Source organism: Macrotis lagotis, chromosome 1 (genome assembly GCF_037893015.1).
Source record: "Macrotis lagotis isolate mMagLag1 chromosome 1, bilby.v1.9.chrom.fasta, whole genome shotgun sequence".
Taxonomy (NCBI): domain Eukaryota; kingdom Metazoa; phylum Chordata; class Mammalia; order Peramelemorphia; family Peramelidae; genus Macrotis; species Macrotis lagotis.
Window position 1 is genome coordinate 905,904,684 of NC_133658.1, and position 138,426 is coordinate 906,043,109.

General features: G+C 48.1%; 7 protein-coding genes across 13 annotated transcripts in view; 4 read left to right on the forward strand and 3 right to left on the reverse strand.

The window, feature by feature from the left end:
• Positions 1-19,969: 19,969 nt before the first annotated feature.
• On the forward strand, positions 19,970-28,316 carry ERCC1 (ERCC excision repair 1, endonuclease non-catalytic subunit). Of its 2 annotated transcripts, none has more exons than XM_074219283.1 (10): positions 19,970-20,471; positions 23,148-23,251; positions 23,966-24,250; positions 24,329-24,432; positions 25,847-25,946; positions 27,175-27,251; positions 27,335-27,434; positions 27,537-27,608; positions 27,883-27,951; positions 28,176-28,316. In XM_074219283.1, exons 1-10 carry the CDS (start codon positions 20,021-20,023, stop codon positions 28,224-28,226), a joined length of 1,413 nt encoding a protein of 470 aa, XP_074075384.1. In that variant the 5' UTR covers positions 19,970-20,020; the 3' UTR covers positions 28,227-28,316. The 2 variants fall into 2 exon arrangements, with proteins under 2 accessions (XP_074075384.1, XP_074075385.1); XM_074219284.1 differs by lacking the exon at positions 19,970-20,471 and adding an exon at positions 22,705-22,775 and having other exon boundaries at positions 28,176-28,314.
• Positions 23,444-31,681, reverse strand: POLR1G (RNA polymerase I subunit G). Its single transcript, XM_074219285.1, has 5 exons — positions 31,493-31,681; positions 31,225-31,381; positions 29,725-30,285; positions 29,593-29,629; positions 23,444-29,559 (listed from the first exon to the last, which is right to left on the reverse strand). The coding sequence occupies exons 1-5, from the start codon at positions 31,503-31,505 to the stop codon at positions 28,399-28,401; spliced, it is 1,929 nt and encodes a 642-aa protein (XP_074075386.1). The 5' UTR covers positions 31,506-31,681; the 3' UTR covers positions 23,444-28,398.
• A 1,081-nt stretch (positions 31,682-32,762) lies between these two features.
• On the forward strand, positions 32,763-47,314 carry PPP1R13L (protein phosphatase 1 regulatory subunit 13 like). Of its 2 annotated transcripts, XM_074219287.1 has the most exons (13): positions 32,763-33,210; positions 38,065-38,157; positions 38,249-38,397; positions 39,903-40,413; positions 40,598-40,699; positions 40,797-40,894; positions 41,105-41,537; positions 42,181-42,650; positions 44,713-44,844; positions 44,942-45,075; positions 45,344-45,510; positions 45,821-46,020; positions 46,297-47,314. In XM_074219287.1, the coding sequence occupies exons 2-13, from the start codon at positions 38,088-38,090 to the stop codon at positions 46,333-46,335; spliced, it is 2,505 nt and encodes an 834-aa protein (XP_074075388.1). In that variant the 5' UTR covers positions 32,763-33,210; positions 38,065-38,087; the 3' UTR covers positions 46,336-47,314. The 2 variants fall into 2 exon arrangements, with proteins under 2 accessions (XP_074075388.1, XP_074075387.1); XM_074219286.1 differs by lacking the exon at positions 32,763-33,210 and having other exon boundaries at positions 37,252-38,157.
• A 448-nt stretch (positions 47,315-47,762) lies between these two features.
• ERCC2 (ERCC excision repair 2, TFIIH core complex helicase subunit) lies at positions 47,763-62,454 on the forward strand. Its single transcript, XM_074219289.1, has 23 exons — positions 47,763-47,853; positions 49,976-50,075; positions 50,850-50,927; positions 51,017-51,079; positions 51,285-51,398; positions 51,889-52,005; positions 52,090-52,206; positions 53,914-54,037; positions 54,125-54,221; positions 54,857-54,990; positions 55,306-55,474; positions 55,824-55,942; positions 56,432-56,501; positions 56,588-56,657; positions 57,789-57,890; positions 58,050-58,113; positions 58,558-58,679; positions 58,816-58,908; positions 59,148-59,220; positions 59,471-59,541; positions 59,871-60,014; positions 60,116-60,259; positions 60,669-62,454. The coding sequence occupies exons 1-23, from the start codon at positions 47,849-47,851 to the stop codon at positions 60,759-60,761; spliced, it is 2,283 nt and encodes a 760-aa protein (XP_074075390.1). The 5' UTR covers positions 47,763-47,848; the 3' UTR covers positions 60,762-62,454.
• Positions 61,563-82,452, reverse strand: KLC3 (kinesin light chain 3). Of its 4 annotated transcripts, none has more exons than XM_074219295.1 (13): positions 72,889-73,389; positions 71,805-72,053; positions 70,992-71,052; positions 70,343-70,562; positions 69,803-69,890; positions 69,288-69,389; positions 68,584-68,757; positions 68,090-68,180; positions 67,954-67,994; positions 67,589-67,686; positions 63,140-63,203; positions 62,559-62,688; positions 61,563-61,875 (listed from the first exon to the last, which is right to left on the reverse strand). In XM_074219295.1, the coding sequence occupies exons 1-12, from the start codon at positions 73,231-73,233 to the stop codon at positions 62,608-62,610; spliced, it is 1,614 nt and encodes a 537-aa protein (XP_074075396.1). In that variant the 5' UTR covers positions 73,234-73,389; the 3' UTR covers positions 61,563-61,875; positions 62,559-62,607. The 4 variants fall into 4 exon arrangements, with proteins under 4 accessions (XP_074075396.1, XP_074075395.1, XP_074075397.1 ...); XM_074219294.1 differs by having other exon boundaries at positions 61,563-61,879; XM_074219296.1 differs by adding an exon at positions 82,385-82,452 and having other exon boundaries at positions 61,564-62,688; positions 72,889-73,157.
• Positions 82,453-103,915: 21,463 nt separating this feature from the next.
• On the forward strand, positions 103,916-115,066 carry CKM (creatine kinase, M-type). Its single transcript, XM_074219288.1, has 8 exons — positions 103,916-104,020; positions 105,870-106,081; positions 107,962-108,116; positions 108,455-108,587; positions 108,857-109,028; positions 110,784-110,907; positions 113,690-113,879; positions 114,600-115,066. The coding sequence occupies exons 2-8, from the start codon at positions 105,889-105,891 to the stop codon at positions 114,776-114,778; spliced, it is 1,146 nt and encodes a 381-aa protein (XP_074075389.1). The 5' UTR covers positions 103,916-104,020; positions 105,870-105,888; the 3' UTR covers positions 114,779-115,066.
• A 7,155-nt stretch (positions 115,067-122,221) lies between these two features.
• The window catches only part of MARK4 (microtubule affinity regulating kinase 4), a 26,455-nt gene continuing 10,250 nt past the window's right edge, over positions 122,222-138,426 (reverse strand). Inside the window, exons 9-18 of one of the 2 annotated variants that reach the window (XM_074219292.1) lie at positions 137,669-137,788; positions 137,091-137,190; positions 136,564-136,673; positions 135,945-136,104; positions 130,702-130,919; positions 129,852-129,955; positions 128,726-128,998; positions 128,466-128,545; positions 126,509-126,553; positions 125,782-125,942 (exon numbers count right to left, since the gene is read on the reverse strand). In XM_074219292.1, the coding sequence (XP_074075393.1) occupies positions 125,878-125,942; positions 126,509-126,553; positions 128,466-128,545; positions 128,726-128,998; positions 129,852-129,955; positions 130,702-130,919; positions 135,945-136,104; positions 136,564-136,673; positions 137,091-137,190; positions 137,669-137,788 (1,275 nt within the window). In that variant the 3' untranslated portion in view covers positions 125,782-125,877. Of the gene's footprint in view, positions 125,943-126,508; positions 126,554-128,465; positions 128,546-128,725; positions 128,999-129,851; positions 129,956-130,701; positions 130,920-135,944; positions 136,105-136,563; positions 136,674-137,090; positions 137,191-137,668; positions 137,789-138,426 lie in introns of both variants that reach the window. The other variant, XM_074219291.1, reaches the window with a different exon arrangement.

Sequence of the window (138,426 nt, forward strand, 5' to 3'; positions counted from 1 at the left end):
CCTTCACAACAAGAATATGAAACAAATACTGTTTTTTCATTAAAAACAATTCCTGGTTTTATTTATTAATTCATTTTTTACTCTTAAATTTATTAATCTCACCTTTAATTTTTAGGATTCCCAATTTCATTTTTAGTTGGGGATTTTTAATTTGTTCTTTTTTCTGGGTTTTTTAAAAAAATTTCACACCCAATTCATTAGTCTGCTCTTTATTTTATTGAAATAAACTTTTAGAGATAGAAATTTTCCTCTAATCTCTGCTTTTGCTGTACAAATATTATTAAGCAAAACAAATCAACTCATTGGTCATATCTGACTTTGTATGCCCCATTCTGTACACCACTTCTCCACTTCTCCAGTGGGGGTGTGGTAGTGGAAAGCAAGGTGTCCAAAGTCATATAGCAATCCAGGGACAGAGCTAAGGATCAGATTCCAAGTTTCAGCCTCTCTCAATCTTATTTTTGATTCAGAATCTAAGGATATCCCCTTGCATTAAGTATATTCACGAGCAGATAGCTGCATTCTGTGGAGTGAGTAGGGAAGTAGAGAGAGCAATGAACCTGAAGGCAAGAATGCATTGCAAGGAGCTTCCTGGCTATGTAAAGCCCTGGACCAATTTTTTAACTTCTCTGTACCTCAGTTTTATCCTCTATAAAATAGGGATGATAATAGATCTGTCCTTACAAATAGTGTGATCCTGGACAATTCACTTATTCTTTCTGAGTCTCAATTTTCTCATCCATAAAATGGGAATAGTAACGGCCTTTACCTCCCAGGATTGTTTTGAGGATTGAGCAAGACAACATATATAAAGTGCTTTGTAAACCTTAAATTGGTGTTGTTATTTTTATTCTGATGAGTTGTGGAGGAGGCAATTTTGATCTTGGAAGTGTATAACTGCTAAGTGGTAAGACACATCACAGGTCATTTAATTCACCCCTACCTACCCAAATCTGGGCCCTTAATGAGTCAGGGAAGATTTCCCCAGGGCTGAGTCTTCAAACTCCTTCCTATTTTTCCTGGTGTTCCCAGCAGGAGACTCAGGAGCCAGGACTCAGACTTATTATTGGAGCTGAGGTGAGTGACGTCCTTTTTCTTTGGAGGTGGTGGTGATGACATCAGACAGTTCAGAATGACACATAAGCTGTGGCTATGGCATCTGCCTATTCTCACTAGAGTTTTTGTTTCAGGTGACTCATAATTGAAGAAGTCCCTTCTGTCCTCCCTCCCCTCCCCCTCTTTCTGTGCCTTAGTGAATCTTAGTGAATCTAGCCCTTCCCTGGACCCTGTCTGTCCCAGGACAGCATCAGAAAATGGAGCATGGACAGTGAAGTGTTATCCAGTTCAGAGAAAGGAACAGAAGAGTTCCAGAGAAGGAAGGGAAGTGGAAAGGAGAGAACTAAAACATATCTCATTTTCCTCAAATGTTCTTTCCCCTGATATACCACCTTCAGCCCCATCACTGAACCAGATATAAAGTAAAGTCTCAGTGAGGACAAGCTAGAATTGTGAAGGAGCAGCTAGGAGGATAGAGCAGGCCCTAAAGTCAACAGAATTGAGTTCAAATCCAGCCTGAGATGCCAGCTTCATGATCCTGGGCAAGTTGCTTGTAATTTTTTTCCTTAGAGTCATGTGACCTAGGGCCTCATCTTGGCTCTGCCAGTGGCTGGTTCTGTGTCCTTTCTACTTTCTCAGCCTCATTTTCCCTATCTGTATGATGAAGAGTTGAATAAGATTCATTCTTTCAGTCATCAAACACAACTGGACATTACTCAATTCTGGAGAAGATACAAAGATTAGATAAAAATAAGGTAGGGATTACAGCCTCACTGTACAAAGTTTAGATAAAAATGGGGAGGGGTCATCATGGAGCTTACAATGTCGTAGAGAGATGTGGACAACTATAATACTCTAATTTATGCATGATCAGTTTGATGGAGTGGTACAAAATGTTAGGTGATGTCTAAGGAGATGAGATCCTTGGGATACAGGAAGATTATCTAAAGGAGGAAACATTTGAGTTGAGCCTTGAAGGAACCTGGGGTTTCTTAGAAGTGGAAATGAAGGGGAAGGATATTGTGGCCTAAGTAAAGGCACAGAAGCTGGAGATGGAGTGCAGCAAGGCTAGTTTGGAATGAAATAGAGAATTTCTGGGCAAAGGAGATTGGAGGCAGATTGCATATTAAACTGAGGAGTCAGCATCACCCCGGGAGCCAATCATTCATTCAAGCATTTATTAAGCTCCTAGCCTATGCCACTAAAGTTCTTGGTGGAAAGAAAGGAAGTGGCCATACTTCAGAGCCTTCTCCCAACAAGGTTGTGACTACAAGAATTTTTAAATTAATGTTTCCGGACTACTTTCCATCTATTATCTTATTTGAACCTCAGACCGACCTTATAAGGTAGGTATTACTACTTCACCGTACAAGCATTGGTACTTCACTTTACAGATGGGGAAAGTGAGGCTCGAAGAGTATGATCGTCCACAATCATCCACAATCGTACAGTTCGAAGGCAGAACTTGTTCTGATTTTGGTGCTACCACTTTGTGGTTCCATCTATTATCTTATTTGAACCTCATACCGACCCCACTGTACAAGCATTGGGTCTTCATTTTACAGGTGGGGAAACTGAGGCTCAGAGAGCATGATCGCCCACCATCACACAGTTCGAAGGCAGAGCTTGCTCCCGGCCCCCACCTCGACAGGAGCTGACTATGGTGCTCGCGCTTCGCGGTTCTCGGGGTTCTCGGGGTGCGGAGAGGCTGTGACTTGCTGGGGCAGTCCTCCTGCAGGGCTCCATCCCCTAAGCCTCCCTGCCTCCTCTGCCGGATCTCTTGGAACTGTCCAGAGCCCGGGAGAGATGGATTGGTGATGACTCAGTGGGGATCATGACGGTGGCTATTTTTAATTAGGCCGGTTTTTTCCCTCCCGAATTTAGCCGGGAAAAAGCCAAAGCTTTTGTCTGCTCCTTTAGCCGGGTGCCCCCGGTGGTGGACCGCCTCTGCAGAGGACCTCACAACGGATGGCGGCTTATCCGTTGGCTTTGGATTATCGGTGGAACTACTGCTCCGTCTCCTGGCAGGAACCTGCCATGACAGACCCAGAGCTGCAAAGGGTTTCGGAGGTCCCTGGAGTCCTCGCAGCTCATTTCTACAGATGGGGACACTGAGGCCCGGGGCTGGCAGCCCTCTTCTGTCTCAATCAGTAGTAACGGATTAAGCCACCCTATAGACCCGGCTGCGAGGGGCCATAAGCAACAATGAGAGCTCAAGGAGCCTCCACTCTAGAAGGGGAGATGGGGCGGAGGGGCGGTGGTTAGGGAGATGGCTGAAGGAATGGTTTGCCATGGGGAGGAGAGTCAGATGTCGGGGTCACAGTGTCAGTCCCCTGCTTCCAAACACGGGGCCGAGCCCGTCTCGGGAGGCAGGACTGATGGAACTATATCTCGGGGTCAAAGTCGGGGTCCCCCGGGCTCCCCAGGAAGGCTTCCTAAGGGTCTCGGGGCCACAGGTAGAAGTGACAGCAAGACTCGGGGGGAGCCAGGGGTCAGGGGATGGGGGCCTGGCTCCCCGACAACGGGGGGACGGGGGTCGGTCGGGGCAGATCCCCCACCCCTCCCGGAGCCCAGCGGCCGGTCCGGATAAGCGGGGGGCGCGCCGCGTCCATTGGCCCCTAGTGGCTGGGCTGCGGGGCGCGGTGAGTCAGCCCCCGGCTGCTCCCGCGTCATCCCGGCCGCTCGGCTCCGCCGCTATTTCGGGCTCCGGGCGCTATAAATAGGCGCTTGCCTGCCGGAGCCTCCCCCCTCCCCTTCCCCCCCACCGGCCCCGGCCCCCCAGTCTCCCCTCCCCAGCAGCCCGAGCCCCAGAAGCAGCAGCAGCTGCGCGTCACCGCGGCTAAGTTTAGAGGCGGAGCGGGCGGGGTTGAGGGAGGGGGCCCGGCCGGGCCCTCGCCCCCTTCCCCTCTCCCCCCCCCAAGGCTGCCCGCTTGCGGCCCTTCCAGAGCTTTCCACGCTGACCAGCCAGCTAGCCTGCTCTGGAGGTGGGGGGGGGGGAGGAAGCCGGTCTTGGATTTGAACTTGACCCCCAGAGATGCGAATTCAGGACAGGAATTCCAACCTCGGCAGCTCCCGTCTTGGCGGGGATCCTCCTGGAAGAAATGGGGAGTAGAGAAGACAAACCGGGGACCAAGAGATGGGGGTGAGGGGGCAGGGAGCATGAAAAAATAATTTCTCATAACCATATTGGGATAGAAGATTAATTTTATTTCGAGAAGGCTCCGCTTCATATAGGTCACCTTGCTCCCTAGCTAAAAAGGAAGACTCCAAAAGTATCTCCCCCTATGTTAATCACAAACCTGGGAGGACGATGAGCAGGATGCAAGGGGAGCATCCTCTCCAGGAAGACACCGCCAGGGTTCCCATAATACTTGTTCAGGGACGATAATCTTTGCAGATTAGTTTCAGGTCAAGATATGTGCAATTTCTATGTTTAAGCCACTAAGGGGGGTTAATTATTTTCTCCCATCTTTGTTTTTGCTTAAAATACCAATTGCTTTGTGACGGTCTTGGATGGTCTCCAATACCTATAGGTTTGGATGGGAAATCCCAGAGAATAAATCTTCATATCTAATTCATATTTTTTCTTATTTTATTTTCTTTTAACCCTATATTCTTTTTTGTAGGTTCACAGTAGAGAAAAAGAGACCCAAATCAGAGGGAGAAGCAGGGGTCAGGAGCCCCCTTTCTCAGGCTTGAATCCTCTCCATCCTAAATGACTCTTCCACTCCCCCAAGATTTCCCCTTCTTTCAAACTAAGGTCACTATCATCTCCTCCAGGAAGACCTCCAGAAGTAGTCCCAATCTTCTGATTCTGTCCCCAGGATGTTGCTTTCCCATGGAGATGGGGGTAGGGGACAGTCCCTAGGCCTTGAACTTACAAATGGGGGGGGGGGGGAATCCAAATCTGCATCCTCCAGATTGCTCACACAACAGCCTGTCCCCTTTCCTACCCCAAACTGAAAAGGATGCAGAGAATATTCAGTGGGGGGAAAGAAAATCCAAGCTGGAGGGCAGAAGAACTGAGGGCTAGTCCTGGATGTACTGGGACTGGTTCTGTGTCCTTGGCTAAGACCATGGCTCTCTGAGCGTGGTCTTCTTATTTGTAAATGAGGAATTTGAACTGGGTAGCCTATAAAATCCAGCCTTCTGTGTTATGTGTATTCTAAGGGCTCTCATAGCTCTGACTTTCTCTGTTCTATTTTTTCCCCTCAGGACCACCTCAGCTCTGGCACTTCTTGTTCTAAGCGCCCTCCCAACTCTGACTTTAGCTGTTCTAAGGGTTCTCCCAGGCCTGATATTTTCTGTTCCAAGGGTCCTCTCAGCTCTGACTTTCTCTGTTCTAAGGGCCCTCCCAGCTCTGACTTTCTTCTAGGGATTCTCCCAGCTCTGATTTTTCTCTGTTCTAAGGGTTCTTCCAGCCTTGATATTCTCTGTTCTCTCTCTGTACTAAGTGTCCTTCCAGCCATGATAGTCTCTGTTTTAAGGACCCTCTCAGATCTGACATTCTTTATTCTAAGGACCCTCCCAGGTCAGACTTTCTCTCTTCTAGAGCTCCTCCCAGCTCTAATATTATCTGTTCTAAAGTATCTCCCAGTTTCAAGATTCTATCTTCTCTGTTTTGTGTTCCAATGACCCTTCAGCTCTGATGTGCAAAGTCTGATGTTCTGAGGTTCCTCCCCCTAGCTCTGACATTCTGTATGCTAAGGACTTTCTCAGAGAGGCACTTTTCTCTGCAGCTGTGGGAAGAAAATACCGGATGTTGCGAGGGGAACATTTCCTGCAACTATTTGGGCCTGGGGGAGGGGAAGTTGAAGGGTGTTGGGGGATAGGATTCCACAAATAGCAAAGGAGTATCCAGGGGCTCCTATCCTCCTGCCATACTGGGTCTCTGAGCCAGAGAATCATCTTCTTCTATTCTCCCTCTGCCCCCCCCCCCCAGTTGAGCTTCAGTAAAGGACCTGATTCTGTGATTTCAAACCTAGAGATGCTTGTCTCTCCCAAGCATTGCAAGATTCAATCCCAGGGAATTCAAACTCCCAGATTTGTATTATTCCTTTTTAAAAAATTAATTTTGTTTTGATACAATCTAAAACCCCCAACATATTGTCAATCAGCTCCCTAATGCGTGAACTTTGGTGAAAATTAAATTTATTATTGTTGAGTTGGGTTTCCATGACCCCATTGGGATTCTCTTGGCAAAAGTACTGGAGTGTTTTGCCATTTCCTTCTCTAATTCATTTTACACATGAAGGTAAAATGACTTGCTCAGGGTCACACAGCTAATGGGTATCTGAGGTCAGATTTGATCACAGGAAGGAGTATTCCTGACTGGGATACTATGGCGCCATCTAGCTGCCACCAATTGACTAGAACAGCAGGAAAAGGGACTTTGGACTGATGATGCTTATAACTTTGTTAGTTGATTGTTTCCCTATTTTTTAAATTATGATAAAAATAGCCAGGATTTATGGTGCTCTTTGATGATCACAAAGCTTTATATGGTATTAGATGGTGGAGTATTTTTTCAGGGTAAGTAGTAATATTGATCAGTGATTTTGATCTCACTTTTATAACCATCTAAAGGGTTTGTGACTATAGAGTGCAAATAATTGTATATATTTTTAGCCCAGTTTCTCTTCCTTCCTGAAAGTCTTCCTGAATTTCTTTGAATTCTTTCTACTGGTGATCCTTGAACTGGTCTGTGTTCCCCCGTGGGAAAACAATTTGGAATAATGCAAAAACAGTGACAACATTTGAGTCAGAGATTCCATTTTTGAGTTTATACCCAAAGAAGTCACAAACAACTTTTGTCTTTTTCTACCCAAAGATTTTTTTTAACTCAGTGAGTAAGACAAAGGCATTTACTAAATGCTGATTAAGCTGTTAAAAAAGGGTGAACTCCAAGACTATTCACAATTTGTTGGCTAAATTACCATATAGAAAGGCCAGGAATGTGACCAGGCTGGCAGAAAACACCCTCTGGGCTTAGCTTTGCCTTTACCCCCAGTCCCTCTACCACCTTAACTCATCTAGATAGAGAGTGAAAGGGAACTGGACTTGAAATATGGTAGTATCCTGGAACTCCAGAACATTTTGGCAATAGCTAGATGAGTAGCTATTATAAAGTAACATTATAATATATATTAATTATATATATAATATATAATACATATATATGAGTATCTATCTATCTATCTATCTATCTATCTATCTATCTATCTATCTATCTATCTATAGTATCTCTTATATAGTGAGCAGGTGAAAACCTGTCCTTTAAAGATTAAAATGTTAAGTTAAAAAAATGACTTGGGCAGTAGGTGGCATCATAGTGGATAGAGCACTAGCCCTGGAGTCAGAAGGACCTGAAAACAAATGTGAACTTGAGTAAATTTTAACCCAAATTGCTTTAAAAATGCAAAAACCCAAACCAAAATTGAACCTGGCCAAGTAGTCCATAATACCTTCTTAAGTCAAAAGCACTTCAGTTCTTAAAAGAGGTTGGCAAAGTTTCAACCAATTGATAACATACTGAAGAAGGTTCAATAACTGCCTCTTTGGAAATATTTTTTATTTTAACCTGCATGATTGACATGACATTTTTATTAATCTGTACAAGTAATCTGCTTCCTTTAAAAATAATATTAAATATTATTATTAACTTAATATTATTTAGTAAATTACATTATTTTTATTCTGGTTTCTTTTCCTTTCCTAAAAGAGTCAGTCATGTTTGAATTGATCTTTGGCCCAGAGATCCCATTATTGGGTTTAGTTTTTTTTAGGTTTTTCTTTTTTCTTTTTTGGCAAGGCAGTGGGGTTAAGTGGTTTGCTCAAGGTCACACAGCTAGGTAAGTATTACGTGTCTGAAGCCGGACTTGAACTCAGGTACTCTTGACTCCAGGGCCCGTGCTCTACCCGCTGCGCCACCTAGCCACTCCTCATTATTGGGTTTATACCAAGTGATGCTAATTGCTACTCTGAAAAAGCCAATGTTCATGTTTAGTATTTTATCAGGCACTTTGTTATCTTTCAGGAGCAGCTAGGTAGCACAGGGTACAGAAGACTGGGTCTGAAGTTAGGAAAAATCATTTTCCTGAGTTAAAATTTGGTCTCAGACACCTACTAGCCGTGTGACCCCAGTTAAGCACTTAACCGTGCTTTCCTCAGTTTCCTCATCTGAAAAAAGAGCTGAAGAAAGAAATGGCTAACCACTCTGGTATCTTTACCAAGAAAACCCCAAATGAGGTTATGAAAATGACCAAACAACAATAAGGTTGCAATTATTTTTTCATCAGCATTATTACCCAACACTTTATAACCTGCCACTTTTATTTCCTCCAATGGTCTTAGATCTAGACAGTAAACAAAGCAAGAACGTAAGCCTTGATTTGTAGCATTGTTAATGAATTAGTTGTACAAAATACATACATATATATATATATATATATATACATACAGAATATATTTGTGCCCCCTTCATATATAAAGAGGAGTAGTAAACCAATGAGAGTCCAGGCCTTAGAATGAATACTATTTACTCTCTACCTGCTGGTGCTCCATGTGGAGGCTTAGGGATCCCACACCTGGAAATAGGAGATGGTCGGAACTTTTCTCTCCTTGCCCAAGAGCATGTGTAGGTATCCTCATTGGTTCTTATCAGATCATCCAGGAAGATTTCAATTGGCTGCTAAGCTGAAATTGAGTTGAAACAGGAAAAATTGCATTCTGCAATTTTTTGGAGACTTTTGAGGGAGAAGGAAGAAAAATTGCTGCAAGCCTCCAGATAAGGAGCAACAGAACAACTAACTTATCTCTCCACTAATCTGCCACGTGGCCATTTATTCTAGGTAAATGAATTTCAGATACAGATCAACACAAGGTTACAGCTGTAATCTTTATGTCTCGAGAACAGTGTAATAGGAGTACTGGCCAATGGGAGCCTGATGGTTAGAACATGCTGCATATGATCTAAGGAGCAGGCTCTCACTGAAAAAACATATTTTGTTGTTCAGTTGTTTCCAGTCATATCTTTGTGATTGTTTGTTTTTTAGCAGAAATGCTGAAATGGTTTGTCATTTCCTTCTCCAGTTCATTTTACATATGAAGAAACTGAGGCAAATAGTGTAAAGTGGTTTGTCCAGAGTCACATGGGTAGCAATGTCTGAGTCCAGATTTGAACTCAGGTTTTTCTGACTTCAGATTTGGTGTTCTATCCACTTCACCATTTAGATGTCCTGGAGATGTTTCTAGGAAAGCTGGTTTGAAATGTCTAATAGGCATTTGGTGATGCAGGATCACAACTCAGTGGAGAGTCTGGGGCTGGAGATATAGATCTGAAAGCAATCAGCATAGAGATTATAATTAAATCCATGGGAGTGAATGAGAGGAAGAGAGAAGAGAAGGGCAGAGGGCAAAGCCTTGGGGAGCACCCCAGTCAGAGAATGTGATATGGATGAGGAACCAGCAAAGGAGATAGTTAAGGATCAGTAAGATGGGGGAAAGAGATTGTCACCAAACCCAAGAGGAGATTGTGTCCTGGAGGAGAGTGTGATTAACAGTATAGAATGCAACAGTAGTCCAGAAGGATGAATGATGGAGAAGGGACTATTATCTTTGGTGATTAAGACATCTTGAAGACTTTGGAAACAATAGATCCAGCTAGATGTTGAGGTTGGAAGTCAGATTTTTGAGGAACTGAAGACTAGAGATGTCGTGGAGGCAATGAGTACAGGGAATGTCTTCATGCAGTTTGGTTGAGAAAGGGAGAATATAGTGTTTCAGGAGATGGGTTTATTTTTATTTTTTTTAAAGGATGATGGAGACTTGGTGTGTTTGAGGGCAATAAGGAAGGAGTCATGAGATAGGAGAGGTTGAGTATTTAAGAGAGAAAGAGGGGATGATGAAAGTTACAATACATTAGAAAAGTCCCAAGGTGAAGGACTTGAATGAATAGGTAAGGAGGACCACTTCATTGTCAGGGGGTGGGGAGGAGAAAGGAAGAGTGGGAGGCTAATGAATGTCCTCTTGGAAATGAGAGGACTATTTGATTTTATTTTGAAAGGAACAAGAGATAGTGTCATTTTCCTTTTATGAAAGGCTTTTGCTGAACTGCAGCTGCTTTTCTAAAAAGAGCTATTTAAAAAAAAAACCCAAATCTCCCAGCTTTGAACTAAAAGATCATCAAAGAATATGCTCTTGATGAGAAAAAGATAGCACTTTAGCTGGGGTCTTGAGCTGAATTTAGAAGTGGTTAATCAGGGAAACAGTGGGTCCATGAAGTCATGGCATCTAGGGGAGATCAGGGCAGAAAAGGTTTGGGGGAGCAGTTCAAAGATCACTGTAGGACTGCCTCTGTGGGGGGGTGGGGGGAGGGAAGCAAGAATAGGGGGAAAATTGTAAAACTCAAAATAAATAAAATCTTTCTTAAAAAAAAAACAAATGCCACTGTAAAACATCAGAGGTCCTTGATGTGAGCTACTTCTCATACATACCTGTCCACAATGTCCCCTATGAGCCTCCACGCTTCTTCCTCATAGTGTGTGCTTATGGAACAGTGTATCTTAGCTTTACAGGTAGAATATTTTATTAAGACTTTTCTTGATTTGTCATTCTTTGCTCTGAACTAATCGTTTATTTTTATTCATTATTAAAAGTAAATTCACTTATGAGAACTCACAGTTCGTTGCATCAGTAGTTGAAGAACCACCAGAAACTTGGGTTTACCTTCTCTGGGGCATCCATCCTGTGACTTGGAGGATTCTGTCTGTTGCTATAAGAAAGGGATCATCCAGTATCTCCATCTGGATACCTTAAAGTTCCAAGATGAATTGAATTGAAGAAAATGACACATTTTTCTTTTGTTTTTCATATTGTCATTAGGTAGTTTTCTTAGGTGTCCCTTTATAAGTCAGCCAGACAGTTGTAAGATAAATTGGAATGGTTGTGGGCTGCTCTCTGTTGTGGTACCATTTCCATTCAGAGTGTGGAAGCTTGACGTGAGCAGAATGGTGGGCAACAGAGAAATCTATAATCACTCAGTGGGCTATGGGTATTGCAATGCGAAAGGTTTACTCTACCTTAAGCAATAAGGATATTGAGAACATCCAAAGAGAGAATTTCTAAAGATGAACCGTCAAGAGAAAAAGACGTCCATTAGGACAGGAATGGCTAAAAATGGACATAAGTCTGACTATATTTCAGTAAACAGATTTCCCAAACTAAGATACTCCCCATGTCTCCTTTAGGAAGAAATATTTAATATTTGGTTCAACTAAATTGCAGTATTCACAAGCAACTAATCCAGAAAAAAAATGGGTTTCTGTGAGGAGGGGAGATGAAAGGAGTAGGGAGCCTCAGGGCCAACCTCTTACATACAGATGGAATTCTGAGGCTGAGAATCCTGAAGTTAAAGAAATTCTTGCAAACCTCAGAGAAATAAATTTTTGGAGATAAGCCTTTGCACCAAATTTATTTTGTTTTTCTAACCTATTTGATGGAAAGGTGAGAAGCTGCACATTTCACACATATATGCAGTCTGCTATGGAGACTAATGGTGAGAGGAGTGATAAAACCAGAGGAAGCAAGATGAGGTTAAATGTATGAAGTTATATGTCATCAGGAACCAAGGTGATTTCCCCAATAGATAAGTGGTCAAATGAGGATATGAACAAATAGTTCTCAAAAAAAAAATGTCGCCTATTAACAGCCATAGAAAGGAATAATCCAAATCATTAATAACAAGAAAAAATTAATTCAAAATTACCTGGAAATTTCAACTCATTCCCAGGAAATTGACAAAAAAGGCAACAGTGAAGTTGGAGGATATCTGGTAAGATAGGAATTTGTTTTTGCTTTTATTCAGTCTTGTCTGACTCTTCATGACTCCATTTGGGGTTTTCTTGGCAAAGATACTGGAATGGGTTGCCATTTCCATCTCCAGCTGAGTCAAATAGTTAATAAGATTAAGTGACTTGTTCAGGTCCTACAGTTTGTAAGGGTCTGAGGTCACATTTGAACGAAGGACTTCCTGACTCCAGACCAAGGGCTCTATTCATTGTACCTCTTAATTGTTTTACCTGGTGGAGCTGTGAATCAATAAAACCATTTTGGAGAGCAATTTGGAATTATGCAAATAAATTGATTAAAACATCTATACTCTTTGAATCGGGGATTCCACTAGTAGGTTTATTTCAAGAAGGTAAGTGATAAGAAAAGCTCCGTATGCATCAAAATATTTATAGCAACACTCTTTGTGATAGCAAAGATCTGGAAACCAAGTCAATGCTTTTATCGATCCAGGAATTGCTAAAAAAAAAGAGTGGTACATGAATGTCATGGAATATAACTGTGTTGTGAGAATATATGTGATGAGCACAGAGAGGCATGGAAAGAGTTACATGAAATAATGCAGAGAGAGGAAAACTCTACCCAGTGACTACAGAGATGGAAACGGAAAGAACAAATACCACAGAACAACTGAAAGTGAATGTTGCAAAATGACCAAGAACAAGCTTGTCCTCCAACAAGAGAGATAGAAGACACCTTTCACTCTTGTGCAGAGGTGGGAGGTATAAAACATTGAATTTATTTTCAGACTTTTTCCATGAATGAATTGGTTTTGTGGATTCTCTCCCTCTATCCCATCACCAATTCATCTATTTTTTTTTTTTATGTTTTTGCAAGGCAATGGGGTTCAGTGGCTTGCCCAAGGCTACACAGCTAGGTCATTATTAAGTATCTGAGTGTGGATCTGAATTCAGGTAGCTTCTGACTCCAGGGCCAGTGCTCTATCCACTGCACCACCTAGCTGCCCCTCATCTATCTCTTTAAGAAAATATCCTTTGTTTTCTTAGATAGCTCTTTGGGATGAGAGAGAGGAAGGTCTACAGGAGGAAACTGAGTCAATACAAAAATAAAATATTAATACAATTTATTAAACTTCTTAAAATTTAATTTTAATTTTTAAAAAGTACTGAGGCTATTTGCTTTTGAATAATCAGTATTAAGAACAGAAATAGCTAAATCATGAACAATTGCCATAGAGACTAAGTTAATTCAAAAACAATGTCAGAATTATCCAACTATAGCTAACTTCAAAACATCTTCTCATACCATAAGAGCAAAAGAAAATAGAGAAATTTGGTTCAATGGAAGCTGATGCTTCCAGAACTTAACAATCAGAATCAGAATAGGGTTAAAGATGGGAGGTTACCTCAGATTCTAAAAAAGCCCAGCTTGTCTGTGGGTCTTTTCCAAATGACCTCACAGGACATTATGCAGAAGGCAATGGCCACAAGTGGCCCACAGAACTTCCCAGTGAGTTTGAAGCAGATTAAAATATAACTGGAAAATATTTAACAAAATAAAATAAAAATGAAATACAACATGGATAATGTTAGTTTGTGGTTTTCTAAGTCAATACACAGCATCAGGATCTCATTTCTGTTTGTAGAAATTTTACAAAAATTCTAATTGTGTTCCTATGGGTAGAATGCAACTATTGTGCTTGTTAGGGGATGTCAATGGGAGAGAGGTATTTGAGAAAAAAACCATCAAGAACTATATAGCCTATGAAAGGGCTAAGGATCTGGACTGAGTGTAAAGCACTCTCCCTACTTGGGCTAAATCATAGTGATCTAAGTTCACTAATGAAGTTATTGGTGTCAGCAGGAAATGAATTAATTAAAAAAGCATCTGTTTGCTGTGGGACAGGTTCTAGACATATAAATCCAAAAGTGAAAAAGGTCTTTGCTCCCAAGGAGCTTATATACTAATGGGCAGAAATAACATAGACCACACCAGCAGGGAATGATGGGCAGACAGGACAGTTTCAGGCTGGAAAATTAGATAGATGATGGATGGAATCAGAGGACAATAGGTTGGAACATTCTTTCCAGAAACAAAGGCTACAGTTTGACTAAACTGGAAATCTCTGGCAAGACAGGGAGAGACAGATGGTTCATTTGGGGTAGCAAGGCAGATGGTGAGAAGACAGCTGGGGAGGAAAATGAAGCATGGCTAGAGGAGGCTTAGATGCAGTGGACCATGTGAGACATTCACTGCTCAGAGCAATAGGGCTTTGGTGTGAGAGTTCTGGAGTTGAAAGGATTAAGTCTTCCAGAGTATGGGCTCTGGACACTTCAATAAGATACCAAAATGGTGGATACTTTAGATTTGATATTCCAAATGTCACTAGAGTTTTTGCATGAATTGTGCAGAATACTGGAGGCAATGAGTTTGGTTTTTTAATTTTGTGAGGTAATAGAATTTAAGTGACTTGCCCAAGGTCACACAGCTAGTGAATATCAAGTGTCTGAGGCTGAATTTGAACTCAGGTCTTCCTGGCTCCAGGGACAATCCTCTATCCACTGCACCACCTAGGTGATCCCTATGAGCTTGGTTTTAATACCTCAAATCTACTAAACATCCATGCAGCCTGTAGAGAAACTTGAAGCAGTGGTCAGCAAAGACCATCACTAGAGCCCTAGTTCCTTCAGAACTCATAAAGAGAACCAGAGAGTTTTGACTTTGGTGACAGCCTAATGCCTGGAGAATGGATGGATTAGATGAGAGAGGGAGGAGGGAGGAGAGGCTTATTCTCCTTGTGAGTATAGAAGATACCCAAGCAGTAATCCTCTTCCCAAATCTACCTCATCGACTCAAGATCTTTCTAAGAGAAGTCTGACAAGATTCCCCTGTGCACATCTAAGAAACTCGTCCACAAGGTTTATCCAATGGCACTACCTAGTCCAGAAGTCCATTTGCAACACCTAGAGTGGTGGCGTAGAAGAAGATTTGCATGATCAGGTTATGTGTAGATGAGATTTTGAATGAGAAACAATACAGACAATAAAGATACTAGCAACTGCTTTCCAGGCAACCCATGGTTTCAATGGCAGCAGAGCAAGGCAAAGAAATGCTGGATCTCATCTGCTCAGATAGATTTTTTTTTGTTTTTTTGTAAGGCAAATGGGGTTTGGTGGCTTGCCCAAAGCCACATAGCTAGGTCATTATTAAGTATCTGAGGCCGGATTTGAACTCAGGTCCTCCTGACTCCAGGGCCGGTGCTCTACCCACTGTACCACCTAGCTGCCCCTGCTCAGATAGATTTTGCCATCATGATCTATCTACCCTAAAAGATATTTCAGGGATGCCTCTGATTTTTATTACCTGTGTGACCTTGGATTTACTCTGCCTGGGCCTCAGTTTTCCCAGTTTGTCAAATGAGAGCATTGAACAAGATGATATCTGATCATCTGAACTAGATGTTCCCTTCCAGGTCTGGGCCTATGACTCTTTGACTTTGCATTAGCTTTTGGGGAAAATAAGTGGCCACCTTGGGACATAGTTTCATAGTTTACAGGAAATACTAGGAAGTTTTGGTGAAGGGGAATGATCTCAATATCTTTGAAAATATGCTGGAAGAGCACAAGAAAAGATGATGAGCTTGAGCCATCAACCTCAGGGCTGGAGGCCTTTGCTCCAAAGAGTTAAAAAAAAGAGGAAAAAGAGCCACATGCACAAATATACAGGACTTTTTGCAAAAACCTGGAAATTAGGGGAAACTTGGAGAAGGGCTGAACAAATTATGTATGGTGTTATGGTGACTTCTTGGGCTCCTAATGTATGAAGGATGATGTGCTAAATTTCATCTCTCTCCCAGGATTCTAGGGAGATCTAGTCTTTAGAATTCTCTCGTACCCTCATCAACTTGTGTTCCATCAATTTTAAGGGGTCTCTAGGACCCCAGTTCTATTTTATCATCAGATTACAAAGACATTTATTCAAAGAGATAACAAAAATATAAGAACCCCCCAAATATAGGTGGTGGTGGCTGAGCTAGAAGACGCTTAGTTGAAAAGAACTCAGTTTCAGAGGAGATGACACAATATATAGAATATATAGAATACCAATATATAGAATACCAACCCTGGAGTAAGGAGGACCTAAGTTCAAATCCAGTCTCAGATATTTGATACATCTAAGCTTTGGTACCCTGGACAAGTCACTTAACCCCAATGCCTTGACAAAAGCAAAAAAAGAAAAGAAAAATAAAAGAACTTATTTTCTAGAAAATCTGTCATGTACATGGGTTACATGGTATCTCAGCAAGTGGTAAACACTGACCTGGAGAACAATCCTGCCCATCAGCTGGCCAGACCCAGCCAGAGAACCTTAGAAAAATTAGACTTTCCAAAGATTAGGGGAATGGTCAAATAAGCTGTGTACTTGAATGTAGTAGAACATTACTGGGCTTTAGGAAATGGCAAAGCTTGGGAAGACCTGTGTGAAATTAACAGATCCAGAAAATTAAAATGTCCAATGACTTGTTCGGTCATGATTTTTTTATTTTATGAGGCAATTGGGGTTAAGTGATTTGCCCAAGGTCACACATCTAGTAAGTATTAATTGTCTGAGATGCATTTGAACTCAGGTCCTCCTGACCCTAGGGTTGGTGCTCTATCCACTGTGCCACCTAGCTGCCCTGATTCTTTGTGACCCACTAAGGACCAAGCCAGCCAATACTGGCCATGAAGTTTTCTTGGCAAAGATATTGAAATGGTTTGCCACTTCTTTCTCCAGTTCATCTGTCAGATGAGTAAAACTGAGGCAAATAGGATGAAGTATCTTATCCAGGGTCTCAAAGCTAATAAGTGTCTTAAAGAGTTTCCAGACTCCAGGCACAGGACTCTATCCACTGAGTCACCTAGCTACTTCTATCCAATAACTACATTCAAATAAGTGGGAAGACCAAACAGGCCACCACAAAGCACTCAAAACTGAATGTTGCATTTTCTTACATCCTCCTTCCTCCTCCCCATTGCATATATTTTTGGATTCTAATTTATGTGTTGGTTAGATTTGCTTGTTGTTTTTACTAAATTTTTTTCTAATTTTCTATTTTAAAAAATTCTTTGTACTTGGACAATGGGCAGCATATGCCAGTAGTCCTTGCTCCTGGACAAAGGGATCTCTGAGCAGCAGTGGGCTAGGCCCAGTTGATGTTTAAGTCTGGCATCAATATGGAAAGCCACCAGGAGGGGGCGAAGGCAGGCAGGGGATAACCAGAGCAGATTAGAGAAGGGGTTGATCAGACCTCCTGTCCAGATCAGAGGGGGCTGGGCTCTGAGATGGGCCCAGCTCTTTCAGCCTTGGCAAGAGGGAGACCCACTGAAAAGAAAAGAAAACAAGGAATAGAAAAGAATAAATTCTTAGTTATACTGAAATTTTCTGGAGATAGGGAAGCCAAAGGAATACAGGGGCCCCACAAAATAGCAGCCATATTCAATTAATGTATAGAGGACTGGTTCTGGGAGCAAGTAGGTGGCACAGTGGATAGAGCATTATATTATCCCTGGGGTTAGGATTATCTGAGTTCCAATCCAGCCTCAGACACTTTCCAATTGCGTAAGCCCTGGCAAGTTGAGAGAGAGAGAGAGAGAGAGAGAGAGAGAGAGAGAGAGAGAGAGAGAGAGAATGAGTGCCTTCACTCAGATTTTGAGGAGTTGTTCATACTGATACTTAAGGTTTATGGTTTTTTTGAATGTGGTTTTGTGTTCAGCATTTCCTTTGTGTACAGGAAATAAACACCTGTTGTTGTTGTTCAGTCATGCGTGACTCTTCATGATCCCATTTGTGGTTTTCTTGGCAGAGATTCTAGAGTGGTTTTCCTTCTCCAGCTCATTTTACAATTGAGGAAACTGAGATAAACAGGGTTAAAGTGACTAGCTCCTAAAATATTTGATAATACATTAAATACCTAACCCATGCCTAATTCCTATCATATGTGGTATTTGTTTCTACTCCCCCTTTGGAAACCAAAACTTAAACTTTAGTCACCCCAGGATGCCCATGGAAATGGTTCACAGATCCAAGTGCGTGAAAAAAGGAGTCTGACCTTGACTAGGAGAGCAGCTGTTGTTCATCCTTTGTTTTCAAAGAGGACCAATGATATCATGATATTGGGGTTGTATGACTTGCACCTGAATTGGATTTAAGTGCTATTCAAAGTCATCAGCCTCACTCTTGCTTCTCTTCATTGAAACCCAGTCTCACCGAGCTCTAATCAACCCATTGCACTTCCTTTGGCTGCCTTCCTTGCCATTGGAAGAAATTGTTCTCATCTGCCTATTCCATCTGGGAAAGTCTTCTCATGCTTGGGGTAGACATTTCTGACTCACCAATGGGTTTGAGGTTTATTGGTTACCCTCAATCTGGTTTAACCTGTCTGCCAAGACAGATTTTACTGAATGTGACTGATGAACATGCTGTAGCTTTTTGGAATCACAGGTGAAAATTGATTGAATCAGTGGACACTGACGGTGGATGAGCAGCCCTGAGGAAAAAACTTTAAAAATCCCAAGACAAACACTGTCCTAGTTGCATGCATGGGTCAGAGTAGATGGGTTTCTTACTAGAAAGAACAGGGATGTAATGCTTCAGCTCTTTGACTCCAGTCTTCAGTGTTAGATATATATATATATATATATATATATAATATATATATATAGTTTTCCTGGTTCTGCCTTACTTCACTTGCATCAGTTCATGTGAGTCACTCCATGCTTCTTTAGATTCCCCATAGTCTTCATTTCCTAGGGCACAACAAAACCCCATGATACTCACTTATCACAGTGCTTGGCCATTCTCTGATTGATGGACATCACCTTTGGCTCCAGAAAGCCATCTGAGTTATATGTCATTCCAAAGAATTAAGAACTATAGTCTAGTGGCTGGGGAAAGCCTGAACAAGTTGTGATATATGAGACTATATGAGAGACAGGATAGAGAGCAAACTGCCAGGTCAGGAAGCCCTGAGTTCAAATCATACCCAGGACAGACTGGTACTGGCTCTGTGACTCTGGGTTAGTCACTTCACTTTAGCGTTTTCAGCAAACTCTCTAAATCTACAGGTTGCAAAAATAATTGCAAGCTGTATTAATAGTTTCTAACACTGGTGAAACTTTTGGTCCATGCACCCTCGCCATATATATGATATATATAATATGAATATATATATATATATATATATATGAATACACACATACACATATACCTACAGGATGATGTTTGTCCTTCATTCTTTTTTATTTTATTTAGGGTCCTTTTTTTTTTTGCAAGGCAGTGGGGTTAAGTGGCGTGCCCAAGGCCACACAGCTAGGTCATGATTAAGTGTCTGAGGTCGGATTTGAACTCAGATCCTCCTGACTCCATAGACATACATAGATCCGTGTGTCTCTTTTGCTCTCTCTACACACAGCCTAAGGAAGGATGGACATGAAGAATTAAGAGAAGAGGGACCCTAGGGTTTAATGGGTGAAAAGCCCTTGAGGACCATCTGGTCTGATTCCCTTGTTTTACAGTGAGCAAGCTGAGGCCCCGGGAGGGGATGTGACTGACAGCTGGCATTCCGGGCGTCTCCTCTTGCCCCTTCCCCTCCAGCCTGGGCATCCACGCTGCTAAGAGCCACGGTGACGCAGGGCTGCCCACGGGCCACTAGCCCCGAGCTGAACAAACGCGGCTGCCACTGACTAGCAAAGTTACCGTCTAATCTGCTTCTGGGGGGCATTTCTCCCCAGGCCCCTGTCCCTGACATCAGGGTCCCCCGCGAGGAGGGAACACGGTGGGAGATGGGGGTGGGGAGCCTTCTGGCTTTCTGTCTCCCGGGTCCGGGCGTGCGCGTGGGGGCTCCCTGGGCTCATTCACTCCCTCCCCGTCCACTAGGGGGCGCAGTGGATAAAGCACCGGCCCTGGAGTCAGGAGGACCTGGGTTCAAATCCGCCCTCAGACACTTCATAGTGACCCAGCTGTGTGGCCTTGGGCAAGTCTAGCAACCCCGTTGCTTTGTAAAAAAAACAAAAACAAAAAAAAAAGAGGAAGGGGAGAAAAGGAGGCAAAGGAGGCTGGAGACTGAGGTGATGGGAGCAAGGAGACTCGGGGCCGGGCCGGTTCTTTTACAGAGATGGGGAGAAGATGCTCGGGGCGAACCCGGCCGGGAATAAAGCGGAGTCAGGGGCAGAGGCCCGGTTCTGGAAGGGGAGACCAAGGCCGGAGACCGCCGGGCCGCAGAGCCCCCCGCGGCTCCAGCGCGCAGTCCTCCCGGGCCATAGAGCGCCGGCCCAGAGTGTCGCGTCTCGATGGTCCTTTTCGGAGAGGCAGAGAGGCCGGAAGTGCCCCTGCCAGAGGCCTCGGAGAGCCTCTCCAGCCGAAGCCCGACTCTCCTCTGCTCGCCCAGCGCGGGCACTCCGGAGGGGCCCGGCCGTCCCCGGGCCCGAGCGAAGCCAGGAAGCCAAGTCCGGGCGGTGGCAGTGGGAGCCCCGCGGTGCCAGGGAAGGGGGCGGGCGCCAGCGATTGGCTGGCCCGCTCGTCCATCACAGAAGCGTGCTGGGACGGCCCACGGAATTGGGCGGGAGGTGAGCGAGGGCGGGTGGACAGGGACACGCGTGGGGGCGGGGCTTGTGGAACACTGGGATTGGGGAGGGGCCGGGCCGGAGGTCTGGAGAGGCGGGGCGGGGACAAGCGAGGAGGCGGGGCTTATAGAACACGAGGGCGGGGACAAGCGAGGAGGCGGGGCTTATAGAACACGAGGGCGGGGACAAGCGAGGAGGCGGGGCTTATAGAACACGAGGGCGGGGACAAGCGAGGAGGCGGGGCTTATAGAACACGAGGGCGGGGACAAGCGAGGAGGCGGGGCTTATAAAACACGAGGGCGGGGACAAGCGACGAGGCGGGGCTCATAGAACACGAGGGCGGGGACAAGCGAGGAGGAGGGGCTTATAGAACACGAGGGCGGGGACAAGCAGGAGGCGGGGCTTACAGAACACGAGGGCGGGGACAAGCGAGGAGGCGGGGCTTATAGAACACGAGGGCGGGGACAAGCGAGGAGGCGGGGCTTATAGAACACGAGGGCGGGGACAAGCGAGGAGGAGGGGCTCATAGAACACGAGGGCGGGGACAAGCGAGGAGGCGGGGCTTACAGAACACGAGGGCGGGGACAAGCGAGGAGGCGGGGCTTACAGAACACGAGGGCGGGGACAAGCGAGGAGGCGGGGCTTACAGAACACGAGGGCGGGGACAAGCGAGGAGGCGGGGCTTATAGAACACGAGGGCGGGGACAAGCGAGGAGGAGGGGCTTATAGAACACGAGGGCGGGGACAAGCGAGGAGGCGGGACTCATAGAACACGGGGACGGGAGAAGGGAGGGGACAAGAGAGAGGGCGGGGCTTGGGGACCCTGGGGGGGGTTTGCATTGCTGTAGTCTGGAAGGTATTATGGGGACTGCAAGGCTGCCTCCCCACACACACCTGGGCCACAGGCAGGGGCTGCTGATGGCGTCATCTCCCCGGACCTCCCTGCCGCTGCCCAGCTCCTCACTCCCCCACTGTCCACAGGCTGCTCCAGCGTCTAGACCTTTCCATCCCTCCCCACTCCTCAGCTGAAATAGAGATTTTTCTTTAGGTTTTGCAAGGCAGTGGGGAGAAGTGGTTTGCCCGAGGCCACACAGCTAGGTCATTATTACGTGTCTGAGGCCGGATTTGAACTCAGGTGCTCCTGCCTCCAGCACCGGTGCTCTCCCCACTGCGCCACCTAGCCGCGCCTGCCCACTCTTTCATCGGCAATCACTCCGTGTATTGACTCCTTCCCTACGGCCCAGAGCGCTGCCTATCCTCAGGAAACCCTCGCTGACTTCATCATCCCCACTAGCTCTCAAGCTCTTGCCCTTCTGCCCTTCACAATGGTCTTGAAGGCGGTCTGTCATTGGGCTTCCACTTCTCTCCTCTCTCCCTCCTTAACACTCTGCAGTCTGGCTTCCAATTTCATCATTTAACCTGAGACTAGAGGTTGCCCTCTCCAGTTGCCAATGACGCCCCAACAGCCAAATCACTGATCCCTCTGCTGCCGCTGACACTGTCCATCACCCTCCTCTGCTTGATAGTCTCTCCTGGTTCTCCCAACCCTTGGATGGTTCTTCAGTCTCGTTTCCCCCCAAATCCTCCCCCCCACCTGCATCTAACCTCCCTATTATTGTAGAGGACACTGCCATCCTCCCTGTCCTGCCATCTCACAGCCCAGGCATCAGCCCAGACTCCTCACTGTCCCCACCCACCTCATATCCAATCTGCTGCTGAGTTTATAGCATCTCTCTCCTATGCCCCCACTCTGGTCCAGGCCCTCATTGCCTCACCCCAGATAACTGCAACGGCTTGGGGTGGGGGTGATTTGTCTGCCTTCAGACCCTCCCATTCTCAGCCACCCTCCATTCAGCCAGCAAAAGAATGATTTTCCTAAAATGCATGTTGGTGTCACCATGCCCACCCCCTCACTCAAAGTTCGGTGGCTCCTTATCAGCTGCAGGATCAAATATGAAATGGTGTTTAAAAGTCCTTCCACCTGCACTTTTCTGATCTTCTTCCACCATCCACGCCCCTCACATACTCTGGGATCCAGTGGCACCAGGCTCTTTACATTCCTCAGACAAGACCCTCTACCTCCTGGCCTTCTCCCAGCCTGGACTTCTCTGCCTCTGCTTCCTTCTAGTGCCAATTCACCCCCCCCCCCCAGGCCTCTGAGGATTATTTCCCATTCATCCCTCTGGAACTTGTTGGTAGAGTTATTTCCATGCTCTCTCCTCCATTAGACCAGGAGCCCCAGAAGGCAGGGGATGCTTTTGGACTCCCTTTGTATTCCCAGGTCTCTAGCACAGTGACAAGCACATAGTAGGAGCTTAATAAATACTTATTGACTGAATGGGGAGGTGGTAGGGATTTGGAGGTGCTGGGGTGTAGAAAAGTTGTAGGGCACCAGGGACATCGGGGTACTGGGGTGTGGAACATTGTGGGGCACCAGGGACATAGGGGTGCTGGGGTGTGGAACATTGTGGGGCACCAGGGACATCAAGGTGCTGGGGGTGAGGGTGATGGGGGAATAGAGAGAAAGAGCCTTAGGAGTTGTGGGGATCATGAAACTCTGGGAATGGGGAATGCTGGGAGGTACTGGTGTTATCATAGTTTTGGGTGGCCTGGCCAGCCCCAGGAATATTATCAGGGAAGGAGAATGCTTGGAATACCACCAATTTCTGTCTGCTGCAGGCCAGGAACCAGAGATGGCCAGTAAGAAGGATGTGGCAGAGATCACCAGGCCCCCTAAGAGAAAGAAGTTCACCATTCCCCTGGAGGAGGCTCCGCCTCTGGAGGTAAAGGGAGAGGGGGAGAACAGGTCTGGACCCTTGAGCTCTTCTTGGAGGAGGCCCCTGAGATCCAGGAATCTGGCACATGGAAGCTGCCACAGAGGCCCCAGCTGTGTCCCTATTCCTTGGGGGCCTTGGACCAGGGCTCCCTCTCTGTACCTTAGTTAGTGACATAGAAGAGATGCAGGAGAGCCTGGGATCCCTGTTCCTTAGGGCTGTCATGTGAAGAAAGATCACTCATTCTGCACAGAGCTGGGCATGGTTGGACTGTGTAAGGGAAACCCTTTCCAAAGGGCTGCTCTGGTAGAGTGAGCTCCCCATCACTGATGGTATTTGAGCAAAGGCTGACCACTTGTCAGGGAGGCTGTGGAGGGGGTGTGCGGGGTGCAGGAGGTGGACTCTAGGGGGAGTGCCTTTCTTCCTCCGACGCTGTGAACTCTTAGCACCTGGGCTTTGATATCAGTCAACCAGTCAACAAACATTTATTAAGGCCTCACTATGGTAAGTGCCAGGATACAAAGTCAGACTGGCCTCAGCGGGTTTACATTCTAATGGGAGCAACAACATAGGGCTCTTTAGACATCGTAGGCACATAACTGGGGCTAAGTTGGCTGGTTGGGCCTCAGTTTCCCCCTCTGCCAAACGAGGCTGACCTGTCGGCTCCATCAGTCAGGGCTCTCAGACGGATTTCAGAGACACCTTCCTCTTCCCCATCCTCAGGTACAGTCCTTATTTAGATCCAGCCGGAGCTTTCCTTCACCCATCACCTCTGTCCGCGAGGCAGGGCCAACCTATGCTGACTATACCACAGCTGAGCTCTGTCCTGGAGGAGGCCAGGCCAAAGTCGCTCAGCCAGGGGCCCGGCCTGACACCACTCCCCAAGGGGCCGGGCCTGACACCACTGCTTCCAGCCTGGGACCCCCTGGAGGAGACATTGCCAACCAGGACCCCCAGGGGCCTAAAGCTGCAACCAAGAGCAGTAGCATTACTGTGAGCCCCCGGCAGGTGAGGTGGGGTGATCTTGGGATGTGGGGGGAATCAGAGGAAATCAAAACTCTCTTCTCATCTGCTGCTTCTTCCTAGAGGGGGAATCCTGTCCTGAAATTCATAAGGAACGTCCCTTGGGAATTTGGAGAAATTGTTCCTGACTATGTGATGGGTCAGAGCACCTGTGCCCTCTTCCTCAGGTGAGCCCCCAGGCCAAGGTTCCTCTCAGAGGTCTCCCCCATGGATTCTGGGGATTTGGGATGGGAAAGGGCAATGGAGTCTGAACCCTGCTAGCTGGGGTGTGGGGCTCCCAGGAACCAGGATGAAGGGTGGGGTGGAGAACTTTGGGGAGTAGTCCTCATCTCTCCTAGACAACAGGGCTTGTTTCCCATTTGTGTTCCTGTCCCCTAGCTTAGAATTTGACAGTAGTAGTAAAATCCTCTTAAGATTGATGAATCTCCCCATTTGTTGATCCTTTTCCCTTAAGGGTCAACTCAGGTGCCAACTCCCCGAAGACTTCCTTGCCCCCCCCTCCATGCACACCTGAAAGGGTGGAGGCTCTTCTGGCTCCCAGCCTGCCCTGCTAACTTTTGTAGGTTTGCCTCTTCCTTGCCTCATTTGAAGGCTATGACCTGGGGATCCCCAAACCTGGGGCAGAGCCCAAGCCAGCAGCTCCAACTCTTGCCCAGCTGGAAAGGCCTGTAGGACAGGCCCAGGGATGGACCATGTGTCCATCATCCCAGGATCAAGACTGGGTCATGATGGGGTTGACCAGCTTTTGGCCTCAGGAATCTGACCCACTACTAGGTCACTGAGAGGTTGCAATCCATGCTAGGGATGGTCACACCTTTGATGGCATCCATTGTATCATGTGGGTTGGAATGGTGTGGAGTGATGGGCTGGGAAACTTGGGATCTAGGTTAAAGGGAGGCTAAGTGGTACCAGAGTGGTTAGAGCGTTGGGCCTGGAGTGAGGAGGACCGGAGTTCAAATCCAGCCCCGGACACTTCCTAACTATGACCTTGGGCAAGTTACTTCAGCCTCATTGCCTCAGTTTCCTCATCTATAAAATGAGCTGGAGAAGGCAATGGCCAACCATTCCAGCATCTCTGCCAAGAAAACCCCAAATGCAGTCACAGATAGTTGGGACACGGATAAAATGATCTCAGCTAAAGCGTGGTTTTGCCCTTCTCTAAGCACGTGGGACCTCAGGCAAGCCTTTTTTCTCCTCTGTCACGTGAGAGAGCTGGGCTAGATGCCGGGTTCATCATCTCTTGTGTGTCCAGGACCCCTCGGCAGTTGGGCTGGTGAAGCCTGGGGTTCAAACTGGAAATGCCACAGTCCACAGCATGTCCCCTGGAACCAGCCCAGTGGAGATCCCTGAAATAAATCAACTTGGGGTCCTCCTGGGAAGGATCTAGTCCAACCCCTGTTCTCCAGGAGAGGAAACTGAGACCCAGCTGAGATTTGAACCGAAGCTTCCGACTCCAAACCCCACAGCATTTTATCTTCAAGAGATGATGTCCCATGTGAGACATGAGGGGAGGACTGAGTCCTAAGATAACCTACGGTTTCATGAACTTGCTGAACTGAATTTTTCTGTTATCCCTCACAGCCTGCGCTACCACAACCTGCACCCCAATTACATCCACGAACGCCTACAAGGGCTGGGGAAGAACTATGCACTTCGGGTACTCCTGCTCCAAGTGGATGTGGTAAGAAGCATCCACACCCTCCCCAGGGCCCTGGCATTCTCTGAGCCTCAGCTTCCCTTTGTGCCAAATAGACTGGGTAGCCCCTCTGAGCTCTGATGAACTCCACCATAGGTATATTTTAAATTAACAAGTCTATTTTCTCCCTCTTGCCACCCCCAACCCCCAATAAAAAAAAGGAAGATAAGTGGTTAAGGAAAAAAAAAAACATTCCCCACTGGCCAGGTCCCAAAATTGTTTTTTCATTCTGCACTTGAATCCATCTCCTCTCTGATTAGGAGGCAGGTAGCACTAGACCTCTGTAACTGGCCATTAAATTAATCGGAGCAGAATAGTCTTCAAGATATTTTGTTATTGGTTCTGTTATTATTCATGATTTTCCTGTTCAAGCCCTTCTGCATCAGTTCAAAAATTCTTCCTGAGTTTCTCGGAAACCATCTTTCTTCATTTTGTACAATGCAGATTCCATTAATTCAAATGCCAGTTTATTTAATCATTCACCAATTGATGGGGACTCCTTCAGGCTACTGCAGGTCTTTTCCCCACAGAAAGAGCTGCTACACTTTTATATCTATAAATCCTTTCCTTCTTACTTCAATGTCTTTAGGGCAAGGGCAGGGGAACCCCTAGCTTGCCTACATATAGATTTGGTGTTGCCAAGACAACTGTGGACGGGGAGCGGGGTGAACTCTAAATTCAATAAATCGAGCTTTTTAGAAATGTTTGACTAAATAGAACTCGCCAATGATGATATAAATATCCCAATGACACTTGAGAGGAAAAAGGTTCCCCACTTCTGCTTTAGGACCTAGACCCCATAGTGGTATCACTGGGCAGAGGTATGTATGCAGTTTAAATCACTTCTGGGTGAAGGTTCTGATGAGAATGATCTTATCAGTTCACAGTCCCACAGTTTACCTGGCCATCAGCATTTCTCCTTTTTGATTTTTCAATACCTTTGGTCATCTGAAAGACTGGAGATGAACCATTGAATTGCTCTTTTTATTAGTGATTTGGATCATTTTCCCCCATAGCTTTGATTTCTTCCCCAAGAACTTGATCTGTTGACCTCTTCTGACCATTTGCCAACTGGGAAATTTTCCTGTTCTAAGGCCCTTCTGGCCCTGCCATTCATTCCCTGTTCTCCTTTGATACTCTCCCTCCAAAGTCTCCCATGGCTGGTGGTTTCCAGTTCTAATTCTCTCTCTCTCTCTGACCCTGGTTCCAACAGAAAGACCCTCAGCGAGCTCTAAAGGACCTGGCTAAGATGTGCATCCTGGCTGACTGCACACTGATTCTAGCCTGGAGGTGAGCAGCAGTACAGGAGCATTGGGGGTGGGAAGGTGGGGAGGTTAAGCTGGGCTCACTCCTTTCCCTCCACCCTCCCCTAGCCCAGAAGAAGCTGGGCGGTACCTGGAGACTTACAAGTCATATGAGCAGAAGCCCGCCGACCTGCTGAAGGAAAAGCTGGAACAGGACTTTGTATCGAGGGTGAGGGGCTTCTTTTTCAGTTCTCCTTCCTCCCTCTGCCTGCCCTGGCCTGAGGCCCCCATAGCTACCAGGTCACCCATCTCTGATCTTTTTCCCTCCCAGGTCACTGAGTGTCTGACCACAGTGAAGTCAGTGAATAAGACCGACAGCCAGACACTGCTGGCTACTTTTGGGGTGAGGCTCCTGTAGGACCCCCCATTCAGGCTACCATCAAAACTGGGGGCCCTAGGCCTGAGCTCTGTTCCTCCCTCCAGTCTTAGCCAGCACTCTGCCTTCCCCATCTCTTGGAATCCCCAAGTCACACACCTGGGGGGAAGAGGTCACCCCATCTCTCAGAATCTCCTAGCCACACATTTGGGGGAAGGGGGTCCAGACACAGCTGTCACAGTCTCATCTTTTGGTCTGCCTCACCCATCCCTTTCCATGTGTCCCCCACCTTCTGTTGCAGACCCTGGAGCAGCTAGCCACTGCTTCTCAAGATGATCTTTCCCTCTGCCCTGGTTTTGGGCCTCAAAAGGTGAGAGGGGAGAACCCCAGAGGGCCCCTTCTAGTCCAGTCCGCTCATTTTCCAGAGGGAGGGTTGGTGGCAGAACCAAGTCTGGATCCAGGACTCCCCCATGCTGCCCCACCTCCAACCCAGGAAGACTGGGAGGGGATGGGAATGAAAACAACCAGCTGTGCCCCAGATGGGCTAAAATCTCCTTTTAATAGTGGAGGCCCAACTGTCTGCTTCTTCTTCAGGCCCGAAGACTCTTTGAAGTCCTACACCAGCCCTTCCTGAAGGTGCCCTGAAAATCCAGGGGTCTGCTGGGTGGGGAGGGTCTCAGGATGGATGCCAATAAAGCATGGACCCCAGCTGACCTGTCTCCATTACTGCCTCAATGTTCCTTTCAGGCTGGGGCAAAAAACAAGGTCCTGAGCCTCACCAAAGTCAAGGTCTCCATGATGACTTTTGGGGGGGGGATCAGGCCTCCACTGGCCCCAGCTCCTCCTGATGAAGCCGCTTCTTCTTTTTCTTCTTCTCCACACCCTGGCTGGGGCTTGAGGCAACTAAGTCAAGGACCCCTGCCAGGGACTCCACCCCCTCCCCGTCCTCTGACTTCCTTTTCTTCTTTTTCTTCTTCTTAGTGTGTGAAGGCTCGACTGCCCCGAGGGACTCAGTCATCGCTGTCTCCTCTGGCATCTCTCCTGCTTCTTCTTTCTTTCTCTTAGTGGGAGGTGGGTCTGTCCTCTCCTCCCCCTCCAGCCTCCCAACCTGCTCAGGCATCAGCGTCTCTACTCCTGCCTCTGCCTTCTTCCTGCTCTTCTTTCTGGCTGAGGACAGGGCTTTCTCCTCTTGAAGGTCAATGTGGCTCTCGGGCTCCAGGTGCCTCTTTTCTGGCTCCATCATCTCTCCTTCTGACTCCCTCCTCTTCTTGCTCTTCTTTGTCTTTGCTGAAAGAACCACCTCCGGTTGAAGCTCCAGCACCTTTACTGCCGGCTCTGGCACCTCTCCTGATGGCTCCAGCATTCCTCCTGTGGGCTCCAGCAGCTCCCCTGTTGGTTCTCTTCTCTTCTTGCTCTTCTTTGTCTTTGCTGAAAGAACCACCTCCGGTTGAAGCTCCGGCACCTCTCCTGTTGGCTCTGGCACCTCTCCTGATGGCTCCAGCAGCTCCCCTGTTGGTTTTCTTCTCTTCTTGCTCTTCTTTGTCTTGGTGGGTGAAGGAACTGCTGGTTGAAGCTCCATTGCCTTCTCCAGCACCTCTCCTGCCGGCTCAGGCACCTCTCCTGATGGCTCCGGCAGCTCCCCTGTTGGTTCTCTTCTCTTCTTGCTCTTCTTTGTCTTGGTGGGTGAAAGAACTGCTGGTTGAAGCTCCATTGCCTTCTCCAGCACCTCTCCTGCCGGCTCAGGCACCTCTCCTGATGGCTCCGGCAGCTCCCCTGTTGGTTCTCTTCTCTTCTTGCTCTTCTTTGTCTTGGTGGGTGAAAGAACTGCTGGTTGAAGCTCCATTGCCTTCTCCAGCACCTCTCCTGCCGGCTCAGGCACCTCTCCTGATGGCTCCGGCAGCTCCCCTGTTGGTTCTCTTCTCTTCTTGCTCTTCTTTGTCTTGGTGGGTGAAAGAACTGCTGGTTGAAGCTCCATTGCCTTCTCCAGCACCTCTCCTGCCGGCTCAGGCACCTCTCCTGATGGCTCCGGCAGCTCCCCTGTTGGTTCTCTTCTCTTCTTGCTCTTCTTTGTCTTGGTGGGTGAAAGAACTGCTGATTGAAGCTCCATTGCCTTCTCCAGCACCTCTCCTACTGACTCGGGCACCTCTCCTGCCAGCTCCTTCTTTTTTTCTTCTTCTTCTTCTTGGCTGGTGATGGGGCTGCCAGCTCTTCCTCTCTCTTGCCTGGTCTTTGCTCCAGAGGCTCAGGTGTCTCCCTCCCCGGAGCAGGGCTCAGCCCGGCCGCTCCATTTAGAACCTCCAGAGGACTGGAATCCTGAGCCAACGATTTAGACCGCTTCTTTTTCCGGGCAGACTTCGCCTCCCCCACCAGTGCCTGAGTGGGGGGTCCTAGTATGGGCTGCTGGCCCCCAAAAGCCTGGAAGCGGGGCCGCAGGCCAGGCGGGATCTGGGGGGGCGGGCTTGTGGGGATGGCGTGGAGGGCCTGGCCCAAAGACTTAGTCTGGGGCACATCAAGGATGCTCAGGGTGCCCCGCGGGGCTGGGGCTGGGACCAGCCGGCCGCCGGCTGCCTCCAAAGGTGCCAGCAGAGTCTCAGGGCCAGTGCTGGCGGCGCTCAGGATGTGGTAGCGCCGTCGGACACCGGCCTCGTCCCGATGGCTCTTCAGGGTCTGGAAGCCGACCAGAGGCACCTTGCACCCATTGAGGCTGTGGAGTGAGAAGGGGGGGACACTTGTTTGGGGTGCCACTAATGTGAGTCTAGGGCACCCAGAGAATTCTAGGACTTGGCTCTGGAGGAATGGGGGGCACTTGTGTGGGGGTGTCACTAACATAAGTCAGGAGAACCTGGGGAATTTTAGAACCCCTTAGGGCTCATACTGCGGGCTCCTGGGGGCAGATCTGCGTCTGCCCTCTTGTACCCCAGTCCTGGGCCTGCCAGGTCATCCCATGATCAGATCTATCGGTCCCTCCCACTCTGGATAAAACCTTTGGGGTCTTCTCGGCAGGTCCTGGAGGGCTCTGCCCGTTCCTCCTGAGCTCATTTTACAGATAAGGAAACTGAGGCAGGCAGTGCGGTAACTTGCCCAGGATCACCCAGCAGCAAAGTGTCGGGCTGGATTTGAACTCGGGTCCCCCGCCCTGCCCACCCCAGCAGGAGCTTCACCTAGGATCTGTGAAGGAAGGCAGGAAAGCCCCCCACCACCACTGGGGGGATGGGTTACACGTGGGGCCTGGGGATCCACGCGGGGGGGGGCCTGCCCTGGGGCTGGGGGTCCACATGGGGGACCTGGGGGATCCATGTGGGGGGGCTGCCCGGGGGCTGGGGGTCCACATGGGGGGGCCTGGGGGATCCACGCGGGGGGTCTGCTGGGGGGGTCCACACGCCAGGGGGCTGCGGGTCCACCTGGGGGTCCACGCGGGGGGCCTGCCCGGGGGGGGGCTGGGGGATCCACGTGGGGGGGCTGCCCGGAGGCTGGGGGTCCACACGGGGGCCTGGGGGATCCACGCGGGGGGCCTGCCCGGGGGCTGGGGGTCCACACGCGGGGGGGCTGCCCGGGGGCTGGAGGATCCACGCGGGGAGGCTGCGGGTCCACACGCGGGGGGGCTGGGGCTCCACGCGGGCGGCGGCACGTGGCGGGCCCTCACCTGGCCGGGCTGAAGTCCGCGGGCGTCCGGATGAGCCAGAGCTCGGCCTCGGGGGCCCGCAGGGCGTCCAGGGCCAGGCCGGGGGGCGGCGGGGCGGGCGGGGCCGGCAGGAAGTCCTCCGGGCAGAGCCGGCTCTGGTCGAGCCGGGTCCGGGCGGCTGGAGGCGAGAGACGCGGGTGAGCGGGCGCCCCGGCCCCGCCCCCTCCCCCCGTGGCGCCCCCCACAGCCCCCCAGGCGCCCCCCGCCCCGCCCCCGCCCCGCCACTCACCCGCCACGGTCATGGTCCCGGCGGCTCAGACAAACCCGCGGAGTTCGGCCCCGGACCCGGAACGCGCGGCGAGCCCACGTGGGCCGGGGGCGTGGCTACATCTGGGCGAGCCCATCTGTGCCGGGAGCGAGGGGGGAGCGGGAGCCGGGAGGACGCGTCCCTGGGCTCCGCTCCGTCGGCGTCCTCCCCTCCGCTCCGGCCGCTCTTGGGCCGCCCTGGCTCGGCGGGAGCCCGGGGGGAGGAGCCGGGCCCGGGGGGAGGAGCCGGGCCCGGGGGGAGGAGCCTTAAAGGGGCCGCCGCGGGGCCGGGCCGGGGCGGGGCCGGAGCCGGGGGCCCGGGTTCGGGGGGCTGCGCCGGGCGGGGCCGGGCGTGGGGCCGCGGCGGGGGCCGAACTCCTCGGACTTCCTTCAGGCCAGTATCCCTAGCGCTTCCGAATCTGCCGGGTGTCGGGGGTCCCCGCCGGGACAGCTGGGGATCCTGGGGTGCCGGGCGGGGGGCCACTCTGGGGTCCTGGGATTCCAAGCCTCAGAGGGCCGCGCTTCCTGTAGCCGGCGGGGAAACTGAGACCCACAGACAGGGCCGGGGACCCGTCGGTGTCTGGAGGCGGGACTCGAATCCGGAGCCGGGGCTGCGCGGGCCGGGGCAGGGGGGCCCCCGTCTTCTGTAAAGTGGGGGTGGGCGTGGGCGTGGCCCGGGCTCTGAGCTCTCCTGGGGTCCGCGGGGGCGCAGTTCGGAGGCGGGGCGGGGGGGGCCCACCAGAAGCCCCCTATGAGCGGGGCTCTTGGGAGTCCGGACCCCGGGTTTCGGGGGGCGGGGAGTTGCCGGGGCAGGGAAGAGGGGTTGCCCCGTGCCCGCGCCCGCGCCCCTAGGGTTTCCTCCTCGGGGCCTCGCGAGGTGCGCGGCCGGACGGGCCGGGCACGAGGTCGCATTCCTGGGCGCTGCGTCAGCCCCCGGGCTCCCGACTCCCCCAGGGCCCAGGGGACCGCCGCCTCCCGTCTGCAACCCCAGATCCCGACCTCCTCCCCGCCCCCCAGGACTCCCAAACTCCAGGGCTCCCGGGCCGACTACAATCCCCAGGGTGCCCCGAGGCAGCACCTCCTGCGCGGGGCACCCCGGCCTTTGTAGTCACGGAGGTGCCAAGCTCTTCCCCGCCCCTTTCCCGGGCCACTCCCCAAAACTCCGTCCAAAGCCCCCCTATTTATAGGGCCCGCGATCTTGTGGCCGGGGGGGGGGGGGACAGGGACGGGGTGGGGCGGTCTTCCGTCCTAAGTCCCTTTCCAAATCAGGAGCAGACTGAACTCTGCCCCCTCCAATTTCGGGCTTTCGGGGACCCTCCCCCAGGGGCTGCCTAGCTGGGAAGGGGCTCAGGGATCCCATCCTCAGTCTCGCGTCTGGGTCCTTGGGGTTCCTAACTCCGCTCACTCCGGAGGGCAGAGGGAAAAGTGGAGAAAGTGCTCTGGGCTCTGGGATGGAAGCTTAGAAATGGCCCCCCACCCCGCGTTGGGACCCCCGAGGAACTACAAGGCCCAAGATGCATCGCGGAGCCCCCCATCTCCGCCCCCTCCAACTTCTCCCCTCCTCCGCCCGCCTCCTCTCCCTCCCTCGCCTTCCAACCTGTGTCACACTCCACAGTAAAACCTGTTTCCCGGCGCCAGGAAGCCCCGGGACCTGCCCGGATCCGCCCGGGAGTCTCAGAGGCAGCCCCGGTTGAAGGCGCAGTGAGTCGGCCGGCCGGGACGCTTGGGACCCCCTCGGCGGGCTCTCCCGTGAGGGGTGGGCGGGGAGGGGGGCGGTGAGAGCCGCTCGGGTCACCTGGTTCAATAGGTTGGGTGGGTGGCTGGGGGAAAGAGAAGGGGATCCTTCCCCGGCTTGCAGGGGGGCCTGGGGAGGAAGGGGGCGGGGGGCGGTCAGCGAGGGGAGGGGAGACCCTCTGGAGAAAGCCAGCCCTCCCATTCTCCGCTGCCTTAGCCAGAGGCCAGGAAACGATCGTCTTAGCCAGAACGAGGATTTGAGGGAAGAGCCCCGGTGGGGGAAGGGAGGGGAGGGAACTCCGGGTGTCCCCGACTACTAAGCTTTCCCCACCCCAACCTCGGAGAATGCTTTCAGACCCCCCCCATCCCACCTCTCCTAAACGTCGCTACGTGATTTCTTGCCTTTCTCCCCTTCTCCGGCCCAACTCTGGTTGGAGGGAGGGCAAGGGAGGGGAAATGGGAGAAACCAGAGCTTGGCAGAGCTAAGGATAATAAGATTTAGAGCTGAAGGAAGTTTGGAGATTGCCTAGCCCACGGCCTCATTTTACATATTAGGAATCTGAGACCCAGAGGAGGATAAAGAGCAAAAAACAAAGTTTCTGATCCAGTAAGTTAGAAATTGGGTTTTGGGACTCAGACACAGACTGACACAACAAGAGTGATGGAGCGGAAGGGGTCTTACAGATGATCTAATGTAACTTTGTTATTTTACATAGGGGGGAAACTGAGGCTCAGAGACGAGGGTGGGATTTACCCAAGGTCACTCCTATACCCGTGACTCTATTTTCAGTTCATATGGCCTTTCCTCCAGGCAGGAACATGGGTCTTGGGGGGGGGGGGGCGAAGCAGCCAGTTTGTTCTAGGTCTTAGGGGTCTCCTAGGCTTGGCTGATCCTGAACACACCTCACAAGTGCCCAGACTCAGGACATGCCATTCTTGCTTTCAACACCCCCCCCCAACTCCCCACCACCCAGCCTCTAGGTTAGTACTAGAGAAAGATAAGAGGTCAGCATCTAATTCTGGAAGCACTCTGGAAGGCTCTGTCCTTGCTAAGCTATGTAAGATTGCCTCCCCCCCTGCTGTTTGTGGTAGTCCAGTGGGGTCCAGCAGTGGACCCCATAGCTTCTCTAGCAAGGGATTAATCAGGGTTACTGAAGGCTTTCAAATGGATTGTCTGAATTGAAGGGGTTGGAGATTACTTAAGCCAAGAGGGGGACTTTGGACTGGTATGGGAGAAAAGCATGACCCCTGAGGAGAAAATTGTGACCCCAGAGTTATCTTTCCCTTGTTGGGATCTCTCTCTTCCCCATCCCCCCCCTCCAGCTTGGATAGTTGTGAATTCAGATCTGGAGAGGGGCTGGGCTGGGGAGGCAAGACTGGTCTGTTTCTCATCCTGGGAGTTCTTCAAGAGAAGGACCATTTCTCCTAGAGTCTGTCCTTTTTCTAGTCCTTTCTCAACCCCATGAGACAAAGCAGTTTGATTTGAATTTAGTGCATCTGTCTTCCCCATTGGGTTGTGTGGCTCTGTTCTTCACCCTGTGACCCACTGAGCAGCTTTGATTCTAGACCCCCACTCTGTTCTCAACTCTTTCCTCTGGAGGTAGGAGTAAAAGAACTGAGGTCTAGGGAAAGGACTAGTCCAAAGATCATTAAAAATAATAGCCAAAATATCAGAATTGAAAGGAACCACTAAAAATGGGAATGGACCATTAGAATAAGAACAAGCTGGCAAGCATCTTGGAACATAGGATGCTAGAACCTGTCCCGTTTGGAGCTTTAGCACATCCTGTGTTAGAACATCATAAATTAGATCATGGTCCATCTGAAAGGGAGCTTGTTCACTGTGGTAGAACATGGCCCAGCTGGAAAGGAGTTAGAACACATCTCTTGAACATTTAAGTCACAGAATGTTAGAATGTGTCTGAGCTGCAAGGTACCTTTGAACTTACTTAGATCCCAGCTGGAAGAAAGCATGTAACATAGGATTTTAGCACATGTCTCAGCTGGAAGGAGAACTTAGAAAATGTCCTAACTGGAAGGAAGCTTAGAACATTGGATGTTAGAGCAGCTATGTCAAGGAGGTAGAACATACCCCAAATGGGAGTCTAGTATACTGGTTATTAGACTGTGCCCTGACTGGAAGAATATCTACCGGGTGGAAGGATATTAGAACATTTTCTAGTTGGAAGGGAGTTAGAACATGCCCCAGCTGGAAGGAAACTTAGAACACAGTGATGTTAGAATATATCCTATTTGTAAGGAAGTTACAACATTTCCCCAATGGGAGCTCAGTACACTGGATATTAGAATATGCCCCAGTTGGAAAGAAGCTTAGAACACAAGATATCAGAACACGTCCTAATTGTAAGGAAGTTAGAATATGCCCCAATGGGAGTTCAGTGCACTGGATATTAGAACATGCCCCAGCTGGAAGGAAGTTTAGAACACAAAATGTTAGAACATGCCCCAGCTGGAAGGAAGCTTAGAACACACCCCAGTGGGAGTTCAGTTAGAACACACCCCAATGGGAACACACTGGATGTTGGAACATGCCCCATCTGGAAGGAAGATTAGAATACCAGATATTAGAACATGCCCCAGTTGTAAGGAAGTGAAATTGACTCAATGGGACTTCAGTACACTGAATGTTAGAACATGTCCTAGTTGTAAGGAAGTTAGAACATGCCCCCATGGGAGTTCAGTACACTGGATGTTAGAACATGCCCCAGCAAGAAGGAAGCTTAGAACACAAGATATTAAAACATGTCCTGACTGGAAAGGAGTTAGAACATGTCCCAGCTGGGAATTTGAACACAAGGAGATAGCATGTGTCCCAACTGAAAAGGAGATGAGAACACAGGGTGTTAGAACATGTTCCAACTGGAAGGAACTGTGAATCACAGCATGGTAGCATAAAATCTTAGAGGTAAGAGGGAACTTAGAACATAGTCTGTTCCAGAAGGACCTTCCAGACCACCAGATCAGATAACCTTTCCAGAGGAAAAAATTCTGACATAAAGCGCAAGGTCATACAGTGAGTTTGGGGGAGAGCCAGGGCCTTAACAGAGGTTTCCTGCCCCTTGGCCCAAAGCTTTGTAAGTAAGGGAGGGGAAGGGAGGATGTGTGTCTGGCTGCCAGAGGACAGTCCAAAATGGAGCCCTTTCCTCCCATTGGAAAGGGAGTTAGCCTGGGTGCAGTCTCCCCTGTCCCCCAGTCATCATCTAGAGGGTAATGATTGGGGCTCTGCGGGAAGTTTAGGGAGGGAGCTGTCTGATCTGGCAGCGAAGGTGTCAGGGTGCTATCCTTGGAGGACAGGACCTGGCTGGGTGCCTCCCCCCGCCTCACCTGCTCTTCCCTGGGGGAGGAAGAGGACTTGCTGGGACTGGTTTGATACATACCAGAGGCCTGAGCTCACCGGCTGGGCGGGTGGGAGGCTGACTGGATCCCATTCCCCTCCAAGCCCACAGTGCCTCCTTCCTCCATTGGCCGGGACACTGTTTGTGGAGGAGACCAGGCTATTCTTTCCTCCCCAAGCCTCCCCCTGCCCCAGACGCCCTCAAAAAGAGGTGCCCTTCTGGAGCTGGCAACCTCTGAGTCTCCTCTGCCAGACAGCAGGGTCCTGGGGCTCTCCTCTCCCCTCTCCCTTTACTGGCGGCCCTTCTGACAGCATCCTGGAATCTTGGAAATGGAAACTCTAAGACTTCTCAAATCTGGAAGAGCCCCGACTTTCAGAAACTAGATGGCCAAAGCTAGAAGGGATCATAGACGCCCCCCCCCCCATGTCCCGTTCAACTAAAGAGGAAAAGCTGGATTGGGAAGGTCCTGGGTCCCCCGCAGCTAGTGGGGAAGGGCTCCCCTCCTCACACGTCAGTCCTTTCTCACGCTCCCTCCTGTCTCCGGGGAGGGTCAGGACAGGTTGACCGCACGCCCGGAGCCCCACCCCTCCCTCCGCTTTTGGGGTGGGTCGGCCTCCGCCCCTGCCGGGGTGCTGTGTACTGGGGTGGCGGCTCCGCCCCGGGGCGGCTGCGTGGGCTGAAGGAAGACACCTCGGAACCCAGCCCTTCCCCCACCTGCAGGGCGGGCGGGGCCGGCTGGCGGTGAGCTCCGCGTTGGCAGGACCGGTTTCCTACCCCGAGCCCTCTAATTTCCAGCCGCGGCACCTTTGCCTCTGCCCAGCCTCCTCTGGGACCCCGCCTCTACACTTCCAACCTCTGTACCCCGAAATCCTAGTCTCGCTGATGACTCTCCAGAACCTTGCTCTAGAGACCCCTAGCTCTTGGGAGTCACGCCAATCCCCCCTTATTGCTCAGAAGATCTGGTGGGGTCCCCCGAGCCGGCTTCCTTGAGGTCCAATCTCTTAGCCTCCTCACCCCCTCTCCACCTCCAACCCAAACACCTAGACATTTGGGGTGTTGTGGAAAGAGCCTTAGACCTACAGTCAAGACAGTCCTGAATTCAAATCCCGACCCTGACACAAGTCTTGTAATCTTGGGCTTCGGGTCCCTCTACAAAATGAGAGGTTGGGATTAGGTGGCCTCCGAGACCCCTTCCCACTCTGGATCGGTGACCCTAAGAAACCTAGCTTTGGGACAGTTAATAAGTCAGGTTAATGTTTCCTAGACTCGACTTCCTCCTCTGTAAAATGAGGCGATAATAAGGCGAACCTCCAGGGGGTGGTGCACTTGGATGGCCCCATCATTATCTTGTCTCCTCAAATGGCGGGAGACCCTGCCTCTGGGCTTGGGGATCCTGCTTTCTCGCACTCAGAGACCCTTCCCCTAGTGGGGCAGCCGGGGCTTAGCGGCCTTTCTCCTTCCACAGGCGCGCCCCCCAGCCTGGGCACCATGGACAGCGAGGCCTTTGAGAGCGCCTTTGAGAATGCCACGAGGGACCTTCTGGACTTGAACTTCCAATGTGAGGGAGGGTCCTGAGGGGATGGGACTGTTCCGGCCCGGGGCAGGGCTCCCCGAAGCCTCACTCCTGCCCTCTCCTCCCCTCCCCACAGCCTTGGCCATGAAGCATATCGATCTGAAGCAGATGGAGCTGGACACAGCCGCGGCCAAGGTGGATGAGCTGACCAAACAGCTAGAGTCACTTTGGTCAGACTCCCCGGCCCCCTCCACCCCTCCACCCCAGGCCAACCTTCCCACCAGGGTAAGCCCCTCATTGAGCCTCATTTCATTCCCTTCCCTACAAACGAAGGGAGGGACTTGGGGAGCTGGTTAAGTTAACCCAGCCTGGCTCTGCACATCCTCCAGCCTCTGGCCAAAGACTCCAAGGACTAGGAGCCCACTTATTCCCTCGGCAGCCCCCGTTCTCATGGCCAGCTTTCAATATGAGCAGGTTTTCCCTGACCTCAAGCCTAAATTGGCCTCATTACTCTTAGTTGAGGCTTCTCAAATACTTGAATACATCCCTTCATTCTCCACAATCCACCCCTTGTCTTTTCTTTTCCAGATTAAAACATCTCTTGTTGCCTAGGCTATGATTTTGTCACCCTTCAGTATTCTGGTTGCTCTCCATGGGACCCTCCAGTTTATCACTGTTCTTCATAAAATATCACACCCCAGATTGGACATAGTGCTCCAGCTGGGAGCCAGGCAGGACTTCCTTGTTGAGTCATTTCAATTGTTTGGGCTTTTCTTGGCAAAGAGATTAGAGGAGTTTGTGATTTCTTCTCAAGAAACTGAGTCAAACATGTTAAATGACTTGCCCAGGGCCACATAGCTAGGAAGTGTCTAAGACTGGATTTGAACTCAGGTCTTCCTGACTCCACTGTGCCACCAGTCAGAGGGCAGCATCATCAGCTCTTCAGCCTTGGAGCTTATATACCTTCTTTAATTTCATATTAGCTTTGGGGGATGCTACAGTACATAGAGTTGATCCATCTTGAGCTTGACATCCATTAAAAGAGCAAATCTGGCACTAGTAGCCTATAATAAATGCTCACTCCCTTTCTCTCGCTGCTTGTTTAATCCATCTCTCCACTGTTCACTTTCAAACCACACTTCCCCTGTCTCGGACTTGTCTTGCTTTTCTTTATCCATGTCTCAAGAGTTTACCTTTATCTGGATCTTTATTGGATTTGACCCATTGCCGGAGCCAGACAGCTGTCATCTAACATGTCAACGAGGGCTCCCAAGTTTTTAACCATCTGTAAATTTGACAAAGATATCCTCTTTGCCTTTCTTCAAGTCAATGATATGGGAACCAAGATGGGGCAATCGACTGGAGAACTCCTTCCTTCTGAGTTGTTGGGAAGGACAACTTTCAGATGATGGCTAGTAAACTGGCCCCTGTCTCTTCCCAGTTTGGCATGTTCTATCCCTCATCTCTTTATCTGTTCCACAAGACTGTCAGATGCCAAGTCCATTTATATTTCTAATACCCCACCCCCACCCCAACCACACTCTAGTAGTAATCTGGGATTTAAAAAAAATCCCTTCATCTGGCATGACCTATTCTGGGACTTTTTGATCACTACTTACTTTTCTGGATCTTTTCTAAATAATCATTTACTAATAGTTGAATATATCCTTCTCAAAACCTCTCAGTTGTCTTTCCTTGGGTCTCCCTTAGCCTAAGCCTCTGGATCCCTTCCCCCTGAGCCCCTCATACTTCCTCTCTCTGACTGGGTATGTCTCCTTCCTTCCCTCCAGTTGCCCAGATACAGCTCCAGTCCCACTCCTGACCATTTTAGCCGTACCTCTTCACCCCGGAAGGTGACCGACAGTGGGGATGCCACCTATACCCGCTCAGAGAACTCTCCTGCCTTGCTCTCATACAGTCCCCTGTCACCCAAAGGGCGCCCAGCCTCTCCTCGCACCCCTCTCTACCTGTCTCCAGAGTCATACTCATCGCTGGACCGGGCCCCCTCCCCACGGCCCAAAACTGTGTCCTTTGAGTCTGTGGTTGGCTCCCTGGGCCGAGCCCCATCCCCCAGGCCTGGTCCTGGGCCTCTCCGCCCCACAGGGCCTCCCCCACAATATGACTTCCTAATGGGTGGACGGGCTGGATCTCCTCGGAGTGACAGCCCTCAGGCTTTCTTCCCTGACCACCGAGGACCTTCACCTCGCTTGGGTCTTCCTGCCACCTATGAGGGCTCCAGTCTCTTTGGGAGTCCACCCCCAGGTGCTGGGGGCAGTGCCTTTGCTCCGCTTCGGGCCCAAGGTGAGAGACTAGAGGAGCCAGCTGGAGATAGATAATTGGGAGGGGGATGGTGTAGGTGCCTTGGAGTGGTCATGGCAGAAGGAAGGAGTTAGGGCCCAGAGAAGTGGGAGTGGAGGAGGATTTTTTCAGAAGAATGGGTAGAATTTTGTGGACCACAGATAGAACTCTCTCTGCTCCCCTGCAGATGACCTAACACTTCGCCGGCGTCCTCCAAAGAGCTGGAACGAGTCAGACCTGGATGTGGCCTATGAGAAGAAGTCATCATCCCAGACCTCCAACTATGATCGTGAGCTGGCCTGGGGAGGGGGATAAAAGAAAGGGGTCAGTGGACAGAGGCCCCCTCTTCTGCTCAAACCCTAACCCTCATTCCTCCCTCCCCACAGGTCTGGATGTTTTCGGGGGCCTTCGTCCATCCTCCCCATCCTTGCAGCTGTTACCCTGGCGGGAGAGCAGTTTAGATGGCTTGGGTGGTCCAGGCAAGGTGAGGGGGCTGAGTCTGAGTGGCAGAGTTTCTAGGCCAAGGTTTCCTATACAAAGATCACAGGACCTAAGCACATTGGAACTAGCATACTCCGTAGGGATCTTGAGGCTCAACCTTCATCGTTGTACAAATGAAGAAACTGAATCCCAGAGAATGAAACGTGAGTGGTGTCATCATAACCTGGTCTCTGTCCCCCTCTCCCCTTTTCAGGATGGCCTCACCAGCTCTACTCTGCCCCGGAATTACAAAGTCTCTCCATTGGCCAGTGACCGGCGGACAGAGGTCGGGGGATACCGTCGCTCCATGGGCCCAGGGGTCCCCGGCACCCTTCCTCGAAGCTGGCAGCCAGCCAGTCGCATTGCCATGCCACCAACCAGTCCCCAGACCCGGGGAGCCCCCCGCCAGCGCCCTATCCCCCTCTCCATGATATTCAAGTTACAAAATGCCTTTTGGGAGTATGGGGCAGCCAGGGCAGGGCCGCCGGGCTCCCCCATTATTACACGGGCTCCTTTACCCAAGTTGACACCCCAGGTCCCAGCTCCTCAGAGCCCAGCCCCTCAAAGCCCAGTCCCAGCTCCACAGAGCTCACCCCAGTCTCCAGCCACTCAGCTTATACCACTGGCTCGACCTTCAGGAGGGGAAGGTGAGGACAAAACTGGGGTCCCCAGAGGGGAGGGAGGGAAAGACATTGAACCTACCTACTACTACTACAGGTTAAAGTTCTTGGCAGAGGTCATATTCTCTGTCAAGTATCTTGGCCAAAGAGTAACCTCTTGCCACCTCTTTTAAAGGAAATGAAGTGCCTCATTTTCTTCCCCCTTTGACCCATTCTCATCATTGTCAGGAGCTTTTCCTATTCTCCATTGTCTCCATTTCTCAAGCTTCAAATCCAAGAGGGCCTTCCAGATGGACAGGAGTGGGAGAGAGGATTGAAGGGTCTCTGGGTTGGGCAAAAAATTCCCAGTTTTCAGAGTAGGTTGGTCTCAGCATGAGGACAGGGGATGGGGAAGGACAAGACTATGGAATGTTAACTTTATAAAGTCAGGATTGTGGAATGGTAGAAGTAGGAATGAACCAGACGGTGGGGTATTTGAGGAGGGAGTCCTGGGTCACGATTTTTGGGGGTTTTTATGGCTAGGCAATGGGGTAAAGTGACCTGCCCAAGGTCATACAACTAAGTAATTATTAAGTGTCTGAGGCTGGATTTGAACTCAGGTCCTCCTGACTCCACTTGGCACCTAGCTGGCCTTCTGGGTCATGATTGGTGGTTTCTGCTCTCTTCCCAGGGCCTCCAAAGCCCCTTGAGGAGCCTGAACCCGAACCTGAGCTGGAGGGGCTGCTGGCCCCAGCTCTGGAGGTCGTAGAGACTGAAGAAGGGGCCGTGCCTCGGCCCCTGAGTCCCACGCGGCTACAACCAGCACTGCCCCCAGAAGCCCAGACTGTGCCCGAACTGGAGGAGGTGGCGCGGGTGCTGGCAGAGATCCCCCGGCCCCTGAAGCGCCGAGGCTCCATGGAGCAGAGCCCCGGCCCAGTCCTGCCCCCCACACACAAGAAACAGTACCAGCAAATCATCAACCGCCTCTTTCACCGGCATGGGGGCAGTGGTGCTGGTGGAGGCGGTGGACCTGGTGGTCCTGAACCTGAGCTACCTCCCATTACTGAGGGTTCTGACACAAGAGTGGGGCCCCCTGCCCCAGCCCCCCCAGCTCCTACCCTACCCCCCTGCCTGCCTGACCCACCTACACCCCAGAGCACAGTGAGTAATGGGGATAGCCTCCCCCCCTTCTTTCCTCCTTCCCCCAGGTCAATCCTCTGCTCTCGATGCTCTCCTAATTGAACTGTAGAGTTTTCAAACCATCATAGACTCTAAAGCCACAGAATCTTAGAGCCACCATAGGAACCACAGAACCACAGGACTTCCATATCTACTAGAACCAAAGACATCTCAGAGCCACAAAACATTCTTATAATTGTAGTAGAATTTTAGAACTTATGTGGAATCTAGAACCATAGAATTCTAAACCCAATAGATTTTTAGAACCATAATGGATTTTGTTTTTTTGGAAAAGCAATTGATGTTAGGTAACTTATTCAAGGTCATATAGCTAGTAAGTGTCATGTGTCTATCAAATTTGAACTCGGATCCTCCTGATTCCAGTGCCCACACCCACTATGCCACCTGGCTGGTGTAGAACTTTAATAGAATTTTAATAGAACTTTAAAAGAATGCTGGAATCTGGAACCATAGAACCTTCAGGATACATTACCAAATTTTAGTGCTACCATAATCTCTAGGACAATAGAATATAGAAGCAATGAATTGTAGAGCCCTCATCAACTCTTATAATACTACCATAGAACCTTAGAGCTATTGTATTGGCTAGAATCACAGAATCTTGAACTATAGATTCTATGACCTAGCATGTTCTTAGAATAATTATAGAATCTTAGAAATAGCACACAAAATAAAACTATAGAGTTATAGAGCTATCAAAGCCATTATCTAGTGCCATGGATTCCCAGATCCAATAGAGTCTTAGCACCATAATAGCATTAGAAGGACAGTGGAATCTCCTAGAAGGATAATAGAATCTTGACCCAGAGGGTCTTATAGTTAGCATAGAATTTGAGAACCTAAAACCATAAGACTCCCACTTTCTGAAACTGAAGCATTTCAGAGCCATGAGATACTCCCAGAATCTTCATAGAATATTAGAACTATCATAGAATCTAGAACCATAAATATCACAAATCCAGTAGGTTATTGCTGTGAGAACAGAAGTTTAGAAAGCTGGTAGAATCTAGAACTGTAAAATCTTAAGAGTCCTTGAATCACCATAGAATCCTAGCATTATCATAGTATCTAGGCCAATGAATATTGGAGCTGTCATGGATTCAGAACTATCATGGTGTCTAGAACATATACCATAACATTTTAGAACTACCCTAGTGTCTAGAACCACAGAATCTTGAACCATAGATTTTTGAAGCCAACATCGATTCTTAGAACTACCATAAAATCTCAGAATTAACCTCAAATGTTGAAATCAGGATAGTCTTTGGGAACCACTGTAGGGGGCAGCTAGGTGGTGCAGTGGATAGAACACCAGCCCTAGAGTCAGGAGGACCTGAGTTCAAATGACACTTAATAATTGCCTAGCTCTGTGACCTTGGGCAAGTCACTTAACCCCATTGCCTTAAATAAAATTTAAAAATATATGAAAAGTAAAGGGAACCACTGTAGAACCTTAGACACACCTGAAACTTTTGGAATCATAGGATCTTGATATTATATAATCTTAGAACCATAGGAGTCATGGAATCTCGAAATTATCATAGAATTTTGGTACCCTAACTCTTTAAAACCAAGAATTCTTGATATCATCTAAGGTTCTTAGAACCATCTTGCAATTGGAGGTTATTGCAACCATTATTGAACCATAGAACTATAGACTCCTGGAACTATAGGTTCTCAGGCTTAAAAGAGCCTTGAGAAACTGCCCAGTTGTCTTCTCCTTCTCATTTTGCAGATAGGGAAACTGTGGCCCAGAGAGGGGAAAGTTACACAATGAGGCAAGGGCCAGAGCTAGCATTAAAATCCAGGCCACTCAACTCCCTTATGCTCTTGCCCCCAATCCCTCGGTAGGCCTTCTTGCTGATCTTCTCTATTTCTGTCCTCTTGAGACTGCTTTATTACCTGCCTCTGTCCATTGCCCTCTCTGGCACCTGAAGAGGGTGAGGGAAAGTATTTGTCCCAGAAGATAGAGAAGGAGGGGGAACCAGTTCCTTTTTGATGCAGCCTTCTTCCCCCACCCCAGGAAATGCGTTCAGTGCTTCGGAAGGGGGGCTCCCCCCGCAAGGCCCGCCGGGCCCGCCTTAACCCCCTGGTGTTACTGTTGGATGCCGCGCTCACTGGGGAGCTGGATGTGGTGCAGCAGGCAGTGAAGGAGGTGAGAGGCAGCCACTTGGAAGGGGGGAGAGAGTGCTCCCACCCTTTGTCTTCTCCTCAAGGCTGACTGGACTCTTGTTTCCCACCTTACTCTCCAGATAAATGACCCCAGCCAGCCCAATGAAGAAGGCATCACGGCCCTCCATAATGCTATCTGTGGTGCCAACTACGCCATTGTGGACTTTCTCATTGGTACTGGTGCCAATGTTAATTCCCCGGACAGCCATGGCTGGTGAGACACAGTGGGATGGTGGTCAAGGGATCTCTGAGCCCCAACTCCATTCATTTCTCCTTCTCTCTACTCCTGGGGACACAGAGCACTGAGGGGTATCTGCCCCAGCCCTCAGTCCATTCAGATGGGTTTTCTATGAGACCCAGTGCAGGACAACATGGTGGCCAGCCCTCAACTGATAGACTCAGGGGTGGGGGAGGAGTGCTTTGTGTTATCTCTGGCCTTTTGGTGGCCTTTGTTTCCATGGTCATCTCTCTGTCTCATCCAGGACACCCTTACATTGTGCGGCCTCTTGCAATGACACAGCCATCTGTACGGCCCTGGTGCAGCATGGGGCTGCCATCTTTGCCACAACCTTGAGTGATGGGGCCATGGCCATTGAGAAGTGCGACCCTTACAGGGAGGGTTATGCAGACTGTGCCACCTACCTGGCAGGTGAGGCGTGGGAGACAACAGGGTGGGGTCAGGGTCACACCCTTCATCTGATGACCTAACCATGTGTATTAGCCCATGTCCTTGGTGTACACTGACATCATTAGTCATTGAGGTCATGTTACAGATCAGACCCTGGTGCTAGATTTGAAGCCAGAAGATCTGGCTTCAAATCCTGGCCCCCAATGTGACTCTGGGCAAGTTGCTTGGCTTCCTAGACTTCAGTTTCCTCCTCTGTAAAACAATGGGAAGGACTAGGAAATCTCTGAGGCTCCTGGCAGTCCTGACCATCTGTGGTCCTGTGTCTCCTCAGAGGCTGAGCAGAGTATGGGTCACTTACATGGCGGGGCAGTCTACGCACTCTGGGATTACAGCGCTGAGTTTGGGGATGAGCTGTCCTTCCGCGAGGGTGAACCTGTGACTGTCCTGCGACGGGATGGGCCTGAGGAGACCGACTGGTGGTGGGCAGCCCTGCGGGGCCAGGAAGGATATGTGCCCAGAAACTACTTTGGGGTGAGAACCGAATGACAGGAGGGCCTATTGGGTGAACTTTGGAGGAGGGGACAGCCCATTGTTGGGTGGAGGAATAGGGGGTTCCATCTCCCTGGGGGATAGGTGGAGGAGAAAAGGACAGATCATCCTTGAAGTTTCCATTTTGTAGGTAGAAGTGGAGAGGGGGCAGTTCCAGGATAATGTGGTGGGTGGGATCAGGAGGCAGAGAAGGGGCTCCAGGCTTATCAGGACTGGGCTCCCCCCATCCCAGACTCACAGCAACCTTTGTCTTCTCAGCTGTTCCCCAGAGTGAAACCTCAACGTGGCAAGGTGTAGGACTCCAGATGGAGGGCCAAGATGAAGAACAAGGGGGAATCTCTCCCCCTGCTCCTGCTCATGGCCCTGGGGAAGGGGAATGAACTTGGGTCCTGTCTTTGAGAGGGGAAGGGGTACCCTCAATCTAGTCCCCAACATACTACCCCTCTCAGCTTCCAGCCACATGTTCTGAGCACTCACACCAGAAAGGAGTTGACTGGGTTGAGCCTTATCAGTCGGCTCCATCCCAAACCCCTCCCCAGCCAGCTCCCGAGATCCCAGAAGAAATAAGGTTCCCAATGAACTCTGACCCCAGCTGTCCTCTCCTACCAGTAGCCTTGGGGGTTGGGGGTGTAGTAGCCTCCTCTCTTCTCCCCCCAAGTCAAGTGCCTCAAGTCTTGTCTGGTCTGTTTGTAATTAAATAGGAAAAATAAAAATACTTTCTAAATAAATGTACTTTGTGCAGCTATCCTTCAGCTCTGGTTCCTATTGACCTGTTCCCCCAGCCCCTTTAGAAATCCCACCCATGGGTCCATCTAATACTCTCCTCGCTGGTCCCACCAGTTCTCCCACTATCAGTCTCAGCAATGAGTCAATGAATGCCTTTGAGGAAATGGAGCTGGAAATGGGTATTGAAGGATTTCTCAGGAACTGGGGAGACTTGTGGCAAAGAGAGAGCCAAAAGGAGCCAGGGCTGGCAGGCTCCCCCAGGGTCCAGGGAAGGGGAACCCAGAGATGGGAAAGAATTTTCTAGAATCCAACTACCCCAAATTTCCCAAGGTTTTCCTCTGGGCCTGCCCACACTGATCCTGCACTGAGGAGCTCATGGTTCGGTGGGAGATGAGATTCAGCCTCTAAGGATGAAGCAAGAGTGGGGCAGAGAGGGGGCGCAGACCTGGCTGCTGCTTCTGGGAAGGGGGATTCACCAGGCTACTGGGAGTCATGGCTGAGGTTCCCTCCTTGCTCTGGCCTTTTAGGTTGCTCTGAGCTTGAAAAGTTCCTTAGCAGAGCTAGAAGAGACCCCAGAGGTGACCTAGTCCAACTCCTCCCAGCTCTGGCACCCCCTGTTCTCAGGCCCCTCCCAGCTCTGGCACCCCCTGTTCTCAGGCCCCTCTCTCTGACCCCCCTTCAAGGCCTCTCTCAGCTCTCCACACGCAGGTTCTGACACTTCCTCTCTTCCAAGGCCCCCACCCCACCCCATTTCTGACATTCCAGAATCCTTTGAGGTCTGCCATTCTCTCTATTGCAAGGAATGGCGATCGATTCACTCGGTCTTCTCTATTCCCTTTGCGCTTGCGCCACAAGTCGGAGAACGATTAAGAATGCCTGGGACTGCTCTAAACTAACTCCTCCCCAGCCTTCCTCCGCTGCGCAGGCGCGCTCAGGCTCCTCCCTCGTCGGAGCCCCGCCTCCGCCGCCTCCGCCGAGTCTGTCGCGCGCTTAGCCAATGAGAGGAGAGGGCCCTCGGCCCCTTCCTTTTCTGCATATTCATGAGGGGGCGGAGCCGCAGCCTCCGAGCGTTGTGGACTCCGCCATGAAGTAGGAGGGGGCGGCGCGCGTGGGGTTCAGTGGAGGGTGGGGATGGGGGCCTGGGGGGGCTCAGAAGTGGGGGGCACCTGGAGGGGGGCGGGGGGCAGGGCGCCGCTCCTGCGTCCGGAAGCCCCGGTTCAGACGCGACCTCAGACCCAGGGCCGGTGGTTCCGGCCGCGGCCTCAGTGGCCTCCGCGGAGTGGGGCGGCCCTGCGAGGGGGCGGGGCCGCGGAGCAGGGGGCAGCACGTGGGAGGCGCCCGCTGTGGGGGGGCGGTCAGGCAGCGTGGCTGGGGCGCCTACTGTGTGCGGGCCCAGCCAGGCAGTGTATGAAGTGCCTACTGTGTGCGGGCCCAGCCAGGCAGTGTATGAAGTGCCTACTGTGTGCGGGCCCAGCCAGGCAGTGTATGAAGTGCCTACTGTGTGCGGGCCCAGCCAGGCAGTGTATGAAGTGCCTCCTGTGTGCGGGCCCAGCCAGGCAGTGTATGAAGTGCCTACTGTGTGCGGGCCCAGCCAGCATGTACGAAGTGCCTACTGTGTGCTGGCCCAGCCAGGCAGTGTATGAAGTGCCTACTGTGTGCGGGCCCAGTCAGCATGTATGAAGTGCCTACTGTGTGCGGGCCCAGCCAGCATGTACGAAGTGCCTACTGTGTGCGGGCCCAGCCAGGCAGTGTATGAAGTGCCTCCTGTGTGCGGGCCCAGCCAGGCAGTGTATGAAGTGCCTCCTGTGTGCGGGCCCAGCCAGGCAGTGTATGAAGTGCCTACTGTGTGCGGGCCCAGCCAGCATGTACGAAGTGCCTACTGTGTGCTGGCCCAGCCAGGCAGTGTATGAAGTGCCTCCTGTGTGCTGGCCCAGCCAGGCAGTGTATGAAGTGCCTCCTGTGTGCTGGCCCAGCCAGGCAGTGTATGAAGTGCCTCCTGTGTGCTGGCTGGCCCAGCCAGGCAGTGTATGAAGTGCCTCCTGTGTGCGGGCCCAGCCAGGCAGTGTATGAAGTGCCTCCTGTGTGCGGGCCCAGCCAGGCAGTGTATGAAGTGCCTACTGTGTGCGGGCCCAGCCAGGCAGTGTATGAAGTGCCTCCTGTGTGCGGGCCCAGCCAGGCAGTGTATGAAGTGCCTACTCTGTGCGGGCCCAGCCAGGCAGTGTATGAAGTGCCTCCTGTGTGCGGGCCCAGCCAGGCAGTGTATGAAGTGCCTCCTGTGTGCCAGCCCAGTCAGCATGTATGAAGTGCCTACTGTGTGCAGGCCCAGCCAGGCAGTGTGCGGGCCCAGCCAGGCAGTGTATGAAGTGCCTCCTGTGTGCCAGCCCAGTCAGCATGTATGAAGTGTGTGTGCCGGCCCAGTCAGCATGTATGAAGTGAGTCAGCATGTATGAAGTGGCCCAGTCAGCATGTATGAAGTGCCTACTGTGTGCGGGCCCAGCCAGGCAGTGTATGAAGTGCCTCCTGTGTGCCAGCCCAGTCAGCATGTATGAAGTGCCTCCTGTGTGCCAGCCCAGCCAGGCAGTGTATGAAGTGCCTCCTGTGTGCGGGCCCAGCCAGGCAGTGTATGAAGTGCCTACTGTGTGCCGGCCCAGTCAGGCAGTGTATGAAGTGCCTGCTGTGTGCTGGCCCAGTCAGTCAGTGTACGAAGTGCCTACTGTGTGCGGGCCCAGCCAGCATGTACGAAGTGCCTACTGTGTGCTGGCCCAGCCAGGCAGTGTATGAAGTGCCTCCTGTGCGCTGGACCCAGCCAGGCAGCATGTGTGTGGTGCCCATTGTGCTCTGGGCCCAGTCAGGCAGCAGGATGGAGCGCCTACTGTGTGCTGGGCCTAGTCAGCACGTATGAAGTGCTTACTGTGTGCTGGGCACAGGCTGAGCGCTGCACATGTGAAATGAGAGGTCCTGACCCACGAGCACCCCCAGCCCCCCTCAGGCAGCATCAGTGGAGATCGTTGGTGGGGGGCATAAGCTGGGTTTGGAGGAAGCCCAGCTGGGGGGACACATGTGTCCGGTCTCCAGGCCACAGAAAGGGCCGGCGGGGGGCTGCCCATGGGTCCAGCTGCCTGGCTGAACCAGTCACTGGGGAATGAGGAAGTGCTGGGGGGAGACCGAGGGGGAGCACCCGTCATGGAAGCCCTCCTTTTCCTCACCCCAGGCTCAATGTCGATGGGCTCCTCGTGCACTTTCCCTATGACTACATCTACCCGGAGCAGTTCTCCTACATGTTGGAGCTCAAGCGGACCCTGGACTCCAAGGTATCAGCCTTCTCCCCCTGCCCCCACCTTGCACACCCCCCTGGTCCCCACCCTTCCAAAGTCAGTCTCCTTTGTCACACATTGCTCTAAGAACCAAGGCCTCGCTAGACCTCCTCAGCCTGCCGGGGTGGTCCAGGCTCCGACCACCCCAGGGCTAGATGCTTTCCAGGAGCACCCATGATCCTGACCTTGGGGCTCTCCCTAATTTGTGAGCTGGTTCATCCCCTGCAAGGTAGTGAGGAAAGACTTGGATTTAAATCCAGCTCCAGACACAACAGTGGGACTCTGGGCAACTTACTTAACCTACCTCAGTTTCCTCACCTGTAAAATGAGAAGGGAAGGGGATATAAGCAATTTATATAGGGCCTCCTGTATCACAGCAGTTCTTCAAGGAAAGTGATGTTAGGAATCCTATTTTACAAATGAGGAACCTGAGGCAAATAGAGGCTAAGTGACGACCCGAGTCATACTGCTAGTAAGTGTCTGAGGCTGGTTTTGAACCCAGGTCTCTACCATCTCTGGGCCTGGTGCTATGCCCTTCTGTGCCCTTTAGCATCTTGGGGAGCATGTGCCTCTCAAGGTGTAAAGAGCCAAAGAAACCATGTTTGTAGCGTTTAGCAGAGTGCTCACAAATAATTGGTGTTTAAGAAATGTATTCTTCCTGCTTAGCCATTATTTTTTGTGGTTCTAAGGTTTTGTTTCTTAAACTTGTAACATTTCATTGTGCTCAGATTCAAACACTTGTTTTTGTAAGATGATGATGTTTCTTACCAGGGTCATGGGGTCCTCGAGATGCCCTCAGGAACTGGCAAGACCATCTCCCTCCTGGCCTTGATCGTGGCATACCAGCGGGTATGTACTTGAGTCAGGGGTAGGGGGGGAAACTCTGAGGGCGTGGAGGGTCGATCCTGACCCTGGGGCTCTCCCTAATTTGTGAGCAGGTTCACCCCCTGGAAGTCACCAAGCTCATCTACTGCTCACGGACCGTCCCTGAGATTGAGAAGGTGCGTCTCATGGCTGAAGTTGGGGCCGTTCCTTGTCTTTCTGCAGTTTCCCGGGCCCAGGAATGATTTAGTGCAGCCCATCTCTGCTGCTGGGAGGCAGGCTGGGACCCCTGGGCTGGACAGTGGAGACAGAGAGAACCCAGTCTTGGCTGGGAAGAGGATGGGAAGGGAGGATGTTAGCCCCCCTTTTCCTTCCCTGAGCCAGGTGATTGAAGAGCTCAGGAAACTTCTGGACTCCTATCAGAAACAGGAGGGTGAGAAAGTGCCATTTCTGGGCCTGGCCTTGAGTTCTCGGAAGAATCTGTGTATTCACCCAGAGGTGAGGGACCCCTGAGCCCCTGGGCTGGTTGGGGGAAGGGGGCCAAGAGGGCAGAATTCTTCCTCCGGATCACTTTGTTGGCTTCCCACATTGGGCTTCAGTTGTTCCAATTTCTAAGGACTCGTCTAAGTCTCATCTGTCTTCTAAGGTTCTGTCCAAATGGCATCTCCCCACTCTGCCATCCCCTGTTCTAAGGTCCCTCTCATTCTGAGATCCAAGAACCCTTTCTTCTCCCCCCCCACCCCGTCTCTGTCTGTTTGTGTGTGTGTGTGTGTGTGTGTGTGTGTGTGTGTGTGTGTGTGTGTGTGTCTCTCCCTTTTTGGGTCTCTCCCTAACTGCTGGTCACTGAACATCCAGAGAGGTCCCTGAGCAGGGGAGGGAGGAACAGGACTCTGGAGGGCTCAGAGAGGGAAGAACCAACAGAGATTGAGAAGGCCAGAGGCCAGTGTCTGCGGCCCTAGCATCAGGCTATCTTCATGTCCCTTTGCAGGTGTCCCCCTTGCGGTTTGGGAAGGATGTGGATGGGAAGTGTCACAGTCTGACAGCCTCTTACATTCGGGCGCAGCACCAGCAGGATGCCAGTGTCCCTCACTGCCGGTTCTATGAGGTGCTCTGGGCTGGAGGGCGGGGGCTGCCCTGTCCAGAGGGAAGACCAGTCCTGTGCTCATGGAAGCCTCTCCCCTGTCCCTAGGAGTTTGATGCCCAAGGCCGCCAAACGCCCATCCCCTGGGGCATCTACAACCTGGACGACCTGAAGGCCTTTGGACACCAGAAGGGCTGGTGTCCGTACTTCCTTGCGCGATACTCAGTAAGGACCTGTCTGTGTGTCTGTGTCTTTTGGAGGCAGGTGAGGAAGGCGTGAGGGATGAAATGCTTCAGTGTCAGGTGGGAGGGAACCTAGTACGGGAAGTGTCCGATGGAAAGGGGCTCCTAGAATCTGGAATGTTAGAATGGGAAGGAGGCCTGGAATATAGAACATCAGCCCTGGGAAGGACCTTGGAACAGGAGGGGCCAGAGATGGAAGGAAGCTTAGAACATATCTTAGAACAGGTGGAGCCAGAGATGGAAGGAAGCTTAGAACGTTTCTTAGAACAGATGGGGCCAGAGATGGAAGGGAGCCTAGAACATATCTTAGAAGAGGTGGAGCCAGAGATGGAGGGGAGCTTAGAACATTCCTTAGAACAGGTGGGGCTAGAAATGGAAGGGAGCCTAGAACATATCTTAGAACAGGTGGAGCCAGAGATGGAAGGAAGCTTAGAACGTTTCTTAGAACAGATGGGGCCAGAGATGGAAGGGAGCCTAGAACATATCTTAGAAGAGGTGGAGCCAGAGATGGAAGGGAGCTTAGAACATTTCTTAGAACAGATGGGGCCAGAGATGGAAGGGAGCCTAGAACATATCTTAGAACAGGTGGAGCCAGAGATGGAGGGGAGCTTAGAACATTCCTTAGAACAGGTGGAGCCAGAGATGGAAGGGAGCCTAGAACATATCTTAGAACAGGTGGAGCCAGAGATGGAAGGGAGTTTAGAATGTTTCTTAGAACAGATGGGGCCAGAGATGGAAGGGAGCCTAGAACATATCTTAGAAGAGGTGGAGCCAGAGATGGAGGGGAGCTTAGAACATTCCTTAGAACAGGTGGAGCCAGAGATGGAAGGGAGCCTAGAACATATCTTAGAACAGGTGGAGCCAGAGATGGAAGGGAGCTTAGAACGTTTCTTAGAACAGATGGGGCCAGAGATGGAAGGGAGCCTAGAACATATCTTAGAAGAGGTGGAGCCAGAGATGGAGGGGAGCTTAGAACATTCCTTAGAACAGGTGGAGCCAGAGATGGAAGGGAGCCTAGAACATATCTTAGAACAGGTGGAGCCAGAGATGGAAGGGAGCTTAGAACATTTCTTAGAACAGATGGGGCCAGAGATGGAAGGGAGCCTAGAACATATCTTAGAACAGGTGGAGCCAGAGATGGAAGGAAGCTTAGAACGTTTCTTAGAACAGATGGGGCCAGAGATGGAAGGGAGCCTAGAACATATCTTAGAACAGGTGGAGCCAGAGATGGAGGGGAGCTTAGAACATTCCTTAGAACAGGCAGAGCCATAGATGGAAGGGAGCCTAGAACATATCTTAGAACAGGTGGAGCCAGAGATGGAAGGAAGCTTAGAACGTTTCTTAGAACAGATGGGGCCAGAGATGGAAGGGAGCCTAGAACATATCTTAGAACAGGTGGAGCCAGAGATGGAGGGGAGCTTAGAACATTCCTTAGAACAGATGGAGCCATAGATGGAAGGGAGCCTAGAACATATCTTAGAACAGGTGGAGCCAGAGATGGAAGGGAATTTAGAACATTCCTTAGAACAGGTGGGGCTAGAAATGGAAGGAAGCTTAGAATATTCCTTAGAACAGGCAGGGCCAGAGATGGAAGGAAACTTGGAACATAGAACATCAGTGCTGGGAATGCCAGAGGTGGGAGGGACCCTGCAACTGTTGTCCCCCCACATTCCTCCTTCCCATCCCCCAGATCCTTCATGCCAACGTGATTGTCTACAGCTACCACTACCTTCTGGACCCCAAGATCGCTGACCTCGTTTCCAAAGAGCTAGCTCGAAAGGCTGTTGTCGTCTTTGATGAGGCCCACAACATTGGTGAGTGGGATGGTCCGGGTTACTCCCTCCCACCCTGAGCCCCCTGCAGGCTGGTGACGCCTCCACTTTGGCCCCTTTGTCCTTCAGACAATGTATGCATCGACTCTATGAGTGTGAACCTAACCCGTCGGACCCTGGACCGATGTCAGAACAACCTGGAGACGCTACAACGCACAGTTCACAAGTGTGTGGGAGCTCTCGGTGACCCTGCCTTGATACCCCATAACTGAGCCAGAGCACCAGGCCGGGGGCCATCCTAGATGCCGAGGCCCACCCTCTTCACCTTTGGCTCTGTCCAGGCCACATGTCCCTGACCTATGGGCCGAGATCCATTGTCCTCTTGATGGTAGAATGCAGGCTGTCAGAGCCACGGGGTGCCCGGTTACCCCCTTAGCTCTTCATTGACTCTGTGGCTTTAGGAAACCACCTTCACCTCTGGGGGCCTTAGTTTCCTCATTTGTAAGAAGGGATCAGATTAGAGCTGGAGGGGATCCCAGAACCCAGAATATTTATCAGAGGTGGAGGAACCTTAGAGGCCATTGACCTTCACCCTTTCATTTTCCTGAGGGGGTAGGTGCAGAGATAACAAGATGAGGATATTGGGGCATCAAGAGAAAGGGGAGGAATACAAGAGAAAAATCGAGTTCCAAGATGGGGATATTGGGGTACCCAGAGGAGGACTTCTCTGAGGTCTGGCTAGAACCTCCTGGCTGGAGACTCATCCCAAACTCCAGGATCCAAGGGCAGAGACCAGGCATCATCTATCCCCAGATCTTTGCCCCTATGCCCCTGATTCTTGTGGGTACCTCCTCCCCCCAGGATCAAGGAGACTGATGAGAAACGCCTACGGGAGGAGTACCGCCGCCTGGTGGAGGGGCTCCGAGAGGCGAATATGGCTCGAGAGACTGATGCCCACCTGGCCAACCCCATCCTTCCCGATGAAGTGCTGCAAGGTGAGGAGGGGGCCTGGGGCTCCCTGCTGGGCCCATCCTGAAGATGTAGAGGGGTTGGGGGGGATTTCAGGAGGCAGACCTGGCTTCTGTACAGGGTGTTCCCTGGGCCTCAGTTTCCCCCGTGTCTCTCCCCTGGATCTTTCCTAGTCCAATCGATATTCAGGAATGAATTCACCCTCTGTCCAAAACAGAAGGCCTCACCTGGACCTTAGTTTCTATGTAAAAGAGGGTGGGCTCTCCAGCCATGTGCAGGGTCTGGGGTCCTCAGTAGCAGGGACAGGCCACCTCACGCCTCCCTCTCACCTCCACCCACAGAGGCGGTGCCCGGCTCCATCCGCACAGCAGAGCATTTCCTGGGCTTCCTCCGGCGCCTGCTCGAATACGTCAAGTGGCGCCTCCGAACTCAGCACGTGGTCCAGGAGAGCCCACCAGCCTTCCTGGGGGGCCTGGCCCACCGCGTCTGCATCCAGCGCAAGCCCTTGCGGTGAGCCCCATGGGTCCAGACTCCAGGCGTCCCCCCACCCCATGCCCCTGGTCCCTTGGCTGCTCCCCACCCCACATCCTGGCCATTCTCCAGGCCTCATCCTCATTGACCTCTGCTCAGTGGCCCTGGGATCCAGGTCTCCCTCCTTCTGACCCTCGGCCTACCCATCGCCACCTCCACACTCTCCTGACCCTGATGGATGCCCCACCACCTCTCTGAGGCCAGCCCCTCCTCTCCTCTCTGCCCCACCTCTGACCTCAATGTGCTTCCCAAGTCTGATATGTTTGTGTGGCCCCCAATGGCCCCCTCACCCAGGCCTGATCCATTTGCCCCATCTTTTGCCCTTTAGGTTCTGTGCAGAGCGGCTGAGGTCCCTGCTCCACACGCTTGAGATCGCGGATCTGGCCGATTTCTCCCCCCTCACCCTCCTCTCCAACTTTGCCACGCTGGTCAGCACCTACTCCCGAGGTGAGCCCCCTGCAGCAGCTCCTGCCTTCCCTGCCCCTGGCTGTGTGACCCTGGATAAATCATTTCCTTTCTACTGAAGGAGGCTAGACTTGATTGTCCCAGAGCTGATATTTTGGGGTTCCAGTGTGTCTCTGCCACATGGGATGCTCACCCCAGTTGTTCTGAACCAGCAGGAGGGTGGCAGAGATTAGGGGGGGTAGATGACATTTCCCTTGCCCTGCTCCTGCTTGTCTGTCCCCTCCCCCTGCCCCTCTGGGACAGGGCTGCACATCGCCCATCTGTTCCCACTAATCCCTGGAGATTAACCCCAGGGAATCAGGGCAGGCCAGTGACTGCACCGAGGGAGGGATGGAGCTAGGGCTTTATGCCCAGCAGAGGTGAGGGTGACTTCCCAGCCCCCCTCCCTACCCCCTCAGCTGGGCCCATCTCCCTTTGGGATGGGAGGGGGTCCTGGGCAGCTCAGGCTTCACCCTTCCCTCCCCGGCCCAGGTTTCACCATTATCATTGAGCCCTTTGATGAGAGGACCCCGACCATCTCCAACCCAGTCCTGCATTTCAGGTGAGGCCCCTTCCGCCCCTTCCCCCCAACCCCCACACTTCTGGCCAGTTCAGGCCTCCCTGACCTCTCTCCTAATCCCTCACCAGCTGCATGGACGCCTCCCTGGCCATCAAGCCGGTGTTTGAGCGTTTCCAGTCTGTGATCATCACCTCAGGGGTGAGCCCCTACCCACCCAGCAGAGCACCCGCCTATCCATTTCCCGTTCTCCCCCTCTGCCATCAGTGCCCCTGGGGAACTCTCTTGGCTGTGGAACCCTTCTGGTCTTGGACTCTTCATCTGCAAAATGGAGTTAAAAAGAGCCCCCAACAGGCTTTGCAGACCCCTGGAGATTTGTCTCAGTTTACCCCATCTGAGCTCGTCACATCTGTTCCTGACCACATTGCCCCCTGTTCCCCCTGGTGGGGAGCACCTCCTCACAGCTCCCAGCAGTCCTTGGCCCGAAGTTCTCTTGTTGGGCCCCAGACTCCCAAATCCTTCCTTTGGTCCTTATTTTTCTGTTCTTCCAGGGGTCTCCAAGGCTCCTCTCTGGTCCTATGGGGCCCACAACCCCAGCTGTGCCCTGTTTCTTCCTGCCCTTCCTCAGCTGACCTCTTTACACAAGTCCCCCGAACCCCCATCAGCCTCTAGGTCACTGTTCTGTCCCCCCCCAGACCTCTCCTGACATCCCCTTAAACCCCTCAGACTTGTGAGGGACTGAGGAGTCTAGGTGACCCTCCTCATGGACATTTATTAAGGGGGCCGCCCTGTCCCAGGTCTTGTGCCAAGACCTGTGGGTACGAGAAAGGAGCCTGTCTTGTGGTTGTCTCCTGATATCCCCACTCCCTGTCCCTCCAGGAGATCCTTGCAGTCTTAGTGCCCTCGCCCCACCCCACCCTGTACCCATGGCCTCCTGGCTTCCCTCCTTCTCCTCACCTCTGCCAGACTCCAGCCCCCTCAATCTCTCTGCCTGAACCAGTCATTCCCTGGGCCCCCCATCTTGTCTCTGTGCCTTTACACCATCTGTACTAGACAGGAGAAGCCCCTTGAGGTCAGGACCTGTTTCCTGTTTGTCTGCCCTTGGGTCTCAGGATGGTGCCTGGAAAACCCACCCCTTGTTCTAGTCCTCTGCTCACAGCCCCTAAGGCGTGCCCCCCCAAATTCCTTTACTATCTTCCTTAGTTGTCCCTGGGTGGTCTTAAATTCCATAGTCTGTTGTTTTCCCCAAAGTCCCCTGGCCTCCCTCTGCCCGTGAACCTTGGCCCCCCGTCCCCTTCAAGCCACTCTATCATCTGTCTCCTCTCCCCATAGACCCTGTCCCCTCTGGATATCTACCCCAAAATATTGGACTTCCACCCGGTCACCATGGCGACCTTCACCATGACTCTGGCCCGGGTCTGCCTCTGCCCCATGGTGAGTGTGGGGTCGGGAAGGGCCCCCCTGGTCATAGGGGCAAATGATTAACCTCTCTGAACCTGTTTCTGCTTCCATTAATTGGGAAATAGGGGAGGTTGGATGGACCAGCTGGCCTCCACCTGTGGTCCCATAATGCTTCCCTCTCGGCCTTTCCAGATCATTGGCCGAGGCAATGACCAAGTGGCCATCAGCTCCAAATTTGAGACACGAGAAGATATTGGTGAGTGCCCATCGAGAGAGGCCTGGGTGGTGGGGGAAAACGATGGGGGTGGATGTGTTGGGTAGGGGCTGGACTGTGACTGGGTGGAGGCCTGGTTCTGACCCCTCACTGGGGCTCAGTCTTTGGACGGGGTGGGGGGTGGGGGGCAGGTAGGGCAAGAAGAACAAACATCAGACTAGGAGAGTCTGATCCCCAGTGTAAAAAGAGAGTTGGGGGGCAGCTAGGTGGGTAGTGGATAAAGCACCGGCCTTGGAGTCAGGAGTACCTGGGTTCAAATCTGGTCTCAGACAATAATTACCTAGCTGTGTGGCCTTGGGCAAGCCACTTAACCCAATTTGCCTTGCAAATACCTAAAAAGGGGGGGGGGCATGCATGTCCAGGCCTGCATGTGAGAGGAGGGAAGAAGCCATTTCTGATCCCTCGGGGTGGGCCGGCTCTCCACAGCCGTGATTCGCAATTACGGGAACTTGCTCCTGGAGATGTCTGCTGTGGTCCCCGATGGGATCGTTGCCTTCTTTACCAGCTACCAGTACATGGAAAGCACCGTGGCTGCCTGGTACGAGCAGGTGAGCCCCCTCCCCACCCCAGGCCCAAGACCTCAGCCCCAAGGTCTTCCTTCTAAATCCCTGCCTCCCGGCTCTTGGGCCTTGAGACCCCAGCGGGGTCCCAAGCTCTTCCACTACTGTTCCTCCCACGGCTCAGGGCATCCTGGAGAACATTCAGCGTAACAAGCTCCTGTTCATTGAGACACAGGATGGAGCAGAGACAAGCGTGGCCTTGGAGAAGTACCAGGAGGTGAGAGACGACAGGCAGCCACTGCCCGGGCTCAGGGGCAGCAGGGTGGAGGGACCCTGGAGATGTCCCTTCTCCTGAAACCCCCATCTCTTCTGTCTGTAAGAGGGGGAGGGGGTGGCCACTCTGACTTCTAAGGTTGCTCTGGCATGAAAGCCTCTGATCAGTGACCCCTGGGGTGCATCAGCACCCCACCTCCCAGGCACTGGGGTGGGGGACACTGATGCCTCTATCCCCCGTAGGCATGTGAGAACGGCCGAGGGGCCATCCTGCTCTCCGTGGCCAGGGGCAAGGTGTCTGAGGGCATAGACTTCGGTGAGTCCCTCAGCCCCTGGGGTCAGGGCGGGGGCTTAGGGATGCCAGCTCTGGGCCTGGGAACAGGGAATGCCATTCCCGAGCCTGCCGGGCCCCACCCACCCCACCCTCCTTGGGCACAGCAGGGAAAGAACTGGGAGAGCCGCAGACACCAGCTCCTTCTCTGGGCCCAGGGCCCAGTTTCTCTCCCTCACCCCACCCTCCAAACACAAATCCTCTTCTCTTCTTGGGTGCGTCACACCCCCCACAGTCCACCACTACGGCCGGGCCGTCATCATGTTTGGTGTCCCCTATGTCTACACCCAGAGCCGAATTCTCAAGGTGAGGAGGTGGCTGAAGGGAGGCGAGGAACCACAATCCTAAACCACAGAGCGTCGGCCTCATGATAGATACTGAGGGCTAGGAAGATCCTTAGGACAGGGGATGTCGGGGCTGGGGGGGTTTGAGACCTCAACATAAAATCTCAGCTTGGGGCGTGTCCTCAGAGACCCTCATTTCACAGTTGGGGGGTGAGGGCGTCAGCAGTCCCAGGCTGAGCCCGCCCTTGTGTCCCATCGTCCCAGTGTTCAGTCCAGGCCTGGGAGGTGGTCACTGGTAGACTGTGGCGGGGGGAGCCCTGACCAGACACCCTGCCCTCCCACCCCGCGCAGGCCCGCCTGGAGTTCCTTCGTGATCAGTTTCAAATCCGAGAGAACGACTTCCTGACCTTCGATGCCATGCGACACGCGGCCCAGTGTGTGGGCCGTGCCATCCGGGGCAAGACTGACTATGGGCTCATGATCTTTGCTGATAAGGTGGGTGGGCAGCCGGCTTGAGCCAGGGGCGAGGGGGGGGAAGGTCACAGGGTGCTCCCCACCACTCGGGCCGCAAGCCTGAGCCCCCTCCTCACCCTTAGCGCTTTGCCCGGGCTGACAAGCGTGGGAAGCTCCCACGCTGGATTCAAGAGCACCTGACAGATGCCAACCTCAACCTGACGGTGGATGAGGGTGTCCAGGTGGCCAAGTACTTCCTGAGGCAGATGGCCCAGCCCTTCCAAAGGGTGAGCTGCCCCTCCCTCCCCTCCTCCGGGGGGACCCTCTGGTTGCTCCTTCTCAAGATCACAAGGAGCTCTCTAGTCCCCAGATCGGGAAACTGAGGCTCAGGGAAGGGGGAGGAAGGACAGGAAAAACCTCAGGAAAGCTCAGGCCTCCTGACTCTCAGGTGCCCCCAGTTCGGCCCTGGGCTCTTGCCCTTCCACGAAGCTCTTCTGGCCTCCCTGTCCGGGGCCAGCACAGGCTCTGGAGCCAGCCCATCTCACCTCCCTCTCGCGGTGGTCAGCCTGTGGCCAGACTCTGGCCCGGGGGTGACAAGGGAAAGTCCCCACAAATGTTCTAGAAGGAGTTTGAGGACCCCTGCTGGCCCTCTGAGGGCAGTCCTCCATCTGACCTTGCCCTCCCCCCACTCCCCAGGAGGACCAGCTGGGACTGTCTTTGCTGAGCCTGGAGCAGCTCCAGTCTGAAGAGACACTCCACCGGATAGAACAGATCGCCCAGCAGTTGTGAAGGGGCAGCTGTGGCCACCTTGGGGCCGGGGGAATAAAGTTTGGGTTTTTTAAGGCTTGCCTCTCTTCTCTGGGAGAGACTCTCCACCATCACGGCCCAGGAAGAGATCAGGAAGAGAGTTTGAATACTCCTTAGCTAGCCAGGTGACCCTGGGCAAGTCACTTTTTTCAGCCTCCTTTTCTTCATATGTAAGAGGGGGCTAATAATGAACTTCCCTGAGAATCAAAATGAGATACTTTTGGCCCATGCTTTGCATCCTAAAGTTGTTGGTATTACAACCACTGAGAAAGGAATGTGACCTTTTTATGGATCAGAAAGTTTTAGCAGGCCAAGGACGCCCTCATCTTGCTGCAGAAGTATCCAAGGTCATTTATGCTCAGAAATTATGGTACTTTGAATGGATTGCCACATGTACTTCATTCAGACAAGCCAAAAGAAAAAAACGGGTTTCCCCAAAAGGGATACTCTCCAGAGGTCCCTTCATTTTACACTTGAGAAATCGGAGGCCCAGAGAGGAGGTGATTTGTTCCCAAGCATGCAAGGATCTTAGTTCAGAGATCTGGAGGTAGATGGGACATAAAGACCATCCTATGGTCCAAGGGGAAACCACAGGAGGAATCATCTGTGACCATTAAGAAGGTTCGAGGGGGGGGGGGGGGCGGCTAGGTGATGTAGTGGATAGAGCACCGGCCCTGGAGTCAGGAGTACCAGGGTTAAAATCCGGTCTCAGACACTTAATAATTACCTAGCTGTGTGGCCTTGGGCAAGCCACTTAACCCCATTGCCTTGAAAAAACTTTAAAAAAAAAGTTTGAGAGGCAGAGTTTTTAGGTAATTTAATCATTTTATTAATAAAGCCAGCAGGTTATTAACAAAAGGATAGTCATTTGGCCGTCTCTCTTAGACCAAAGATCCATTGCGGCGGTTGGCTTGCCCTTAGGAGGGGTTCCCGAGGGATGGCAATCACCCTGGACTAGTGAACACAATGGCAGGTGGGTTATATTAAAATGAAGGTCTTGGGGCACGTGATCCATGTTGCCCAACTCTCTGGTCAAAGAGACATCCTTTTCCATTATCACCAGTCTACAAAAGGGAGGCTCCATGTTTTCCCAAACCTGTCTGAGCAAACACAATGAGCAGCAACACACCCATAGCCTAAAATTAGAATTTCTGTACTGTTTGATTAGATCTTGACCTGTGTAACTGGTTGGTTTATGGATGAGGAATTTGAAAAACCTTGGTCTCAACTCAAGAATTAATGAGTCAATAGAGAAATAATTTCTCATATTCAAAACAGGATTTGAACCCAGGTCTTCCAAATCCTAGCCAGCAGACTCTCTCCACCATAGAGCCTGACACAGTAGGGATGCATCACAGTGCTCTAGATCCCTCTTTGACCCTTGCCTCTTGGATGAGTTCCAGAGCCCCTTCTGGGTCTAGATTTTGAGGTGATAGAACTCTTCTCCCACTGACATGCAAGAGGGCCATTCCTGAGGACTCCAGATGTAGGAGCTGGGAAAGGCAACCCTTCAGACCCTTCCACTGTACAGATAAGGAAACTGAGGCCCTGAGGAGGGGTGGTGGTTCCTCCAAAAATGTGTTTGGGAGAGGGTTGGGGCCTCCCAAGAATATAAACAGCCAAGAAGGGGTAGGTTGGTTTTATCTCCAATGCATTAACCCTGGGGTGAGGACAGATAGGTATAAATACAATAAATATAAGCAGAGGAGAGGCCAAAGAAGACAGATTGGGGGGCAGAGAGGGAGGGAGAAAGGATAAGGGTCCACGATGACCCCCCACCTCCGGAGCTCTCTCTCTGAGAAGCTTCTGAGGCCAGGTGTGGCTGCTGCTAGCATTGCTTCTGCAGGTGGCCCAGGTCTTGGATGCTGGTGCTTAGTGTTCGCTTCTGGCGCAGGGGGCTGCCCAACACCTGGGGGGGGGGGAACGATGGCTCTTAGAGGATACCATTCCCCAGCTCTTCTGCTTCCACCCCCAACTTCACACCAGCCCTAGAACCCTAACCTCAGGTTAGAGCCCAAAAGAGCAGAACAGGTTAGGTCTGGAAGAGACTTTTGGGGTCACCAAGTCAAGATCCTCACATGTGACATAAGGAAACTGAGGTCCAGAGAGGCGAACCCCTGTTGGGGCCTACTCACCCATCCTCCTGTCTCCCCTTCCAGTTTGACCATCCCAGCCAGCCCTCTGACCCCCCCACCTGTCATCTCCAAAGCTTCCCCCTCCCACCCCTCTATCTTCAGTGCCCACCCCCTCCTCTTTCATGGCCAACTTGGAGCAGCCTCTCCAGTGTCTTATAATGAGCTAGGCCTTCTGTCTTAGCCATCCCATTTCTCCCCAGAGACCCCCCTACTCATTCCCCTTACCTCCATCCTGTTGGCCCTGAGGTCCTCAGTATTGAGCACGTTGAGGGACATAGCCCGCTTCATCCTGTAGGGAGAGGTCAGACATTCAGGGAGAATGGGGGGTCCATCTGTCTCCCTTCTGCCTCTCATCTCTCTTCTTTCTCTTCCTTTTTTCCTTTCTTTTTTGCCTTTCTCAGACTTTTTCCAGTCTCTTTCACTTTCTCCTTTCTTCCTTTTGTCTGTTTTTCTCCATCTCTCCAACTTGGCCTCTGTTTTTCTTCCTCTCTCCTCTTGTTCCTCTTCTCTCCTTTTTCTGCTTTTTCTTCATCTCTAACTCTGCCCATCTCTCTCTCCCTGTGCCCTTCTCTTTCTCTCTGTCTTCTTTCTCTTTTTTTCTTTCTCCATCTCTACCTGTTTCTGTCTCTCCCTCTCTTTTTCTGATTTTCTCCATCTCTCCAACTAGGCCTGTTCCTCTCTCCCTCCCTTTCTCCCTGTATTCCTCTTTCTCCCTCCCTCTCTCCTTTCTAAACCTTGTCTGTCTGTTTTTCTCCCTCTCTCCTCCAATATATGTCTATCTCGGGGCAGCTAGTTGGTACAGTGGATAGAGCACTGGCCCTGGAGTCAGGAGGACCTGAGTTCAAATCCGGCCTCAGACACTTCATAATTACCTAGTTGTGTGGCCTTGGGCAAGTCACTTAACCCCATTGCCTTGAAAAAAAACTTTAAAATGTCTCTCTCTCTCCTTCTCCCACCCCACCCCGTGTCTCTTTTCCTCCCTCCCTCTCCCCCTCTCTGCTCTATCTCTCTTTTCCTTCCTCCGTCCAGCTTTCTCTTGTCTCCTGGGATAGCTTCATCTTCATTCGTCACTCCTATACCACACCATGGCTCCTAAGGGCAGAGGTCTGCCCTCTGTAATCTCTTTACTCCGGAGACCTCATTTACCTTAAAGGACAAGTTCAAAGCTGCAGGGAGACTCAGGGGGCTGCCCGGGGTCATGGAGGGGCCCTTGGTGCTTGGAGCCTGGCCCAAACCTCTCTCACCAATAAATACCAGCTACAAATGAATGGCTCTTGGTAGTTTGTATGATGTGTCCATCAGACTGGGAGCCTCCTGAGGGCAGGGGCTGTCTTTTTCATTTTTCTTTGTATCTCCAACATTTAGCTTGTATATAATAGACACTTAATAAATGCCCACCGATTGATGAATGAGGTCAGTCAAGTGTTTGGGGGCTGTAATTTTTAAATTTTCATTTCAACTCTGCTTAAAAATTGCAGGAGAGCTCATTACCTGCCCCAGTGGCTCCTGTTTGTTTCCAAGGTCTTAGCTCCCTGTGACTTTCCTTCTCACTGAGCCTAAATTAAATCCTTCAATCCTCGAAAGAGCTTCAGGTACCTTTAGTGCCCCCCCACCTCAGGACCCCCTGTTGTCTCTTACCCATCACCCAGAGGAGCTAGGACAAGGCAAGGGGAGCATCCCCACCCCAGGGATCATCTATCCTGTCCTCCCTTTGCTCATGGGGTGGTGTTGGTGGTGGTAGTAGTGGTGATGGTATTTTCTGTGACTCAGTACTCCAAAAATTTGATTGTTCTAAAGGTTCAGAGGGTCCTGAGGTGGTGACTTGGGTTCACATCCCACCTTGGAGTCTGCCATGAAGACTTAACTCCGGGCAAATTCCTCCACCTCTAGAATCACCAATATCTTCTACAAGCCTAAGGACTTGGACCAAGTCACTTAGCTTTCTTTGACCTCAGTTTCCCCCTCTGTAAAATGAGGGCAGAATTCTCCAAGGTTCCTAAGGAGATCAAATGTTCCCTTTCCTGTTATCCTCATCATAACCCTCCATTCTCTGTTTCCATTGGAGGCCCATAGGACCAATTACTAGGAATTCTAGTCCAATGCTGTCCTGGCTATGCATCTCCAATTCCACCAACCTTTTGCATCTTAACTCCCTTCTTTCAAGAGGCAGTCCCAGCTCATCTCCATGTCCCATACCCGCCCCCCCCCCCCAGAAGCAATATTCATGGCTTATTTCCCCCTTTCCAGGCTTGACAGGTCCTGAGACTTCCCCATTCTTGCTTCTCAGCCAGATCTGGGGGTGGGGGGTGGGGGCTGAAATCTTATCTCAAGGCTGAGAGCCAGATCTGGACTCGGTATGTGGATGAAGCCCTGAGAGCCACAAGACTCAGCTCTCTTGGTTTCACAGGACCAAGGAGAGCTCCAAGCCCTCAGCCCCCTGGGGCCTCCAAGTGGACTCAGATGCCATCTTAGATGATGGGGAGCTCATCCTTCCTCAGAAAAACCCATTGCACAGATGGCCTGCCACCCTTTGCCACCCGTTCTGTCCTCTGGGTTGGGCCAATCCCTCCATCTTGATGAAGTCTTTTGCCCCCCAAACCATCCCTTTCCCCAGGTCTTCACCTAGCCTTGCTTGACACTGCCTTCACTCCTTTCCCTTCCCTGGGTGGCCTTCCAGTCTATCCAAGCTCCCCATCCTTCAAACTATCCCTATCCCAACTGCTCTGGCTCCAACCTTGGGGGTCATCCTTGACTTTTCCCTCACACACCCCCCACCCCACTCTTCAATCTGGGGTCGTCTTATCTAGACTCTTCCCACGATGCCTGTTCATAGTGGGCACCCCATAAATGTTCAGTGACTTTCACTCCCACACCCACTGCCATGGTCCTTGGCCTCATTCCTGGACCACTGCAGTAGCCTTCAAACTGGTCTCCCTGCCTTAAGTCTCTCCCAGCATCCCCTGTCCAGATGTCAAAATGATTTTCCTAAAGTACACCCCTGATCCCACCCTCTCCCCCTTTGAGCAAGATGACATGAGATCTAGGATCAAATATAAACTCCTAAAGCTCTTTCCTTCCCAGTGTATTAGTAGGCATTACCCCCTCCCCCTTCTTGCTCTCCATAGTCCTGTCTAACCACCCTCTGTTCCTTGCACTCAATACATCATCTCCAGCCTCCACACTTTTGCCACAACATTTCCTCCCTCCTTACCTTCAGTCCTTAGAATTCTAGTTTTCTTCAAGCCTGCCTCGATTGTGGCTCCCCCCGCCTTCCTTCCTCACAAGAACTGACACCTCTCCTCTCTCTTCACCCACATTAATTTTGTCCATATCTACATATGTAATGCTGTCAAACAGACACTCCTTGAGGACAGGCACTATTGCATCCTAACATATAGTAGTGGTGGTGGGGGGGGAACTAAAGGTACCTGAAGCTCTTTGGAGGATTGAAGGATTCAATTTAGACTCAGCAAGAAGGAAAGTCACAGGGAGCTAAGACCTTGGAAACAAACAGGAGCCACCAGGGCAGGTAATGAGCTCTCCTGCAATTTTTAAGTAGCGTTGAAATGGAAATTTAAAAATTACAGCCCCCAAACACTTGACTGACTTCATCCATCAATTGGTGGGCATTTATTAAGTGCCTATTATATACAAGCTAAATGTTGGAGATACAAAGAAAAATGAAAGACAGCCCCTGCCCTCAGGAGGCTCCCACCTGTGGTTGTTTGATGATTGGTCGACTTTCCACTTTCTCTTTATCTTTCCCAAAGCATGGAGCCTAAAGACACCTGCAAGTGGGGGGGGGGGGCGGGGATAAGCCATGAATACCCTAGTCCTGGGACTGGGAACCGTCTGGCCAGAGCAGAAGATCGTGTGACGGCTCACTCACTACCTTTGCTGCCTGAGATCTCACTGTTGTTTTTCATAACAATAGGCCACCCTGACAGTGCTGTTGGAAGCATCACACAATCGCAGGCCGCAAGGGTCCCAAACCTTCATTTTACATTTTAGGAAACTGAGGCCCACAAAATTACAAAGGAGGAAGCAAGTGGCAGAGGATGGACTTGAACTCGGCTTTTCTGACTTCAGAGTCAGATAATAATGTGCATAATAGATTTTTAAAACCTTATGATATCTGCTGCCATTTGGATTCTCAGAGACTGGCCAGTTAGAACAACCATAACTGGACAAGCCGACATCCAGTCGACGTTTGAATACCTCCAGAGCCGGGGAGCTCCCTCCCTCCTGAGGCCTGACTTCCACTTGACCACACCCAGGCTCAGGGAAATCCATTCTGGCCAAAGAGGCAAGATGTGCCTTCCCTTTTCTCTCCAACCCCCAACTCTCTGACAGTGAACACAGTCAGGGTCCAGGGAAGGGGCCCAAAGGGTCAGGGAGGGAAGAGATAGTAAATAAAGCACTTGGAGGGTCCCTGAACTGAGCCATGAAGGAGGAGGAAGGACTCAAAGGGGAGAGAACCCCAAGGGAAAATAGGTGGGGGTGGGGGGAGGAAGAGTCCAGGAGGGTCCAGAGAACAGTCACCCAACCTGGGCCTACCTCCAAAGTCTCAGAGACAGGTGTAGGATAGGAAGGTCTGAGGGGCCAGGCTGGGGCAGAAGACAGAGGCCTTGAATGCCAGGGCATGGAGGGTCCAGGTCTGGTGTGGGGACTTACCCAGAGGACCCGTCTCCCCTCAGGCGGGATACCAGCTTCTCACCCCCACGTCGGATTGATTCCCGGAGCTTGGAAAAGGAGGTACTCCGTTGCAGGACCTAAATACAGTGCTGGGGTGAACATCAGAACCCAGCCCCATACTCCTGCATTTCATGGACCTCTGAGGTCATAGCCAGCCCATCCTTGTCCCCTTGCAGAAGGGGAAACTGAGGCTGAAGTAAATGACTTGCCCAGGGTCACACGGATTGTGAAGATCAGAGTCAGCATTTGAATCCAGGTCCCCTGACTCCTGAGGTTGGGGGTGTTACTAGTGTACCTCATAGCCTCTTGTCTGACTCCCCCCTCCCCCTATATGCTCCACTTACCTGGTGTTCCTTGTCACCTGAGGCTCCAATATTAGGGTCCCCTGGGGGAGAAGAGAGAAGAGGGGGAAAGAAAGAAAAAGCTCAGAAGGGGCCCAGAGTCAGGGTCCGGGGGGGGCACGGGGGGGGGGGGGCTCACCCAGGGGGGCCGGGAGATCCTGCTGGCTGAGAATCTCCTTGTACAGTTCTTCAGCCTGTTGGTACTTGTTCTGTTTCAGGTAAGCTGAGGCCTGAGGGGTGGGAAGGAAGAGGGAGGGGTGGGTCAGGGCCCAGCCCCTAAGAGCTCCGGGGGCCAGGGTTGTCTGGGACCCCAGGAGTCAGGGAACAAGGAGACAGCCCAGAGGAGACAGAATTCTAGAATGTATGTTCTAAGGAAAGATCATTAGAACAGGGGATGTCAGAGCCAGGAGGGGGTCTTAGAACAAGGGATGTCAGAGCTGGGAGGGGGTCTTAGAACAGGGGATGTCAGAGCCAGGAGGGGTCTTAGAACAGGGAATATCAGAGCTGGGAGGGGTTTTGAAATAGGGGATGTCAGAACTGGAGGGTCCTTAGAGCAGATATCATGGGGGCCCTCGGACCAGAGGACTTGCGTGGATGGGGCTTGAGCCCCTGAGCCACTGATCACACCCTCACCAGATTGTTCTTGGTCTTGGCCACATTAGGATCATCGGGGCCACCCAGCGCCTCGTAGATGGCCAGAGCCCGCCCGTAGTGCTTCTCCACCTCATCAAACTTGCCCTGGTTCTGGCACAACAAGGCCAGGTTGTTCAGCTGTTTGGCTACATCTGGGTGGTCAGCACCCAAGACCTGTGAAGGCATCAGGGGTCTCAGAATCGGTGTTTTTGGGGGATTCGGGAGCACAGTGTTGGAGCAAGAGACTGACCAGAGCATGGGGACTGTAGCGGCAGAACAGGAAGGTCCTGAGGAGTCGGGAGCTGGGGAGGGGGTGTTAGATATGCCACAGGTCCTAAAGGGGAAACCTTAGGAGTTAGAGGTCATGGGTCAGAGGTCACGATAATGGCAAGCAGTCCTGAGGAGCTGGCAGTCACGGGGTCAGAACAAAACTGCAGATGCGGGGGGTGGGGGGGTGGGGGGAGTCAGAACAAGGAGTCCCTGGGAGTTCAGTTGGGGGGAGGTAAAGTGAGGAGTTCAGGGGTCACAGGGGTCTAGCCTGTGGGTGAGGAGATTCCCCCCCACAAGTCTGAGCAGGCAACCCCAGGGGTCCCATCATAGGAGGGAGAGATCCCTGGATAGCAAGGATCAAAGGAAAGGGTCCCAAGAGGATGGAGTCGGGAGGCAATGACCAAGAGAGTGACCGCGGGATCCCCTAGACCCACCTTCTCACGGATCTCAAGGGCCCTCTGGCAAAGGGGCTCGGCCTCCCGATAGCGACCCCGCTTCCCATACAAGACAGCTAGGTTGTTCAGGGTGGCTGCCACCTGGGGGGGCAGGAAAGGGAAGGCTTCAGCAAAGTTGGGAGCCAGAAGGACCCCAACCTTCTTATTTTACATCTGGGGAAACTGAGGCCCAGAAAGAGGAAGGGAGCTGACCAGGCCCAGAGAGGGTGAGTGGTGGACCTGGAATTCACATGTAAGTCTCTGAGGGGGCATGATAACAGTGGAGTTGCATGGGAGGCAGAGGGTGTGGGTTCAAATTCTGACTCTACACTCACTATCCATATGAGTAAGAACAAGCTACCTGACCTCTCTGAACCTTAGTTTCCTCATCTGTAAATGGGATGGGATGGTGTCTTGAGGTCTCTTCCACCTCACATTCTAGGCTCCAATTCTCCACATCCAGAAGGGGAGGGGGCTGGGGTTGGGGGTCCTAGCCCAGTCCAGCCCCTACTCACTGCTGGGTGCTCGAGCCCCAGGGTCTGTTCGCGGATCTGCAGGGCATCCTGGAGAAGTTCTGTGGCCTCTTTGTACTTGTTCTGGTCCCTGGGAGGTCATGCGGGAAGGACAGGGGGGCAGGGAAGAACCTCAGTGGGGCTAACTTTATGTGAGAGGGGCAGAGGGACCTGAGACAGACGGGGTTGGGCCCAGGGGGTGAATGATTCCAGAGTGAAGGAATGAGGATGCCCGGGTGTGGGATGAAGGCTCCTGGGGGTGGGGGTGGGGCCAGAGATGAGATGAGAGAAGGGTGAGGAGACATGGGGGGTGCCATGAGGTTGGAGGGTGAGGACATGAGGGACTGGGGGGGTTGGAGAGTGATGATGCGTGGGGCTGCCATTAGGATGGAAGGTAAGGACACATGGGGTGCCATGATTGGAGAATGAGGACATGGGAGGCTGGGGGGTTGGGGGGTGAGGACATGGGCTGGGTTGAGTGGCCATGAAGTCATTTGGGGAACACAGGATGAAGCACGATGGTAAATGGGGAGGGATCCTCACCGGTACACCAGGGCCAGGATGTTCAGCATGGTGGCCACGTCAGGATGGCAATGGCCAGAAGTGTGCTCCAGGTCTTCCAAGGCCTGGCGGCACAAGGGCACAGCTACCTCATAACGTCCCTGCCCTGCGTACTGGATGACGAGGTTGTGTAATGTCCTCAGACGGGCGGGGATCTCATACCCACCCTGCTGGGCAGCTGCCGCACCAAACGCCTCTTGACCTGGGGTGGGGGGTGAGGCAGCCTCTTGTCCTCTTCCGTCCTTCCCCTCAGCCTGACCTGAATCCTAGGCCCCTGACCAAGCTTGAACCCTGGCCTGTTGCCCCAGCTGCCCCTGCCCCAGAGTCCTCATGGATGAAGAGCTGGAAGGACCCCCAAAGGAAGAAGAAACTGAGGCCAGGAGGTCAGTGATTTGCCCAAGGTCACCCAGTAGCATGGTTAAGATATCAGCCCGGGTCATCTGATTCCTAATCCCATGCCCTTCCCCCAGGACTACTCTGGAGACCCCTTTGTCCTCCATACAGGAAATACCTGTTTCTTCCCGGATATCCTGCCCTGCTCCTCAGGCCGGCACGGGAGGCTCCCATGTACCACCCCTGCTCTGAGCCCCTACCCCCATTCCCTTTACCAGTCCAGGGTCCAGACACTGACTTTTCTTGTCCTCGCTGGGGAACAGGGAGCCAAGGCTGTCTCGACATTCTTCTGTATTCTCCTGATGAGGACAGAGAATGATGGGGAAATGAGTGACCTTGAATGGCCTAGAATGGCTATGAATGGCCTTGCCAGGACCTGAAGGGGCCATCTGATTGTGGGGTGTCCCATGTGAACATCATAGAGCATAGGATTCTAGAGTTATAGATTTAGAGCCAAGGTCACTGACCCAAAGCCTTCATTTTATAGAAAAAGAGACTGAGGCCCAGAGGCAGGATTTGAATTCATGTTCTATCCATTATACCATACTGCCTCTAAATAAAGGTCTGGACCCTAGGACAAGGGTAGGGTTAGGTAGTTTGGTATCCAGGAGAAATCTGGGAGCAGGATACAGTTAAATAGGCAAAGAGTAGCCCATCCCCAAAGATGCTGGCCTAAACCTGCCTCTCCCCACCCCAGTAACTGCCCTGATGGCAGGCAGGAGACACAGAGGATGGCTGCCTAGCAGTGGGTGACGAAGGCAAGAGGATGCCAGACCGGAGGAGCCTCTAGAGTAAAGAAACATGCCCCGATACTCTCAGGGCCCTAGAGCAAGGCCCCAGTCTCCCTACCCTAGTTACAGGTCCACCTAGGGCTGAGGTTATATAGGAGAGTGTCTCCGAAGTCCAGGCTTGTAAATGAAGGAGGGAGGGACTAGAGAACGACAGCTGAGAATAATTGGGGTGGGGAGGATCCGGCAGATTCTCCAGAAGACTTCTCTCTGAGGGCCCTGGAGAAGGCCTGGGGCGGGGATGCCCAGAACCCAGGTGTTACCTTGGTGCCACCATGGTAGTTTTCATCATCTAAGGTGTCATAGTGCCTCAGCTGGCCCAAGAACTCAAGGTGACTCTTCTCCTCCTCAAGTTGGGCCACAGTCTCCTCGCTGACCTGCAGCTTCCTCCTTGTCTCCTCCAGCTCTTCCTGAAGCCACGCATTCTCCTGGGCCAGTCGCCGAGCGTGAGCCCGAAGCCGCTGCTTCTCGGCCTCCAGAGCCCCCACATGTGTGGACAGCGCCAGCAGCACCTGCCAGAGTAGAGGCCGGACTGGGGAGAGGGGACTGACTGCCAGCTGGGAGCCCAGGGAGCCTCAGATATCACACACACACACACACATACACACACACACACCACGACGCACAGGCGTACACGTTCTCACTTGCATAGGTGTTCTTCCTCTCTCTGCTGTGTCTCTCTCTCCTCTGTCTCTGAGTTTTCCCTTAAAGCTTATAACTCAAAACCCTCTGATTCCCTCTGCCCTTATCCATGCCTCTAATGACCCTCCCACATCTCTCCTTTAGTCCTTAGGAATGTGCTGTGACCACCCCCCACTTTCCCTTGTCACTCTCCATGTCATCTGGGGAGATCAAGCCCAGGGAATATTCTTTGACGCTCCTCGATCCCTTAGCAAACCTTAGGGCCCCCAGTAATTCTTCCCATCCCCTTTGAGCATTCTGCATTTCCTCTATCTCCTCATCACCCTACCAAGATCCTTAGAGATTCCTGGACCCTGAATGGTCACCCCCTTTCTCCTACCTGTCCCAGCACTCCCACATCTTTCACGGCCCTCCCAAGGGGACATGTGTGGTCCACATCCCTGAGACTCTATAGAGCTTTCGAGGCATCCACCACAGGTGCATGGAGATCCCTACACCTCCCAGCAAACTCTTCAGACGTTCCCCAGGCCCCTGAGGGTCACATCCCTCACAACCTTCTAAGATCCTGGCTGATCTTCACAGACTCAGTGACTACCATGTACCAGAACAGTGTCAGAAGCTCCCCACACCCTGCGGTGATACCCACAGCCCACAGGGCCAGTGAGACCCTCTGATTCCTTTCTACTCACCAGGGAAACCGCCTACCTGGGCCTCTCCCAGCCCGAGCTCAATGGCCTCCAGGGACTGGCTAAGAGCATGGTGTTTCTCCTTCAGCAGAATCAGACCTGGGAAATTCTCATTCTCCGATGTGTCCCTAGTCTCGGTTAGGGCTTTCTGTAGCTGCCCAGCCAAGCCACGATGCTCGGCTCTCAAGGCTTCCAGACCTTGGACCACTTGTCGTGTCTGGCTTACCAGCTCCTCAGGACTCATCCGGGCTGACCCCAAGGGATCCATGGGCAGTGCCATGGCTGCACCTGTAGGGGGGAGGGAAGAGGGGTTGGGACCAGATGGGACAGTCCTCCTGCTTCCCTTGAAGTATTGGGCTTCCATTCATGTTCCAATGGAGCGGAATGTAATCAGTGATGGCAGACCTCAGTTATCCAGACAACTGCTGGAGAGTTCCCTGTCTCTGACTCTCTGTCTGTCTGTCTCTCCTCTCTCTCTCTGTATCTCTATTTCATCTGTCTCTATTTCATGTTTTTCTTTATCTCTGATTCTCTCTGTATCTCTACTTCATGTTTCTATCTCTCCTCTCTGTCTCTGTCTCTGTCTCTCTGTCTCTCTCTCTCTCTCTCTCTCTCTCTATATATATATATATATTTCATGTCTCTGTGTCTGTCTCTCTATTTCATGTCTCTCTGTTCTCTTTGTCTCTGTTTCTCTCTCTCCTCTTACTCTTTTCTCACTGTCTCTCCCCTTCCCTTCCCTCACTTCCTTTCTTTCCCCTCTCTCCCCTTTCTCTCTTCTTCCTTTTCTCTCTCTCTCTATTCCTCTCTCTCCTCCTTTTTCTTCTCTTCCTTCTCTTTCTCCTTCTCCCCCTCCTTCTCCTCTTGGTCTGTCTCTCTCTCAATCTCTGTCTTTCTCTGTGTCTCTGTGTCTCTGTGTCTCTTCTCTACCAAAAGCAGAGCAGTTGAGAACTTGACTTGACCTAGTGTTGGGGCTTTGATGGGGGTCCCTCAGGCAGTCCGTCCTTCAGGCTGGGGAAACCCAGGGACCCTCCTCAAAATCATGTTTTAAAATACATAAAATTAAGAAATGAGAATGACAATATAATAGTTGCATGTAATCTATAATACTTACAAAATGATTGTTTTGAAATACAGTTATCCTGATCATTTTTAAAATCCAAGTTCATGGATCCCAGACCAAGAACCTCAGCATTAGTGATCATTTCCACTCACACGATAGAAGACTCAGGATCTGACTCTTACCATTAGTAAGACATTGCTAGCACACACAGTACCTGATATAAATTAGGAGATAAGGGAGGAGGAAAGCTTTATTCATGAACTAAGCATTATAGAAATATTGCCTCTTTCTTTTTCATTTTTTTTTTAGATTTTTTCAAGGCAAATAGGGTTAAGTGGCTTGCTCAAGGCCACACAGCTAGGGAATGATTAAGTGTCTGAGGTCAGATTTGAACTCGGGTACTCCTGACTGCAGGGCCGGTGTTCTGCGCCACCTAGCCGCCCCAATGTTACCTCTCTTGATCTCACATCGACCCTATAAGGTAGATGATATTTTCACCCCCATTTTACAGTTGAAGAAACGGAAGCAGACAGCAGTTAAATGATTAAGTGTCTGAGGGAGGATTTGAGCTCAGGTATTCCTGATTCTAATCCCAGTAATTAGCTCCAATAATTACTTGCTTTCTTGACCAGGTGACCACTAGGGTGGAAATGAAGGGAACCTTGGGGGATGTGATGAAGAAGGAGAAGCCATTGGGCCATAGTCTGATGTGTCCCCCAGATGTGGGAAGAGTGGATTTCAAAGAAAAGGGAGCATCCAAAGAATTAAAATTCAGGGGATGTCAGACCAGAAGGGATGGGAACCTCTTAAGAATGAAATTCTGGGAGGCGGCTAGGTGGCATAGTGGATAAAGCACCAGCCCTGGACTCAGGAGTACCTGGGTTCAAATCCGGTCTCAGACACTTCATAATGACCTAGCTGTATGGCCTTGAGCAAGCCACTTAACCCCATTTGCCTTGCAAAAACCTGAAAAACAAAAAAACAAAACAAAAATGAAATTGTGAAGATGCAAAGGAAAGCAATTCTGAAAATCCTGAATGAAGAGAATTGGAAATCACTGACGAGTTGAGCTCCCTGTGGCCTTGCAGAAAACTCACCAGCCAACTCGGATAAGAAGAAGACACTGACAGAAGAGGGGAGCAAGGGGAGGGAGCAGGCTGACGATTAAAGCATTATGCAAGGCTCGTTTTGGGGCCACCAAGGCTTAGAATGAGCCAAGAAGCCAAGGACAGCAAGGGATGCTTGGATCGGGTTTAGCCACATTAGAGAAGAGAGGAGATCAAAGAGGGATGGCACCATGTTTGGGGGGAGGATAACAGAGAAGCTTCAATTGCTCAAACCTTACTTTGCTTGTTTTCTCCCCTAGGGAGAATGAGCTTTTGGACTGGGAAGGCTAGAGCAGAAAGGGTTCCCAGAGAGCTGATCCTCAGGATAAATGAGATAGTGAGAAAATACCTTACTGCCTTCCATGAAGTCAAGCCACCTGGCCCAGATTAACGCCATTCTTAAGCCTGAAAAACCTAACAGATGCAAGCATGAGCCTTTTGCAATTCTATTTGAAAGATGGCAGAGAGTTAGAGAGGATCTGCAGAGTTGGGGAAGAACAAATGACTTCATTTTCCAAAAAGGGAAGAAGATAGCATCTGCACACTGTAGACCAATGGACTGACTTCTATTCTTGGGAAAATTCTCAAACATGTTACTGAAGAAAGGCTAAGCAACAGTACTGGGTGGCAGAAGAGTGCTTGACCTGGAGTCAAGTTCAAATCTAGCCTTAAACACTTACTGACTTTGTGACCCTGTCTGCCTCAGTTTCTTCATCTTCAAAATGAGTTTAAAAATAGTCTGATCATGTCACCACCACCACTCTCATTCAAGAAACTCCCTATCACCTCCAGGATCAAACAAAATTATTAGAGTTATTGTGAAGATAAAATGAGGTTAACATAGAGACTTTGAAAATCTTAAAGCTCTATCATCATCATCATCATCATCACCCATAATCATCTTGGAAAGAAAATGATTATGACAAAGTATCACCACAGGTTCATCAATTGATCCCAACTTATTTCTCCCCACCCACACATACACAGGTTCCTAGCTGTTAAAACAAGGGAATGTTGCAGTTAGATTTGAGTGAAGCTTTTCTTAACATATTTCATGCTATTTCTTGTAGAAAATGTTGGAAAATATTGTTGAGAGGAGCTAGATGGTGCAGGGGATAAAGCATTAGCCCTGAAGTCAGGAGAACCTAAGTTCAAATGTGACCTCAGATTCTTAATAATGGCCTAATTGTGTGACCTTGGGCAAGTCACTTAACCCATTGTCTTAAATGTAAAAAAAATACTGTTGAGTAGAGTGTAATTTAATGAATTTGAAACCAATTCAATGGCCAGACTCAAAGAAAAGTCTTTAATAGTTTGATGTTAATTTGGAAAGAGGTCTCCAGTGAAGAGCCCCAGGGATCTCTGCTTGGTTCTATATAGGTAACATTATCTGTGATTTGGATAGTGCTCATGAAATTTGCAGATGGCACAAAGTTTTTGGAGGAATAGCTTGAATGAACTATTTAAAGCTAGGTGGTGCCAATAATACACAGAGCGCCTGGCCTCAGACACTTACTAGCTATTTGATACTTGGTGAGTCACTTCATCCTGTTTGCCTCAGTTTCCTCATCTGTGATGTTTGTCCTTCATTCTCTCTCTCTTTTTTTTAAGGTTTTTTTTTTGCAAGGCAGTGGGGTTAAATGGTTTGCCCAAGGCCACACAACTGGGTCATTGTTAAGTGTCTGAGACAAGATTTGAACTTAGGTACTCCTGACTCCAGGGCTGGTGCTGTATCCACTGAGCCACCTAGCTACCCCATTTGTCCTTCATTCTCAAAGACCACAATGACATCAGGGAGGTGAAGCCATGACAAGCACATGAATTAGATTGGGGGAGGGCTGTGCTAAGTCCCCAGCCTCACTTTCTCCTCTAGTGTCATTTGGGTTTCAGTGGCCAGATATGAATCAGGATGACTGGAGATGGTCAGGGTTAAGTGACTTGCCCAAAGTCACACAGTTTGTAAATGGCAAGTGTCTGAGGCTGGATTTGAACTCAGGTCCTCCTAATTCCAGGGCTGGTGCTCTATCCACTGCACCACTTACCTGCCCCCCTCATTCATAAAATGAGCTTGAGAAGGAAATGGGAAACCACTCCAGTATCCTTGCCAAGAAAATCCCAAGTGAGGTCACAGCTGAACAACTAAAATTCAGCTCTAATCTCTGTTTTTAAATTTTCTGTTGTTGAGGCAATTGGGGTTATGACTTGCCCAAGTTCACATAGGTTAGTTCATTATCAGGTGTGTCTGAGGTCACATTTGAACTCAGGTCCTTGTAACTGGTACTGGTACTCTGTTCACTGTACCACCTAGCCACGCCCCCCAATCCCTCTCAATGTTCAGGTTTACATCTCCAACTGCCTTTTAAGCATCTCAAACTGGATGTGCCACAGATGTCTTCAATTCAACAAAGTCCAAGCTGATCTTTCCCCTCTTAGTCCTCTCCCCTTTGAACTTCTCTATTATTCTGGAGGGTACCATCCTTCTCCTAGTCAGTAAATACTCATTGAAATGTGCCAGACTCACGTAATCAGACCTGTGTTTTAAGAAGGTCATTTTGATAATGGAGCTCCCTAAGACATCTTAGGATTTATCTTTGCCTCCCCACTCTTACCACATCCCACATCTGATGATCTACCAAAGCATGGACAGTTTTTCCTTTCTATCTTCTCCTGTATATGCTCCCTTCTGTCCTCGGACCCTGCCATCTGCACATTGCTGCATACCCTCATCACCTCATACCAGTCTATTGACATAGCTGCTGGTGGCTCTGCAGTGCCTCAGGTCTCTCCCCCACTCTGATCCACCACCAAAGTGACCTTTGTAAAGTCCAGCTCTGACTATGCCACCTTCCTATTCAAGAAACTCCAGTGGTTCCCCAACACTTCCCTGATCAAATATAATCCCTTCTTCTTGGGATTCAAAGTCCCTCACCATTGCCCCCTGCCTCACTTTATACCCTACCCACACTCATATACTTATTCTTCCATCTGGTAACATTGGCCTCCTGGTTGTTCTTTGAACAAGATTTCCATCCTCCAGGTATTTTTTCTGGAATATTCTCTCTCCTCACTTCTACCTCCTGGCTTCCTTCAAGTCCCAACTAAAATCCCACCTCATATAAGAAAACATTTCCAATTCCTCTTACTTCTAGAACCTTCCATCCCTTACTGACCCCCAATTTATCCTGTATAGAAACCTTTGCACAGAATTGTGTGCCTATTGTCCCCTCCCTTAGACCATAAGCTCTTTGAGGGCAGGGACTGGTCTTTTGACCTTCTTTAGGAGCAGCTAGGAGGTGCAGTGAATAGAACACTGCCTTTGGAGTCAGGAGGACAAGAGTTCAAATTCAGTCTCTGACATTTACTAGCTGTAAAACTTTTGGGCAAGTCACTTCTCCCTGATTGCCTCAAATTCAGAGCCATCGCCTGTTATCTTGATTCATCTGTAGTCACTGGAACCAGATGACTCTGGAGGAGAAAGTGAGACTGGTGACTTAGCACAGTCCCCCTCACTCAAATCCAATTCATATGCTTGTCATGGCATCACCTCCCTGATGCCATGGTCTTCTGTGAAAATGAAGGAAAAACATTTTGCACAATATTAGGCACATAGTAAGTATTTAAATGCTTCCTGATTGACTTAATTAGATGATATAGCCAGGATCCAAAAAAAGAAAAAGAAAAAAAAGGAAAACCTTGACAGCTAGCGCAATGATTGGGTTGAATGTAAGATAAAGAAACAACACAGAGATAAATATAAAGTCTTCCATTTGGGTGCAAAAGTCAACACCATTATGTCCTACCCTGAGAATGCATCCCTTTTCCCCCTACTGTCTTTCCCTACTTCTCAGGAGAGGATAGGTTGAATGTCTGCACTGGAAAACCACAGAAGAACAGACAGCCACCCTGGCTTATACCACTCTCTTCAGCTAGTCTGAGACTTGAGACTCCCCAAGACCCAGAATCTCAGAACTCAACTTCATCTACAATTCAAGAGTTAATAAGTATTGATCAAGCTCACATTATAAAACAGTCTAGGGCTAAGCCCTGGAAATACGAACAAAGGCAGAGCAACCTCCCGCTTACGATGTTCCTGTCAAATCTTTATTCACAGACCTCCAGGGCTGGGAGACTCACTACCTTGTCAGCCTGTTCTAGTCTTGGAAGATTCTCATAGTAAAATTTTTTCTTACAAAAACCTCATATGTGTTTCTTCTCTGTGACTTATCTATCCCATCCCACAATGATGCTAGGAAACAACCAAGACATGTGAACATCGTATGTAAAGAAAGGAAATTCAGGCTCAAATCTAGGACTTGACTATTTCCCCAAATGATGAACCAAATGTGGGGAGGGGGAGTTGTTAGTGAGAGGTGGGGGTCTATGTTGCATGGTCTAGGGTTAATCTCTCTCTCTCCATATACACATATGTGCATATGCATTACATACACATGTGTGTGTGTGCTCAGGTCATAGAACAAAGAATACCAGAATAGAGAGGGACTATAGAACAGAAGAAACTCTGATATAACTCACTGAGCTTGGAGTCAGAAAGACCTAGGTCCAAATACGTCCTCACACAACTTGCTAACTATAGGACTCTGGGTCAGTCACTTTATTACTTTCAACTTCCCAAGGTTGGGAGAGTTCAATAAGTAAAGTGCTTAAAGCAATATATAAGTGCTAGTCTTTGTTAATAAAGAATAAAAACATCATAAACTTCAGAGCTGGGGGACCATATAGCCCCAATTCCACAAAGGAGAAAAACAGACTGGGAGAGCGAAGTGACATGTCCAAGGTAACACACTGAGTAAGTGGGACCAGACTCCCAGATCATTTTGTATCTCTCTATTGCCAGGACTTATCACAGTGTTCTTGTATGCAGAAGGTGCTATAGAAATGTTTATTTTTCCTTTTCTTCCTCTCCTATTGAGGTAAGTAAATGTTTGGTGAATGGAAAGGATTCCTGACCAACTCTGCATTGTTGCTACCAGAAAGAAGGTTGCTTGGGTGTGTGTATGTGTTGGGGTGGAGTGGGGGTGTGTGTCTGGTGAAGCTGCTTCCCCATGACCTCATCTCTGCTACCTTCTTGTGTTGGGAACCAGTCTGACAGCTGCCTAGGCAAGGGAGGGGAAGAGCAAAGCAGAGAGATCTGTGGTGCCTGGTGGGAGTCTAAGAGAAACTTGAAGTCTGCCCACTTTGTCATTTAGGACTTGTTTCAGTGGACTAGGGGAAGGAGGACAAGGTTGCCCTCTCGGAAACAGCCGTCTTCATGTCTCTTTCGCGGTCATTCGCATCCAGGACATGAGTAGTAGATACCACCCAGTTTCTCAGACAGGCCAGGTTGGATGGCTCTGGACATGTGGAGACAGATATATGGGTATCCACATCAGGTGTGGCCCCCCCATATTGAATGGGCACAGAGGTGGTCAGTCACATCAGCAAGGGTGACCCCTGGTTGAATTCATGTGCTAGCATATAGATTATATGGGTCCTAGGACTCACCCAATAACCTTGTGCAAGGCCCTTCTTTATGGTCCTTGGTTTCCTTATCTGTAAAATTAGAGGGTTGAACTTGACTGGTCTCCAGATTTGCTTCCATGCCAACCATGGAAAGGGTCATAGGATTTCATTGTTAAAACCCAGAATGCTAGTGCTGGGAGAGCTCTCAGAAAAACAGATTCAGAACTTGGAGGAACTTTAGAAGATGGGTTAAGAATAGAGAGACCTAGAGGCGGCTAGGTGGCATAGTGGATAAAGCACCGGCCCTGGAGTCAGGAGGACCTGGGTTCAAATCCAGTCTCAGACACTTAATAATGACCTAGCTGTGTGGCCTTGGGCAAGCCACTTAACCCCATTTGCCTTGCAAAAACCTAAAAAAGTAAAATAAAATAAAAAAGAATAGAGAGACCTTAGAACAGGATATTAGAGCTGGGAGGGTTTGTAGAAAATTAGATTCCGAATTTAGAAGGACCTTAGACTATGAGTTCAGAATAAGAGACCTTGGGGCAGCTAGGCGGCACAGTAGATAGAGACTGGGCCATGGAGTCAGGAGGACCTGGGTTCAAATGTGACCTCAGAGACTAAATAATTACCTAGCTGTGTGACCTTTGGCAAGTCATTTAACCCCATTGCCTTAAATTAAAAAAAAAATCCTACAAGAATAAGAGACCTTAGGACAGGATGTCAGAGCTAGGAAAGGCCTTGGAACCAAGTGGATTGACAGGCTGGGAGGGACCATAAACAGATGATGCCCTAAGAGCCAGATCCCCAGTTTTCTTCCCCAGAATACTTCCTTACCCCCAGAGAGCTCACCTCTCCAACTCCTACCCTGCCTCCCTGCCAGCTCGGCCCCACTCTTGTACCCTTACCCAACTATGAATGGCCCTGCCCCCTGTCTCCCCGAATTCCGACGGAATTTAGGATTTGGGGACTTTCAGCCTGGCACCTTCACCCGCTTTCGGCTTGAGCTCCCCCTGCCCCCCTTTTTTTCACAGTGGAGGGAAGGAAGGCCGGGGGAGGAGCTAGGCCTGGCTCCAGGACACTCGGGTCAGGGTATCCGGGCCAGGTGCTGCGGTCAGCCCCATGTCTGGCACCCGGACAGTCCCTCCTCTGGGCGGGTCCGCAATCACAGCTCCCTACACTTCTCCGGGCTGCACCTTCCACCCCCCACCAGAAGCTGGCTTAACTCACTCGGGGGCCTCCCACCCCACCTGCAGCCTCAGGCCCCGCCCCGGCTTCTGTTTACCTGCGCCGAGGGGAGGGAATGCCAGTGTGAGTGGGGGGTGGGGGCTGAGTTCGGAGCGAGCCAAGAGGAGCCGGTGACCCCCTTGGCGCGAAGGCAGCAGGATTGTCGGGGTCGCTGACCCGAGCCTGGGGTGGGTGGAGTACGGGCGGGTGGGGGGCGGAGGGAGAGAAAGAGGGAGACCGGGGCAAGGAATAGGGCTGGAGCAGTTAGGGGGGCACAGGAAACAGTGAGGAGGAGGGAGACGACGAGGGGGAAGGGCCACGGGGGAGGCGGACAGAAGGGGGGAGAGGGGCGCTGGAGGGAAGGGACCCAGAGGGGGACAGAGGGTGGCACGGAGGGTGGGGGGCCCTGAAAGAGGGGGAACGGAGTGAGGAAGGGGGTCTGGAGGGAGGGGAACAGGGGGAGGTGAGGAGGGTGGAGGGGATGGACGGAGGGGACCCGGGGGGGACAGAGGGTGGCACGGAAGACTGGAGGGAGTCTGGAGGGAGGGGGGGAACAGGGGTGGCACAGAAGGTGGAGGGGCCTGGAGGCAGGGGTACGGAGCAGGGCAAGGAAGAGAGGAGGGGGTGGGGGAACAGGAGGGGGCGGCCGGCTCCGCTACCTGTCTGCAGTCGGCTCCCCGCGGGGCCGGGGCCGGGGCCGGGGCCGGGGCCGGGGCCGGGGCCGGGGCCGGGGCCGGGATCGGGGCCGGGACCGGGGCCGGGGCCGGGACTCGGGCTCGGGCTGGGCTCGGGCTGGCTCGCTGCGCCGCCGCCGCCTCCCCGCTCTCCCCGGCGGAGCCTCCAGGAGGGCTCGGAGGCGGCTCCCCGCGGGGGTGGGGCCGAAGCCCGCCTTCGCGAGGAGGGGCGCCCTGCCCCCTGCAGGTGAGGCTCAGCCCTTAATGCCCCCTAGGTGCAGGTGGGGGGAGGCATGACGTCCGAGGGGCTTAAAACTTCACCCCAACAACCGCCGGGGGCAGCCCGCCCCCCAGTTGGACAGCTTTTATGGCTAAAATGGAATCAAAATGAATCCCCCCTTCCCACCCCCAACCCCTACCTCCTCCAAAGGCAAACCTCCCCTGGCATCTTTTTACTTCTGCCCCCTGCAACAGGGTGTGGGTGGCCCTATGTCGGGGGGCTCTTCTCTCCGCCCATGGACCCCCCCCCCCAGGGCAGCCTCAGCAGCTCCGTGAAGTGGGAGTTGTGGCGGCCACCAGGCCCAGGGACTCTTGCGGCCAGCGTCGGAAGCCCTCTGCGGCCTTTTTGGGAGGGCGGTGGAAACTGGAGGGTCGCTGAACTCTTGTTTCTCCAGATTTCGGGTTCTGTGACTTCTCCCCAATCCTCCGCCTCTTGTTCCAAGGCTGAGCTCTTGGCCAAAGGACATCCCTTTAGACTCTTGGGGAATGCTACCTTGTGACCCCTTGAGTCTCCTCCACTCCCTTGGATGGCTTCATATGGCATGAATTCAATTATCCCGAAATTCTTGTAGCCCTCCTCTGGATGCTGTAGTGTCTGATTCTCAGGGTCCCCTTTTGGAGTTTTCTTGGCCTAGAGATTAGAGTGGTTGACCATTTCCTTCTCCAGCTGATTTGCACAGATGAGGAAACTGATGCAAAAAGGTGACTTGTCCAGGGCCACGTGGTTAGTAAATGTCTGAAGCTGAATTTGAACTCAGGAAGATGAGTCTTCCTGATTCCAAGCCTGGAACTCTACCCACTGTGCCACCTAAGGCCCCCTCTTCTCTGAATGCTCTCCACCGAATCAATCCCCGTCATAAAATGTAGTATCCACGTGTACATCTGACTTTGAAAAATCTCATCGGTGAAAGGACCTCCTAGTTCCAGAATTCTCTCTCTGCCAGTAAATGTAAATTTTCTAATGCTAGAGAGCAGCCCAGACCATTAAGAGGGTACCTGACTTGCATAGGGTCATACAGAACATGTATATTAGAGGCAAGACATGAAGCCAGGTCTTCTGACTGAGGTTGGCTCTCCAAGAAAGGAAGTTTCCTCTCTAGATCATGAATAGCAAGTCCAGCTATCCATTGCAGCTGCAGTGGATAGAGCACCAGCCGGAGTCAAGAGGACCTGAGTTCAAATCTGACCTCAGGCACTTAACCCCACTGCCTTGCAAAAAAAAAAAAACACCTAAAAAACCCCTCCAGTATACACTATGTCCATCTTAAAGAAACTCCATGAGCTTCCCTTGCTGTTTCATGCTGTTTCCTCTTGGAGGTCTTATAATCCACTAACATCCCCAGCTCTTTTTCAGAATTGCTCTCTAAACACTCCTCTCCCATCTTGTACTTGGGAAGTTGATTTTTTAAAATCCAGTGGGTTTTTTTTTTTTAATCTTATCGAATTTTCCTTCTCAATATCCCCAGCCCATAAACTTTAGAGTTATAGATTCTTTTTTTTTAGGGAAAAAAAAGGTTTATTTAAGTATTGCTGTGATTAGCAGAAAATAAGGGGGAGAGAGAGAGAGAGAGAGAGAGAGAGAGAGAGAGAGAGAGAGAGAGAGAGAGAGAGAGAGAGAGAGAGAGAGAGAGAGAGAGAATCTATGAGAGAATAAATAGAAAAGACGAGTTATAGATTCTTAATGGAATTCAACAAACACTAACTTTTAAGCACCTGCTATGCAAAGAGTGCTAAGGATACAAGATGCTGGGGCTATAAGGATAAAAATAAAAACAGTCCCTATCTTCAAAGTTCCTGAGCTATAACAGCAAAAATAAGTAACGATATCTTTCTACAGTATCTTATACACAATATCTCAAGAATTGCTATTAACCCTCTTGGCTGTTTTGCTTTTTTGCTTTTTTTAAAGGGATATAGAAGCTGAGAATTAAGGGCGTAAATGACTTTTTCATAATGATGTAATTGGTAAATGTCAGAGGCCAGATTGGAAATCAGAGCTTCCTGACCCCAAGTTCAGCACCCCATTCACTATAATGTTATTATTCTTGCCCACTTCTCTGGAAACAGCTAAGTAAATCTACAATCACTCCATAAGACTGATGGTGAAGCAGCTGCTCATCTCCTGGCAGAAAGGCAATAGATAGAGGTGCAGAGTGGAACATCAGTTTTCAGATCTGGATGATGTTTTGTTTTGCTTAACTATAGACAATTGTTACAGTGGAGGATTGGAGGAGATAAGGGGTGGAAATAGTAATACAGAAAAAAGAAGAAATGCATTAATGAATTAGCTTAATAAACAAAGAAGAAAATAGAAGTTCAAAAGAGGACATACCAGCCCTGGAGTCAGGAGTGCCTGAGTTCAAATCCGGCCTCAGATACTTAATAATTACCTGGCTGTGTGGCCTTGGGCAAGCCACTTAACCCCATTGCCTTGCAAAAAAACTTTAAAAATAAAAAAAGAGGACATGGATAAGCTGGGAAGCTTTATTATTGTCATGCTAAATTTAATATACATGTTAATACTATGAACATTTAGAGTTGTATTCACAATCATTGTTTACATTCTTTGTATATTGAAATGCCTTGATAAATTTTAAGTTTAAAATAATATTTTTAAACAGAAAAAGTATCACTTGAGGGGGAGAAAATACTAATAGGAAAATTGGAAATTTTTGGAAAAATGGGAAAATTTGAGAAGATGATGTCATCTGAGCTATATGGTGGTGGGGGGAGTACATTTCAGGCAATTGGAATGGCCTATGCAAAGGTATGAAGGTGGGAAATTGAAATCCCACCTCAGGAAATAGCAATTAGACTAATTTGGTTAGAAATTCAAATGTGTGAAGGGATAAAAAATGAAATGTCTAAAGAGGTAGACAGAGGTAGATTGCAAAGAACTGTATGGGTCAAACAGAAAATTGTATTTTATACTAGAAGGCACAGAGCGTTTTGAATAGGGGAAAGGTATGGTCAGGATTCTATTGTAGGAGACATTTTTTTCCATCATTATTCCCTGTATGACAGTATTCAAGAGTATTAGATTTCTCATGTTCCTCTGGGATATTTTTGATCCATAAATTATATCTATGCAGCTTATCTTCAAAATCAGTCATTTTAGCTTGTATAGGATTTATGTGTTCTTATAACATTATAGCCTTTTGCTTCTTTTCTGTAAAATTTCCCTCCACTTAACATATTTTTTAAATTTCAAATTCTTATTCTTTATCATGTATTCAATATTTCCTAACTCTATTTGTGTTTTTTTTTAATTCTGCCTTAGGAGCTTTTGTTTCTGTCCTAAATTCATAATTTCCTCTTTTAAAAGTTGTATTTTGGGGGATGGCTAGGTGGTGCAGTAGATAGAGCACTGGCCCTGGAGTCAGGAGGAGCTGAGTTCAAATCCAGCATCAGACACTTAATAATTACCTAGCTGGGTGGCCTTGGGCAAAGCCACTGCCAAAAAAAAGAGTTGTATTTTTCTTTTAAACCATTCTGGAGTTTATTGCTATTATCGCATAATTTTTGGAAAGTCTTTCATCAGGTAACTATGGCTCATTTACCTTTATATTATAATACTTATTCAAAGAATTTTGGTTTCATTTTGAGGTTTTATTCATTCTTCCTTCTATATGTATAATTTCCTCTAGGGATTTATCTACTTACAGGCTGTGATTTCATTCAGTCTTTCTCAATTGCTCTTTGCATATTTCTGTTGTCCTCTTTTCCACTTACTTTTGTGAATCTCAATCATTTTGCTTCTGACCCTATCATAGATCTCCCAAGGTCTATGCTTAGTAGCGCCTTGAGCTGGGAGATATGGGAGTCAGTAAGGCCATGGTCCCTACTTTGAGTGAAGTCTAGAAGTCTGGCCCTGCCTGGGTTTCTGTCCTTCTTAATGAGTTATCCACCCCCCCCCGCCAGTTGATGATGCCTTGCTTTGATTTCTACCTTGGTTTATCTTATGTTCTACTCTTCTCCTTCAAGTGACTGGGTGGACTTTGTCTGCTGTTCCTTGTGGGGCCACTGGGATTTGGATAGAGGTCCTTTAACAGGATTGTACCTCCTTTGACAGGTACATGTGATAGGTGATAGGTTCTTGTGCTTATCATGACATCACCTCCCTGATATCATGGTCTTCTTCGAGAATGAAGGACAAACATCACATGTGGTTAGTGACAGGAAATGAAAGGTCTGTGTGTTAACACTTTCTGTTCATTCATGACATTTTTACCTGACCTGTGGAGGTTCTGTCTTCTTATCTTATGGATTAAGGTGTATCTACTCATTTCAGACAGAGTTGCTTTCTTTTGAGGTTCCTGGGTTGCAAGGTTTGTAGATTGCAACTATCTGGTCATCTTGCTGGTCCCACTCTGAGCTTTTGTACATGAGTGACTAGAATGTTAGTGGTGCTTTTTCCATAGAAATAAGGATGTTGAGGAGTGACTTTGAGGAGGGAAAAGAATGAATGGGAGGGTAAATATTCTGAACTTGACAGATCAGTAAGGGATGTCCAGAAGAAGGCTGGTGATTTAAAACTGCCATTCAGGAGGGAAGATGAAGTCTGAAAATAGAGGCTTGGGAGTCTGCTCCATTAGGAATTTCCAAACTACTTTAGTCCCTAGATCCCTTAGTTTTTCAATAAACCTTGTATACTCTAAGTCAATATGAAAGGAAATAAATTCTGGAGTTTATCCTACATAGGCACATACATTTTTTAAAGTATTAATTGATTTTCCATAAAATCAGCTATACTCTCCCCACCTCCTATAGGCTTATAGCAATTATTTTTCCCTGGTTTGTCAGCAGGGAAGATGTAAGAGTTAATGAAATCACTACCAAGAGAGAGATGTGTTGAGAGAGAAGAGGGCTCAGGACAGAGCTTTAGTGTACACCCATAACTGGGGGCAGGTCATGAATGACGGTTCAGAGAATGAGGCTAAGGACTTGTCTGACAGGTAGGAGGAGGAGAACTATGTCACAGAAGCAGAGGGGAAGAGAGAGTATCTAGGATACTGGAGGAATCAACAGTGACAAAATGCCACAGGGAGATGGAGAGATGAACCCAGAGGGAAGGCTGAGGTGCTTAGTAATGGCGAGATGGCCGAGAACTTTGGAGAAAACAGTTTCATTGGAGCCAGTGCAATGGGAAACCAGACTGCCAAGGATAGAGAGTTGAGTGGGAGGTGAGGAAGTGAAGTAACTTGTCTGTGAAAGGATCAGAGATGGAAATGATAGGCAGGATTGAATGAAGGCTTTTTATGAAGGCTTTTTAAGGAGAGAGAACACCTCAGCATGTATGCAGAGCCTGGTGCTCTGAGTTCAAATGTGATTTCATCTGTTTCCAAATACTGCTTGATTTTCCTCCAGCAAGTGGGAGCCTAGGGGGTCAATTCTCCTCTTAAGTCCATCCAACACACATTGCACTCAGCACTTGGACACCAGGGTTCAAGAAAGACATTGATAAGTTGGCAACTCTCTAGAGGAGGACAATCAATATAGTGAAGGGTTTTCATATGAGAATCAATTGAAAGAACTGAAGATATTTAGCCCTGAGAAGACTTAGAGCAAGAAGGGGGAAGGAATAATAATGGTAAAAATTCAAAGATTCATCTTACAGAGGAGGGATTAGGTTCATTTTGTCTGACCCCAAAGGATAGAACTGTAAGCAATAGATGAATGTTGGGGGGAAAAAAGCCAATGTAGGCTTTGTATTAGGAAATGTTCCCGAAGGATTAGGGTTGTTACAAAAGGGAGCTGACCTGCCCAATGAGGGTGTGTTTTTCCCTCCTTCAAAGTCCTTGGATGCCCCTTTGTTGGGTAATTCATATTAGGATTCCTTTTATGTGAGTTCAACTAGATGTTTTCTTAAGTTGTCTTTTCCATTGCTCACATTCTGTGATCCTACCTATCTATTTGTTCTCTTTAGAGAGAAAGTATGGTCGGGTAGATTGTGAACCTTTCTGGAAGTTAGGAGGATTTGAGTTCAAATTTTACCTCTGACAAATGCTGCCTCCGTGGCTATGGGAAACCATGAATATGCATCATCTACATTGGGAGATCAGGTTCCTTACCTGAAGTTCCCTCAATTGATGAAATCGTAGGTTGATTTAAAAAAATAAAAAGTCCTGGCAAATTTCTTTATCTCCTTGGCCTCAATTTCTTTATATGTTAAAAAATAAACCTCATTATTTTTGGTTGTCCTGTATTTGTATTATTCTTACACTTGACTGCCTTCATCTTTAGGCCCAATACCTCTTTCATAAAAGATATGATGTGGGGTAGTCTTTTATATTCCAGCAGGCTTTATTTTAATTTTTTTAATTTTAATTTTTTTTTTAGGTTTTTGCAAGGCAAATGGGGTTAAGTGACTTGCCCAAGGCCACACAGCTAGGTCATTATTAAGTGTTTGAGACTGGATTTGAACCCAGGTACTCCTGACTCCAGGGCCGGTGCTTTATCCACTGCACCACCTAGCCACCCCCCAGCAGGCTTTATTTGAGGTTCCCTTATTAGGGACTGATTGAAATGAAGTGTCCTTTCTTTCCATCTTAGCAATCCATTTCTGAGATATTCTGGAGTCAGATGGGGGGGATGGCTTTATTTGTTTCCTCTCTCTCTCTCTCTCTCTCTCTCTCTCTCTCTCTCTCTCACACACACACACACACACACACACACACACACACACTCATACACCCTTCCCAAACATATCAGCTCTGAAAACACAGAGAACCAGCCCTCATTGTTCCATCAGTGACAGGGACAGGTACCTTCATATGCTGCCATCAAATACTGACCCTTTGGTCCCTAAAAAGGACCATAACTATCCTTTTAATAATACTGAAAGGCCACCAGTCTATATATTACCAGGGGCTCAACTGGTTGTCTATGCTGGTCACTCTCTCTTAAGGTTAGTGTAGACACTGTGTCATGAGCTGCCCATGATGATTTTCATTCTCCATCAATCCTTCTGTCACCCAGGTAGGCTTTGAATTTTCTCAGCAAGAGGCAATTGAGTAACCAGCTCAATCACCTCCCCCAAGATGTCACACCATGGTGTCAAGTTTTTGCCATAGCACCATTATCATCACAGTCAACAGCCTGATACATGAGAAAGACCGACCTACTCCTCTGCCCTAGTTTGCATCAAAGTCGTGACAGCTACTCAGCCCAACACTAAAGAATGCAATGCACTCAAACAAATCACCAATGGCACCTCAACAATAAATGACCAGAATTTCAATGATACTTCAACACAGAAGAGTTGAACAATTAATCACTTAAATCAACTGGCCTGCCAAGTAAAAAATATTGCTGTCAAATTACCACAGGGAAGAAGTTTTTGAAAAATAAGAAAGAAAAAATCTTTAATGGGTTCCAGCCTTGGGATCCTGGAGCAGATAACAGGCTCGATCAATAAATAAATCATATGAGTAAAATTTAAATGAGCCCCCACAAATGTAGTAGCCTATTACCACCAGTATAATGGTACCTCTCTGAACTATACCCAGATTCATGGGCCATCGTATTTAAATTCAAAGCTTTCAAGAAATGATGAGGGTAGCTAGGTGGCACAGTGGATAGAGCACCGGCCCTGGAGTCAAGAGTACCTGAGTTCAAATCTGACCTCAGACACTTAATAATTACCTAGCTGTGTGGCCTTGGGCAAGTTACTTAACCCCATTGCCTTGCAAAAATCTAAAAAAAAAAGAAAAGAAATGATGAATATGAAGAATTTAGAGAAACATGGGAAAAGTTATCTAAACTGAAGCAGAAAAAAATGAGCAGAACCTAGAGAACAATATACATGATAGCCAAAATAATGGGGACCAAAAGAACTAAATTCTGAATCATTTTCCTAACCAAACTTGGTTCCAGAGAAGGGGTATGAAATCATTTCCCTTCTTCAGTAGAGGAGTGGAGAACATCAAGTTGAGAACAGTAGTACATATGTGTTCAGACAGAGGTCTTTGTGTCATCTGATTTTGCCTCACTTTTTGTTTTTAAAAAAGGTTCATTTGGTGGTGGTGATAGTAGTAGTAGTAGTAGTAGTAGTAGTAGTAGTAGTAGTAGTAGTAGTAGTAGTAGTAGGTATATCTAGGAAGACTATGCTTTAAAAACTAAAAGCATTAATAAAAATTTTTTTGCAAAAAACTCTCCAAAACTCTAAACCATTATTGAATGACATTGAATCAGCCCTAAAAAAGATGATTAATGAACTCAGAGCAAAATGTATTTAATTAAACAGATTAGGGATTGGATCAGCTGTTAAACATAATCAGCATCAATTTGCAAATGGTCGCTGCTCTCCAGAGTCTCTCTGGAGAGCTCATAGCCAAGTCCAATTAAAGACTCCGTTTCATCAGCACAATAGGAAAGAGACACATTAGTTTTCTTACAGAGAGTGTTAAAGAATTACACAGTAAGCAGATCACACCTGATCACATATCTCTTTTTTTTTCTTTTCTTTATTTTTTCTTTTTCTTTTTTTTTAATCATATCCCTTTGCATCTTGGCATAATAGTATTCTTAAGAGTGCTGATCCTCTCAGTATTGCTACTAAGCAAACACAGAAGTCTGAGACTAAGACCATCTAAATACCATGCACTTCCCAGCTCCAAGCACTCTTCTGAATGTTTCCCTTCCTTGCCGCAAGCCTGACTCTAGCTACCTTTCCCTAGCATAAATACCCTATTCACCTTTCAATGTCCCTTCATAACTTTTCATTTATTAAAATGTAAATATCTTGAGGGCAGGGACTAACTTGTTTGATTGGATTTTTTTTTGTTTGGTTGGTTTTTTTGGTTTTTTTGCAAGGCAAATGGGGTTAAGTGGCTTGCCCAAGGCCACACAGCTAGGTCATTATTAAGTGTCTGAGACAGGATTTGAACCCAGGTACTCCTGACTCCAAGGCCGGTGCTTTATCCACTACGCCACCTAGCCGCCCCTTGATTGGATTTTTATTCCTAGAACTCAACATGTTAAACATAGGGGCTGCTAGGTGGCAGCTTAGCCCTGGAGTCAGGAGTACCTGAGTTCAAATTCGACCTCAGACACTTAAATAGTGACCTAGCTGTGTGGCCTTGGGCAAGCCACTTAACCCCATCGCCTTGCAAACCGCCCCCCCCAAATATATAATGTTAAACATAATTTTCTTAGGCTAAAATTGAAACAAAAATTCATTTTATCCATTGAAGTTTTATTCTCTAGGATCTTACCAAACTCCTGGGTGGATGATATCATTAGAGATATCAAAGATGATACAAAATTGGGGGGGGGGACATTTTTATACAGAAAGGACAAAGATTCATTGAATTAAGCAACCAATGAGATTTCATATAGATGACATAGTTCTACATTATGATCTTCTCATAAGTTATATTTGCTTCAAATTCCTATTTAGATAAGAGTACCACTTAGGCTGGAGAGGCAATGTCTACAAACAAACATAGGATTTCTCTCTCCTCATTCAAGATGTCTCTTATCCTGTGATTTGTTGACCCAGGAAAAGGAATTTTATTGGTGCTATTACAAAGCTGACCAGATAGGTCAAATCAACATTCAGACAGATAAGAACAGGCTTTCACATGGCAAACTGACATTTTTACATACAGAGATAACATCCAGATTTATAACTCTTAGTTGGAGACTAATAAATCAATTTTTATTAGAAATATAGAATAAGACACACAATGGAAAATATTAGACATTGGAAAATAAATACTCTCTTTCCTTTATTCTTTCCTTCTTTCATTCATCCTTTCATCTATTTATCCCTGTAATTATCTTTCCTTCTATCTAACTATGGATCTGTCTATTTTCCTTTTGTTTGGAGCTTTTCATCATTTCGCCAACTATTGGCACCATCTTCTCCAAAATATTTTTTATTTAAATATTGCACATTCAATATATTTAAATATTGAATTGAATATTGCACATCATATTTATTTTTTTATTCTCTTTTTTCTCTCTCTGTATTTCTTCATCAACATATACATACATATATAAACATGTTATCTCCCCCATTAGAATGTAAGATTTTTGCCTATTAGAGTTCATTTCATTCATTGTACATATATATATATGCATGTATGTATGTATACATATACATATATGCCAGGGCCATAGTTAGTAAATACATATTGATTGAATACTGGATAACTCACTTTCATAGAGTATGAACTGAAGTCCTTTGGATATACTAGCTCTTCTCTTCTTAGGCTTCTCCAGTTGGTCAATATGTTTCTCTAAATATGGTATCCAGAATTGAATACAATGAATCAGATGCAGCAGGATGAGGTAGAATATGATGCTCCTGTCACCTGCTTGGTTCTAGACAGATAACTCTTAATGCATCTTTGGATCACATTAGCTTTTCTGATTGTTAAATAATAAAATTGTCCCTCAGAGAATCTGTTTTTCCACTAATGACATCCCTTCTCATCTCACTCACCCTCTCCTGGATTTTTTTTCAAAAGAAATATATTATGGGGCGGCTAGGTGGCGCAATGGATAGAGCACTGGCCCTGGAGTCAGGAGTACCTGGGTTCAAATCAGGTCTCAGACACTTAATAATTACCTAGCTGTGAGGCTTTGGGCAAGACACTTAACCCCATTTGCATTGCAAAAACCTAAAAACAAACTGTAAAGTGGGGAAATTATTTATACTAAATGTTTCTGGCAAAAGTTTGCCATCCAAGCTATGGAAAGGATTGACATCTATACTAAGACAGAGTCTCTCTTCAACATAGATGAATGATCAAGACATTCATCTTTTGAGAACCGTTCGTGCTTTTGATCACTCATCTATGTTGAAGAATCACTCCGTCTTAGTATATACAATCAGTAACTACAGGAAAAAGTGTTCAAAATGAGGAATAATAAAAGAAATTAATATTGAAAGAAGTCAGAAGTTTCACCTCACTCCCATAAAATTGGTGAAGACAATAAAAGATGGAGATAATTAATAGTGGGAGGTCTGTGAGAAGACAATTACACCCCTATTCTGTTGGTGTGTTAATACACAATATACTATTAGTATAGTTGCAGGTTGATCCAAGTATTAGGAAAACAATTGGTAATTATGCCCCGCAAGCTCCTCATTAAATGTTTGTACTCTGACACAATCGTCCCACTACTCGTCATATACCTGAAGAAAACTGAAGACAGAAAGACAGGTCACATTACATGCCAAAATATAGGTGGCAACAATTTTTCTGGTTATAAAATACTGTGAAAAAGTAAATGCCCATTGATTGGGGAATAAGTGGTACAAATTGTGGTCATAGGCATCAACAAATGTGAGAAATTCTAGGGATCATGGAAAGACTTGTATGAACTGATGCAAAGCAAAGAAATCACTGCAAAGAGACCAATAGACACAATGACTACAGTAATGTCAATGAAAACAAGCTAAAGACAACTCACATTTTCTGGGACTGATAAAGGCTATCCTAAATCCATCCTAGTGAGTTGAGTGCTGTTCAGGAACTAGGACTTTTTGCCTCCATCTTTGAACATCAAGACATAAATTATAATCTGAAGGTCAAGTAGATAATTTGAGAGCTGTAATTTGGGTGGAACTCCAAAGATTGAATCTAATCAGCCTAAATCCAATGGTTAGGGCTCTGGGTGTGATTATACCTGAATTGATGTCTAACTCATACTGCCCTCTGCTGGATGGTGAGTTTCTGAGTCCATCGTCAAGTCTGGGATGGAATGAACAGAAGAAAGGAAAAAAGGCAAGGCAAAAAGAAGGAGAAATGGGGCAATGATGGAAGAGCAGCTTGAGATGTGGAGTAGAGGATAAATTCTCAAGAGATGGTCTCTTTCCTCAATAAAGTAAGAGCTGAGGTCTTCTGCTAAGAAGGACGGGAGAGGAGAGATGTAGAAACTCAAAAGTCAGGAGAAGGTTTGGGATAGCCACAGTTGAGAATGTGATAGTCAATCAAGGATGAAGAAGAGGATTTCCTTTTTTATTTCTTTTTTTCTTTTATTAAAGATTTTATTTGAGTTTTACAATTTTTCACCCAATCTTACTTCCCTCCCCCACCCCACCCCCACAGAAAGCAATCTGTCAGTCTTTGCTTTGTTTCCATGTTGTACATTGATCCAAATTGAGTGTGATGAGAGAGAAATCACATCCTTGAGGAATAAACAAAAAGTATATGAGATAACAAGATCAGACAATAAGATATCTGTTGGGAGCCAGGGTCTCTAAGCTGTTTGACACAGTCGCGGCAAGAAGACTCAAGGCAGTCACACTGCCTGATGGAACAATATTTCCTTCTTCAATATATATATATAGGGATTTCATGCATACCAATATTTATAGGTTTATTATTGATTACAATATTTACTCACCCTAATAGTGGAATGACCATAAAGGAAGGATTTCAGAAAAATTCCTTGAATAAAACAGATTGTAAACTCTGTCTAAATTTAACAGGACTGCCTCCCTCCGAGGCATACAAAAGGCTTCAACATTATGAAATCTCTGGAAAACCCAGCACTGGGAATTCCAAGGAGATACCAGAATATATACAGGGAAAACAGATACAAGGTGGGTCAGATAGAATTCCAGGGAAATTAATAGTTTCCCCCCCTCACCATACACAGGAATATATGAAAAAGATGGTGAGAAAATAGTACAGGTGACCGATATGTGAACTCCAGCAGCCTTAGTTTCATGGGAAAGAATAAAAAAGTCACAGAAACTGTGTCTTCTACCAACTAGGCCAGAAAGAAAAATTGGTTATTGTAAGAGTTAACGGATGGGTGGACAAGCATAAAGACCCTCACTACAGACTGTTAAGGAAGTGTATCAAAAAACATTACCTACACAAAAAAATATAAAAACTTTCCATTAAAAGAATTTCTTAATTAATAACTTTAAGTGAATTAACAATTATACAATGTAGTAATAAATATGGTAACAGACAGGTTAAGGTCCGAGTAGGGATAAGAAATTAATTAACTATATGATTATTACTTAAACTTGTAATCACATGATTAAAACTTGTAACCATATGAACTATATGATTGTTGATGAAAATTGTACACTCTTGTAACCAAGGAAATGATCTCAGCTTGCTTCCTTGCTTGATGCATACATGATTCTGAGACTATAAAAATAAACCCAAGCAGCTGACAGTCAGTCAACCTGCTCCTGCCTATACCCCCTTGTTGACTCAACTCATTTCGCTGACTCTATCCCTCCTGTCAGGTTCCAAGAACCCCGCAGAGGCTGGACCCCCGCAGATTTCTGTTTTTTTTTTTTTTCTAAATTAAAGGGAATAGTGCTTGGTCTTTGTTCAAACTCCACAGTTGTTTCTCTGGATACAGATGGTATTCTCCATTGCAGACAGCCCCAAATTGTCCCTGATTGTGGCACTGATGGAATGAGCAAGTCCATCAAGGTTGATCATCACCCCCATGTTGCTGTTAGGGTGTACAGTGTTTTTCTGGTTCTGCTCATCTCACTCAGCATCAGTTCATGCAAATCCCTCCAGGTTTCCCTGAATTCCCATCCCTCCTGGTTTCTAATAGAATAGTGTTCCATGACATACATATACCACAGTTTGCTAAGCCATTCCCCAATTGAAAGACAGTTACTTGATTTCCAATTCTTTGCCACCACAAACAGGGCTGCTATGAATATTTTTGTACAAGTGATGTTTTTACCCTTTTTCATCATCTCTTCAGGGTATAGACTCAGTAGTGGTATTGCTGGGTCAAAGGGTATGCACATTTTTGTTACCCTTTGTTGCCCTTTGGATGTAGTTCCAAATGTCTCTCACAGCTCCACCAACAGTGTAATAGTGTTCCAGATTTCCCACAACTCTTCCAACAAAGATCATTATCCTTTCTGGTCATATTGGCCACTCTGAGAGGTGTGAGGTGGTACCTTAGAGAAGCTTTAATTTGCATTGATTTAGAGCATTTTTTATATGGCTATGGATTGCTTTGATCTCCTCATCTGTAAATTGCCTTTGCATATCCTTTGACCATTTGTCAATTGGGGAATGGCTTTTTTTTCAAAAAAAAATATGACTCAGTTCTCTGTATATTTTAGAAATGAGTCCTTTGTCAGAATCATTAGTTGTAAAGATTGTTTCCCAATTTACTACATTTCTTTTGATTTTGGTTACAATGGTTTTATCTGTGCAAAAGCTTTTTAATTTAATGTAATCAAAATTATCTAGTTTGTTTTTAGTGATATTCTCCATCTCTTCCTTAGTCATAAACTGCTCCCCTTTCCATAGATCTGACAGGTAGACTAGTCCTTGATCTTCTAATTTGCTGATAGTATTGTTTTTTATGTCTAAATCCTGTATCCATTTGGATCTTATCTTGGTAAAGGGTGTGAGATGTTGGTCTAATCTAAGTTTCTTCCATACTAACTTCCAATTTTCCCAGCAGTTTTTATCAAAGAGGGAGTTTTTATCCCAATGGCTGGACTGAAGAAGAGGATTTCTGAGCAGTACTGAAGTACCAACTAAAATGAGAGATCAGCTCCTAATGGAGCAGTTAACCCAATTACATTCTCTAGGAGCTTTCAGTAGCACTTGAGTAGGAAAGCAGATTGTGGATGATGGGAGGATCCTTAGCCCTGATAAGATAATATTGAGAGGAAAGAGGTTCAAAGGGAGCTAATACTATATAACTGGACTGGTCAATTATAGCATTGAGACTGAGAAGAAGCATCAATTGTCCTTCAACAAGTATTTATCCTGGGTTAGGCACTGAGCTAATTGCTGAAGATGCAAAGAAAGACCAAAACAGTCTCTACCCTCAAGGAATTGAAAGTCTAATGGTGAAGATACTATGAACATTGATAGGTAGGTCCATATCAGATATATACAAGATAGAATGTAACTTCAGAGAGAAAATGATAGCAGCAGAAGGGACCAAAAATGTCTTCCTGGAGGAAGTGAGATTTGAACTATCTGAGGAAGTCAAGCAAGAGGCAGAGGTGAGAAGGGAGAGTATTTGAGACACGGAGGAAATAGGTGTAGAATAGAGAGATAGAGTGTCATATGTGGAGAACAGCAAGGAGGTCAATGTCACTGTATCAGAGAGTACATGGAGAGTAACATTTGAAAGGAGGAAGAGGTCAAAGTTATGAAGTGCCTTAAAAGCCAAATGGAGGATTTTATATTTGAAAAGGGAGCTGATTGAGTAGGGAGGTTAAACCTAATCTTTAGGAAGATCACTTTAGTGACTGAACGGAGAATGGGTTTGCAGGAGGAGAGACCTGAGAGACTCACTAATGGGGTATTGCATCAATTCATATGGTGGGGGTGAAGGACAATGAACCAGAAACGGGGCAATGTCAGAGAAGTGAAGGTGGTGAGAAATGGTACACAGGTAAAATTGACAGATCATGGGGCAGCTAGGTGGCGCAGTGGATAGAGCACCGGCCCTGGAATCAGGAGAACCTGAGTTCAAATTTGACCTCAGACAATGATTACCTAGCCATGTGACCTTGGGCAAGTCACTTAACCCCATTGCCTTGTAAAAAACAAACCATGGTGTATGACAGGTCATGGCACCATTTTGAATATGGGGAGTAAGGGATAGTAAGGAGTCAAGGATGATGTCTAGGTTGTGAACATGAGAAACTGGGATGATGGTGGTCTCCTCAAAAGTAATAAGGGAAAAAAATATAGAAACACAATATTATTATTAGAAAAAATTTTTAAAAGAAATAGGAGGTGGCTAGGTGGCGTAGTGGATAAGGCACCGGCCCTGGAGTCAGGAGTACCTGGGTTCAAATCCCCTCTCAGACACTTAATAATTACCTAGCTGTGTGGCCTTGGGCAAGCCAATTAACCCCATTTGCCTTGCAAAAAAACCCTAAAAAAAAGTAATAGGGAAAGGGCAACAAAAATGTGCATACTCTTTGATCCAGCAATACCACTACTGGGTCTATACCCTGAAGAGATTATGAAAAAGGGTAAAAATATCACTTGTACAAAAATATTTATAGCAGCCCTGTTTGTGGTGGCAAAAAAATGGAAATTAAGTGAATGTCCTCCAATTGGGGAATGGCTCAACAAACTGTGGCATATGTATGTCATGGAACACTATTGTTCTATTAGAAACCAGGAGGGATGGGAATTCAGGGAAGCCTGGAAGGATTTGCATGAACTGATGCTGAGTGAGATGAGCAGAACCAGAAAAACACTGTACACCCTAACAGCAACATGGGAGTGATGTTCAACCTTGATGGACTTGCTCATTCCATCAGTGCCACAATCAGGGACAATTTGGGGCTGTCTGCAATGGAGAATGCCATCTGTATCCAGAGAAAGAATTAAGGACTTTGAACAAAGACTAAAGACTATTACCTTCAAATTAGAAAAAAAAATTATCTTATTATGTAATTTTACTATCTCATACTTTATTTTTCTTCCTTAAGGATATGATTTCTCTCTCATCACATTCAACTGAGATCAATGTATAACATGGAACCAAAGTAAAAACTAACAGAATGCCTTCTGTGGGGGATAGGGGAAGAGAAGCAAGAACGGGGGGGGGGGTTGTAAAATCAAAATTAATAAAATCTTTCTAAAAAAACTAAAAAAAAATTAATAAGGAAAGGAGTAGCCAGGTAGTACAATGGATAAAGCCCTGGAATCAGGAGAACCTGAGTTCAAATTCAAGCTTAGACACTTATTTAGCTGTGTGACCCTTAACTCCAGTTGTCTCCCCTCAAAAAGTCATAGGGAAGTTAGGAAAAAGGGAGGATTTGGGGGAATAGATCATGAGTTCTGTTTGAATCTTCTGAGTTTGAAATGTTTACAATTTAACAATGGTGATAATGCAAAACTATCAAGAGAAAGATTAGGGATGAATATATAGATCTTGAAATCATCTATATATATTGAGATGATAAGATGATAAGGGAACCCATTGGAAAAACTCTCCATGCGAGATGATATAGAGGGAAGAGATTGGGGACATCGAAGAGCCTTAGGGAACACCTGTGATTAATGGTCATGACCTAGATAAGGATCCAGCAAAAGAGACTGGGAAAGGGGCGGCTAGGTGGTGCAATGGATAAGGCACCGACCCTGGAGTCAGGAGTACCTGGGTTCAAATCCAATCTCAGACACTTAATAATTACCTAGCTGTGTGGCCTTGGGCAAGCCACTTAACCCTATTTGCCTTGCAAAAACCTTAAAAAAGAGAGAGAGATTAGGAAGGAGTGATCTGACAGGTAGGCGAAGAACCAGGAGAGAGCAGTACCCCAGAAACCTAGAGAGAAAAGAAAATAATCAACAGTATCAAAATTTTCCGAGAAGTCAAGAAAGAAGAAAATTGAGAAAAGACCATTCGATCTGACAAGAGATCATTTGCTTTAGAGAAGGCAGTTTCAGGCTGCAGTGTTCAATGAAAACATTAATTGTAGCTAGCTTTAGGAGTTTAGTCACAGAGAAGAGGAAAGATTAGGAGACCAGCTAGTGTAGGGGTGAGGGACGTAGAGAAAGGAAAGAGCTAGAACTGGATGTCACAATGAAGATAAAGAATAGCTTTAGAAGAAGGTTAGGAATAGGAAGACTTTGAAATAAAAGAAAGTGGAACTGGAAAGAGATACTGTGTATGCCTTTCTTTCTCCTTCCAACTCCCCAGAGAGGGCAGATACCATTCTCATCCACCAGGAAGGAATTTTGGAGGCCTCTCTCTGACCATCTACAGATGGCCACTGAGACAGATGAGGACCTTTTTTAAATGTCTCAGACATTTATTAGCTGGATAAGTCACAACTCCAATTGCCTCCAAAAAGCTAAATAAATATATTAAAATAAAAAAGAGCAGACAGTTCCCAATTATGGGGATAGGAGGAAGGGAGGGACAAAAATGGAGAACTAAAATTTTACAAAAAATGTTGAAAACTATCTTTACATATAATTGGAAAAAATTAAAAATGGAAAAAATGATCTCGAAGAGAAAAAACCATCAAAAGTGATCAATACAAAAGGAGAATATCTGAAAGTGGATGCAATATTCCACACTTGTGGATCTCCTACCTCTGCAAAGGAATAAAGAAAGGCATCTTTTCATATCCCCACTTTGAGAGTTAGCTTGTTCTTTGTAATTTTGCAACATTCCTTTTTTATTGTTTTCTGGCTTGTTTCCATTTCCATTGTTGTAGTTATTTGTAAATGCTTTATCTGGCTATTCTACCTTCACCTTGCATCAGTTGATGTAAATCTTTCCTTGATTCTCCATCTTTATCATATCTAACATTTCTTACAGCACAGCGATATTCTACTACTTTCTCTGTATATATATCTATATATTTGTCATTTTTGCATATTGTCTCCCTGTTAGAATGGAGGCTCCTTGAAAGTGAGGACTGTTTTCTGCCCTTCTCTATAACTTTGGTGTTTTACACAGAACCTAACACAAAGTAAGTTCTTAATTAAATGTTTGTTATCTAACTGATTTATTGTACTGGTGGTAATAAGTAATAAGTAATGTCATCCCCTGAATTCTGTTTTGATCAATCTGTGATGCATGCTTCGATTCTTTCATATCTATTATGACTTTCATAGGTAGGGAAAGATGCTGCCCGCTCTGTACTCAATTCATATTTGTGAATTGAATACCTGTTTTATCCCCCCGCCCTTTTGGGGGACTCTTAGAGAAGAGTCACAAGTGTCCCTAGAGGATGTTCATCAATTGGGGAATGGCTGAACAAGTTGTGGTATATGAATATGGAGGATTATTATTGTTCTGTAAGAAATCCTGAGTGACCGGACTTTAGAAAAGCCTGGGAAGACTTGCATGGACTGATGCTGAGTGAAGGGAGCAGAACCAGAAGAACATTGTACACAGTAACAGTAACATTGTGAGATGATCAACTATGATGGATGCATTTCCTCTCAACAGTTCATTGATGGAGGACAATTCCGAGAGACCTGCTCTGGGAAATGCCATCCACACCCCAAGGAAAAGCTATGGCGTCCGAATGCAGAGAAAAGCATACTCTATGTTCACCTTCACTTTCTTTCTCCTAAAGTTTTTTCCTTAATTCTAATTCCTTTTTTACAACATGACTAATATGGAAATAGGTTAAATACAAATAGGTTAAAATATCAGATTGCTTGCTGCCATGGGGAGAAGGGAGGGAAGGGAAGGTGGTAGAAAATATGGAACTCAAAAACTTACAAAAGGATGAATATTGAAAACTACTTTTTTATATAATTGGGGGAAAATAAAGTAAAATAAATATAAATTTTTAAAAGTTTTTTTAATTCCCTAGAATATCAGTAGAGATTGTGATGAACTTAATGAATAGGAACATGAAAGTCTACTTCCCCTAATTTATGATGAATAGATGATTTCCATTTTCAACATTGTCTGCTCTGATAAAGCCCCCCCCCCCCATACACCCCCCCATACACACACACACACCAGCTCTGACATTCTAGGCTAGCCCAAGCAGGCCTCTGCTCCTGCCTGCAGATGTCACTGTGGAATCACACCCTGAGTGAGGGGCTGGTTCTGAGGACAGCTGTCCTGCTAAGTCTCAAGGACTGGTCCTTGACAGGGGGTGGGGGCATCTCTCCTTGCCCCCTCCCCCCAAACGCCTTTCTTTCTTTCCCTGTGATATATGAGGTGCCTCCTCCCTGGGACAGAAGCAGACCCTATAAGGGCAGCCCCAGGGGAGAGAGGAGGGAAGGCCAGGACATGGTGGGGGAGGGGTGGAGCATGGAGGGGGACAACCAGGGTCCATTCAGAGGGTAGGGGAGGAGCAAACCCACCTGTCTCCTGGAGGAACCACTAGTCTGCAGGGTGGAAAGGAGAGATCTCAAGCAAAATAGGGCTAGGGACTATCATCCCCCACACTCATATGTATAATAGTATAATCCCTGGGGTTTTCCTCTAGAGGTGTGATGAAGGGAATAGGGAGGGGGTGTTGGGGTGGGGGTGTGGCCCAGGATTGGAAGGGAGGTGGGGGTGCTATGCCCCACTGGGGCTTAGGCATGGGCAGGAGAGGATCTATGGGAATTCTGGAGAAGGAAAGTCCAAATTCTCATCCCTTGATCTGCCTGCAAGCCGGGGGGCTCCTTACAAACAGGGGGAGTCAGCTGTTGGGGGTGGGCAATCAAACCAAAGGAGCAGGCTGGTGTCCTTGTAAGGTCCAGGCAGCAGCTGGTTATAATTAGACCCCCACGTGCCTGGGCTCCCCCTCCTTTTCCCAGCCCCACCTGCCCCTGGAGCCCACCCAACCTCCCCCCCCCTGCCCTCTGCCCCCACTGGAGGAGAACTGAGAAAGTCTCTAGGCACCTCTAAAAATACCCTCCCAGGACTGGAGGTTGTGATGCCTGGGCCTCAGGCCACTACCCCAGAATGGCCTCTCCTCATTCAGGGCAGGAATCTTTTAGGGAGAATTATATTTTGCAGCACCCCAGGAAAGCCTGGGGGGGGGGGAGGAATCTCTCACACCACTGGCAGGGACAAGGAGGAGGTCCAAGATGGTAGCACTATCCCCTCCTAGGCCTGAGTTCAAATCCTTTCCTCTTCCTCATTTCCTCATCTCCCCTCACTTTTACACCTGGGCTCCCAATATAAACTCTTAAGTTTGGAGGGAGGTAAGAGGAAGTTAGAGGGTCAAGTTATGGAGCAGGAGGGCAGAGGATGTGGGAGGGATAAAGTCTTAGAGGCTACCTTGTAGTTTCAGAGGCCAAAAGACAAAAGGTAGAAACAAAAATTAAAGGGAGAATTCTAAGGACAGGTGTCAGGATTTTAGGGAAGAAGTTAAGGTTAAAGGTGGGGCTTAGCTTCCGAAGGTGCAGATGAGAGGCCAAGGGTCCAAGAACAGAAAAACCCAATTGAGAGGGGAGGGATCAAAAACTGAGGGATGTAGGTCCTAGGCTCTCTAGGACAGAGGAGTTGGGTCCTGGCCCAAGCTGGGGGAAGGGCCCAGGCCAGGAACCAGGGACGTGTCCTCTGCTTCTTCCCCAATGTCCCCAGCCTGGAGCCAGCTGTTCCTTCCAGTGCAACTCAGCACTTGTTGTTGGGGGGGGGACAAGCTGGACTCCCCTCAGCCTCCCATACAAGGTATCCTTTGGGGCTCAGGCCACAAGGCACTCCTGGACCCCGGGGCCCAGCTGGGGGGCAGCCTGGGGCCAACCATGCTCCCTTGCCCAGGCACCATGCCAGTGGGCAGCTCGGTTTCCCTCCCACCCTGTAGGGGGCTGGCCCGGTCCCCGCAAATGACAGCTCCTCTGGTTCCCCTATATAAGTCAAGGGCCACCCTGCCAGACCCCTGGGTCACCCATCAGTTGTAGGGGACACAGAGAGAGTCCAGCCCAACCCAACTCAGCCCAGGTATGGTCCCCAGGAGTCTGCAGGGGGGTGGTAGGGAAGGGAAGGAGAGGCTGGGGAAATTAAAAAGGGAAGGGACTGGATTGTCTCTCCTATACAACTTTGACCTTACAACTCTGCTTGGGTGGGAATGACCCTGGATTTCCTTGTAGGTCTGTCTTCTCAGACTGGTTGACTGGCTCTGGGTCCTGTGGGTAACTGCATGGGTGCCAGGAGTCCTTCTGGATTTTTGTGTGACTGTCTTCCTTCATCTGTGTATCATTGTGTGATTGTGTGACTCTGTGCAATTTTCAGTTCAATTCAATTTTCAGTCTCTCTGCTTATGATAGATTGTCTCTTTATATATCTGTCTATGATCTTGGGTCTCAGTTTCCTCATCTTGACAATCAACCTACAGGGTCCCTTTCCACTCTAACTCGGTGATTCCATGCCCTTGCCTGGGTCTGGGTCTCTGACTGGGTCTAGGTCTGTACAGGATGACTTTCTGGGCATCTTTGGATGGGGGTGATGCCCCCAAGATTGTATATGTCTTCATATGGCAGTTTTTGTCTGGTTTTGGCTGATTACTCTGCACAGTGGTGTGCCCATGTGTGCGTATTTGTGTGTGGATGTGTGTATACCCCTCTTTCTCCTCCCCCCTTAGCTCCAGAAGGGACAGATGCCCTCCTTGTGCCAGATCTCAGGGAGACCTGAGGCCAACATCCACTAGCTGGTCTTATCTGACACCTTAGGGCTGGGTTCCTGTCCTCTGCTGTTGTCCTCTCCCACCTTCCCTCTGGCTCCAGAGCCGCTGATTCGGTGCAAACAGAGACCCCGGAATGTGGGGGGGGGGAGGGGAGGGAGAATGGCCACAGCTGTGGGGGGTGGAGTCCATAGGCTAAAAATATCCCCCCAGGGATGGCAGCTCCAACTGCCCCCCCAACTCCTGTTATTCCCTGCCTTCTCTGCCCCTCATCCACCCCTTCCCCCGAGTCTTCCCTAATTTAGGAACACAATAGCATTCAGAGAGATAATTGAGTCCAACCCTGCCATTTTGCAGATGTGAAAGTTGAGGTCTGATCCCCAAGCTTTTCCCAAACTTAATGTTTTCCTCATTCCATTAAGACTTTCCACAATCCACTCAACCCCTAATATTCTCCTGATCTCCTTCCCATCCCTCTGATTCTGCTCCTAGCTCCTTTGTCTCCTCAACTGAAAGTCATGAGTCCCAGGTTCTAGTCTGACAGACCTGCTGTGGTACTCTTCCCTTCTCTGGGAAGTTTCCCCATCTATGTATTGAGGGGATTGAACTAGATCCACATCCAAAGTCCGTCCAGCTGAGACATTCTAGTCTCATATCCTACAATTCTAAGAGGTTCAGATTCTATTGGGTCCAAGAGTATAAGGATCTACTGAGACTAATAAAAGCATTCCAGTGTTCCTCTGAGGCTAAGATCATTGGGTCCAAAGTTCTAAAGTTCTACCTCATCTAAGATCTTTGAGTTCCAAGGTTCTAAGATCCTCCCAAGTACAGGATTCTTTAGGGCTAAGGTTCTATCAAGTCAAAAATTCTTTGGGGACCAAAATTCTAAGGTTCTTCCAGGTCCAGATTCTTTGGGATAAAAGGGTCTAACATTCTAGCGTGTTTAAAATTCTTTGGCACCCAAAGTTCTAAGGTTCTTCCAAGCCCAAGATTCTTTGGAGTCTGAGATTCTAAGGTTCTACCCAGGTTAAGATTCTTTGGATTCCAAGACAGCTTGATTTTTGCCACAGTGGCCTTCCCACCAGGACAGCCCCACCTTACTTGGAGCCCTTCTTCTCCAGCCCAAGCCCCCACGACTTGACCCTAGTGACCTCCGCTTCTGCCCTACAGGCCCTGCCTTGCCGTCACCATGCCTTTCGGAAACACCCACAACAAGTACAAGCTCAACTTCAAGCCGGAGGAGGAGTACCCGGATCTGAGCAAACACAACAATCATATGGCCAAGGTGCTCACCCCAGACCTGTACAAGAAACTCCGGGACAAGGAGACCCCCTCTGGCTTCACCCTGGATGACGTGATCCAGACTGGTGTGGACAACCCAGGTGAGAGGTCCTCTGTTAGATAAGGGGAGCAAAGCTTACCCCACAGCCCCTAGAGACACTCCCAAGATCCCAGAGATGGGCATAAGCACTCCACAGACCCTAGGGACACTCCCAGAGTCACCCTAGAAACCCCATATATATATGATCCCATGGAGATGTCTGAGGCAGGGACTATGGAAGACTTCATAAAGATAAGTTTGTAAAACTCATAGATAATCTAAGAGTCACTTATAAACCCCAAGGGTTTATAATGAAACCCTGCCCATCCCTCAAATAAACTTCTCAAATATATTCCAGGGAATTCTAAAACGGAGGCAGGAGACCAGGGTTCTAGCCCTCAGCTTTGTTAATGATTGACCATCTGACTTTAGACGAGCCTCTTTCTCTCTTAGGCCCCTAGTTTCTTCTGCTACAACATTCTGCTTTCTAAGAAATGCTCTTAAAAGCCTCTACCAACCTGTGCTTGAAACTGAGACTGGTCCAGTTCTGCCTCCTTCTTGGCCTCTTTCTTGTCCAGCTGGGTGGCTCACAGTCTGTCCTTCCTAAGCTCTGTTCTGTGGTCATGGGAGTCCTGTGGAGAAATCCCAGTGCTCCCTCTACTTCCCTCTAAAATGTTTTTGCCTCCAGGCAGTCAGGGTTAAGTGACTTGCCAAGGGTCACATAGTCAGTGTCTGAGGATGATGGATTTGAACTCAGGTCTTCCTGACTCCAGGGTTGGTTTCTATCCATTGCTACCTTCCCCAAATGTTAAATATGGCATTATTTGATATCAGACAAATTATGTGATGCGATTTCTTTACAGTAAAAAATGTTGCTTCTCTTTTGTTTCCAATGTCTTAGAGAGCTCTTTATTGTGAGGGTCAGACCACTTTCCTTACCATCACTCCACTCCCCCTTCCCCTTGGGCTCCCACATCAGCATTTCACAAAATCCCAGGATTTCAGAATTGGAAGCATCTTCCAACCCACAGATGAACAAGGACCCCTGCTCCCATCCTATGAGGCATTGTGGTGAAATGGGGTTGGATGGGGATCCCAGAACCCGGGTTCCAAATTTTACTTAATATCTATATTGTCAAGGGCAGCACCGCCTCTGAGCCTCATTATGATGTCCTCATCTTTAAAATAAAGAGGTGACAATAAAAAAGGATAATACTTTAAAGTTTTCAAAGTGCTTTAAAAATATTATTTTATTTTGTCCTCGCAGCTTTGGGCAACAGTCTCTTTTATTAAACTCATTTTATAGATGGAGAAACTGAGACAAATGGTGAAGTGACTTGCCCAGGGTCACACAGCTAGGGTCAAGTTCTAAGGTCGAATTTGAACTCAGGTCTTCTTGACTTCAGAGCTAATGCTCTGTCCACTGTGCAACCTGGCTGTCCCCTGAGTCTTCTCCAAGTTAAACATCCCCAGTTCCTTCAGTGGCTCCCTATATAAGTAAGATCTCTAAGTCCTGCACTCTCCTGGATAGAGTTAGGATTAGGCTTGATTATCAATCTCCTTTTGGAATCATGGCTCCTAGAACCAAACACCAGACTCCAGAGAGGAGCTGACAGAGATCTCAGAGCCTTTTCCTGCTTCAGAGCTACACTTCTCTTACCAAGATCTCATGAGAGCCTTTGTTTCAAATGTGGTCATCCATAGTGAGTGACCTAACTCCTCTGACATCTGATCTTCTAAGCTTTCTTCTGTCTTGAATATCCCATCTTCTAATTGCCTTCCCATCTCTGACATCCCCTTTTCTAAGGGCCCTCCTGGCTCTGACATCCCTTGTTCTAAGACCCCTCCCAGCTCTGACCTTCCCTGTTCTAAGGGCCCTCCCAGCTCTGACATGGCTTCTGTGATTCTCTGACCTGGGACTCCCCTTTTGTCCACACTCAGGCCATCCTTTCATCATGACTGTGGGTTGTGTGGCTGGTGACGAGGAATCCTATGTTGTCTTCAAGGACCTGTTTGACCCCATCATTCAGGATCGGCATGGGGGCTACAAGCCCACAGACAAGCATAAGACCGACCTCAACCATGAGAACCTCAAGGTGGAACCACTGGGGAAATGTTTGCTATGGGAGAAGGGAAGGAAAGGGGAGGATGTGGGGGAATGGAGGGTTGAAGGTGGTAGGGAAAGTAGAAGAGATCAACACTGATGGAGGGAAACTGGGGGAGACTGAGTGAGATGGGCACTGATAGGGAGAGATGAGGGGCTATGGAAGGCTAGGGAATGAGGTGTCTGAGTTAGGGGAGTGTTGACTCGGGCCTAAGGGCAGACAGGGTTGAGCTTGGATCCCTTCTGTTCAGAGACACCTTTGGAGGAATATTGTGAGGCGAGGCATCCCTCCCTCCCTAAGACAACCTCCCTTGCCATGCTGTTCACCAGGGTGGTGATGACCTGGACCCCAACTACGTGCTCAGCAGCCGTGTGCGGACAGGCCGAAGCATCAAGGGTTACACCCTGCCCCCCCACTGCTCCCGGGGCGAGCGCCGGGCTGTGGAAACCCTGAGTGTCAATGGTGAGGGCCCCCTTTGCCTCCCCAAATCTCTGTCCCTGTTCCCAGCCTAGAAAACATCTCATCTGTCTGGCCTTGGTGAAGAAACTTTTCTCCATTCCCCATACCCCTTCTCTTACCCTTAACCCCGCTAAAACTTCCCCTCTAGTGACACCTCTAATACCTCCCATGTTGATTCCTCTCTCAGCCACCCTCCAGAAGGTCTGGGTGCTGACAGTAGACTTTCTTCTCTTCTCCCCTCCTCTCCTCCTCCCATCTCTCCTCACCTCCAGCCCTCAACAGTCTGACTGGGGAGTTCAAGGGCAAATACTACCCTCTCAAGAGCATGACTGAGAAGGAACAGCAACAGCTGATTGATGATCACTTCCTCTTTGACAAGCCCGTCTCCCCACTGCTCCTGGCCTCTGGCATGGCCCGAGACTGGCCTGACGCCCGAGGCATCTGGTGAGGAGCCCCTCCACCCTACCCTAGTCCCTTCCCTCTACCGAAATATACTCCGGGTTCTGCATCTGTCATCTGGAGAAGGCCCACTGCCCTCCCTCACTGGGCCTCAATTTTCCTTATCTATATACAAGATGTAGATAGATATGATGAACTGGCTCAGGGACAGTGTAGACAGATATGGCCATTTTTGTTGGCAGCTTAGCTGTTGAAGACAGGTTGGTTGGGAGATCTCTCCTGTAGTCTTTTTTTTTTAACCTTTTTTCTTTTTTTTTTTTGTAAGACAGTGGGGTTAAGTGACTTGCCCAAGGTCACACAGCTGGGGTGTCTGAGGTCAAATTTGAACTCAGGTCCTCCTGACTCCAGGGCCGGTGCTCTATCCACTGCACCACCTAGCTTCCCTCTATCTCCTCTAGTCTTACTCTAGACTGACAGCTCCCTACCACCTCTCCTATATCTCTAGATCTGGGTTCAAGATGAAAACTATTTCCCTGCTTCCTCTTGAGGTGGAAAATAGAGACAACTCCACAAAAGACCATCATGCGTAGCTAGCAATCCTCTATTGAAAAGAAGAGCCAACAGAAATAGGAGGTAGATTAGAAAGCATAAGAATAAATGAGCTCTTCATCTCTCAGCTCAAAACAAAACAAAAAAAATAGAGCAATCTCACCAAGGGGCAGTCTATTCTTAACAGTCTCTGAGGCTGCAAGAGCCTGGAAGTCAAGAAACATGGTGGGGTTTAGCCAATTCTTCTGGAATTCCAGCATAAAGTCCACTCCTTTCCTCTCCCTTGAGGAATCTCTCATAAGATCCTCTCTCCAAGATGGCTCCAAACTGAAGTATGTCCCTCTTCCACTTACATCCCCCACTCAGCATTCTCTCAGTCAATTAGGAGTCATGTCTCCTGAAACACATGCACCCTCAGAACATTCACCCCAGGTTTGGTTAAGAATGGGGTTTTATTTATGGGACAGCTGGGTAGTGTAGTGGATAGAGCACTGGCCCTGGAATCAGGAGGACCTGAGTTCAACTCTGCCCTCAGACACCTAGCTGTGTGACCTTGGGCAGGTCTCTTAACCCCACTGCCTTGCAAAAAGAAAGGAGTGAGTAGGGTTAACCAGTCTTGTAGGGTCTGAGTCTGGCATTCCTAGGATTCTAGAATTCTGAAATCCTAAGATTCTACATCCAGAAAATTTGAAATTGGTGGCAATGGAAAACATTTTTGATTTGGAAACAGTCCTTGGTCTCTAATCTGACTGCAATGTGTTAACCTATATTTCCTTGAAGAAATTCCTCCCATCTCTAAGTCAGGTTTCTTCATTCACAAAATGAGACCCTTGTACTTTCAAGGTTCCTTCCTGCTCTAAAGCTAAAAAACGTAAAATTATAAAATTTGGAGATTTTCCAAACTAGAATCTCAGTGATTCCAAGAACTGAGGGTATTAGATCTATATCCTCCTAGGAGGGTGAGATTCTGGTATTTGGAGAAGCTAGGAACTTAGGATTCTCCAGGACTCAGGGGCCATAGGCGAAGATTCTGAGATCCTAGGAACCTTCCATTTGATGACCTGAGCATCCCTCCAATTCTGCCCAGAGGCAAATTTTCCCCTACTCTCTACAGGAGCACTTCTCATCCCCCTTCCCTGGACCTCTCCCTATTGACTTCTCCAAGTCCACAGTCCTCCCCAAAGTGGGGAGATCTGATCAGGGAGGGGAGAGAACCCAGTGACCCACTGATCCCCTTTCTTTCTCCTTCAGGCACAATGACAACAAAAGCTTCTTGGTGTGGGTGAATGAGGAAGATCATCTGAGGGTCATCTCTATGGAGAAGGGAGGCAACATGAAGGAGGTCTTCCGTCGCTTCTGCGTGGGGCTACAGAAGGTAGGCTTTGACCCCTAATCTCTGGCCCCTGACACCACCCTCCTTGTGGCCATGGAAGGAAAACCGTCCAGGACTAGGAGTCAGGAAACCTGGGTTCAGATCCAGATTCTAGCACAGCTCTAGTCCCTGGGGCAAATCCCTGTCCGTCTGATCCTCAGTTTCTTCATCTGTAGCAACAAAGGTTTGGGCCAGCTGGTCTCTTCCAGTACAAAAATCTATGGTACCAAGATCGTACTTTAGATTTGTTGTCTCATCTGTAAAATGAAGGGCTTGGATTAGACCAGGGGGTTCTAGAGTAATGCCAAGGGATATATGAATAGATTTAAGGGGGTCTGTGAACTTGGATAGGAAAAAAAATGACACCACTAACTTTGACTTTCCTTTGCAATCCTATGTACCTTATTTTTTAAGATTTTTATTTATTTAAGGCAATGGGTTTAAGTGAACACCTTATGTTTTAAAAATATCATTTTTGAGAAAGGTTCAATGCCACAATAAAGGTCAAGAGGCCCTGGACTAAGATGGTCCCTAAGGGCCTTCCCAGATCTAAAATCCTATGTGACCATGGGTGAGTTGCCTCAATTTCCCCCTTTGCTGAATGCAGATAATATCTCACAGGGACATTTTAGGAGAAATATTTTGCAAACTTTAAAGTACCGTAGAAATGGGTGTGGAGTCTCAGACAAAACTGTCCCTGCTGATTTCTGCTGCCTAGGGGAATCAATCAATGAACATTTATTAAGTGCTCCCCAAATGCCAAGCACTGTGTTAGATGCTGGAGATACAAAGACAAGAGATAGCCCTTGTCCTCACAGAGCTTATATTTTATTTGAGGAGACAATATTTACATATAAGATAAATGTGCATACACATCATTGCATGTATAATGTATACACATGTGGATAGTATGTATAGAAATCCAATACCCATAGGATACAGGCATGAATTAGATATGTACTAGGGACACATATATATTACACTTATAGTATATATAGTATATATAATATATTGAGTATGCCTGACACATGTTGGTATATAATGTCCCTATACATACATGCATATCTATAAAGCTACATGTCTAGTCTCCCAATAGACTGCCTGGTTCTTGAGAGCAGGGGCTAATTTTGCCTTTTTTTTTTTTTTTTTGCTTTTAACATAATGTTTGCTATATAGTAGGTGCTTAACAAAGGCTAGTAGCCTTGAATATATAAATGGTTGGGTTTTTTTGCAAGGCAAATGGGGTCAAGTGGCTTGTCCAAGGCCACAGAGCTAGGAAATTATTAAGTGTCTGAGGCCAGATTTGAACTCAGATACTCCTGATTCCAGGATCGGTGCTCTATCCACTGCGAAATGGATAACAAATTGAGAGAAGGCAATGGGTGGTAGCCATGAGGGCTATCAGTGACCCAAGAGCATCCTCCAGTCAACCACAGATTGGGGAGAATGAGAATCCAATACCCATCCTGTTGGGAAGAGCTTGGCACACCAGATTGCAGGGGATGGGGGTGGGGCAGACCAAAGGACATAGTGAGGGAGTCACTTGGCATGGCAAGGAGGGCCTCCCTGTGGGTAAAGCCTTAGGGGAGAAGCAGGGTGCCATCTGGCATCCTCCTAGCCTGGCTCATTATTCCTGGAACCTCTTTTGTACACCCCCCAAAGGACATGCATCAGCATAGAGATGGGCAAAGGTTTTGAAGTTGCTCGATCTTTATTTTTTTAATTAAATAAATATTTTATTTGTTTTCCAATGACATACAATGGTATGCTCAATCTTTAAAGAACACTGTTTAATATTATGCTCTCTCACTTTCGGTGCCTTCTGTGCCCATGCTGTATCTCAGGGCTGATCGATTTAGAGCTGGTAGGGACCTTCATCTATGAAGGTCCTCTTGTCCAACTCCTTTATCTTAGGGATGAGCAAACTGAGGCCCAGAGAGGTTTCTCTCTGACTTGATCTTTGTGACACCAAGCCTTGAACTGTGACTTTGCACTTCTCACCCCTGCCCTGATTTCTTTGATCAGAATGCCCTGGAGGTAGGAATGAATGATAGGAAAATCATAGTAAGGAGTCCATGGCTTCCAATTCTAGCCCTGGCATTTATTTCCTAACTGTGGGGAGACCTTTGTCTCTCTGAGCTTCTGTTTTGAGCCGGTGTTTTTGACCAGGCTTGGGGTCTCCTGGCTCTGAGAAAATCCCTGGTGGGCAGATGGGCAGCTTGTCTGAAATGTAATCTTAGAGAGTTTCCTGACTTGGACAGAGTCACAATGTGGGGTAGAGACAGGTCTCTAGGAGCTCTTAATCCCTAGATCCCACTGCTGTTCATGATATCCATTTTACCCCTTTATGAAATAAGAATTCTCAGCCTCCACCACCAACCTCTCAGGGATGCTTTGAGAAGTGTTAAATATATAGGAAATGTTGTGATTAACAGGAGGATGTGGGTAGAAAGTTGGCATTGTGGAGGCAGCTAGGTGGCATAGTGGATAGAGCACTGGCCATGGAGTCAGGAGGACCTGAGTTCAAAGCCGGCCTCAGACACTTAATAATTGCCTAGCTGTGTGGCCTTGGGCAAGTCACTTAACCCCATTGCCTTAAATAAATAAAAAATGTTTTAAAAAGTTGGCCTTGGGACCAGGAAGAACTAGATTCAAATATAGCCTCAGATTCAGATTTTGTGTGTGTTCCTTACACTGAGGTAATCACAGGTACAGTCCCTATCCTCTATGATCACTATTTCCTCTGTCACAGTGACCCATCTTTTCTTCTCCCTCCCTTCCCTAGATTGAAGAGATCTTCAAGAAGGCTGGTCACCCTTTCATGTGGAATGAACATCTTGGTTACGTTCTCACCTGCCCTTCCAACCTTGGTACTGGTCTGCGTGGGGGTGTGCACGTCAAACTAGCACACCTCAGCAAGCACCCCAAGTTTGAGGAGATCCTCACCCGCCTGCGTCTGCAGAAGCGGGGCACAGGTGAGTATGATCCAATCCTGGGGCATCATCCTGGTCAATTATTGAGAATCTCCATGGGGACTGGACTAGGGTCCTCTTTGAGCATTCTGTATCTCCATGGATATCAGTCCTGGATACTTATGGACCACCCAATAAAACTGACTACTTTCATGGGCATTGGATATCTTTATGGGTATTATATGGCCCCATGGGTATTGGCTCTTACCATGGAGATTAGATGACCTATACAACTACATGAATATTGTTATCTTCAGGTTGGATATCTCCATGAGCATTGTATATCTCTATGGATATTTTATATAGATATATATTAGGGCAACTAGGTAATACAGTGGATGGGGGTGGGGGGGGCTTAGAATGGAGTCAGGAAGACCTGAATTCAAATCTAGCCTCAGATTTATTAGCTGTTTGATCTTGGGGAAGTCTGTTTGCCTCAGTTTCCTCAATAACAAAACAGGATCACAGTAGTAGCACTTCCTAGGGTTGTTGTGAGGATCAAATGGCATAATATTTATAAAGTGCCTGGCACTTAGGCCCTCTATAAATGCTAAATGGCAATATTGTGATAATATTGTGATATCTGATATCTAGGTAGATGACATAGAGTTCCATGGGTATTGGGTATAGTCTTCATGTCCCTAGTTCCTCCCCTTCACTCCAAATACATCAGGATCTTGCTTGAGCCATTCTGCCATCTTCTTTCTTCGACCTCCCCTCCAGGTGGTGTGGACACAGCAGCTGTGGGCTCTGTGTTTGATGTGTCCAACGCAGACCGACTGGGCTCCTCAGAGGTGGAACAGGTGCAGCTGGTAGTGGATGGTGTGAAACTCATGGTGGAGATGGAGAAGAAACTGGAGAAGGGCCAGTCCATTGATGACATGATCCCTGCTCAGAAATAAGGGTCTCTACCTTCCTGGCCCTCCGTCATGGTCACACCAGCTGGAGCCCACCCCTCCCTTTCTTATCCCCAGAGCTCCAACTACCATGTAGAAGTCCAGCCAATGGGAATTTGGTAGTGAACTCCATCTACCAGGTATCCTGCCTGAAGTTCCAACCAATAGAAAACCACTACCTGTATCTGGAGATCCAACCACTACTTGGAGTTCTGCATAGTGGGACATCTTGCTCCCTTTGGGATTTCTCCCCTCTCTTTACTCTTAGTAATAAAATCTATGGTGGCCCCAGAATTCAGTGTCTTTTGGTTCTTGGGACTAGGGGATAGGGGTTATTATAAAGCATGAAAGGCGGAAGGAGAGAAACCAGACTCCTTCTGTCCCAAGGAAGATATAAGTTGACATTTCCTTCAAAAGTACACCAGTCGGTAAGGTGTCACAGTGGATAGAGCACTGGCCCTGGAGTCAGGAGTACCTGAGTTCAAATCCAACCTCAGACACTTAATAATTGCCTAGCTGTGTGGCCTTGGGCAAGCCACTTAACCCCATTTGCCTTGCAAAAACCTAAAAAAAAAAAAAAAAAAAAAACCAGTCATTCCAATAATAATCACAGAGCACAGAACCTTTCTAATCCCATCTAGTCCCACCCATAGTTAACTAATCCCTCTATGATGTTGGAACTGTCCAGTGGCTGTCTACTAAAGAACCTTTAGTCAAGTGAAACACCCAGCCAGCATCATGACTAGGAAATGTTGCATCACACAGGATGCACTGTTCCACTGCAAATGGAACTAATGGACATCTTCATCAATTAAGAAGAGTTATGGACATTGCCCATTGGTGAAAAACAAAGACCCCCAGGGATCTTATCCTTTGGGGGACATTCTAAAATATGACTTTGAGGAGGACTACTCACCATCACCTCTCTGTAAGGGGTTCATAGATAGATTTCTATTCTTTAGAATAAATGTTTATTGATATCTTTTGTTATGACATCACCTAAATTCCCCCTCCTTCCCAGAGAGTAATCCTTTATAAAAAAAGAATATTTCTAAAGAAAAAGGGGAAGAGGAAAACATTCTGTAAAATTAATCAATACCCCTCAAAAACCATCTGCCCTTATATACACTGCTCCTCATCTCTGAGTACCCCTCTCTCTACAAAGGAGTGGTGGGGAGAGAGGTATCTTCTCATATTTCTTCCTTTGGGGCCAAGCTTGTTGTCATATTGTACAATTTATTTTTAGTTGTTATGTAGTTCTTTCCAATTATATTGTGGCATCATTGTGTCCATGATATTCTTGGCTCTACTCACTTTATATCGGTTCACATAAATATTCCCATGCTTCTCACTATATATCAAATTCATCATTTCTTACAGAACTCTCACATAAATTATATTCATGTTTAATTTGTTTATCCATTCCCAAATGAATGGGCAAGTACTTTGCTTCCAATGCTTTGTCATCTCAAAAAGTGCCTCTATAAAAATTTTGATCTATATGAAGACTTTCTTTTTATCAACCATCTCTTAGAGACATAAGCTTAGTAATGGAATCTCTGGGTCAAAGAGTATGGTCACTTTATCTTATTTTATTTGCATAATTCCAAATAATTCCCACAACCCCTCCAATATTTACTATTGCATCTTTTGTCATCTTTGTGGATTGGGTTGTTTGTGTTGCAATTCTCTTATTATTGGTAATTTGGAGCACTCTTTTATATGTTTATCAACGGTCTTCAATTCTTTTAGGATCTGTTCATATCCTTTGAAGAAAATCTTTTGGTTTTATACACATATATCTATATATCCATACACAAATTTATGGTACATATCTGTATAAAATATTATAATACACATATAAAACAAGTAGGCATATATATATATTTATAAAACAAAGCCTTATCAAAGAAATTTAATGCAATTTTCCCTAATTTGATGCTTTCTTTCTTAAGTACATTCATTTTATTTGAGTTTTTCAGTTTCATGAAATCAAAGTTATTTTATCATATTTATATGCATATAATGTACACACATAAATTTACTCAAGATTAGTACAAAAATTTGTTTTGCTTAACTGTACATGTTTGTAACTGGGAGGGGTTTTTCCCTTTCATTTTTCAGTGGGGAAGAGGGTTTGGGTTGGGAGGAAGAATTTTTATTGATTGAAATATAATAATTTTTTAAAAATACATTTTCTAATGAGTAAATAAATATTTATTAAGCATGCAAAACCCAGTCCTCTCCCAAAAGGACCTTACACTCTAATAGAAGAAACAACATATAAACAACCACGTCCAAACAAACTATATATGGGATAAATTAGAAATAATCAACAGAGGGGAGGCACTAGATGTAAGGGGGATAATGAAAGAAAGGTTTGGGTTTTTTTTAGGTTTTTGCAAGGCAAACGGGGTTAAGTGGCTTGCCCAAGGCCACACAGCTAGGTAATTATTAAGTGTCTGAGACTGGATTTGAACCCAGGTACTCCTGACTCCAGGGCCAGTGCTTTATCCACTATGTCACCTAGCTGCCCCGAAAGAAAGGTTTTTAGCTGGCATTTGAAGGAACTCAGAGAAGACAGTGATGAGGAGGGAGAAAATTCCTAGTCAGAGTTAAGATATGGAGTATCTTGTTTGAAACACAAGGAAACCAACATCATGGGATCATAGAGTCCATGTTGGTTGGGGGGTGGAGGATGGGGACAGGTAAGAATATTAGAAGATAAGGGTAAGGGAGGGCCACCTTATGAAGGACTTTCAATGCCAAACAGATTTTACAGTTGGTCCTAGAGATGATGAGGTGTCACTAGAGTTCATTGAATTGGGAGCTGAGTGACAGATCTATTCTTTATGAAAATCACTTTGACAGTTGAATGGAAATCGTCCTGGAGTGGAGGGGCAAGAAGACCATTATTCCGGGGGCAGCTAGGTGGAATAGTGGATAAAGCACTGGCCCTGGAGTCTGGAGTACCTGGGTTCAAATCCAGTCTCAGACACTTAATAATTACCTAGCTGTGTGACCTTGGGCAAGCCACTTAACCCCGTTTGCCTTGCAAAAAAAAAAAAACTAAAAAAAAAAAAGAAGAAGACCATCATTCCAAGAGTGATTCAAATGAGTGAGGTGATGAGGGCTTGTACTGGAGTAATGGCAGTGTATGACAGAGATGATACAAAAGAAAAATCAATTCACCTTGGCAACAGATGGAATATGGGGAGGCGGAGTTGGGGGAGAGAGAGAGAGAGAGAGAGAGAGAGAGAGAGAGAATGACCTAGGGTGACACCTGAATTGTGAGTCTGAGGGACTGGGAAGATGGTGTTACCTTTGACAGTGGAAATCTGGAAGGAGGAAGGTTCAGGGGAAAGATAATGAGTTCAGTCTTAGATATGGTTGGTTGATTGATTGATGCTTGCCCATTATTCTCAAAGAAGACCATGACATCAGGGAGGTGATGCCATGACAAGCACATGGATTAGATTTGAGTGAGGGGTTACTGTGCTAGGTCACCAGTATCACTTTCTCCTCCAGGGCCATCTGTGTCCAGTGGCTGGATACGGATCAGAATGATGGTGGTATTAAGATGTCTACAGTTCCAGGTGCCAGTAAGCAGTCAGAGATGCGAAACTGGGGGTCAGCAGAGAAATTAGGGCTGGATAAGTAGATTTGATGACCACACTGCCCAAGCAATAAACTCCCTGAAAATTATAATGGACCAAAAAGTAGCTAATAATGCCATGAGACAATAAGAAATATTAAAAGAAAGTGAAAAGGCTAAGGGAAAAATAGCAACTGACCTGGAAAGCAGATCAAAGACAGATGATTTAAGAATCACTGGAATACTTGAAAGCCCTGACCACCTTTTTGGAGACATGGATAAGAGTTGAGTTTCTGGTGGATAACCCTGGAAAAAAGGTGAGAAGTCCTGAAAAAGCTCAGCAACAAAGGCGCTTAGTCACAACTAGAATGCAATATAATTGGGCATTCCCTAATTCCTATGAATAGCATTCTCAGGAAATACTTACAGGTAATATTAGTTAAGGAATTGTTGTTGAGAATTCTTAATACCTAATCTAATTCTTTGTTGTTTACCTTTTCTATTCTAGGTAGTTTTTTTTTTTTGAAGTGCCTTTTGCCCCGATTGCATAAATCATTTAGTTTGGACTAGCTCAGAGTCATTGGATGGGAACTTGGGACTGTGAATTTGAATAAGCAATCCCTAAAATGGAACCACGAACCTGGTTGTAGTAGAGAGGAGTGGCCATGGCTACATTCTAGAAGCATTGGTAATTAGTATTCATCATGCGTAGCTATGAGCTGGCTACCTCTCTGTAAGCCATTATGCTGACCTCATTGCTACATGCCTGTGAAACCTGGCCACTCTACCAGGGCCAGGTCAGGAAACTGAATCACTTCCCTTTAAATTGTCTTAGGAAGATTCTGACAGGAGAAGATACAAGATACTGAGGTCCTCTCCCAAGCTGAAACATTCCAACTCTTCTACAGAAAGCTCAACTCCAATATGGTGGTCACATTGTTCAAATGTCAAGCATACACTTGCCTAAAAGATTATTTTCTGGAGAAGTCATACAAGGCAAGTGTTCACATGGTGGTCAGGAAAAAAAATGATAGGGGCTGCTAGGTGGTGCAGTGGATAGAGCACCAGCTCTGGAGTCAGGAGTACCTGAGTTCAAATCCAGCCTCAGACACTTAATAATGACCTAGCTGTGTGGCCTTGGGCAAGCCACTGAACCCCATTTGCCTTGCAAAAATCTAAAATATAATACAAGGAAATTCTCAAGGTCTCTCTTCAGAATTTTGGAATCACTTGCAGGACTGTTCAGCATGGCATGCCTGCATCAAAGACGGCGTTGTGCTCTATGAGTGAAGCAGAATTGAAGTAGCTCAAAAGAAGTTCAAGATTCACAGATTTAGAAAATCCACCCAAATGTTCACATGGATTATTTACACTTGGACTGTGGTGGGGTATTCCCAGTTCGTATTGGTCTGATCAGCCACAGTCACACATACTGTAACCTGACTGTAACATAGTGATGTCATTTTGATTCTCTTTGAGAACAAAGGACAGCAACCAACCAAACTCTCTGTATTGATCTTGGGTCTCCACTCTTTACTAATCATTTTTGTTGGATCATGGGGGGAATAGAAACCATTCTCCTTGAAAGAAAGAACAAATGTAAAAGTGATTTGAGCAGTTCAGCTTATCAATTGTGATTATATTTGTAAAGTGCTAAGCACTACATCTGCACAAATGCTTATTCCTTCCCTTCTTCCATTTCCTTCCCTCCTCCCTCCATCATCCTCACCACATTCATCCCAGGAAGCAGTCCTGTCCCTTATTTGATTCTCCTTTCCTCCCAAAAACACCTTTTTGGTTGTCTTTAACAATCATTCCCAGGCTCAGTGCATTCCAGGATTGAGCACTCCTGTCACAGTCCATAAAGGACCAAAGTACCACTCTTAGGTCTTCATCTTCAGTGACCTATCCTTACTCTCATCTTCTTTGCATGTATCCTTAAAAAATATGAATTGGCTGATGAGTTCCTTCCCATGGGCATCATTGGCAGTTTAAGCATTTGTCATAATTATTCCTACTTGAGCCTTCAGCTGAGATCTTCTCATCCCTTTATGGTCTGAGATCATCATCCAAATCTTAGGCACTGCATCATTTAGGGCTACTCTGAGCCTAGATAGCTTGTTGCAGTAGACATAATAAAGGCAAGAATTTGGCCAAAGGCTAGAGGTGGAAGACAATATCTAATAATGACTCCACCTGGCATACTTCCATTCACCTTCACCCCTTCCCTTCTCTTGCACAAGTTTTGTGTTGTCTTTCTTGGACTATCCCACCAGATGGCACCACCTTCCAGGAAAGAGAGCATGGCACAGTGGAGATGGAATTGTGAGAGATGGAGTCAGAAAGATCTGAAATTGAAGCCTTACTAACTGCGTGACCTTGGGTAAGTCACTTAACCTATTTCCACCTCAGTTTCTTCATCTATAAATTAGGGATAAAAACTGTACCTAACTTTGCAGGATTATTGTGAAAATCACTAGCACCCCTTCCCTTAGGAGATTGTGGGTCTTATTTGTTTTAGGAGACATTGGAGTTAAATAACTTGCCCAGGACCACACAGCTAGAAAATGTCTGAAGTCAGATTTGAATAGGAAAAGAAAATAGCAAAGAATTAGATCAGTTATCAAGGATTCTTATCACCCGTCTCCTAAGTGATGTTATCTCCAAATGTTTCCTGGGAAAACTAGCTAATTTCCAATTTGGGGAGTGTTCAGGGAGGACTTGACCCCTCTGTTGTGAGAGCTTGCCCAGACCTTTTACGGGATGCTCACCCACCTTTGGTGTCCACCCAACACTCACTCTCATCTGTAGCTCCAAGAAGGTGTAGCATGTGTAGCCGCCACCCCCCGTAAACCATCTCAGCAGATGGGCTAAACCAGGTTGAGGGTAACCAACTGGGTCACACATGTGTTGGTGAGTTAGGAGAGAAGAGTGTCTACCCCAAGCATATTGTGGGGGACTTTCCAGAAACATAGTGCTAAATTAGTCTAAGCCATAGGCCTCAGTTTCTATTTCTCAGGGATCAGGTGAGCATGAGAACCAGGATCTCCAACTTCACAAATTATGTCACCCTAACCTTATAGGATGTAAACAAAGACAGACCCTCCTGGGAAAGCTTAGGTACACTCCCCTTCTCTTCGGACCATCAAGTTTGACCAATTGTTGTAAGGGGCAGCAGAAAAGAGGAGGGGGAATGGGTTGTGGTTTTTGTGGGGTTTTTAACCCTGCTTCAGCTTCTGTAATTAGGCTTTTCCTGCTCTCTCTCTCTCCCATAGAGAGTTAGGAACTGCCCCGCTTCTTGCAAGAACCAAATTAAATTTTAATTCTTTGCTGCCACTTTGAGAGGACTCCGAGTAGTCATTTTGGATTACGGTTTCAATTCCCCGCACAATATGAAGACTTTTCCCCCTGCAGAATGGGCTAATGTGAATTATTTGTTTCAATGGGCCATAAAAGTGGCAGAAGCAGGTGCTATGGAGTGCTTTCTCAGTCAGGATCATTTATTACCTCCTGGTCCGATACCAGTCAACCTGACCACAGGATTGGTTCTCTATCCATTGAATCACCTCACTACCCCCTCCCAGGTGAGTGTTAAACAAAGCTCAGAAGTTATATCTATAAGGAATCTCATATAATCATTTGCTAAGTGACCCCTTAACCAGCTCCTACTTGGCATTGTCTGCCAACAGGACCATCCTCTAAGCCCTTACAACATGGTAGAACCTATAGCAGCAGCCTAAGGTAACTTCCTCATCAGAGTGAGGCCTCAGAGAAGGACAATATTTACATTTTGCTGTATTCAATTTCATCTCATTAGACACTGCCCTGTGCTCCAGTCCATTGAGACCCATTTGTACAGTTGTGTCAGATTCTTTATGACACCTTTTTATTTTTTTCTTGGCAAAGATACCAGAATGGTTTGCCATTTCCTTCTTCAGTTGAGACATTTTCTGGATATTTATTTCCTTTTCTGATGGGAGAGCTATCCTTCTGAGTTTTTGGCCATTCAGAAAAATATAGTTTACACTGGTTGACTGGTATTCATTTAACAGATACCTTCTGGTTTGTATATCTTTGGTGAGAGGGTGATGAGACACAGAGTCAATGAGGAGGCAGAGTTTCAGAGAGGAAATTATTATACATCAGTGAGAAGTCTAGAGGCTAGCTGACAAAGGTTTGGTGAGGGGATCAGGGAGTTCAAGACATGGAGAGGGATTTTTTTTGAGGTAGGCAATAGAGGGAATTCCATCAATGAGAGAATGAGCTCCTCAGTGAAGGGGGTAGAGTCTTCAATAAGGGAACTTCAGAGGAAACTCTGTGAGGGGGGAATGGGGCCTGATGGAATGAGGGCTCTGGAGATTGAAAGTTCCATGATTGTATAGGAGTTTTAAAGAAGATGGGATCCCAAGGGGAGGTTGAGTAAGGGAGCAGTGAGGGTTGGGCATAATCGGTCAGTGATAGGAATCTAGATGCACTGTGCATAGAGGTATACTGAGGTTAGACACAATAGACATCTACTGGTTCACTGAGGTTCATAAGTGAGTCATAAGTGAGGAGATGGCAGAGAAATGGAAATGGGGCTTAGTGAGATAAATGGAAGTTAACTGAAGAGAATAAGGCTTAATAAGAATGGAAGTATGGCTCACAGATTGAGGTGAAAAAGAGGTTCTAATGGGGGTAAATCTGTCTGTTATTCCAGACCTCACCCAAGAAGATGACCAAACTGGGCCAAATGGGAAGTGAGAACTTCCAAACTTGGATGAAATCACCTGCCTCCCAAGATGGAAGAAACCTGATGGATTGGGGGTGGTGGTGGAGGGAGGTGGTGGCCTAGGATTCCAGGGCTTCATAGGAGAACAGACAAGGATTAGCATTACACTCACTTAAAAAAATCCCATAATCCTCAACTGTCAGACCTGAAAGACTGGGAGGAGGGTAACACTAAAAGACTGGGATTCACTCCCCTCATTTTACAGATGGGAAAAACCAAGGCCCAGGGTGTGACAGGGACTTGCCTGAAGACTTAGTGGCCAAACAGGAAACTCACCCCAGAAATGAAAAGAACCTTTGGGAATCACTCAGTCCAAAGCCTAGCTGGGGCAAGCAGGAATCCCCTCACCAGACAGCCTGCTGGGTGGGCTCCAAAGCTTCTGTCTGAAGCCCCACCCCACCCCCAACTGAAGGGAAGAACTCATCCCTTGCAAAGCAACCTATTACACTCAAGGCTAGATAATGTGTCTCAAAAGCTTTTTTCCAGACAAGCTTGACCTCTTTTCCCATGACAGCTATATCAGATTCTCAGCTGCCATCTCTTCTCCAGGCTAGCCTTTTACAGCACGATTTCCCTTCCCCTCACAAATGTCATTCTCCTTCTCTACATTCAGCAAAATCCTTCCAAAAGGGTAGCATGCCAGAAATGGACAGGAGCAGCAGAGGAGGACTGGTCTATAACTTCACAGGGGTAAGGTGGACGGTGTAGTCACCTAATAACCTCCCAGGTTCTCTCTCTCTCTCTCTCTCTCTCTCTCTCTCTCTCTCTCTCTCACACACACACACACACACACACACACACACACACACACACACACACACATCCAGTCCTCCATTTTGTCTGTAGAGACTGACCAACGTTATTGTCTGGATTTGATTTTTTTTGTGGGTTTTTTTTTTGCTTCATACCCCACCTTCTCCCAGATCAAGCACTGTCCAACATCTCACTGGGCCAAGCATTAGTGTAAGGTCCACAGGATTCATGCTTGGGGACAACCGAGTCCAACTCCCTCCTTTTATAGATGAGGAAACTGAGACCCAAGTGATTTGGTCACAAAGTAGGGAGCAGAGTGGGAAAAGTTCCTCTCCTTCTCTGGGTCTCCTCTAAGGGTGTCTTAAGGTCATGAAGGCTTGGTATTGGGAAAAGGAGACAGTTAGGCAGGGGGAATCTCCTAATTTTATTGGTAACAGGCGGCAGGGGCTAGGGCTGGGCTGGGGGGACCAGGGGCATAATAACTTAAAAACTGGAGGCAGCTCCCTTGGCGGACAGAGTGTGAGGGGAGGTTGGGAGGCAGGAGGAAGAATATATTTACAAGGATTTGTACAAAGTGCTAGGGAAAAGAGGAAGGGAGGTGTCTGATTGGTGGGCGGAAGCTGAGGAAGGGAGGACAGAAGGAGAGGGGGATCCTCGTCCTCCCAACTCCCCTTTTCGGTCTTCCCTCCCCCAAAGCTCTCACACCAGGTAACGGAAGGGGGAGAATTTGAGAATTTCGCCCCATAGAGTCCAATCCAAATCAGTTTTGGGCACCTGAGGTGGTTTTAGAGGGAAAGAAAGGGACAGGAAAGCCCTCAGGCTGGGGGGGGGGGGGGCTTCCCCTTTAGCCAAGCTCCTCCTGGGATGCTATACCTGGCTTCACAGCCAGTTTGCCACCTAGTCCAAAATTCTGTCTCATGGTAGATCTTCTTAGTGAATGGGAGGTGGGAGAGCAGAGAGGAACCCTCTTCGTATCTAACCCCTTCCCCACCCCATCCCCCAACTCTCCTGCCAAGTCTCTGGCAACCCATCCTACAAAGAGTAGGGAATCTAGATTCTACAATTTTCCCTCCAGCTGCCTCCCCCCCCCCAAAAAAAAACAACCTGGGGATAGAGCTAAGAGATATCCTAGAGACTTAGCTAGTTGAACTCTCTCCTTTCTCAGAAGTGGGAAACCGAGGCCTACAGCGACTTGATCAAGGTCAAAAGAGTGAGAATCGGGAAGGAAAACCTAGGGCTCCTGCCTCCCAGGTCATTGTTCCAGGGAGGTGCTTGACTCGCCCCAAGGACCCGTCCAACCCAACCCCACCTTCTTGGTTCAATGCCTCGTTCCATTGGCAATGGAAGAAGGGTTAGGTGGGGTAGGAGTGGGTCTGGACTTTGGTGTGGGAGAATGAATAGGGAGGCAGGAAGACAGGGTTCTAAGGCCATCCTAACTATCTGACCTTGTGCAAGTCCCTTCCCCTCCCTGAAACTCAGTTTCCCCCTCTGTAAAATGGGAAGAATTGAACTTGATGGTCTCTAAGGGTTTTTCCAGCTCAAAAAGACTAGAATAACTATGGTGGTCACCCCAACCTGCACTCCTCCCCCCCTCCCCAATCCCAGCATCAGTGGAGTGTAAGGACAAGGAGGAGCCAAGCTCTTCAGTGGGGTGTGGGGGCTCCCCTTCCCACTGATCCCCTCAAAGTCTCTGGCGGAGGGGGTACTGCCAGTCTCAGAGCTCCAGGTCATTGGAGATGCGGGTGACCAGCGTGCGGAAGGCCAGGGCAGTGCCTGCCACCCGGCGAAAGAGGACACCCCGGAGGCCCGGTCGAGGCAGCTGACACACCTCCACCTCGAAGTGGGACAGGGGCTCGGGCCCGCCGGCCCCACCATGCAGGCAGGCCAGCAGGAAGGGCTGGGGCTGGCGGCAGCGGCATCGGGCAGCTGCCGTGGCCTGGCGAAGGGCTGCCATGAGAGCCTCCGGCGGGCGGGAGCTTGTCAGCTTCACACTCCAGGGGAATCGGAGCAGCCGGGGGGTGGCTTCCTCTTGATCCCAAGGTAGATTGCAACTGTGGAAAACCAAGCAGGCAAGGAAAGAGTGAGGAGAAGGTGGGAGAAGACGGAGGTCATAGAAGGGGAGGTGGGGGAAACTGGATGAAAGGGGGATTCATTGGAGGAGAGAGAGTGAAGGGAAGTGGGAGAAAAGAGAGATCAGAGAAGGAGGGGAGAGTGGGGGGGAAGGTAGAAGAGGGAGGTCATTGGAGGAGAGAATGGGAGTGAGTTCACTGGAGGAGAGAGTGGAAGGAAGGTAGGAGAAGAGGAAAGTCATTAAGAGAGAAGGGAAAATGAAGGAAAGGTGAGAGAAGAGGGAGGTCATAAAGGGACAGGAAAGGAGACAATGGTAAGTAGAGGAGAAAAATGAATTGAAGTGGAAAAATAAGATGGTAAAGGAAGGTAAGAGTCATAGGGTATGATAGTTAAGAAAGAATGAAATCCAGCACAGAGGCACATTGAATCATCTTCTTCAGGGGAAAATCTGTGTGCTAAGTCTAAGACCTGGGACACCGGCCAGGGGCCATCTAGGGAGTCTCCAGGAAGAGGGTAGAAGGTAGATGGGGAGTGAGAGGTCACTTACCCTGTGACCTCAGGTCCCCCGATTCTCTCAGGTTGGTCTGCGACCCTGATGGAGGTGAGGGGAACAAAGAGTCATATCCAGAATCTCCAACAGCTTTGGACTCCTGCCCCCCCAGTTTCTCCCTCCCCCAAGGGATCCAAGTGTCCCCAGGTTCTTTCTAGACTGTTTCCTGGTAGGGGACAAGAAGAAGAGAGGGGATCCTAGAAGCTGGCCGCCCAGCTTCCTGGCCAGCTTAGTTCCCAGGCTGAGAGTTGCCTGGCCCTCCCCTCCCCGTGTTAGTTCAGTTTAGAGGAGAGAAGAAAGATTGAGGATTGTGAGGGAGAGACAAGGGAAGGGGGGGGACAGGAAGAAAGACTGGAGCAGGGGAAGGAGATTCACCCAAGATCTGGCAAACAATAGGAAATCAAATGTGAGCTGAATTTAAAGCCCAAAAGATACAGTGAAGACCGAGAGAGGAGGGACAAGCAAAAGTGAGACTAACAGAGACATGGAGAAGTGAGAGATAGCGAGACTGGGCAGCAAGCAGGGACAGAAAGGTAGGGAAAAGGGCAGCAGAGGTGGCCCAGCTCTGTCTAACTAGCTTCTGGAAAAATGGACAAACGGCCACTGAGCCACAAGGCCTCAGGCTCATTGTTCAGTCTCTTCAACCGTTTCTGATTCTCTGGCCCCATTTGGGGTTTTCTTGGCAAAGGTATTGGAGTGGTTTGCCATTACCTTCTCTGGTTCATTTTACAGATGAGGAAACTGAGGCAAACAGGGTCACAAAGTTAATTGGCTGGATTTGAACCCAAGTCTTCCTGACGCCAGGACTGAAGTTCTATCCATTGTTGCCCCCCCCCCCCCCCACCCCACCCAGGATAGCCTATTCCATTCTAGGGAAGATTTATCTGAACTTGAGTCAGCAACCCCGCCCCCCCCCAGGACACTGGTTCCAGCCCGGGCAGCATAATGGAACAAGGCTGGTCCCCTTCCCCACACACCATCAACACCCCCCACCCATAGCCCCACTCCTGCAGGTTTTTCTCTTTGTTAAACATTCTCCATTCTTTTAGTGGTTTCTTGTGTCACAGATCAACTATATGGGGCAGTGGAGAAATCACTGAGCCTGGAATCTGGAAGACCTGAGTTCAAATGTGATCACAGACAGTTACGGCCGTGTCACCTTGAGCAAGTCACTGAACTGCTGTCTGCCTCAATTTCCTCAACTGTAAAGTAAGGATAATAATAGCTCTTACTTCTTGGGGTTGTATGAGACTCGATTTCATAAAGACTAAATCTTAAAGCCTGGCATCAGTCATTGTTAAGGTTCTTCCCTATTCTGGTGCCCTCCTGGGGTAAGGAAGGTGGGGAGGAATGAGAGAGAAACAGAAAGAGACAGAGATACTGAGAGAGGGAGAGATCCTAAAAGACAGAAAGGAGGAGGGAGAGAGAGAGAGAGAGACAGAGATAGACAGAGAGAGGGAGAGAGAGAGAGAGAGAGAGAGAGAGAGAGAGAGATCCCAACAGAGACAGAAGCAACAAAGACAGAGACAGAGAGATGGAGACTGTGAGATCCCAAGAGAGAATAAGAGAAAATGAGAGAGAGCAAGGAAGAGAGAGAGACAGAAAGATCAGTCTAAAAAGAAAGACAAAGTGAAGTAGAAACCCCCAGAGACAGATTAAGCAGAGAGACCTACATATGCACATTCACATCCTCACACTCACACACACTTCCACTAACATACTCATTCACACACTCACACTTACACACTCACACTCCAATAGTCAGAGAGGGGCAGAGAGCTATGAAGAGGAGCCAGGCAGAATGAAAACAAGATCCCAAAGCCACTGAGCCAGGCAGGTTGGAGAGAAAGGAGAAGTGGAGGGAAGAGGGAACCAGGGCTAGGCCAGACAGGCAAGCAGGCAAGCGGGGTCACAGGGACACAAGTGAAAGAGAACGGGGTAGGCCCCGACTTACTGATCTTGGATCCCTGGGGCAGAGATGCCCCAGACACACAGCGGTTAGAGTTCTGTCGTTTAGAGGGGTCGAGGGTGACCCTGCAGCGGGATCGAGCAAGTAGCAAACGGAGAGAAGAGAAAAGAAGAAGAGGGAGAAGTAGTTGTTTTGATTGGAGGAAGAAGAGAAAGGAGAGAGGCAGAAGTTAGCAGCCCAGGCTCAGGATGATCTGCCCGTCCCCCAGCCCCCAGGAGCCCCCTCCCCAGGCCTAGCGGTCATACCTGCGGGTCAGTTTGGAGGTGAGCTTGCTGAAGAGGTTGGCGGTGGGTCGAGGTCGCCCGGTGGGCAAAGGCGTGGCCTCGTGGGCCAGGGTGGGTGAGGCAGGTGGCCCATTCTGGACCCCACTTCCCCCCCCTGCCCTCCGGTCCCTCACTTGCCCACCATGGAAGGTACTGCGGATGGTGGAGCCCCGGGCCAGGCGGCTTCTCTCCCCCCCTGGGGGTGCCAAGCTGTGACTCGAGGGGGAAGCTGGGGGAACTCGAGGAGGACCCGAGCTGGAGGAAACAGAGATGGCCATCAGGGCCCTGCACCAAGTCCTCCCCAGAGTTGGTGAGATCCTTGGAAGGTCACTGTTACTCTGGGCCTGGTCCCACTGGAGATGAAAACTCTAGGCATGGGGACCTCCAGGAGTGAAGGACTGGACTCCCTGAGCTCTCCTCTCCCCCATCTGCAAAACTGTGTGTGTGTGTGTGTGTGTGTGTGTTGGAGGTAGGTGTTGGACTTAATGATCTTTTAGGTCCCTTCTGGCTCTGACATCCTTTCTAAGGTCCCTCCCAGCTCTGACATTCTCAGTTTTAAGTCCTTTCCCAGCTCTGACTAATGAGCCTCTGACTCCAATCCATGCTCTTCAGAATTCTAACCTGGGGAACCCAAGTATTAAAGGGCGTATGAGAAAAACACAAGAAGTGAGTCAGATGAAGTTCCTTCCCCACTATGGCTGAAGGGGAGAATTCCTTTTTTTTTTTTTTAGAACTTCCAGTTCTAAGGTCTCTCCCAATCTGACATTCCCTGTTCTAAGGTCCCTCCCAGTTCTCACATTCACTGTTTTGAGGTCTTTCCCACTTCCAGTTCTAAGGTCTCTCCCAATCTGACATTTCCAGTTCCAAGGCCCCTCCCAGCTCTGACATTCCCTGCTCCAAAGGCTCTGATAGCTCACATTCTACCCATTCATTTGCTGAAAATGGAGATAGGGCAGAGATGCCCCCCTAGCAGAAGCTCCTGGTGGTACAGGATGATTAGAATGGTTGAAAGATTTCCCCAGGATGCCCTGGTGCCAATTCTGAGCAAAGGCCCATCACCAGGTTCCACCTTTGATGTTCCTCACCCCCAGTGTCCTATCTCTTGTACCTGTTCTCCTTCCCGTTGGGCAGCAAGGAGGGGCGCTCAGCTCCGGGACGTTCTGTACACACATACGTGTTCCGGCGTGTCATCACACTCGGGGGGAGGTTATTCTGGTAAAGAGATTGAGGAGGAGGGAAAGGAGTGAGATAAGAGGACCGCCCTATCCTCCTTCTGCCCTGTCACCTTCTCACAGTCTGGTAAGAGCAACCAGGTCTGAATTATGACTTGGCTACTCAGTTGTGTGACTTTGGGCGAGTCCTTTACCCTTTCTGAGCCCCAGTTTTATCATCAGTGAAATAAGAGAGCTAGACAAGACTTATCATCCCACTTTAACAAAGGAGAAAACTGAGGCTTCAGAGAGGAAAAGTCACACAGCTAGGAAGCAATATATTTAGGTTTTTACTTTATTTAGGTTTTTTGGAGGGTTTCTGTTTTCATTTTGTTTTTGGTTTTTTGTAAGGCAAATAGGGTTAAGTGACTTGCCCAAGGCCACACAGCCAGGTAACCATTAAGTGTCTGAGGTTGGATTTGAACTCAGTCTTCCCGACGCCTGGGCCGGTGCTCTATTCACTGCGCCACCTAGCTGCCCCTAGGAAGCAACATAAATAGTGGTTTACCTTCATAACTCACTAGATCTTCAGAGTGAGATAGGTCCTATGAATTCATATCAATCCCATTTTGTAGATAGGGAAAAACTGAGGTTCAGTAAGGCAAAGAAGTTTGCTCTTCCAGGTTAGGTGCCAGAGCCAGGATACCAACCCAAGCTTTCCACTTGGGATTCACGGGAGAGATAGGGACAGATGGGGAAGCTCAGCCCCCTGCCCCTTGCCCTGGGCATTCCCCAGCCTCCACTCACCGGTGTGCCTGAACTGTCTTTGCGCCTCTCTGGAATCTCCGCCTTGTTGGGGTTGTGGGCACTGCTAACCATGGGGCTGGCTGGGGGCAGGCCTCGACTCCCCCCACCAGCCGTGCTGCAACTGGTCTTGCGGCTTGGTAGCCGCTCCTCCTTCAGTTCCGTCTCTCCCGTACTTGTGGGGCTACGTTTGGGGTGCAGGGGTGCTTGGGAGGGGCCACCTAGGGAAGAAGGAAAGAAATAATGAGTCTCCAATCCATGTTCTTCAGAATTCTAACCTAGGGAACCCAAGTATTAAAGGCCATATGAGAAAAACACAAGAAGTGAGTCAGATGAAATTCCTTCCCCACTATGGCTAAAGGGGAGAATTCTTTTTTTTTTAAATCAGATTTTATTTCCAGATTCTCATTCTCTCCCTCCCTTCCTAGCTGAGAAAGTGAGAAAAACAAACACCAGTTACAAACATGTATAGTCAAGCAAAACAAATTCCCACACTGGCCATGTCCCAAAAAAACATGTCTCAATCTGTACCAAGCATCCATCACTTCTCTATCTGGAGGTAGGAAACATGTTTTATCTTTAGTCCTCCAGAATTGTGGATCATTGTGTTGAGCAGAAGTCTCACTTCTTTTAAATTACTTGTCTTCATAATATTGTTGCTATTCTTTTCCTGGTTCTGTTCATTTCATTTTGCATCAATTCACATATTTTTGCAGATTCTTCTGAAGCTACCTCTTTTATTATTTCTTACAACACAATATTATTCCACCACATCCATATACCATCATTTGTTCAACCATTCCCCTATTGATGGGCACCCCCTCAGTTTCCAATTCTTGGCCACCACAAAAAAAAAAAAAAAAAAAACTGCTTTAAATAGGCTGGTGCAAACAGATTCTTTTCCCTTTTCTTTGATCCCTTTGGGATGCAGATTTGATGGTAGCCTTGGGGCAAAGGGTAAGTACCATTTTGTCCTTTCATCTTTGTAGTATTTTTTGAATATGTCACCTCCTCTACCTTTAACTTGGTAGAGACCTTCATTACCTCACACCTGGTCCATTGCAGTGGATCTTGTTGCTTCATATCCCTTCCTCCTCCTGACCAGCCTCCATTTAGCCACTAAAGTGATTTTCCTAAAACACAGGTCTGATAATATAACTTTTCTCCTCTCCTCCCCCACTCAATAAACTCCAGTGGTTCCCTTCGATGCTCTATTTGGCATTCAGGCCCTTCACAGCCTAATGCTCCCTTTTCTCTTCTTCCCTCCCCTTTCCAGACTTCATATGTCCTCTTACATCTTCATGCCACACACTCTTCAAATTCAGGGACACTGACCTCCTGGCCATTTTCATTGGCTGTCCTTCATGACTGGAATTCTCTCTCTCCTCATCCCTGCCTCTTGGTGCCTTTCAAGTTCCAACTAAAATCCTACCTTCTACAGGAAGCTTTTCCCAGCTCTTCTTAATTCTAGAACATTCCTTCGGTTGATTTTTTTTTATTTTCCGTTTATATGTAATCATTTGCATGTTATCTTCCTCATTAGGTTGTGAACTCCTTGAAGGCAGGGTCTATCCTTTACCTCTTTTGTACCTCCAGCACTTAGCACAGTGGCCTAGCATAGAGAGAGTAGGTACTTAATCAATGTGTAATGACTGACAGCATAGTTCCAAATTGCTTTCCAGAACGAATGAAGCAATTCACTCCATTGACAATGTATTAACTATCTAATTTCTGACATTTATCATTTTGTCATTTTCCCTTTTTTTAGATTTTTTTTTTAGGTTTTTGCAAGGCAAATGGGGTTAAGTGGCTTGCCCAAGGCCACACAGCTAGGTAATTATCAAGTGTCTGAGACCAGATTTAAACCCAGGTACTCCTGACTCCGGGGCCGGTGCTTTATCCATTTTGCCACCTAGCTGCCACCTAGCTGCCCCTTTCCCTTTTTTTTAAATGACTTTGCCAATCTCATGGGTATGAGGTAGAACCTCAGAGTTATTTAAATTTGTATATTTCTGATTATTAGAGATTACAAGTATTTTACTGATATCTTGGATTTCTTCCTCTGAAAAGCTGCTTGTTATATGCTTTGACCATTTTTTCAATTAGGGAATGGCTCTTATTCTTATAAATTTGAATCAGTTCTCTATATATCTTAGAAATTAATATAGAAACCTCCTGCAAAGATTCCACCCCTCCCCCTTCATTTACTGACTTCTTTTCTAATTAATTTTCTGATTACTTTTATATGAGAAAAATCTTTTCAAATTTTTGTAATCAAAATTGTCCATTCACCCTTCTATGAATTTCTCTATCTTTTGTTTATTTGTGAATTCTTTCCCTATCCATAAATCTGACAGATAATTTCTTCCATGGTCTACTAATTTGCTTATTATGCCACTTTTTATGTCAAAATCATATATTCATTTGTAGCTTATTTTGGGATACTATGTGAGATGTTGGGCAGTTTCCCCAACAAATTTTGTCAAATAATGAGTCCTTGCCCCAATAGCTGTGATCTTTGAGTATATCAAATAGCAAGTTAGCATGTTCATTTACATTTGTACATTGTTCACTAATCTGTTCCACTGATCAACCTCTTTTTTTCTTATTCACTAAAATTATTTTGACAATCATGGCTTTATAGTAGTTTGAGATCTGATACTGCTAAGCCTAGGGGAAGAATTCTTAGCCAGAGGACATTAGCTATGATAAAAGATAGATTTTGATTTTGATTATGTGAAATTTAAAAGGGTTTGCAGGGTAGTTAAGTAAGGAAATATTTCTGGAGTCAGGAAAATCTGAGTTCAAAGCTGGCCTCAGAGAAAGGAGAGGAAGAAGGGGCTAAGATATTTCATATAAGAGTCAAAAACAAAGCTTTTTTTTTTAGGTTTTTGCAAGGCAATGGGGTCAAGTGGCTTGCCCAAGGACAAATAGCTAGGCCATTATTAAGTATGTGAGGCTGGATTTGAACTCAGGTGCTCCTGACTCCAAGGCTGGTGTTCGATTATCCACTGCGCCACCTAGCCACCCCAAGAAAAAATTTTTTCAATGAAGTGGAATGGGGGAAGGCGAGGGGGAATGAGTAAGCCTTCATTCTCATCAGAAATGGCCCAGAGAGGAAATAACATACACACTTAATAAGGTGAGGAAATCTATCTTACCCTGGAGAAAAATGAGAAGAAAGGGAGGAATGGGGGAAGGGAAGGGGACGTAGGTGAAGGAAAAGAAGGAAGATTGTGAGAGAGGGTACTCAGATACAACATACTTTTGAATTGGGACAGGGTGAAAGGAGAGAGAAAGAATAGAAAAAATGAGAGTGGGAAAGAATAGAGTGGAAGGAAATTTGGTGGACTTATGATAAAGGCAACTCATCCCAGAGATAGAACTATTGGAATCTGAACACAGACTGAAGTACATTTTTTTCTCTCACTATTCTTGAGGTTTCTCATCTTCTGGGGGGGGGTATGTTTACTCTCATAACAAGAATATTGTAATAATATAAAAATAAACCCCCAAAATTGAAAATAAAATAAAATTAGAATTTTTTTTAAAAGTTGGCTTCAGATACTTAGTTGTTCAACCTTGGGTAAGTCACTTAACTCTATTTGCCTCAGTTTCCTCACCTGTGAAATGAGCTGGAGAAGGAAATGGCAAACCACTTCAATATCTTGGCCAAGAAAACCCTAGATGTAGTCTTAAAGACTTGGCCATCAGGAGTGGCTAGGTGGTGCAGTGGATAGAGCACCAGCCCTGGAGTCAGGAGTACCTGAGTTCAAATCCGGCCTCAGACACTTAATAATGACCTACCCATGTGGCCTTGGGCAAGTCACTTCACCCCATTGCCTTGCAAAAAACAAAACAAAAAACGAGTTGGCCATCAATGAAATGACTGAACAATAACAATAATAGCAATAACACAAGTTTTTACCAGAAAAATCAACGCAACCAGAATATGAAGAAAAGCTACCAGCTGGTAGAAAAGTCTTTGCGCCGAGCATCTGATTAGGCCAGATACCCAAGATCTATAGGTTACTAAAACAAATATAAAAGACAACCATTTCCCATGATGAAGTTAGCAGATGATATGAACAGTTTTCAAAGTAATAACTAACATGTCTATAGTATTTTATTACGTCCTAGGCCCTGTGCTCAAAGCTTTACAATTACGATATCCAAAGAAATTTACAACCGTATGAAAGAATGTCCCAAATCATGAATAACAAAAAGAAGTGAATATCAAAACGCCTTTGGGGTTTCATCTCAAATCCAAGAAATTGGCAAAGATGAGAAAAGTTCATGTTGGAGGGGTTGTGGAAAAACAGGCACATAGAGGTAGAGTTATGAATTGGTCTCAACACTCTAATAAGCAATTTGCAATTATCCAAAAGTCATTTTTGATCTAAAGATGAAACTGTTAAACACACACACACACACACACACACACACACACACACACACACACATACACTTCAAGGAACGTCAGTGATCAAAAAGTAAAATCCCTGAGTACACCAAAGTATCGACAATAGTCTTTTTTGTGGTAGCTAAAAACTGAAAACAAAGTAGATGCCCACTGATTGGAGAATGGGTATGTGAATCTCATGGAATAATACAGTCCTGTAAGAAATGCTCAATGTATAATTTTGGAGAATTAAATCTGGAAAGATTTAAACAAAGTGATGAGGAGTGACAAGAGCCAGGAAAACAACATATGATAATACTACAATAATATAAATAGAAAGTGAAAAAACAAATTCCCAAACTCTGAAACTGAATGCTATGTAATTATAATTATAATGATCAGTCATGACCTCAAGAGGGAAAAAGCTGCACCTTCTCTACAAGGGTGCAGAGACTGTTGGATTCAATTGATATGTTGGTTACTTTTGCCTTTTTTTCTCTCGTGCTTTTTTAATTTTCTGTTACCGGTGATGGCTCTCTAGGTGGTGATGTAGATGGAAATGAGGGTGATTTAAAAATGAAAGATATCAATACTTTTTTTTAATTAAAAAAAAAGGAATCCTAAATTGTTAGGAGCAAATGGTTCTTTTTAAAGAGGGGGAAATTGAGGTCTCAAGGAGGAGAAGAGACTTCCCTAAGATCACCTAGCTAACTATGGGTAGAACCAGGAGAACTTAGGGTTTGGTGAGGCTGGGTCCCAGGTTCCTACCATCACACAGTGGAGGTCTCCTGAAAGAGAGAAATCTGGGGAAGAGGATGGCCCCAAAAGGGGGAAGGTCACTCACAGAAGTCGCTATGCCGGCGCTGCCGGTGATAGGTTGACGAAGAACTCCTCTGGCCTTTGTTCTGGCTGGAACTGGAACTTTTGCTGGGGCCATTGGATGCCTCACTGGGTGCTCGGACTCGAGCCAGGGCCAGCCCAGGGGCGCCCCTATCCCCACCCTCCTGGGAGTCAAGGAAAAGAGTCTCCGTCAAATGTTGCCTACTACTTACCTTGTGAACCTCAAGTCTTATGCCTGCCAGACCCAAGAGACTGTTTCTCTCCTTTCCTTCCCACCCCAACTTTGCATAACCAGCATTTAAATAGTGCCTGTCATGTAGTAGATGTTTAATAAATGCTGATTAATCAAAATGAACCATCCCCCCTCCCTGGAGAATCCCTTTCCCCTAAAGAATCTGCTCCTGAGGCAATCAGGTGGTGCAGGGGATAGAGGACTGGCCCTAGAGTCAAGAGGACCTGAGTTCAAATCCAACCTTAGACATTTAATAATTACCTAGCTGTGTGACCTTGGGCAAGCCACTTAACCTCATTGCCTTGCAAAAAAAATAAAAAGAATCTGCTCCAATTCCTTAGCATTCCCAATCCAGACCATCAGTTGCTGGAGTCCCTGGGATCCAACTGACCTCACTCTTCCTGCCCAGCAGGAGGTAGGTGGCTGTGACCTCATTGTACTTCTGGCTCGTCAAGGCCTCTTTGATCTCTTCCCGGGTATAGCCCATGCTCACCATCACCTCTGGAGAAAGAAGCAGAAGGAATCAGCAAGGCTATCTAGAGCTTCAGCTCCCGAGACTTCCTCCCACTGCTCCAGAATGGGCAGGAAAGAACCCTGGGAGGCCTCAGGATTCAAGGCACCCCAGGTTCTTGTCTGAGGGCTCCCCACAACTTGCTGTAGGACCATGAACAAATCTATTCCTTTCCCTCTGACATTCCCTATTCTAAGACCCGTCCCAGCTCTGACATTCCCTGTTCTAAGACCCATCCCAGCTCTGACATTCCTTGTTCTAAGGGCCCTCCCAGCTCTGACATCCCCTCTTCTCAAGATCCTCCAGTTCTAACATCGTGCAGTCCTAACACCCAATGGTTTGTTGTCTTAAGAATTTAGCTTCTAGGCTGGGCAGTTCTTGGCCCAAGGCCCTGTTCCTGCCCTCACCAATGCGCTTGGGGTCTCCAAAGTCCTCCTCAGGCTCAGTATACGGCTTCAGCTCTTCTCCCTCATAGCCAATGTTGATCCACTTGTCCTTCATGATTTGCTATGGGGGTCAGAAAATGGCCAAGAGATAAGGGTTGGTCAGTGAACTGGGGGACAGATTTGGCAAAACCAAGTATAGTATCCCTTCTTCCCTCACCACAAATGGGTACCTTCCCCCATTCAGACGTTCCCAGCCTGCCTCAGGGCTCCCAGTCTGTCTCTCCCTCCCTCCCTCCCCTCCCTCCTCCACACTGTCTGGGTCCCCTAGCACCCTGTAATCATCCCCACAGCTCGTTAGCTAATTATTGTCATCCCGAGGAAGATGCCAATCAGGGAGTGAGGCAGGGAGTTCTGGGGTTCACCCCCACCCTACTAATGAAGGCAGGATTTGGGGACAGAAATGAGAAGTTGGGGTGGTCAAAATGGAGGGAATACAACAGAGAAGGAGGAAAGAGTAGAGAGAGACATATAGGAAGTGAGGGGTGGGGTAGGGTAGAGGCACATGGCAGGAATGAGAGTGTGGACCCTAAGCCCCTCACCTCAAGGGTACACCGTTTGGCTGGATTTAGCACTAGAAACCTGCGGAGGATGCTCTCACAGTCTGTGGACATATAAAAGGGGACCCGGTATTTGCCCCTCAGGACCCGCTCCCGAAGCTCCTGTGGAAGACAGAGATAGAGAAGGTTAGCAACTCTGGGAGGAAGAGCTTCCTCCTTCCCTCCATCCTCGCTTCCTTTCCTCCCTCTCTCTTCCTTCCCTCTTTCTGTTTTCCTCCTTCTCTCCTTTCCTTCCTCCCTCCTCCCCTCTTTCTCACCCTTCTTTCTTTCCTTTCTTCCCTCATTCATCCCTTCCTTCTCTCCTGTTTCCCCCTCCTCCCTCCTCTTTCCCCTCCCTCCCTTCTTTCCCCCCCCCTTCCTTTTCTCTCCCCTCTTCCATTCCTCATCTTCTGTTTTCCCCTCCCTTCCTTCTTCCCTTCTTCCTTTCCTCCTTCTGTTTTTTCTTTTCCTACCCTTCCTCTCTCCTCTCCTTCCCTTCCCTTCCTCTATCTCTTTCCCCTTCTTTCCCTCCCTCCCTTCTTCTGTCCTTTGTTTTTCTTTCCTTCCCTCCTTCTCCTTTCCTTCCCTCCTTCTTTCCCACTCTTCCTCTTTCCTTTCTTCATTTCCCCTCCTTCCTTTCTTCATTTCCCCTCCTTCCCTCTCTCTTGCCTTCTGTCCTTCCCTCCTCTCTTTTCCTCCTTCCCTCCCTTCTTCCCTTCTCTATTTTCCTCCCTCTCTCCTTTCTTTTCCCTCCCTCTCTT

Bases quoted from the DNA above. Each gene is read 5' to 3' on its own strand.
- PPP1R13L (XM_074219286.1), top strand. From the start codon at position 37,959: ATGGCGGGAGACCCTGCCTCTGGGCTTGGGGATCCTGCTTTCTCGCAC. The intron at 40,414-40,597 runs GTGAGAGACTAG...GCTCCCCTGCAG, and splicing joins TGCTCCGCTTCGGGCCCAAG to ATGACCTAACACTTCGCCGG. The intron at 46,021-46,296 runs GTGAGAACCGAA...TTGTCTTCTCAG, and splicing joins TGCCCAGAAACTACTTTGGG to CTGTTCCCCAGAGTGAAACC.
- CKM (XM_074219288.1), top strand. From the start codon at position 105,889: ATGCCTTTCGGAAACACCCACAACAAGTACAAGCTCAACTTCAAGCCG. The intron at 108,588-108,856 runs GTGAGGGCCCCC...CCTCACCTCCAG, and splicing joins GGAAACCCTGAGTGTCAATG to CCCTCAACAGTCTGACTGGG. The intron at 110,908-113,689 runs GTAGGCTTTGAC...TCCCTTCCCTAG, and splicing joins TCTGCGTGGGGCTACAGAAG to ATTGAAGAGATCTTCAAGAA.
- ERCC1 (XM_074219283.1), top strand. From the start codon at position 20,021: ATGGGGAGAAGATGCTCGGGGCGAACCCGGCCGGGAATAAAGCGGAGT. The intron at 25,947-27,174 runs GTAAGAAGCATC...TGGTTCCAACAG, and splicing joins TCCTGCTCCAAGTGGATGTG to AAAGACCCTCAGCGAGCTCT. The intron at 27,435-27,536 runs GTGAGGGGCTTC...TTTCCCTCCCAG, and splicing joins AACAGGACTTTGTATCGAGG to GTCACTGAGTGTCTGACCAC.
- ERCC2 (XM_074219289.1), top strand. The intron at 50,076-50,849 runs GTATCAGCCTTC...GTTTCTTACCAG, and splicing joins AGCGGACCCTGGACTCCAAG to GGTCATGGGGTCCTCGAGAT. The intron at 56,658-57,788 runs GTGAGCCCCTAC...CTCTCCCCATAG, and splicing joins CTGTGATCATCACCTCAGGG to ACCCTGTCCCCTCTGGATAT.
- POLR1G (XM_074219285.1), bottom strand. The intron at 30,286-31,224 runs GTGAGGGCCCGC...CTCACTCCACAG, and splicing joins GCGGACTTCAGCCCGGCCAG to CCTCAATGGGTGCAAGGTGC. The intron at 29,630-29,724 runs GTGCCCGAGTCA...CAAGAAGAGAAG, and splicing joins AGAAGGAGCTGGCAGGAGAG to AGAACCAACAGGGGAGCTGC.
- KLC3 (XM_074219295.1), bottom strand. From the start codon at position 73,233: ATGGAAGCCCAATACTTCAAGGGAAGCAGGAGGACTGTCCCATCTGGT. The intron at 68,758-69,287 runs GTGGGTCTAGGG...ATGCCTTCACAG, and splicing joins CCCTTGAGATCCGTGAGAAG to GTCTTGGGTGCTGACCACCC. The intron at 62,689-63,139 runs GTAAGGGGAATG...CCCCCCCCCCAG, and splicing joins TCAGGGCCAACAGGATGGAG to GTGTTGGGCAGCCCCCTGCG.